General features: G+C 47.9%; 1 pseudogene across 1 annotated transcript; it reads right to left on the bottom strand.

Annotated features, from left to right (window-relative positions):
• Positions 1–41,337: 41,337 nt before the first annotated feature.
• On the bottom strand, positions 41,338–124,794 carry LOC146802286 (E3 ubiquitin-protein ligase TRIM39-like; annotated as a pseudogene). The gene is made up of 6 exons (XR_014967724.1): positions 124,388–124,794; positions 113,647–113,742; positions 96,712–96,937; positions 85,655–85,677; positions 57,524–57,576; positions 41,338–42,404 (listed from the first exon to the last, which is right to left on the bottom strand). The product of XR_014967724.1 is annotated as an E3 ubiquitin-protein ligase TRIM39-like (transcript).
• Positions 124,795–144,179: the final 19,385 nt, after the last annotated feature.

Here is a 144,179-nt window from a genome sequence, read left to right as displayed (position 1 = left end):
CATTATTTTTGCTTATGTTTTTTGTTTTTAAAACATTTAAAGAAACGGCATTGTCATGAGCAATGCCAATAGCTCTAACTTTAACAATGCCGAGACCGTTGCATCACAGGTCTTTACAACAGGAGCTGTTCCAATAATGACTGTGCTCAGAGCTGCCGGCACGCGCCTTTGCCTGAAAATCCATAGCTTTCCCAAGTACAATGGGATTTGAAAGCCCAATGTGTGCCTCGCCCCATCCCCGTCGAAGATCTGAAGAAAGATGCGCAGAGCCCATCGATACGCATTTTCATGTTTTTTTTCCAACGCTAATGGGTGCACCTGCTGTTTTGAAAAAGTCAGCAATTGGGCTTTTGAGAAACGCTCTTTTCTGACATTTTCGAGTCCGAGGGAATGGCTTCGGAGTCGGTCCAGCGCCACGCGACGAGCCCGGGAGAAGTTTTGCTCGGAATAAATCCGTGGTAATGAAGGCAAGCGATAAAAGAGGCAACGCGGTAATGGGAGACATGGCTGACGGCCGGAGTAATGAGACAGCTAAGTGATGAGATAGCACAAGCGACGCTTGATCTAACCCAGTGACAGGGCCACGGCGAGACATTCATCACATTTTACACGGAGGGATATTGAGAAGATGGCGGCGCCGAGCCTGAGAACGGTCTCCTCCGAGAGCCGATCGCGAGCCAATCACGCCAGCCGTGTCCATTCCGCCGACAAACACCCTCCTCCCCCTGACATCAGTCGATTATTTCCCGACCGCGGGAAAGGCCCATGAGGCCGTAGATGAGGTGCGCAGAAGCATAAGCAGATGAAACGCTCTATAGAGGACGTAAAGGAATCACAAACGGGCAGCGGTGGATGCAAAACAGCCTCGCAGATTTTTTCATTCGTAGAAGATAAACTCAAGAAGACTTGCGATAGGCCCTACAGAAAATCGCAACCCCATCGTTGGTGCAGAAGGACCGGGTATTTGCTATGAACGTAATGGAAGTGTAACCAGGAAGTGGTCTGAGCGTTAGTCAAACCAATGACGTAAAACGAAATGAACGGGTTACAAATTGTGCCGAACGAAGACCGTGAAAGATTTAAAACTAAAAACAAGGAGATCAGGTGAGGGAGCAACGCCGGGACACCACCGCCTTTCTCCGAGGCACAGCAGAAAATGCCTCGGAGAAAGGGAGTGTCCTTTTCGGATTGGGGGGCGTGTTTTGCTGTTGTCTCCTCCCTGAGACTTCTCGCAAAAAACACGCCCCCCGATCCGAAAAGGACGGGGCAGGATTAGAGTGACGGGACCTCTTCTCCAATGGCTGGCCAGCATTTACTAGGCCAGCCAATGGAGAACAGGGAAGAAGAGGGGCGGGTTCAAGCCCCTCTTCACCCAAGTCATTATGTCTCGCGAGCGAGACTGCGCAAGCGCAGCCATCGCTAGCCGAGACCTAAAAAGGGGGAAGATGTCGAGAGTGAGCGGTATAGTAGTTGGAGTGGGCGGAGTCAGGAGGGCAGGGGAAGGGGAGGAGAAGCGGCAGAAAGCGGGCAGATAGAGTAGGGACAGGGACCGAGTTGGAAGCACGAGAATAAAGCTCATTGTAACAGGACCTTATGTGTCTGTCATTCTTGGTCGTAGACACAAGTGGTTCTCAGCCGTTTGACTTCTGTGGACCCCTACCGAATCATTTCTGGAAACTGGGGACCCCACTGCGTCATTATTGAAAGCAGGAGACCCCTGGCCTAAACAATTTCTATGATTTGAACCTCAAAATACGCAAAGATAAGTATCCACCATACAAATGTTCAAATATTGAAATATTCAGTTTAAGTCATAATCAAATATAGAGAGGGTTTTTACATTTTCAAGTTTGCTTCTTTATTTCTATAGACTTTACTAATTTTAATGTATTAATGGTAATATTATTAAATTTTGTAAAAGAGTTGCAGACCCCCTGAGGGGCCCTCAGACCACAGGCTAATTCAGAACCACTGGCAACCTGAAGTCTTTGGTAAACTTGACGCAGGGTTCACGCTGCCTTTCACCTTTCCGGTTTTGATAAATTCGCACGATTTAAGTCCAGATAACAGGTTCGCGCTACATAAATATGCACAAAAAAAGTGGGGGGGGGGGGGGCTTGTGAATAAGCCCCTTAGAATTTGCGGCAGCAGTCCTTAACTACGACTTGACGTCATATCATTCCGCCATCCTTGGCCTGTACAGAAGTTTTAGTCAACAGTAATGGGAGAGGATGTGGTCCGTCTGCTGCGCTGCCGCCTCTGGTGCAGGAAACCAAGGTTCGAGCCTCGAGGTCGCGTCCACATCCTGTGATTCTAGGCAAATCACATAATCTCCCCGTGCCTGAATGTGTAATGTAAATACGGTGCTATGTAAAGCGCTCCAATACCTTCGGGTCGAGTTCGCGCTATATAAAATATGCAAAAAAATAAAAGCAATGTGTGCGCTGCGTCTCGAAGTCTCACTTTAATCTGCTGAAACTATGGGCTTAAATCTCCCAGCATTCCGAGCGAGGTCGACATAAAAGGCAGTGGTGGCCCGTGGCATGGGTCCCTGTTGGCAGCTCTTGGCATTTTAGCTAATTAAAATCCCAGGTTCTCGCTGAAATCTGGTATTCAATGTTCATGTTTTTATTTAAGTTTTTCAATATAGACAATAGCATATGCTGTGACCTGCATTTGGATTGCACGTGTAAACAGTTCAGGTAGTGTGGCGCGTTCTACAATTTTATGTTCTTCACTACAAGTCCCAGAATCCATCGGCAGAATCTGGACTGGATCAGATACTCGGCCAGGGAGCAGCTAGAGTCTCGGAGGGATTTGATCTCCGCCACAATGTGGATTGTGATCGGGAGAGTCGAGTGGCGATGCAGCTGTCAATCACGCCCCCCCCCGCGCGGAATGCGCCCACCAAGGTGACTGTCACAGCTGGAAGGCGCTGCGTGGCTGAAGGGGAGGGGATACACGAGGTAATTAGATGTGAAAGTGGCGGGGCCGGACCAGCTGACTACCTTTCCAAAGTTCACGGGGACCGGCTCTCTAGTTCCCTGTTCATGACCTTTGAGACCCAGAACTGCTTATTTCCGGGGAATCTTCGGCCTATCCGGGCTGCCCTGTCTTGATAAGGCCCGGAGGGCGGGGGTTTCCACACAGACTCCAGCTCTCTCTCTCCACGGCAGCCGGGCCCTTCTCGCAGCCCTCTGGACCCCTCACCTTTTCACCGGCAGCACTGGTGTCCGGGGGCGATTGCACGCTCCGGTATGTTTGGCCCTTCTGGAACTGCGGCAGCACGGTGGGTTTAGTATTCACTGCACGCGTGGACGCGAATGACTGCGTTTTGTTATTGTAAGGGTAGGTTCCAGCAGGGTTTGCGAGGCATTGACCCTGCCTGGGCGGACTTGATACGGGTACACACAATGCTCTATATTCGCCACCTTAACTTTGCAAGCAAAAACACTGATCGACGTCATCCATTAGGTAATCCATGTCAGCGAAGCGGTCCTCATTTGTATTTCACCTGTTTTGCTTCATCGTGATACCCTAAGAGTATTTCTTATTTCCGGATGTGTTTCATAGTTTTTTTAATCTTCATTTAACACAGGACTCTTGATTAGATGCCAGGTGTGAAACGAGTCGCCTCAAGGTGTCTGGGGAGTTCAGGTTGTAGGGGGGTGTGTTCGACGGAGGGCTCTGAAGGTGGAGACCGTGAAAGATTTAAAACTAAAAACAAGGAGATCAGGTGAGGGAGCAACGCCGGGACACCACCGCCTTTCTCCGAGGCACAGCAGAAAATGCCTCGGAGAAAGGGAGTGTCCTTTTCGGATTGGGGGGCGTGTTTTGCTGTTGTCTCCTCCCTGAGACTTCTCGCAAAAAACACGCCCCCCGATCCGAAAAGGACGGGGCAGGATTAGAGTGACGGGACCTCTTCTCCAATGGCTGGCCAGCATTTACTAGGCCAGCCAATGGAGAACAGGGAAGAAGAGGGGCGGGTTCAAGCCCCTCTTCACCCAAGTCATTATGTCTCGCGAGCGAGACTGCGCAAGCGCAGCCATCGCTAGCCGAGACCTAAAAAAACGTGTAACGTGACGCAGTATTGAAAGGACACAAAATATAGAAAATATAAATGTGAGTCACTGTCTCCAGTGTACAATAACTGTGAATGGAAACCATGTCAGTAAGACGCGTACTGTGGGTCGAATTCAGGCAAGGAATACACACTGACACCTTAAACATAAGGACAGGGACAACTTCATGCATTAAGCTTGTTTATACTTAAAGGAGTGCGATCGGAACCTTCGTTTTTGCAATGTGATTGACAGCACAGGGCCTGAACGGACCCAGCTCCATCAAACACATCACAGCATGATGGCGAGCACTCGGACATTATTCAAAGGAGCCCTGCTGAATAGCGCAGCTAGGGCTCAGATCAGGTCTACAGACGTGGCGCCTTGGCTTCCAGAGACACGTTCCACTCGCACAGCCAATGAGCCTACCTTTTCACAGTACCGGTACTCTCCGGGGCAGTGGAAAAGTGCCGGTACTCAGAATCATAATTCTAACAAGTGCCGGTACTCAGTACCGGTGAGTACCGGCCCATTTAAAGCACTGGGCGCAATATTTAAATATTCAAGGGTGCACACACACAAACAAGCATTCCACGCATTTCTTTTCAAATACCTCTTGATTCTGTTCCTCTCAAACACACACTCTGTTTTCACATCTCTAAGCTCGAGATCCCTCCCGCACTCACCTCTCTCCCATTTGTAGCTAATTCTGTCCCACGCTTGTTACCCCAATTGTATCCTATCACTCTCTCTCATCACTCTTTCTATGTTTAATCTGCCCTCTCTACCTCTTTCCATAACCGTCTAGATGTCTTCCATATCTCTGTCTGTGCTTACCCCTTCTGCCTCTCTACCTTTTCGTACTTTAAACTCTCTGCTCCTCCCCCCTCACTCTTCACCTTCACTCACCCCTATTTCCCCTCCTCTCCCCTCGGCAGGAGCCCCCCCCCCCCCCCCCCCCCGCCAGAGAGCTTGCAGTGGCAGGCAGTGAACACCGCAGGGTCCCAAGTATGTGCAGAGTCCAGCAGGGTAGAGATCAGGGGAAGAACAATACTGGCCTCCAATGGTAAGGTCAGTTGACCTCCCCCACCTCACCTGGGACCCAGGAGGCTGCTTAAGCCATCTTCACCACCTCATCCTCGCCCACCATGGACTCAATGTCCCAGCGGGCGGGGTGGAATCGCAGGGACAGGTGAGTCATGCGAAAGTCAGACTCAGTGGGAGGCCAAGGGGTGAAAATGGCCCTTTGTGCCTGCGTTCCTCCACGGATCCAGCATCATGCCTGGCAGCCAGGTGATGAGGACAAGGAGAGGCTCCATCTGGGTAGGAAGGGAGCCGAGGCCCTCTTGCCCCTGCAGCAGGCCTGCAATAGGCTGTCAGGCCCCATCGCGCTGCTTCCCACAGCCGAATAATGCATACGGCAACGTCCAACATGCTGCTAAACAAATGGCATGCAGCTGGTCATCGGGAGCCAGTCCAGTGCCCACCTTATTAATCCGACCCTGAGTACCGGTACTCTCCTTGACAGTGGAGAAGTGCCGGTACTCGGCTCGGTAAATTTAAGAAGTGCCAGTACTCAGTAGCGGTGAGTACCGGCCCATTTAAAGCACTGGCAGCAGGGAGATAAACAGGCAGGGACAGCAGAGAGATGAAGGGGCAGGGACAGCAGAGTCAATCAATCAATCAATCGCATTTATAAAGCGCGCTACTCACCCATCAAGGGTCTCAAGGCGCTGGGGGGGGGGGGGGTCAGTGCTCGAAGAGCCAGGTCTTGAGCTGCCTTCTGAAGGAGAGGTGGTCAGGTATGGCGCGAAGGTGGCTGGGCAGAGAGTTCCAGGTCTTCGCTGCTAGAAAAGAGAAGGATCTTCCTCCGGCGGTGGCTTTGCGGATGCGGGGTACGGCTTCCAGGGCCTGTCCGGTGGAGCGCAGAGTGCGCGGGGGAGTGTAGAAGGAGACGCGGTTGTTGATGAGTTTGGGTCCGAGGTTGTGAAGGGCTTTGTGTGCGTGGGTGAGTAGTCGGAAGGTGATCCGCTTGTTGACGGGTAGCCAATGGAGTTTTTTCAGGTGACCGGAGATGTGGTGGTGGCGAGGGATGTCCAGGATGAGTCTTGCGGCAGCGTTCTGGATCCGTTGGAGTTTCCTCTGCAGCTTGGTGGTGATGCCGGCGTACAGGGTGTTCCCGTAGTCCAAGCGGCTGGTGACGAGGGCGTGGGTGACGGTCTTCCTGGTGTCGGTGGGGATCCAGCGGAAGATCTTGTGGAGCATGCGGAGGGTGTTGAAACATGCCAAGGTCACCGAGTTCACCTGTCTGGTCATGGTGAGGGAAGAGTCCAGGATGAAGCCGAGGTTGCGCGCGTGGTCGGTGGGTTGGGGAGTGCTGCCTAGGGCGGGGGGCCACCAGGAGTCATCCCATGCGGTGGGAGTGGGGCCGAGGATGAGGACCTCCGTTTTGTCTGTGTTCAGTTTCAGACGGCTGTCTGTCATCCAGTTCGCCACTTCCTTCATTCCTTCATGTAGTCTGGTCCTAGCTGATGTGGGGTTGTTAGTGAGGGATAAGATGAGCTGGGTGTCGTCGGCGTATGATATAAGGTCGAGTCCGTGTTTGCGTGCGATGTTCGCCAGGGGGGTCATGTAGACGTTGAAGAGAGTGGGGCTGAGGGAGGATCCTTGAGGTACGCCGCAGATGATCTCCGTGGCTGTGGATCTGAAGGGGGGAAGGCGGACTCTCTGAGTCCTCCCGGAGAGGAGGGAGACGATCCATTCCAGGGCCTTGCTTCTGATGCCGGCGTTGCTGAGGCGGCGTATCAGGGTGCGGTGGCAGACCGTGTCGAAGGCTGCAGAGAGGTCCAGGAGTATGAGGGCCACGGTCTCTCCCTTGTCGGTCAGGGCTCTGATGTCGTCCGTTGCTGCGATCAGGGCGGTTTCGGTGCTGTGGTTGGCCCTGAAACCGAACTGTGTGGGGTCGAGGGAGTCGTTGGTTTCCAGGGCGTTGGTGAGTTGAGCGTTGACGATTTTCTCAATCACTTTGGCGGGGAACGGCAGGAGAGAGATGGGCCGGAAGTTTTTGAGTTCAGTGGGGTCTGCTGTAGGTTTCTTTAAGAGGGCGTTGAGCTCTGCGTGTTTCCAGCTCTCCGGGAAGGTAGCGGCGGTGAGGGAGGCATTGATGACGTCTCAGAGGTGCGGTGCGATGATGTCGTCGGCCTTGTTGTAGATGTGGTGCGGGCAGGGGTCCGATGGGGATCCGGAGTGGATCGAGTTCATTATGCGGGTGGTCTCCTCGGTGGTGGTAGGGTTCCAGGTGAGGATGGTGGTGGTGTCGGTTGCGGGTTCCGGAGGGGGGCTTGTGTCGGCGGTCGGGAAGCTGTTGTATATGTCGGTGATCTTGTGGTGGAAGAAGGTTGCGAGGGAGTCGCAGAGGTCCTGTGAGGGAGGGATGGAGTTGTTTTCTGCTTCCGGGTTGGAGAGCTCTTTGACGATGCCAAATAGTTCCTTGCTGTTGTGGGCGTTGTTGTCAAGTCTGTTCCGGTAGGCTGTTTTTTGTGCGGCGCGGAGGTGTTGGTGGTGTTGGCGGGTGGCGTCCTTGAGAGCTGACATGTTCTCTTCGGTCTGGTTAAGGCGCCACGTCTTCTCGCGGGCGCGGCATTCTTTCTTGGAGTTCTTGAGGTCGGGGGTGAACCAGGAGTTTTTCTTGTGGTTGTTGGTACTGGCTTGAGTCTTCAGGGGGGCCAGGAGGTTGGCGCAGTCGGAGATCCAGTTTGTGAGGTTGTTGGCGGCTACGTTGGGGTCGGTGGTGCTGGTGGGTTGGTTCTGGGAGAGGGTTGATGCGAGCTGTTCCGTGGTGATACGATTCCAGTGTCTTCTTGGTGGTTGCTGGGTGTGGTGGGGCACGGTGGTCTTCTTGAAGATGAAGGGGACGCAGTTGTGGTCCGACCAGGTGAGTTCGGTGGTGTGGCTGAAGGTGATGTGTTTGCTGGAGGAGAAGATGGGGTCGAGCGTGTGTCCGGCGTCGTGGGTGGGGGTGTTGACTAGCTGATTCAGTCCCAGGTTGGCAAGGTTGTCCAGTAAGGCGGTGGTGTTGTTGTCGGTGAGGTTCTCCAGGTGAAAGTTGAGGTCTCCTAGGAGGATGTAGTCGGTGGATGAGAGTGCGTGAGGGTTGACGAAGTCTGCTATGTCTTCGCTGAACTTGGTGCGAGGTCCTGGTGGTCTGTACATGAGGGTGCCTCTGAGGGTGGTTTTGGGGTCGCTGTGGATCATGAAGTGGAGGTGTTCGGCGTCGGGGAGTGAGTTGTCGGTGTCGGTCGTGATGCGGATGTAGTTTTTGTGTGCGATGGCGATGCCTCCTCCGATGCGGTTGGTGCGGTCTTTCCGGATGATTTTGTAGCCGTCGGGGATGGCTATGGCGATGTCGGGTGCCGAGGAGGGGTTCATCCAGGTCTCGGTGAGGAAGGCGATGTCCGGGTTCGTAGAGTTGATGAGGTTCCACAGTTCGATGGCGTGCCTGTGGATGGATCGGGTGTTGACCAGGATGTAGTGGAGGTTGTTTCCGGGGGTGTAGTTCTTGGCGGGAGCGGAGTGGGTTCGGAGGCAGGTGAAGCGGCAGTTGCTGCAGGTGAAGGGTCCGTGGGTGCGTTTCGGGGTGGCGCAGTAGCAGCCCGGCGTGCGGCCGGTGTTGAGGTTGGCGAGGAAGGCGGAGTAGTAGGTCAGGCGGGGGGCGCGGGGGCCAGAGGTTCGGGTGCTGGGCGCGGTCCAGGCGTGGACGGGCGCAGACGGGCTTGCCTTAGGCGCGCCTTCGGCGCGCAAGCCGCCATATAAGGGGTAGCCGGGGAGGCGGGGACAGCTGGGAGGCGGGAGGAGGGCGGGTAGGGGGGAAAAAGAGCGGGAAAAGCGGCGAAGGGCCTCGGGGAGGCGAGGAGGCCCGAAAAGGCGGAAAAGTACCTAGAAGGGGTACAAAAGCCGGAAAAGCGAGAAAAAACGACAAAAAGCGGCAGAAGGACGGGGGGGGACGGCGGGGGCACGAGGGGCAGCAGGCACTCAGGGATACAAAAAGCAAGGGGAGCGCGGTCACAACGGGGAAAGCAGGCACTCAGGGATACAGAAGGCAAGGGGAGCGCGATCACACGGGGAAAGCAGGCACTCTGGGATACAAAAAGCAAAAGGGGACGCGATCATACACAGGGGAAAAAGGCAGACACTCTGGGGGACAGTCGGTACAACAACAGAGCAGAAGGCAGGCACAGAGGATCTGGTGGCGCCGCGAGGGCAGGGGAGCGACCTACCCTGGGGTCAAAGGTCGCTACCACTGCCTCGCAGCGGCCGCCATATAAGGGGTAGCCGGGGGGGGGGCGGGGACAGCTGGGAGGCGGGAGGAGGGCGGGTAGGGGGGAAAAAGAGCGGGAAAAGCGGCGAAGGGCCTCGGGGAGGCGAGGAGGCCCGAAAAGGCGGAAAAGTACCTAGAAGGGGTACAAAAGCCGGAAAAGCGAAAAAAAACGACAAAAAGCGGCGGAAGGACGGGGGGGGGACGGCGGGGGCACGAGGGGCAGCAGGCACTCAGGGATACAAAAAGCAAGGGGAGCGCGATCACAACGGGGAAAGCAGGCACTCAGGGATACAGAAGGCAATAAGAGTAATAAGAGACGAACAGCAGAGAGATGGAGACAGGGACAGCAGGTCGGTAAATGGACAGGGACAGTAGAGAGATAAAGGGGCAGACAGCAGAGGTAAGGGACAGCAGACAGATGAAGGGACATCAGAGAGATTTATGGACAGGAACATCAGAGAGATAAAGGGACATGGACACCACTGAGATAAACAGACAGGGACATCAGTGAGATAAACAGACAGGCACAACAGGGATATAGAGAGAGACCAGAGAGGGAATGGGAGGGAGACGGGGCTCACCAGGGAGACAGAGGCGGACGCTGGAGCCACATGTCCCCTTCTCCCTGCGCGTGTCCCCAGTTCTCTCCTGAGGACACTCTTCTCCTACAGCAATGCCTTGCGTTGCAGCTACATCAACATTCTATATGCATTCACTTACAGACATATACATAAATAATTAAAAACGAGGGAGTGGCGTAGATTACGTTCATTGACAATATTTGGTCAAAATCACTGGAATTTTGCTTCCACAATCATTTGAATTGGAGTGAAGAAAGGGGTGGAGCAGGTAAAGCAAAAAAAAATGGTATACCTTCTCTATTTGCGTGACAAAATACTAATTACATAACTATTCTAAAAATATTAACCTGTATTAACTGCTTGTAGTGTTATTATTATACAATATATGCACCTTGATAAACACAAATTACACGTGGGACAAAAATGCTACATTGCATGGCTAATAACTCTATTTATTAAGTGTGGTACGCATATTAATCGTAGGATGTGTTGAAATAGAATTTGCATGAGTTATGTTGCTTTTATAATGGTTTGTGCTCCTGGTATTGCGGAAAGGTGAGTATTCTTGCTCTAAATGTTGCTATAAGCTAGGAAAATACTAATATATATTGGGATTAGTGTGGGTTTGAACATTAGAATCTTCATTTCCGTATGATAATTATTTTTATGTTTGTTTTGCTTAAGTTGGCATTCGGGCCTACTAGGCCGCGATATTCAAATGGAGTTCGGAAGTGGCCACCGTCGTGTGAGCGCGATGCCTACTGCGCAGACTCGGATGGCTCTGAAGATCTCCAGGTGACCTTCAAATCGAACTACGTGTTCCTTGTCAAGGATAGGAACGTGGAGGATTGCCAGGACTCAGCTAGTGTGAATGACAGAAAATACAATGATGACCTGTATCGAGAGGTCTACATGTTGTTACTTCGGAACTTTTCGCATGAGAACTGTACAAACTAAAAAATGACATGTTCAATTCCCTGAGAACCAAGAAAACCTGGGAACAGAGTTCAATATTTCACATTTTAGGGGCTTAGCCAATCAGGACTCTTCTACTCTTAGAAAATGTTGCATATTGCCCTAGAATTTACTATATAAGGGGAACTTTAAAAGAGGGTGGGTAGAAGTGTGTTCCGAATTTCTGTTGGTGACTGCTAGTAAGGAGGATCGATTTGATGGCACGATTGCCTGGTCCTTTGGATACCTTTGGGTCTGTGTCGTGCAAAGCGAAATAACTTTTCCCGGACTTATTTGGGTCTTAGCCTGCATTTGATTGGACGATTTCACCAGAAGGGAGTATTGATTTATGCAGGGCTGACGGGTTTCGGGAAATGGTCACCGGTTTCAGAATTTAGGTAAATATAATTGTTATGCAAATTTGTGCCAAAATATTCATTGAAACTGATTTGATTAAATGCTGACTATGCCAATGAAAGAGAATTAATTAGATAAACTAAACATTGATTAACAAAAAGAGTTTGTGATTCTTTTAATGAGGTATTGATTAATCCAAGGTTCCGAAGCTTTAATGTGTTTTAGCTGGTTCTAAATTACCATCAACCAGTCCAACTAATTGGTCCATCGACCAAGTGGTGGAGTGCCTTGATGTTAAAGTTAGGATTCTATAGGTACTAATGTATATAATGTAAAGAATTTTCCTCCTATAGGTAATAAGGTACCCTCACATGTCCAGCGCTTCTTTCCTCCTGTGTGCAGATTCAGAGTGACACGTATGAGTGTTGGTGTTATGGGCCCCACCAATGAATGCGTGTATGAATGAGTTCGTGTGATGACGGGTCTGTGACGCAGTGAGGATATGCAAATTTGCCCTTTCCGCTGGAGCAGTTTTCTGGTAGCAGAGTTATGGTTTTATTGCATTGGTTTGGTGATTATTGATGATTGATTTATGTACTAACATTCCATGTTGAGTCGTGTTGCGTTTTATGTTGTTTTTGAAGACTTCCGGGATGTAGGAAGTTGGATGCCTATAGGTACACAGGGAAAACGTGTGGCAAGTGAAGTCGCATGGTGTATTGTCTGGATGACCTGTAGGTACACGGGGAAAACGTGTGGCAAGTCGCACGATGCATTGTCTGGTTTCGAGTTGGTAACATCGTCGCGTGTTATCGTTAGGGACATTTCTTTGTGAAAGTGCGTGAGTGCAATAGCAACAGGTTCTCTCGTGAAACTCTGGCCTTAATTCTCAGGAGCAGTGTAGTCTCCACATGTGTTTTATCCCCAGAGAAACGGTTAGCCTTTTTGCTTGTTAGAAGGGTAAGGTAGAGGGAAGTGCTACTTTATCGGCAAAACTGAATAATTCTGTGGTAGGGTAGAGGTAAGCGCTGCCTACTGGAAATACAGAATTCTTGTGTAAATGAATAAAACTATCTCTTTGGTCTAGCAAAACGGGCAATGGTGATGTTTCTATGTTGTTACTAACAGATTTTATTGAAGAAAACGTAAGAAAAGTTTGCCGATAAAATTTTGTAAAGGAGGGGTCAGCAGAAGCAGGAGTAGTGAGAAACGCGAACGTCAGAAGACCGCGCTGGGATTGGCCAGCCATAGAGAGACGAAGTTTCACGGATTGGTGCGCTGGTGTACGCCGCGCTAGGAGTGGGAAATTGCCAGTGTGACGTAGATGCTCAGGATTGGTGCGTTACTGTGAGTCGTGCTGGGACTGGAGAATTACAGAGTGACGTAGACGCTCTGGATTGGTGCATTAGTGTGAGTCGTGCTGGGATTGGACAGCAACCAGAATAGTCGTAGAGAAGTGATTCAGGAAATCTAGCGATTCAGGATTAAAGAATAAGAGAAATGATGTATTACGATCCACCAGAAAAAGAGAAAAGGTCATGGTTTGGGAAAATCAAGAACCTATTTAAAAAGGATAAGCAATTGTGACTAGGGAAGGACAGCTACTTCCTCCACCGAAATCTCCCGCATCCTTTATGGTAGCGAAATATGGGTACCATACATGTATTTGGCTAGATAATTGGGCAAAGTATACAAAAGAAGATGGAGTTCTAGCTTTTCCAGAAAGTGGTTCGTTCAGTTTAGCTGTATTAAGGAATTTAAGATAAAGGATGATGAGGTTAGAACCGAGACCTACTCAGTTTGAAGCTTTAACGGAATGGGAAGAAGAGATGTATGAAATAGAACGGAAGCAGAGTGGCAGAAGGTATAATTACATGTTTGGTAGACCGTGTGGACAGGAAAATCATGATGACCGAATGAGGAGATGGCGGAGTGCAAACATGACTGATGGGATGTTTCCACTAAGAAACGCTGAAGAGACTAGTGGCAGGAAGTGTACAGAGAAGAAAAACAATACGGGGTAGAAGGTTACAAGTATGGTGTGAATGAGTCGGAGGATGATGTGCTAGAGGACATGTTTTATAAAATCCTCCCCCGTATCAACCAAACTCCACGTTGCCGACGCCGAGTGCGCCAGTAAAAGAAACACAGCGAAATAAAACTTTTGAGCAAACGCCACCTGATGTGGGGTGATGTGGATAGATGGAAAAGCAGGTGGTTTAGAAAAAGAGATGATGCAACAGATAAGACCTTTTCAGCGTTCCCGGTAAGAGAAAAGGAGAAGGTAGTAACAGAATGTCCCATGAGGGAGATCCCAGGAGGGGGTTATGTGCATGTTCCCTGGACTAGACAGGACATTTTATCATTTACAAATGATTTTCCCAGGCCCAGGGAAAAGCCTGTGGAGTGGTATCGACAAGTGGAAAGGTTTGTTAAATTATCTAAAGTATTGTGGATTGATTTGAATGGTCTGTTCGATATAATTGTGCCGGCAGATCTATGGGCGGAATGTAAAATCACAGTAGATTGGCCCACTCAAGAGTATCCTAGGGATCCTAAAACAGGTACCCCTGATCCAGAAGTAATGAGGAAGTATGAACAGGTAATTACCTTTTTGAAAAATAAAATGCCTCCAAAAGAAACTGATTGGGTAAAAATTGATAGAACTCACCAGAAAGTTAAAGAATCTGTCCATGCCTATTATGAAAGATTGCTGTTGGCCTTTAAGCAATACAGTGGTGATGAGAAATTGAGTGAAAAGGATTTGAGTCATTTTGTATATCGATTTGTTTATGGGTTGAGACCTGAAGTAAGCGAAATGATTAAACAGCATACGGTAGATTGGCAAAAATAAAAAGATAGATGAAGTACTGAGACATGCGAAATATTTTAGCGACGAAATTGAAGCAAAACAACGCAAGCTGAAAGAGAAGGCCATGTGGGCACAGGTTAAAGTAGCGGAAAGGCAAGAAGCCCAGCTGATTGAACAAGCAAATGGCATGGGCCATGTGAGACCAAAACCTAATATTGAAAAAGGAAAGGGACAGATTAGTTTAGACAAAGCAAAAAAGAAGTGGCCATGTCATAATTGTGGAAAATTAGGGCAATGGAAATCCGAGTGTAAATTGCCCCCGAGTGCTAATGGCAATAATGCATCATTGAATCCACAGGTGCAGAATGAGGTGAGTTGTCGACCGCCGCGACAGCAGCAGGTTGTTGCCCAATAGTGTCAGGTGCCAAAGCCACCTTTTCCACAGAGCGTAAACCCTCAGAGATACACCGAGGAACAGGTAACAAAGCTACCGCGGGCTAGTGCTGTTTCGCAGTATTGGCTGCAGCGCGATGAGAGTGAGTCAGAAGAGAGTTCAATCAATCAATGAAAACTTTATTCGGATCATTACAATCCATAAAAGTACAGAAAAAAGACAAAACATTTATAAAATCATGCAATTAGACACTAAAATACTGTTTTGCACATGAGGAGTAAACCATATTACTTTAGGACATTGTTAACCGGGCACGAACCACAGTTTTTAGGAAAGAGCTCACGCGAAAGACAAGTTCATCGTCATCCAGGGACAAAATCATTGAAAATACAAGTTCCAGGCTAAGTGGTTTTAGTTTTTTGAAATATGGAGTTAAAAACCATTTAATGTACTTCATGTAAAATTTACAAAAAAATAAGAAATGTAAAATTGTTTGCCTGCTCTGGGAGTCACAAGGGCATGGCTCAACACATTGGTCGTTAAAATTCCATAAAGGAAAGCTAGGTGCATATTTAATAGTGCCTGCCCTAAGGCGAAATATAAGGCCACGCTCCCAATGGCTCAGCGGGAGGGTTAAATAACTGGGTGTCGGAAAAATTGTGAGATTACGGGCTAGGTATCCACAGACACTAGGTTTCAAAGACTCCCTTACTACCCTTTCAGCATCAAATGACATATAAAGTGTTTTTTTAAGTTCACATTTAGTGGGGAGCACAGTGGTAGTTGGTTTTAGGAAGGTATCTTCAAGGTTCACGCTGCAAAATACGCTAGACACCCCTGATAACCAGGGGATGGCCGAGCCCCTGTCGCAGCGTAGACAATCCTCGATGATATCCTTAGTCAGAATGGCGGCGGGGTTTTTCCAAATCGCCAGCCAAAAAAGGGCTGGACGTGCACAAATAAAATCCCCTATAAAATGCAACCCCAATTCCCTATGACATATAAAATGTGGGGAAGTGATGGGAACACAGAGAAGTTTCCTACAAAATCTATGTTCCTCGGCAGTTAAGTCGGAACAACTAGCAGTTCCCCAAACCTCAGCACCATAAGTAGCAACCGGGACGCATTGAGTTTTGTATATTTTTAAGATAGCAGGCAATGCCCCGGTTAATTTTGGACGGGGGAGGCTCAAAATGGAGTTGATGGACTTTGAGAACTTACTCCTGGCGTGGGCTATATGCCCACTCCAGGAGTTGTTCGCAGCAAAGACCACACCCAAATACGGGAAACTGCTAGTGGAGCCCAGTCTTTCTGCCCCCACAACTATACTGCCAATATGACGCCTCTTCGGGCCACAAGACATTACAAAGGACTTTTTAAAATTGGTCTTCAAGTCTAGGGAATCCATATGTGCAACAAAGCCATTCACTAAAATACGTAGAGCGTTTGGGGTGCGCCCCATGAGGACCGCATCATCTGCATAAAGCAGAGCGGGGAGATGATTACCTTTTATGGTCGGGACATCGGCGGTTAGAGAAACCAGATGTTTATGAAGGCCGTTAATATATATTATAAATAAGAGAGGAGCAAGGACGCAGCCCTGTCTAACCCCTCTATTAACTCTAATTAGCTCAGAGACCTCACCCCCAATACCAATCCTGACACAGGCCTTCAAGTCTCTGTGCAAATAGGCCAGGAAATGTACCAAGGATTCGTCCAGACCGTAATCCAATAAGGCCTTCCATAGTAATGACCTATTAACAAGGTCAAAAGCAGTGGATAGGTCCATAAAGGCCAAGTAAATTGGGCAATTACGTGCTACGGTGTATTTGCCCAAAATAAGGTTCAGATTAAGGCACTGCTCCGCGGTTCCGACTTTATTGCGGAAACCCAACTGGCAACTCTCTAAAATTTGGTTGTCCTCGGCCCATGATAGGATTTTATTATACAATACTCTCCCTAAAATCTTTAAGGTGTTATCAATAAGGGAGATAGGCCTGTAACATGCCGGTTGGGAACGGTCGCCCTTCTTAAAAATGGGCACTATTATACTAGATGACCAGGTTGATGGTGGTGAAGTAAAAATTAAGTTCTTAAAAACATTCAACAAAAGTGGGGCACATAAATCAGGGTGAGCCTTAATAATATCAATTGGGAGGCCATCTGGGCCAGGGGCTTTATTCCCCGCGCTCTGTGCGATGGCCTCTTCCACCTCAGGTAATAATATATCAACCCGTGGGGTGCTATTAAATATTGGGGTGGCCGCCCCTGAGGGTGGGGCCGCGTAGATCTTAGAAAAATGGTCCACCCATGCTGCTCCAGGGATGGTGCAATCCATTGGAGTCGCGAGCTGACCCGAGCAACGCAGGTCTTTAACCGCGCCCCAAAAGATATCCCCCCTTCCCCGGGCGGCTGTTTGCGCTAGCACCTCCCAACGCTCCTCGAGAATCTCCTCCTTCCTTTTACTTATGGCCAATTTGTATCGAGTCCTAGCATTTTTTACATCAGACAGGTTCCTCGGGCTAGCAGATAAGACTAGTCGCAAGTCACGGTTGGCCAGAGAACACTCATGATCAAACCATCCCTGGTCATCCGTAAAGGCGCGCAGCGGGATCGTGAGCTGTGCTCGAAGAGCTAAGCAAATCTTAACAAAATCGTCTACTGCCCCAAGGTTAGGACTTGAATCGGACAAACATGAGAGGAAAAGAGGGAGATTATCTCTGACCAAAGTCTGGACAGTTGTCATGACATTAATGCCCCTCCATTTTAATCTAAAATTGTTTGAACCAGTGGAGAGGTCCCTAGCACCACATTCCTTATTGTAAACTGGTCGATGGATAATCTTCAGGCTGATCTTAATAGGATTATGATCCCCTTGAGACATTGGAATAACCATAGCCTTACTAATACAGTCTGCCAGCCCGGGGGAAGTAAAAATGTAATCAATTGTTGAGGAACAGTCTCTACCTCTAAATGTGGGCACTAGTGGGACAGTAGGGAAACGGTCCATAACATTCTCCAAGTTATGTGTGCTCAAAAAGGTAGTTAATTCCGCACCACTTTGGCACCCCAAACCCAAGTTACAGTCCTTAATAGTTGGACAATAATCAATTAGTTTAGCGTTAAAATCACCACCCACCAGAAGAGAGTTATTGACGGTGCCGAGGAGAGGAGGAGGAGTGCATACTTGGCGCAACTCTAGAGGTAGACCAGACAGGACCTTTTGTGGACGGAAAGGTAAATGATGAAAATATTACTTTCCTAGTAGATACTGGTGCTTCTCGTTCAACTGTTAAATCAGCTGACGACAAAAATCCTCCTCTCTCGGAAGACACAATCCAAGTAGTTGGAGTCTCCAATAGACAGATAAAAACGTACCTTACCGAACCTGTTAAAGTTAAAATAGGGAAATTTACAGACTTGCACCGATTTGTCATGTGTGATACTAGCCCTGTAAATGTGTTAGGGAGGGATTTGTTGTGCAAAATGAACTGTACGATTTTTTGTACTTCGGATGGCATAGCTTTTGAGACACCTGATGAGGATGTACTGTATAGAATGACCATGGCCAATCTGGAACCCGAAGTTACTGAGGCATTTGTTGTATTTGACCCAGAGGAATTGACTCAGGAATTGAAGAAAACAGTGAAACCCGAGGTATGGGATTTCATGGGAGAAGATATGGGATTGATGAAAAAAGTAGACCCTGTGAAGATAACTGTAAAAGAAGGAATAAATTACCCGAATATTCCACAATATAAATTGACACCAGAAATAATTGCAGGAGTGACTCCGGTGATAGACAAAATGATTGAACAGGAAATTTTGAGAGAAATAATGAGCAGTCCATGTAATTCACCAATTATGGGTTTGAAGAAGCCTAACGGAACTTTCAGGATAGTGCAAGACTTGAGAAAAGTGAATAAAGTTGTTGTACCCTGTTATCCCATTGTACCAAACCCTCCAGTGATCCTATATCAGAGTCCCCATGATGCATTGACCTGTGTCATGCTTTCTTTTCTATTCCATTGCACCCTGACAGCCAACTGACAGCCAACAGATTTTTGCGTTCCGGTTCGGGGAACGTACTTTGGCATGGTGCCGAATCCCACAGGGGTATACAGAAAGTCCATCGATATTTAATCAGATTCTAAAGAAATCCCTGGAAGATTTAAAAATGCCTGAAAGCTCAGTACTAGTGCAATACATCGATGACCTACTGGTGGCATCGAGAACACGAGAAGCCTGTGTGGTAGATACAGTTGCATTACTGAATCATTTGGCGGATGGAGGACTTAAAGTATCCCCATCGAAATTACAATTTTGCAAAAAGGAAGTACAATATTTAGGTCATAAAATTGAAAAAGATCTGAGAAAGGTGACTGCAGACAAGATCAGAATAATAAAGGGAATGAGAGCACCAATGACTCAAAGAGAGGTGAGAATGTTTCTTGGAATGGTTGGATATTGTCGTCAGTGGATCTGCAACTTTTCGCTGATTGCAAAACCTCTGGTACGCTTGACGAAGAGTGATGTGAGAGACCCCCTTGAATTGAACAAAGAGGAAATTAAGGCTTTTAAACAATTGAGAGACAGCTTGTGTGAAGCCCCGGCTCTTGGAATGCCTGACTATGAAAAAGAGTTTGAGCTCTACTGCAGTGAGAGAGATGGGTGTGCACTTTCTGTGTTAGTACAGAAGCATAGGAAATTAAGGCGACCAATTGCATATTTCTCAGCTGTACTAGATCCTGTAGCTGTAGCGTTGCCTGGTTGTTTGAAAGCAGTGGCTGCTACCTGTAAGAGTTTGGAACAGAGTGAAGGAATTGTGATGGGATACCCTGTGAAAGTGTTTGTACCCCATGATGTTGCAATTCGTTTGACAAGAAGTACACAATTTATGACGCATAGTCGTCTAACTAAATATGAGAAGGTCATTCTGGGTGCTACAAATGTGAGCCTTGTGAGGTGCCTTAATGTAAATCCATCAACATTGCTACCTGATGCTGTGAATGTGGAAGTGAAGGATGACGTGGATCACGATTGTTTGGAAGTGCTTGATTTTTGCACTAAGCAGCGTCCGGACATAAAAGATGTGCCTCTGAAAGAAAGTGACTATGTGATGTTTGTTGATGGGTCATGTCAAAGAACTGAAGAAGGAATTCTGAGTGCTGCGTATGCAGTCTGTACTGTAGCGGCTGTATTGGAAGCGTCTTGCCTGAAAGGAATAAAATTAGCTCAGGTCGCTGAGTTGTTTGCATTGACCAAAGCATGTAAGTTGGGAAAGAATCTGCGAGTCACTGTGGTTACCGATAGTCAGTATGGATTTGGAGTGGTGCATGATTTTGGAAAGATTTGGTCTCAAAGAGGGTTCTTGACATCGAGTGGAACTCCGATCAGGAATGCTGAAGTGGTTGGCAAGTTGCTTGAGGCGATACAACTGCCTAAGCAAATCGCAGTTGTAAAATGTGCACCCACTCAAAGGGTACAGACTATGTGTCTGCGGGCAATGAATTTGCGAATGACATAGCGCAGTATTGTGCGCAGAACCAAAACTCCTTGAATCGGAATCGGGAAAAGGAAATGAACTAATGTCCCTTGCTTTTTACTAACACTGTGAATACCTGGGATGAGGTGAGGCAGTTACAGGAAGAGGCAGGAGAGGAGGAAAAGAAACTGGATAAAATCAGGATGTGCACCACGCGAGGTAGACAAGGTTTGGGTTTATCGTGATGGAAGACCAGTAATGCCTGATAGCATGATCTCTAGCATGGCACAGATGTACCATGGGCAGGCACATATAGGTAGGGATGCCATAATTAGACTTTTCAAACAGACCTGGTATAACGCCAAGTTCCGGCTTGTAGCTGAGAGCCTGTGTCAAAGATGCCTCATATGTCAGCAATATAATCCGGGAAGAAAAACAGTGGTGAGTTTGGGAACCATAGGACGGGAGGGAGGTCCTTTCACCAGAATGCAGATTGATTTCATTGAAATGCCCCCGTGTAATCAGCTAAGATATGTTTTAGTAGTTGTTTGCCTGTTTTCACGTTGGGTGGAAGGTTACCCGACTAGAAGGAGTGATGAAGTTACTGTAGCGAAACTCCCATTGAGAGAGTTAATTCCTAGATTTGGTTTCCCAGTAACGATTGAATCAGATAGAGGAAAGGATTTTCAGAACAAAATTATAAAATTGATTTGTGAAGCATGGAATGTACAACAGAAACTGCATTGTGCCTATCGCCCAGAGGCTTCTGGAATTGTGGAACAAATGAATGGCACCATTAAATACAGATTGGGAAAAATGTGTTTGGCCACAGGTCTAAAATGGCCAGATGTCTTGCCTCTGGTGCTCATGACTATTAGGTCGATTCCAGATAGGAACACTGGCCTGAGCCCCCATGAAATTGTTATGGGTAGAGCAATGAGACATGTTTTCATTCCTGTCAACAAACTACTGCCTATATCTGATAACTTTGTTTTGGATTATTGCAAGGGGTTGGCTGATTCCGTTCATTCTGTGTTTCATCAGGTTGGACCGGATGCAACCACCCTTGGAAAGAAGCCAGTTCATGATTCGAGTCCTGGAGACTGGGTGCGAATCAAAGTGCATAGAAGGAGAAATTGTCTGGTCCCACGCTGGGGGAAGCCACGTCAAATGATTCTGACCACGACAACTGCTGTGAAGTGTGCCAAGGTAAAGAATTGGATTCATGCTAGTCATACTCTTCGAATCCCCAGTCCTATAAACCGCCCTGAGGAAGAGTATGTGGAAGAGTCTGATACCAGTTCTGAGTCAGAATCAGAGGAAACAAGAACAAGATAAACCCAGTGAACAGGAGAAGCGGAGTTGAGCCAAGTTGCGGAGCCGGAGAACATACCACTGAGGAGATGACTGGAAATTTCCGACACTAGCTCCGAATCAGAGACTGAACAGGTGGGAATACAAGAAAGGATAAAAGAGAATATTGAAGAAACTGAGCAAGAAATTCTTGATAAAGAAGCAACAAGTGCAAGCACGAGAGAAATTCCGCCTGAAATCGTAGAAATAGAAGGTGAGGAATTAGATACAGAGAGTGAGGGTAAGATTATTGCGGAAGATAGCGAACCTGAGGTCTTGAGAGTAGAATCCAAAGAAAGTAAAAGTCAAACTGATACAGAATCTGAAGAGAGTGGAGGAGTAGGCCTAGGAGGACAGATCTTGAGGAAAAGAGCTTGGAAAACAGAGCAAGGTGAGAAGGGGAACAGGTTGAAAAGACAGTTGAAGGAGGAAATTTGGCCTAATAAACTTAAAAGATTGAGATACCGACTGACGAGAGTAAGTTCTCCTAACGCAGAACAAGTGAATGAAGTGTCTAAATCAGAAGACACTGATCAGGCACACTTGAAAAGAGAGAAAAGAATGAAGAAACCCAACCAGAAGTACAAGTGGACGTATGTGGCACTTCCTGATATACAAGAGGAAACAGACAGCCAAAGAAGTCTAGGAGTGACTGTACCGGGAGTGGTTGAAGAAGAAGAAGATTCGGAAATCCTGAGAGTTATCTTATCTGATATCAGAGAAGAAGCGGATGATCAGGAAGTTCTGAACCGAGATTGTGAAAACCGAGACAAAGACGATCAATGCCCGGATTGAAGTGACAAAGAAAGATGCAGAGAATTTAAAACACTGGACAAGACACGTAACCGAAAGAACCAAGTAGGCACTTAAAGCCTTGGGTTAGACAAAATTAAGTCGTGAATAAAAGCTCAGTCAAAAGACACTGATCATTTCCGAAATGGCAAACACAGAAGGTAGAAAACCTACATGTGGGTTTCTCCGAAGATGGTGCAAAGTGTATTGTTGTTGTACAGGATTACTAATGCTTCTATGGATCATGTTAGCAATAACAATTTTGTTTAAAGTGACATTCGAAAGGGTAGAAAACCACACTGAGAACAGGACTAATAAAGAAGACGTTTATGATACTCATGCGACTAAACTGGTAGATAGAACAGATTAAGGATAGGTCTATAACTGATTTTTCTAACAATGTTTTTTCAAATTTACTGTATGAATATGTAAAGACTATGGAAGTTAGAGATTGCTAAGTTTGTATGCAGTTACCTGCATCGGTGTCAGAGGGTGTCACCTGTCATCACCTTCCTTTGACATATGGAATAACCTGTAGTGTATTAGCAACAGGGAAATTAGAATATTATTATACTGATGTAGATAATGTTTTCTCGCAGATACCTGTAGTCCCTGCACTAAATAAGGTGATTCCTGGCAGAATTTTAGGTGAATTTTTCTTAGAAACCAGAGAATTAACTTTAGAAGAAGTATTTAAGAACAATCTTACTTGTAGTCTGAGAAAAGAAGAGAAAACTTTCTTGAACATGGTAGAAGAGAGGAAAATTAAGGTGTAAAGAAAGGTGTCTTGGGAAAAGATGGAAACAACATTTTGGGATGCTGAGAAGGAAAACCATTTAAAGGGAGAAACAAATCCTGCAATGACTTTGGATTGGCCTCAGAGAGGGAAATTGTGCATTAGTAGAGATAACACTGTTTATGATAATTATTTTGTGGGTGCAAGTGAATGCCATGATGTATAAAAAATCATGGGAGGATGGGGATTTAAAGGAGGAAATGATCCGGTATTCCCTGGAATATATTACATCTGTGGAAACAGGGCTTATTATAGGTTACCGGACCACTGGTATGGTCATGCTACCTAGGCCAGGTCTTCCCAAAAATATTTCATGTGGGAAGGGGAGAGGACGGTTTGCTTTAAATAGATAGACAACTAACACGTAGAAGGAGGGAAAATTGGTCAGAAATTCTAGGGGATATTTTTGGAGCACTGATACCAGCCGTTGGAATATCTCTGAATGCACACAAAATTATAAAATTGTCTATAGTTGTGGATCGCTTATCGACAAGCACAGCTGGAGGGTTCTTAATGGTAAATACCGAAATGGTTGCCATGAGAGGCATGATTATGCAAAATCTACTTGCCCTTGATATTATATTAGCCGAAGAGGGAGGAGTCTGTGGAATGCTGAAGGTACAACATTGCTGTACCTATATTCCTGACGAGAGCCAAAATTTAAAGAAATACATTAAGAATGTAACCGATTTGCATGAGGAAATTGTTCCATTGGAGGTTGAAAGTGTTTGGGAGAAGGTTGGTAAAGGTTTGTCTACTATAAAGGGTTTATTAACAAAATTAGGTAGTTCATTTGTAAGTAAAATACTAATGCCAGTGACTTGTGTAGTAATACTGATACTGATTTTAAGATTAGGGTGTGGATGTATAAAAAGAACAAAATTACAAAATAGAATAAAAAGAGAAGTTGCGAAAAGAAAGGAGAAAGAAATAAGAGAAAGAGAAGTAGGAGATATGGAACTAGAAGAATGGAAAGAGAACATGTACAAGAAAACAAGAGAAGATGAGATGGGAGATACTATGATGTAACAAAATGTAAGGGAACTGAGTAATCATTTCCGCAAAAATTTTGACATTTATTGGGATTTGTGGTGATGTTAAAAATCACCAAAGGGGGGATTGATGGAGCAGGTAAAGCAAATGTATACCTCTTCTATTTTTGCATTAAATATTAATTACGTAATCACTCTAAATATTAACTTGTACTAATTGTGTGAAGTGGTATAATTAATCAACCATTGCACCTTAATAAACACGAGATACACGTGGGACTAAAATGCTAATTGCATGGATAATAATTGAATGATTAACTATGGTACGCAACCTAACTGTAGGATGTGTTGAAAAAGAGAATTGCATGATTTATGTTGCTTACGTGATGGTTTGTGCTTCCAGTGTTGCAGAATGGTGAGTATTATTGCTTTTAATGTTACTATAAGCTAGGAAAATACTAATATATATAGGGATTAGTGCGGGTTTAACATTAGAATCTTCATTTCCACATATTAATTACTGTTATGTTTGTTTTTGCTTAAGTTGGTATGCGGGCCTACTAGGCCGCAGTGCTTAAACTGGAGTTCGGAAGTGGCCACCGTCATGTGAGCGCGATATCTACTGCGCAGACTCGGATGGCTCTGAAGATCTCCAAGCGACCTCCGATGAGAAACGAAATGCTCCTTGTCAAGGATAGGAACGTGGAGGACTGCCAAGACCCAGATTAGTGTGAATGACGAGGGGACAATGAACGACCTGTACAAGAAGGTTTACATATTGTTACTTCGGAGCTCTCGCCTGTGATACTACGAAAAGAATACAATTGCGAAGATGTCATGCCCGGTCTCATGGGAAACAGGCAAACCTGGGAATATTGAAAAGACTTATAAAATTCAGAGGATTTAGCCAATCAGAACACTTTCTACTCTTAAATTGTTGCACATTGTCCTAAAAGTAAGGAGAAAAAGAGAATATAAGGGGGGAATTTAGAAGAGAGTATTATTCCGCATCATTATTGCTGTTGCTGGCTGTTGGTGTGGAGAGTCGATTTGCTGGATTGTTGGTTCGGTGGCGCAATCGCCCGGTCCCTTGGCTAAATTGTGGGGACTACATCGTGCTGAGGGAGATTTCCTGGACTTACCTGGGTTTCTCTTTGATTATAAAATGACGATTTCATCTGAAGGAATTTTGATTTTTGCTGTGGGTTGACAGGTTCTTCTGGAAATGGTCGCCAATATTCAAATTTAGGTAAAAATAAATATTATGTCAATTTATGTTCAAGATCAAAGGTTGGAAATTGCTCAATAGAAATCCTGATTTGAACTGTAATCCTGAATATGCCAACACAGAGTGAATTAATTAGATAAACTAAACATTGATTAATAAGAAATGAGTTTGCGATTCTTTAATAAGGTATTGAAAGTTAACCAAAAGTTTCCGAAGCTTTAAATGTGTTTTAGCTGTTTCTAAATCACCATCAACCAGTCCAACTAATTGGTCCATCGACCAAGTGGTGGAGTGCCTTGATGTTAAAGTTAGGATTCTACTTGTGCAGATGTATATAATGTATATAATGTAAAGGAATTACTCCAGATAGGTAACAAGGTACCCCCCACATGTCCAGTGCTTCTTTTCCTCCTGTGCGCAGATTCGAGTGAGATGTATGAGTGTTGGTGTTATGGGCCCCACCAATGAATGAATGTATGAATGAGTAATGTGGTGACGAGTCTGTGACATAGGGAGGATATGTAAATTTACCCTTTTCCGCTGGAGCAACCCAAAGAGGATAGAGGTTCCAGTTCAGATCACGGAGTCCAAGAACCCAGCAGGTAAAAGGAGGGCAAATTAAGGCTATTAAAAATCCAACATACTAAAAAGGGAGAAGGGGTCGAAAAAACATAGCATGTTCACTTAAGGATCACACCCGAAGATGAAAGAGGTACCAGTCCAGATAACGGATGGCAAACAGTCAGGAGGAGAAAGGGGGATATAAAACGAGAAAAGTAAGGAAGAAGGGAAAGAACACCAGGTAATAAGGCGTAAGAGAAAACAGACAACAACGAACATAGTAGCCAAAATTCAATAAAAATCACAATATATAGAATAGGCAGAGTATGTAGGATGCCCTCTATTGACCAGCAAAGTGAGCCAAAAGAGCCAGTAATACATATAGAAGCAGGAAAATTGGAGCAAGAGTCAAAGGAAGCAAAACAACCGGATACTCTACAGGAAAAGATCTGCAATGAACAACGGAGTCAAGACAGACATATTGATATTGAAATCTCGCACACCATAAATACTCAGGTAGAAAAAGAGGAAAGTGTGGGAAGTGCAATTTGCTCTGAAAATAACTTGTGGGAGAATACATCGAAATTGACGTTTGTGCCAGAATATTGCACAAAAGGAAGGCAAGATATATTAAATGGAGGGAACCTTTTAAGGTTGTTCAAAGAAATCCCAGAACTAAAAGGAATACCGTGACATGATCTTTTTGCCGTGGAATTTAAGCACTCCGCGAAAACACCGGACATTGAAGAGACTTTGATTACCTGGTCCTCAAAGGAACTAGTGGACAGGATATATGCTACCAGAGTAATTTTCGAATTCTGGGGAATCGTACTGAGGCCTTACAAATACCCACGATACCCTTACCCCTTCCTAACAAATCAGAAGTACGCACCTGCAAAAATGAAAATAACATGCTTACACGGCGCCTGATCCACCACGCCACTGGGGCAACAAATTCAAAAGAGGGCAAGGAAATAGCGAGGCAATCAAACCTTGAACAGTCTACAGATGGCAGTACATACTGGTCCTGGGTGCCAAAAGTTCTTAGTAACACGCGTACCTAAAGAACAGTCAAACTCCCTTTCGATGAATAAAAGATGGGGGCAGATAGTTCAAGCTAATGAGCAGGATACAATAGAATCCGCAGAACAGGATAAAGATCTGTTCATGGAACGTCCACGGATTTAAAAATATGGGGCAGGACCATGAACCTCTGTCCTTCCTCGAACAACAAGACATAATATTATTTCAAGAAATGTGGAACATGAACCCAACAGCAGTACCAGGTTACATAGGACATCACATTCTAGCAGAAAAATTAGCAAGATTTGGTCACCCAAGGGAAGGCTTATCAACATATATATTACAAAAACATGGTTGGCAAACAGAAGAGTTAGATGCCGGGGTAAACTTGCTGCAAGTTACAAAATTTACCGGAAAGCGAAATTCAAACAAACTAGACTGGCAATTAATACTAGTCAACGTATATGTTCACCCTGCAAAAAAAAAATGAGAAGAAAAAATTCACAACATTAATGAATCTGATCAGTGCACTGCAAAAATCACACGAATTCTGCCCACTTATTATTTCAGGAGATTTCAACAGTAACCTAATAAAACAGAATAACAGAAAGAGGCAGGAGGACTGGGGATACCAAATAATAACGCGAAAGTTAGAAAAGTACGGCCTGTCAATCCGGAATGGTAACATTATAGGGGATAGGCCAGCCGTAACAACGTACTCAAATGGATAAAATCGATCTACAATAGATTTGACCATCATTAGCAGCAATCTTGTCCCAAGAATAGACTCATTCCAAGTCTGCCCACGCATAGAAAGCGACCACTACCCACACATCACAAACCTAAATATAAACTTGGCCCGGGCACAAAAAATAAACACACTGGGACAATACGCAGAAAGGTTTAACCTGAGGAAATTGAGATAGCGAGGACTAAATATGACGACCATAATGGACTCTCTTAAAGAATACATGAGTCAAACAGGCCCCTCGATAGAAGGAAATCAAATAAAAACCTGGGAAGACCTGTGTCTCTTCCTTACCCAGAACTTTCAAGCTACCAATATAAACAGAACAAGCATTTACAATGCAACGGTCTCGGCATTGTTAAAGTTAGAGCTACTGGCATTGCTCATGACATTATTTTTGTTTATGTTTTTGTTTTTAAAACATTTAAAGCAGGGAAATTCCAATTATAACATACATTTAATCATTTTCAGGGCGTTTGGCGGACTAAATGAGCGCAAAGAAATGGAGAGCGAAGCCGAGATCAGAGACAGTTTCGCTACCAGACACCCACCTTGGTTGTACCTGCACCAAGCCACGCCCTCGTATTTAACCAACCGCAGCTGCCTGTATCTTGTATTACACCTTTGACCACTCCGGTTACCCCGCCTATTACCAAGTATTTCCCCCCGCCACTCCTACCAGTAACTTCCTGGTTGCTCTTGGCCAGCCGGCTGTTTGTAACACCCACTTTTCTCACACTTCCGTGCATTTAGCAACCAGTGGCCACCCCCGCCTGGCTATTTATGTCCCACCAACCGCCCCCACCTGGCTTTTTATGTGTTTGTTAATCTATATATGCGCGAAGTTGGTCGGAGAGCTTTAGATTACATGAGAACCTTATAGTCTCTAGTTACTGCACGCTCCTCTCAAATCCTGCAACAACCAACAAACTGCCCCCTTCTATGCCCGGCTGTAACCTCCCACCTTCAGTGTATATAGATAGTACTACAGATATTTGGAAACGGGAAGTTTAGATGCAGTCTGCACTATATCCACCAACGGACCTCGAAACGAAAGGCGCATGACTGCAAATCTCTTGGTGACCAGGCCCCCCTCCCCTGAGCGCCTTCATGAAACCACCCCCGGTGAGAAAAGACAGAACTCCCTGGGCTGGCACGGTTATAACTCTTACTGCGACAGAGGACGGGGCCGTGGTAGGTGCGCCACACCCCTCACATTCGACCGCACTCTACATATCCCCGCCCATTTCTGAACTTTATTCCAGATTTTCTCATATCACAGCGCCTAGTTTCTCAACGGGACTTGTCTGCACTATACAAAACGCCTGTAAAAATAAACGCTTTTGGATGTAGGGTCCGTTTCCCACAAACGAGCAATACACGACGCAGTTATGTGTCCGCTGTACATACCCACTGGTGTCTGAGTTTACGCTCTTCGGCGGTACTGAGGAAGAGAGGTTAACTGTTCCGTAAATGAGTGTCCAGCCATGAACACCGCCGCCTTTCTCCGAGGTCAAGCAGAAATGCCTCGGAGAAAGGCAGCGGCATTTTCAGATTCGGGGGCGTGTTTTTCTTTCTCTCCTCTTGCCATTGGCTGGAATGTTTACATTCCAGAGGAGAGAAAGAAAGTAAAAAACACGCCCCCGAATCCGAAAAAGACGGGGCTTCTTTGGAGAGACAAAGCTCTTTACCAGCATTTAAGAGGCCAGCCAATGGAGAAGAGGGGAGAAGAGGGGCGGGTTCAAGCCCCTCTTCCGAAAATATTAAATCTCAGAGCTAGACTGCGCAAGCGCAGCCTTCGCAGCCGAGACCTAAAAAGGATAGACATCAGAAAGGATCCATGGTTTAACCTTGTGCTACGAGACAAAAAGAGAAGGATGGCAAAAGAGGCGTGATCCCATGCCATAGTGGACAAAATGGGTAAGAATACAGATAAGGGTAAAATAAAGGATCTACAGAAGAATTATATGAAGATGCTGAGGGAAGCAAAGACAGAATATAAAGAAAAAATCTGGACAAAACTATTGTGGGCAAGCACATTACCAAACAGTAGGGAATTCTGGGGCATCATAAATAACATGACAGAGGGAAAAAATTACAACAACAAGCGGGAATTGGCGAGAAAATCTGGATACAGCATATACATAATAGGTACAGCAATGCGAGGAATGATAAGCGTGCCACGGCAATAGACCCCTCAAAATCCCCAAAAGATCTAAGACCTGAAGGAAAAGAATATATCGGTCAAGCAGTAAGCTGCAACGATTCAAATGATCTGATCGACATAAAGCAATTGAGAGGAATAATAAAAAGATAAAAAATGGAGGGGGTGGCAGGCCCGAATGGACTACCCAATGCACAATTTAAACACGCTCCGGTGTTTTGGGCTGACTACCTCGCGCCTCTTTTTCATCAGATGTGCAGACAGAACACCGTCCCCAAATCTTGGAAAGCGAACATTATTCATCCCATGTTTAAGCAGGGAGACCACAACAATCCAGAAAACTACAGATTGATATCATTGATGGATGTGGAGGCCAAACTATACGGATCATGCCTACTTCTCCACCTGCAAGATTGGATGGATGAGACACGCATGATCCCCATGTTCCAAACCGGCTTCAGACTAGGCATGGGCACTTTAACAAACCTGGCCACGCTGGCACTCTTAATCGAAAAAGCAAGAAAATGGAAAACACGGTTGTTTGCATGCTTTGTCGACTTGAAAGCCGCATTCGACAAAGTAAGCAGAAATCGCCTCTGGGAAAAACTAAGAGCATGGGGGCTACCGAGCAAACTACTGGATGTAATAATAGCCCTGCACAGTGACACTTGGGCAAGAGTGAAACTAGGCGATGGAAGTAGTACCACCACCAGTATTCACACCCAGCAAGACCTAAAACAAGGCTGCGTCCTAGCCCGAGCTTATTCAATTTATTTATGGCAGATATCAGTAAACACATGCAAGCAGCCGAGTGTCATCCGCCAAACTTAGTAAAAGAGCCAATACTCTTCTTATAGCACGCAGACGATATAGTGGTGCTGAGCCAAAGCCCCATCGGGCTACAAAGAGCGATAAACAACCTAGCCACCTATCTGGATGGAGACAGCTTGGAATTAAAGACAAAACCAAGGTTGTACGCCTTGTGGACTCTAAAAAGACAAGTACAAATGGTTCGTAAATGGGACAATAATTGAAGAACAAGCGGCCTATAAATACCTCGGCTTAAAAATGGGGAGAGGCCCCACACACAAGGAACACAAAATGGGCCTAAATGCAAAATCTCAATAGTTAATTTTTGCGTACAGAATATTGAACAAAAAACTGGGTTGCCCGAACCATGCACATCTTTTAAAAGTGATGGCTGCACAAATAGTACCGACATTGTCATATGCCCTAGTAGTTTGGTGTGGTAAAGAGGAGGAACTGCAAAACGAACTTCAGACGAAGGTTTATAAAGCTGTTTTTAATTTACTGCCCCAGCTCAGATCCGGCTGAAATTCGGCCTTCAAAATCTGAAATTCCAGAGCTTGAGCGGCTTCGTGAAACTATGCTACAAATTCCGTGCATCTGAACTGGGGACATTAAACAATCTATGTTGGAAAGAAATCAAAATCCAGATGGAGGAGGGCATCCCACACTCATGGGGAGCCTATCTGAGAAAATCATTGGCGGAACTTGATATACAAACGACATGGGACAGCCAGATGGACCGGGCAGTTTTTGGCAAATTGGCAAATAAGACGGCAAAGAAGAAGTCCCTCTTAGAACATAAAAAATCATCCTCGAAACGTAGGCATGGGTGGACTGTGATTAACTCCTACATATCAACAAAGCCTCAGGCCTATTTAGTAACTCATTTTAGTGTGGAGTTAAAAAAGAGTTTCACCAATTACCGTTTGGGCATGCATGACTCAAAAGATCTACAACCGTCTTGGAAAAGCAACCAACAAGCAGCACACTGTCGACTATGCGGTTTTTGTAATGAAACGTTAACTCATCTCTTGTGTGCCTGCCACCAGTTAAGGAAATAAGGAGGGGGCTTTTAAAACCGATTTTTAACGAATTGAACATTCGCACGTGTAGGCAAGCCGTGATACGTTGGTTGGAAGATTCCTCTATAATCTTGGCGTGCCGGGGGTAAAATATCTGGCAAAAGTAAGGGAACTTCTAAGGCAAGCCAATTTAGAGGACATTGATAAAGTATGAACACGGACGGCAGGGGCTTCAAATATGGCTCTCCTTCACTAGCCCAAGTAGCAAAAGGACTGCAATCCTATTTCACAAGATAACAGGAACAATACAGAAAAACGGCAGCTGACCAAACCTTACTGGAAAGTATGGCATTTTATATGGACATTCTATCTTAAATAATTTAACCTTTGGATAATTTTGGTCACTTGAGTTCCTTGGAAAGTTGTGAATGATAGAACTTTCACAGATTGTTTAACCAGTTAGCCAACATTTTATGATCTTTATTAATGTTATTCAGATTTTAAAAGTTTGCCGACCTCATTGCTTATAAAACGATATTTAATGGAAGAAAAAGTTTAATACTTTTTTAAAGTGTAAATTGTAACGATTTTAAGTAATCATCTACAATAAACTTTTGACTTGACTATCCAGTGGCTGTTTTCACTGATGCTAAAGTAGCTCAGAGGATTAAGATGCCTCCTTCACAGAACATGCTCTTGTGTGCTCAGAAGTTTTGAGGCAACAATAAAAATGTAAAGGTAATTTTGGCGAATAATGGTCCTTCTGGAGAGAGATGGAAGTTTTATCTAGTGGCTGTGTCCACTCATGCTAAAGTAGCGCAGAGGATTAAGACGCCTGCTGCAAGGAACATGTTTCTGTGTGTTCAGAGGTTTTCAAGCAACAATAAAAATGTTTAAGGTTTCTTTAGCGATTAATGTTTATGCTGGAGAGAGATGGGAGTTTTATGCAGTGATAAAAATGTAAAGATAACTTTGGCGATTAATGTTCCTGCGGGAAAGAGATGGGACTTTTATCCAGTGGCTGTTTCCATTGATGCTAAAGTAGCGCAGTAGATTAAGATGCCTGCTGCAAAGAACATGTCCTTGTATGTTCACAGGTTTCCAGGCAACAATAAAAATGTAAAGGTAACTTTGGTGATTAAAGTTTGTGCAGGAGAGAGACATTAAAGTTTTATCTAGTGGCTGTTCCGACTCATGTTAAAGTGAGGCAGAGCATTAAGATGCCTGCTGCAAAGAACATGTCCTTGTGTGTCTGTAGGTTTTCAGGCAATAATAAAAATGTAAAGGTAATTTTGGCGATTAATATTCCCGCTGAAGAGAGATCAGAGTTTTATCTAGTGGCTGTTTCCACTCATGGTAAAGTAGTGCAGAGGATTAAGATGCCTGCTGCAAAGAACATGCTCTTGTGTGTCCTGAGATTTTGAGGCAAGAATAAACATGTAAAGTTAACTTTGTAAATTAATGTTCCTGCAGGAGACAGATCAGAGTTTTATCCAGTGGCTGTTTCCACTCAATCTAAAGTATTGCAGAGTGTTAAGATGCCTGCTGCAAAGAACATTTCCTTGTGTGTTCAGAGGTTTTCAGGCGACAATAAAAATGTTAAGTTCACCTTGGCGAATAATGTGTCTGCCGGAGAGAGATCGGAGTTTTATCTAGTGGCTGTTTCCACTCAAGCTAAAGTTTCGCATAGGATTAAGATGCCTGCTGCAAAGAACATTTCCTTGTGTGTTCAGAGGTTTTCAGGTGACAATAAAAATGTAAAGTTCACCTTGGCAAATAATGTGTCTGCGGGAGAGAGATCGGAGTTTTATCTAGTGGCTGTTTCCACTCATGCTGAAGTAGCACACAGGATTAAGATGCCTGCTGCAAAGAACATGTCCTTGTGTATCGTGAGGTTTTCAGGCGACAAGAAAAATGTAAAGGTAACCTCGGCAATTAATGTTTTTGTGGGAGAGAGATCTGAAGTTTTATCTTGTGGTTGTTTTCACTCATGCTGAAGTAGCACAGAGGATTAAGATACCTGCTGCAAAGAACATGTCCTTGTGTGTTCAGAGGTTTTCAGGCAACAATAAAAATGTAAAGGTAACTTTGACGATTAATGTTCCTGCTGGAGAGAGATGGGAGTTTTATCTAGTGGCTGTTTCCACTCATGTTAAAGTAGCGCAGAGGATTAAGTTGCCTGCTGCAAAGAACCTTGTGTGTCTGTAAGTTTTTAGGCAACAATAAAAATGTAAAGGTAACTTTGGCGATTAATGTTCCTGCTGGAGAGAGATGGAAGTTTTATCTAGTTGCTGTTTCCACTCATGCTAAAGTAGTGCAGAGGATTAAGATACCTGCTGCAAAGAACATGTCCTTGTGTGTTCATACGTTTTCAGGCGACAATAAAAATGTAAAGGGAACTTTGGCGATTAATGTTCCTGCTGGAGAGAGATGGGACTTTAATTTAGTGGCTGTTTCCAGTGATGCTAAAGTAGTGCAGAGAATTAAGATGCATGCCTAATGCAAAGAACATGTCCTTGTGTGTTCAGAGGTATTCAGGCAACAATAAAAATGTAAAGGTAACTTTGGCGATTAAAGTTCCTGCGGGAAAGAGATGGAAGTTTTATCTAGTGGCTGTTTCCACTCATGCTGAAGTAGCGCACAGGATTAGGATGCCTTCTGCAAAGAACATGCTCTTGTGTGTTCAGAGGTTTTCAGGCAACAATAAAAATGTAAAAGTAACTTTGGCGATTAAGGTTCCTGCAGGACAGAAATGGAAGTTTTATCTAGTGTCTGTTTCCATTCATGCTAAAGTAGCACATAGGATTAAGATGTCTGCTGTAAAGAACATGTCCTTGTGTGTTCAGAGGGTTTCAGGCAACAATAAAAATGTAAAGGTAACTTTGGCGATTAATGTTCCTGCTGGAGAGAGATGGGAGTTTTATCTAGTGCCTGTTTCCACTCATGTTAAAGTAGCGCAGAGGATTAAGATGCCTGTTGTAAAGAAATATGTCTTTGTGAATTCAGAGGTTTTCAGACTACAATAAAAATGTGATGGTAACTTTAGCGATTATTGTTTATGCTGGAGAGAGATGGGAGTTTTGTGCAACAATAAAAATGTTAAGGTAACTTTGGCTATCAATGTTCCAGCTGGAGAGAGATGGAAGTTTTATCTAGTGGCTGTTTTCACTGATGCTAAAGTAGCTCAGAGGATTAAGATGCTTGCTGCAAAGAACATGCTCTTGTGTGTTCAGAAGTTTTCAGGCAACAATAAAAACGTAAAGGTAACTTTGGTGATTAAAGTTCCTGTTGGAGAGAGATTTAAATTGTATCTAGTGGCTGTTTCCACTCATGCTAAAGTAGCGCAGAAGATTAAGATGCCTGCTGCAAGGAACATGTTTCTGTGTGTTCAGAGGTTTTCAAGAAACAATAAAAATGTTTAAGGTTACTTTAGCGATTAATGTTTATGCTGGAGAGAGATGGGAGTTTTATGCAATAATAAAAATGTAAAGATAACTTTGCCCATTAAAGTACCTGCGGGAAAGAGATGGAAGTTTTATCTAGTGGCTGTTTCCACTCATGCTGAAGTAGCACACAGGATTAAGATGCCTGCTGCAAAGAACATGTCCTTGTGTATCGTGAGGTTTTCAGGCGACAAGAAAAATGTAAAGGTAACCTCGGCAATTAATGTTTTTGTGGGAGAGAGATCTGAAGTTTTATCTTGTGGTTGTTTTCACTCATGCTGAAGTAGCACAGAGGATTAAGATACCTGCTGCAAAGAACATGTCCTTGTGTGTTCAGAGGTTTTCAGGCAACAATAAAAATGTAAAGGTAACTTTGACGATTAATGTTCCTGCTGGAGAGAGATGGGAGTTTTATCTAGTGGCTGTTTCCACTCATGTTAAAGTAGCGCAGAGGATTAAGTTGCCTGCTGCAAAGAACCTTGTGTGTCTGTAAGTTTTTAGGCAACAATAAAAATGTAAAGGTAACTTTGGCGATTAATGTTCCTGCTGGAGAGAGATGGAAGTTTTATCTAGTTGCTGTTTCCACTCATGCTAAAGTAGTGCAGAGGATTAAGATGCCTGCTGCAAAGAACAAGTCCTTGTGTGTTCAGACATTTTCAGGCGACAATAAAAATGTAAGGGGAACTTTGGCGATTAATGTTCCTGCTGGAGAGAGATGGGAGTTTAATTTATTAGCTGTTTCCAGTGATGCTAAAGTAGCGCAGAGGATTAAGATGCCTGCTGGAAAGAACATGTCCTTGTGTATCAAGAGGTTTTCAGGCGACAATAAAAATGTAAAGGTAACCTCGACAATTAATGTTTCTGTGGGAGAGGGAACGGAAGTTTTATCTAGTGGCTGTTTCCACTCATGCTAAAGTAGCGCAGAGGATTAAGATGCCTGCTGCAAAGAACATGTCCTTGTGTGTGCAGAGGTTTTCAGGCAACAATGAAAATGTAAAGGTAACTTTGGCGATTAATGTTCCTGCTGGAGAGAGATGGGAGTTTTATCTAGTGGCTGTTTCCACTCATGTTAAAGTAGCACAGAGGATTAAGGAACCTGCTGCAAAGAACATGCTCTTGTGCATTCAGAGGTTTTCAGGCGACAGTAAAAATGTAAAGGTAACTTTGGCGATTAAGGTTCCTGCAGGATGGAAATGGAAGTTTTATCTCGTGGCTGTTTCCACTGATGCTCAAGGATCACAGAGGATTAAGATGCCTAGTGCAAAGAACATGTCCTTGTGTATCAAGAAGTTTTCAGGCGATAATAAAAATGTAAAGGTAACCTCGGCAAATAATGTTTCTGTGGGACAGAGATCGGAATTTTTATCTAGTGGCTGTTTCCACTCATGCTAAAGTAGCGCAGAGGATTAAGATGCCTGTTGCAAAAAACATGTCCTTGTTTGTTCAGAGGTTTTCTGGCAACAATAAAAATGTAAAGGTAACCTCGGCGATTAATGTTCCTGCTCTAGAGAGATGGAAGTTTTATCTAGTGGCTGTTTACACTCATGTTAAAGTAGTGCCGAGGATTAAGGGGCCTGCTGCAAAAAACATGTTCTTGTGTGTCTGTAAGTTTTAAGGCAACAATAAACATGTAAAGTTAACCTTGGCAAACAATGTGTCTGAGGGAGAGTGATCAGAGTTTTTTCTAGTGGCTGTTTCCACTCATGCTAAAGTAGTGCAGAGGATTAAGATGCCTGCTGTAAAAGAACATGTCCTTGTGTGTTCAAAGGTTTTCAGGCAACAATAAAAATGTAAAGGTAACTTTGGTGATTAAAGTTCCTGCGGGAAAGAGATGGAAATTTTATCTAGTGGATGTTTCCACTCATGCTAAAGTAGCGCAGAGGATTAAGATGCCTGCTGCAAAGAACATGTCCTTGTGTGTTCAGAGGTTTTCAGGCAACAAAAAAAAGTTTAAGGTTACTTTAGCGATTAATGTTTATGCTGGAGAGAGATGGGAGTTTTATGCAATAATAAAAATGTAATGATAACTTTGGCTATTAATGTTCCTGCCGGAAAGAGATGGGAGTTTTATCCAGTGGCTGTTTCCATTGATGCTAAAGTAGCGCAGTAGATTAAGATGCCTGCTGTAAAGAACATGTCCTCGTGTGTCTGTAGGTTTTCAGGCAATAATAAAAATGTAAAGGTAACTTTGGCGATTAATATTCCTGCTGAAGAGAGATCAGAGCTGTATCAAGTGGTTGTTTCCACTCATGGTAAAGTAGTGCAGAGGATTAAGATGCCTGCTGCAAAGAACATGTTCTTGTGTGCCCTGAGATTTTGAGGCAAGAATAAAAATGGAAAGTTCACTTTGTAAATTAATGTTCCTGCAGGAGACAGATCGGAGTTTTATCCAGTGGCTGTTTCCACTCAAGCTAAAGTTTCGCAGAGGATTAAGTTGCCTGCTGCAAAGAACATTTCCTTGTGTGTTCAGAGGTTTTCAGGCGGCAATAAAAATGTAAAGTTAACCTTGGCAAATAATGTGTCTGCGGGAGAGAGGTCAGAGTTTTATTTAGTGGCTGTTTCCACTCACGCTAAAGTAGTGCAGAGGATTAAGATGCCTGCTGCAAAGAACATGCTCTTGTGTGTTCAGAGGTATTCAGGCAACAATAAAAATGTAAATGTAACTTTGGCGATTAAGGTTCCTGCAGGACAGAAATTGAAGTTTTATCTAGTGGCTGTTTCCACTGATGCTAAAGGATCACAGAGGATTCAGATGCCTGCTGCAAAGAACATGTCCTTGTGTTTTCATACGTTTTCAGGCGACAGTAAAAATGTAAAGGGAACTTTGGTGATTAATGTTCCTGCTGGAGAGAGATGGGAGTTTAATTTAGTGGCTGTTTCCAGTGATGCTAAAGTAGCGCAGAGGATTAAGATGCATGCCTGCTGCAAAGAACATGTCTTTGTGTGTTCAGAGTTTTTCAGGCAACAATAATAATGTAAAGGTAACTTTTGCGATTAAAGTTCCTGTTGGAGAGAGATAGAAGTTTTATCTAGTGGCTGTTTCCACTCATGCTGAAGTAGCGCAGAGGATTAAGATGCCTGCTGCAAAGAACATGCTCTTGTGTGTTCAGAGGTTTTCCGGCAACAGTAAAAATGCAAACGTAACGTTGGCGATTAAGGTTCCTGCAGGACGGAAATGGAAGTTTTATCTTGTGGCTGTTTCCACTCATGCTAAAGTAGCGCAGAGGATTAAGATGCCTGCTGAAAAGAACATGTCCTTGTGTGTCTGTAGGTTTTCAGGCAAAAATAAAAATGTAAAGGTAACTTTGTAGATTAATGTTCCTGCAGGAGACAGATAGGAGTTTTCTCCAGTGGCTGTTTCCACTCAAGCTAAAGTTTCGCAGATGATTAAGATGTCTGCTGCAAAGAACATTTCTTTGTGTATTCAGAGGTTTTCAGGCGACAATAAAAATGTAAAGATAACTTTGGCGATTAATGTTCCTGCTGGAAAGAGATGGGAGTTTTATCTAGTGGCTGTTTCCACTCATGTTAAAGTAGTTCAGAGGATTACGGTGCCAGCTGCAAAGAACATGTCCTTGTGTGTCTACGTTTTTAGGCAACAATAAAAATGTAAATGTAACTTTGGCGATTAATGTTCCTGCAGGAGACAGATAGGAGTTTTATCCCGTGGCTGTTTACACTCAAGCTTAAGTTTCGCAGAGGATTAAGATGCCTGTTGCAAAGAACATTTCCTTGTGTGTTCAGAGGTTTTCAGGCGACAATAAAAATGTAAAGGGCACGTTGGCGATTAATTTTCCTGCTGGAGAGAGAAGGGAGTTTAATTTAGCAGCTGTTTTTAGTGATGCTAATGTAGAGCAGAGGATTAGGATGCATGTCTGCTGCAAAGAACATGTCCTTGTTTGTTCAGAGACTTTCAGGCAACAATAAAAATGTAAAGGTAACTTTGGCAATTAAAGTTCCTGTTGGAGAGAGATGGGGGTTTTATCTAGAGCCTGTTTCCACTTGTGCTGAAGTAGTGCAGAGGATTAAGATGCCTGCTGTAAAGAACATGTCCTTGTGTGTTCAGAGGTTTTCAGGTAACAATAAAAATGTAAAGGTAACTTTAGCGATTAAGGTTCCTGCAGTACGGAAAGGGAAGTTTCATCTCGTGGCTGTTTCCACTGATGCTAAAGGATCACAGAGGATTAAGATGCCTGCTGCAAAGAACATGTCCTTGTGTATCAAGAGGTTTTCAGACGACAATAAAAATGTAAAGGTAACCTCGGCAATTAATGTTTCTGTGGGAGAGAGATCGGAAGTTTTATCTAGTGGCTGTTTCCACTCATGCTAAAGTAGCGCAGAGGATTAAGATGTCTGCTGCAAAGAACATGTCCTTGTGTGTTCAGAGGTTTTCAGGTAACAATAAAAATGTCAAGGTAACTTTGGCGATTAATGTTCCTGCTGGACAGAGATGGGAGTTTTATCTAGTGGCTGTTTCCACTCACGTTAAAGTAGCGCAGAGGGTTAAAATGCCTGCTGCAAAGACCATGCTCTTGTGTGTTCAGAGGTTTTCAGGCAACAGTAAAAATGTAAAGGTAACATTGGCGATTAAGGTTCCTGCAGGACGGAAATGGAAGTTTTATCCCGTGGCTGTTTCCACTGATGCTAAAGGATCACGGAGGATTTAGATGCCTACTGCAAAGAACATGTCCTTGTGTGTCTGTAGGTTCTCAGGCAATGATAAAAATGTAAAGGAAACTTTGAAAATTAATGTTCCTGCAGGAGACAGATCGGAGTTTTATCCAGTGGCTGTTTCCACTCAAGCTAAAGTTTTACAGAGGATTAAGATGCCTGCTGCAAAGATCATTTCCTTGTGTGTTCAGAGATTTTCAGTCGACAATAAAAATGTAAAGTTAACCTTGGCAAATAATGTGTCTGCGGGAGAGAAATCAGAGTTTTATCAGATGTTCCTGGTGGAGAGAGATGGAAGTTTTATCTAGTAGCTGTTTCCACTCATGCTAAAGTAGTGCAGAGGATTAAGATGCCTGCTGCAAAGAACATGTCCTTGTGTGTTCATACTTTTTCAGGCGACAACAAAAATGTAAAGGGAACTTTGGCGATTAAAGTTCCTGTGGGAAAGAGATGGAATTTTTATTTAGTGGCTGTTTCGACTCATGCTGAAGTAGCGCAGAGGATTAAGATTCCTGCTGCAAAGAACATGCTCTTGTGTGTTCAGAGGTGTGCAGGCGACAATAAAACTGTAAAGGTAACCTCGGCAATTAATGTTTCTGTGGGAGAGAGATCGGAAGTTTTATCTAGTGGCTGTTTCCACTCATGCTAAAGTAGCACAGAGGATTAAGATGCCTTCTGCAAAGAACATGTCCTTATGTGTTCAGAGGTTTTCAGGCAACAATAAAAATGTAAAGGTAGTTCTGGCGATTAATGGTCCTGCTGAAGTGAGATGGCAGTTTTATCTAGTGGCTGTTTCCACTCATGTTAAAGTAGCGCAGAGGATTAAGGTGCCTGCTGCATAGAACATGTCCTTGTGTGTCTGTAAGTTTGTAGGCAACAATAAAAATGTAAAGTTAACTTTGGTGATTAATGTTCCTGGTGGAGAGAGATGGAAGTTTTATCTAGTGGCTGTTTTCACTTATGCTAAAGTAGCGCAGAGGATTAAGATGCCTGCTGCAAAGAACATGTCCTTGTGTGTCCAGAGGTTTTCAGGCAACAATAAAAATGTAAAGGTAACCTTGCCTATTAATGTTCCTGCTGGAGAGAGATGGGAGTTTTATGTAGTGGCTGTTTCCACTCACGTTAAAGTAGCACAGAAGATTAAGATGCCTGCTGCAAAGAACATGCTCTTGTGTGTTCAGAGGTTTTCATGCAACAATAAAAATGTAAAGTTAACTTTGGAAATTAATGTTCCTGTAGGAGACAGATCGGAGTTTTATCCAATGGCTGTTTCCACTTATGCTAAAGTTTCGCAGAGGATTAAGATGGCTGCTGCAAAGAACATTTCCTTGTGAGTTCAGAGGTTTTAAGGCAACAATAAAAATGTAAATGTAACTTTGGCGATTAAGGTTCCTGCGGGAGTGAGAAGGAAGTAGTGGCTGCATCCTTGAAGGAGTATGTGGGGATGTGTGGGGTCTACAGCGGAACTAGATTTCACTTTACTAAAAAGTGTTGGAAGAGTTTATCTGGTAATGGGGAGGGGGCGTTTGTGATGCAGACGGTGGGTGAGTCCAGAGTCTTTTTTTGGGGGGTAGAATTTGGTGCATTTATTGTACTTTATAGGGAACAGTAAATTTCGGAGATTTAAAAAAAAAAAATGTTGCTAGATCATTGCAATGAGTGAGTGTGTGTTCTGGGAAATTGCCGCCAATCGATGTGGTTAGGGATTTAACAATTTGGAAACACAAACAGTAAACGTAAGAGTTAATGACAGGCCGGTAGTTTTGTTGTTTTCAATCGATATTTTACTATTATAAACATGTTAGATTGGTCCATGGGGCCATGCATATTACATTTACCCTTATTGCCCTTTCAATAGTTTGTAGACAAGCATTATTAATCTAATTACAATTGGGGATTTTTGGTGTAAAGATGCATATGCCACCCACATGCACCCCAGCACACTACCCACATGCATCCCACCAACACACACCTTATAACACAGCAGTACGGAGCACAGCAGCCACACTGCTCTACAACATACCTAAACACTTACAAGCTCCTAAAGGCGAGACCTGTTGGCTATGCCAATGCTTGTTTCATTCTGCAGAGACTTTATCATATGTTACATGATGTTTGGTGCATGATTGACATGGCAAACATTGTCTGCCCTTGTTTTAAAAATGTACAAGGAAAGAGATACATAGTTTCACGTGAGGCTTCTGGTTGTCATGGAAACAGGTGAGAGGGTCATTGTGAAGAAGATTCTTTTGAATGTTGGTGTTTGAAGATTCTTTGGAATGTTGGGGTTTGAACCGTAGATGACAGTTGGGGGGGCAGGAGGGGGGCTCACACCAGCCTCAGCTCCGTTCCTCCCCAGAGCCAGAAGTACGGGACGAGCCTCTGCGTGAAGGGCGCCTGCGGGAAGGAGTAGAGAAGCTCCATGGAGTCAGCATTGTACAGGGACAGCCGCCCCCCCTCGTAGTCCAGATACACCCCCAGCTTCAGGGGCTTCTCACGAGGGGACAGAGGGGTCCGAGGGGAGGTGAGAGCAGAGTACTGACCCTCCCAGCCCTGCACAGCCCAGACTCCCCCCTCAGGTGACCATGTGAAGTGTCCCTTCCTGTCCACAGACTCTGCTGCGACCCCCACATTCCACCCTCCCCCCTCCTGCAGCAGCTGCACCTCCCAGTAATGTCTGCCGGAGGTGAACCCCTCGCTCCCCAGCACAGAGGGGTAGTAGGTGAATCTCTTGGGGGTGTCCGGCAGGGGCTGTGCTGTGTCTGTCTGTCTCGCACGTTTCCCCCCCTCAGACAGGAGGAGCAGAGGATGAGCCGTGTCAGGATCCAGAGTCACCATCACTGCAGAGAAGAGATTCACCATTAGAGATGTAATGACACATGAAAGGCTGTAATTACTGCTTCTCTTATACATATGATTAATGTACACCACATCTGGCAGGAGCACGCGGCGCTAGACAGCGCGACACTAGGCTGCTCACTACACTAAAGCGAGCGACACTAGACTGCTCTAAAGCGAGCGGCACTAGGCTGCTGACTACACTAAAGCGAGCGGCACTAGACTGCTCACTACACTAAAGCGTGCGGCACTAGACTGTTCACTACACTAAAGCGCGCTGCACTAGACTGCTCACTACACTAAAGCGTGCTGCACTAGACTGCTCACTACACTAAAGCGTACGGCACTAGACTGCTCACTACACTAAAGCACGCGGCACTAGACTGATCACTACACCAAAGCGAGTGGCACTAGACCGCTCACACACTAAAGCGCGCAACACTAGACTACTCACTGCACTAAAGCGCGCAGCACTAGACTGCTCACTACACTAAAGCGTGCAGCACTAGACTGCTCACTACACTAAAGCGCGCAACACTAAACTGCTCACTACACTAAAGCGTGCGGCACTAGACTGCTCACTACACTAGAGCGCGTATTCATCCAGAGCACACACTACACCAAACAGCTCACTTCACTACATAGGACATTCTACTACACACTACACGCAGCATACTACATTGCTCTACCACACATGACGCACACTACAATAGCAGAGAGTAACAGTAACTTGATTAGATGGTACGGAGTGATAGCTACTCCAAGGTTTACTCTACTAATCAGTACTCTCTAATAGATAGTACAGAGTAACAGAGCTACTAGAAGGTATACAGTACTAGTCAGTACAGTGCATTAGATGGCACAGAGTGACAGAACCACTATAAGGAAACAGTACTAGTCAGTACACTAGTGAGAGAGCTACGAGAAGGTATACAGTACTAGTCAGTACACTGAATGAAATGGCACAGAGTAGCAGAGATACTCCAAGGTATTCTGTACTAGTCAGTACTCTATAATAGATAGTACAGAGTAACAGAGCTGCTACAAGGAAAACAGTACTAGTCAGTACCCTGGATTATATTGTAGAGTGAGAGAGCTCCTAGAAGTCATGCAGTACTAGTCAGTACACTGCAGGGTATACAGTACTGTACACTGCATTAGATGACACAGAGTGACAGAGCTCCTCCAAGGTATACAGTACTAGTCAGTACACTGCATTGGATGGTGCAGAGTAAGAGACCTACTAGAAGGTATACAGTACTAGTCAGTACCCTGCACTAGATGGTACTGAGTGAAAGAGATACTCCAAGTCATACTGTACTAGTCAGCACTCTATAGTAGATAGTACAGAGTAACAGAGCTGCAACAAGGAAAACAGTACTAGTCAGTACACTGCATTGGATGGTGTAGAGTAAGAGAGCTACTAGAAGGAATACAGTACTAGTCAGTACACTCCATTCGATGGCAAACAGTAACAGAGCTACTACAAGGAAAGCAGTACAAGTGAGCACACTGGATTACATTGTACAGAGTGAGAAAGCTGCTAGAGGTATGCAGTACTAGTCAGTACACTGCATTGGATGGTACCGAGTGACAGAGCTACTCCAAGGTATACAGTACTATTCAGTACATTGTAAACATGTCACAGAGTGACAGAGGTACTGGAAGTGTACAGTACTAGTCAACACTCCATTAGATGGTACAGAGTGACAGACCTATTCCAAGGTATATTGTACTAGTCAGTACACTGTGTTATATGATAGAGAGTAACAGAGCTACTCCAAGGTAAACCGTACTAGGCACTACTCTCCATTGGATGGTGCAGAGTAGGAGAGCTACTAGAAGGTATACAGTACTAGTCAGTACACTGCATTGGATGGCAGAGAGTAACAGAGGGACTGAAGTGTACTGTACTACTCGGTACACGCCATTAGATGGTACAGAGTGACACAGATACTGCAAGGTATATTGTACTAGTCAGTACACTGTAATATATGGCTCTGACTGACAGAGCTACTAGAAGGTCTACTGTACTAGTCAGTACGGATGTATGACGTTACAACGCATACATTAACATCGCGGTACATTACATCGCGGTTTTGACAACGCAAGTCGTTGGAGGGCGCTGGACTTAGGAGTAGTATAATTTACTATTCCAACTCCAGTCTACGTACAGTAGGGAAGGTGTAGGATAGTAAATTATACTATTCCTTGTCCTAGAGCGCCATCTAGCGCAAGTCGTTGTAACGACTTGCGTTGTAAAAACCGCGATGTAATGGCATCGCGATGTAATCCCCGCGTTGTAAACGATGTTTCCCGTCAGTACACCCCATTAGATGGTACAGAGTGACAGAGCTACCCCAAGGTATCGTACTAGCGCCAGGACACTGCATTGGATGGTGTTGAGTAGGAGAGCTACTAGAAGGAATACAGTAGTAGTCAGTACACTGCATCAGATGGCACAGAGTGGCTGAGCTACTCCAAGGCATACATTACTTGCCAGTACTACTGAAGTGACCTGTACTAGTCAATACACTTCAATAGATGGTACGGAGTGAGAGAGCTACTAGAAGGTGTACAGTACTAGGCAGTACACAGCACTGCATGGTACAGAGTGATAGAGGTACTGGAAAGTATACTGTACTAGCCAGGACACTGCATTGGATGGTGTTGAGTAGAAGAACTACTAAAAGGTATACACCAGTAGTCAGTACACTGTATTAGATGGCACAGAGTGAGAGAGCTACTAGAAGTCATATAGTACTAGTCGGTACACTGCATTAGATGCCACAGAGTAACAGAGGTACTAGAAGTGTACTCTACTAGTCAGTGCACTGCATTCAATGGAACGGAGTGATACGAGCTACTAGACACTATACAGTACTGGTCAGTACACTGCATTACATGTCACAGAGAGACAGAGGTACTAGAAGTGTACTGTACTAATCCATTTGATGGTACAGAGTGACAGACATATTCGAAGATATATTGTACTAGTCAGTACACTGTGTTATATGGCAGAGGCACAGAGCTACTCCAAGGTATACAGTACTAGGCAGAACCCTGTATTGGATGGCGCAGAGTAGGAAAGCTACTAGAAGGTATACCGTACTAGTCAGTAAACTGCATTGGATGGTACAGAGTAAGTGAGCTACTAGAAGGTATACTATACTAGTCAGTACACTGCATTTGATGTCACAGTGACAGAGCTACCCCAAGGCATTCTGTAATAGTCTGTACTCTATATTAGATGGTGCAGAGTAAGAGAGCTACTCGAAGGTAAACAGTACGAGGCAGTGCACTGTATTGGATATTACAGAGTAACAGGGTCACTCCAAGGCATACTGTACTAGTCTGTAGAACACTCTAGATGGTACCAGGTGACAGAGCTACTCCAAGGTATACGGTACTTGTCAGTATACTGCATTACATAGTACAGAGTTACTCAAGGCATACTGTACTGGTCAGTACTATATATAAGATAGTACAGAGCAAGAGAACTACTCGAAAATATACTTTTCAGTACACTGCATTAGATGGCACAGAGTAGGAGAGCTACCAGTACTAGGCAGTGCACTTTATTCGATGTTACAGAGTAACAGAGACCCTCGAAGCCACACTGTACTGGTCAGTACACTGCACTACAAGGTAGGGAGTAACAGAGCTACTAGAAGTGCGATGTGCTAGTCAGTACCCTGCATTAGATGGCACAGAGAAGGAGCACGACTAGAAGATACACAGTACTAGTCAGTATACAGCACTGGAAAATACAGAGTTAGAGAGATAATAGAAGGTATACTGTAGACGTCCGTACACTGCATTAGTTGGTAGAGAGCGATAGAACTCCTCCTAGAAGGTGTACTGTACTAGTCAGTACACTGCATTAGATGGTGCAGACCAACAGAGAGACCAGAAGGTGTAATGTACTAGTCAGTAAACTGAATTAAATGATACAGAGAAAGAGAGCCACTCCAAGGCAAACTGTACTAGTCAGAAAACTGCAGTAGATGGCAAAAAGTAAAATAGCTACTCCACGGTATTCTGTACTACTCAGTACACTGCAAAACATAGTACAGAGTAACAGAGTTAGTCCAACGCATACTGTACAAGTCAATACTCTACATTAGATGGTAAGGGAGTATCAGAGCTACTAGAAGGAATACAGTGCTACTCAGTACACTGTATTAGATGGCACAGAATGACAGAACTACCCCAAGATATACAGTACCAGTCAGTATACTGCACTGGATGGTGCAGAGTTGGAGAGCTACTAGAAGGTATACATTACTAGTCAGTACACTGCATTAGATGGCACAGAGTAACCGAGCAACTCCAAGGTATAAAGCACAAGTCAGTACACTGCATCGGATAGTGCAGAGTAACAGAACTACTAGAAAGTATACTATACTAGTCAGTACTCTATATTAGATGGTACAGAGCAAAAGAGCTACTAGAAGGTATACAGTAGTAGTCAGCAAACTGCGTTAGATGTCACAGAGTGACAACGCTACTCCAAGGTAAACAGTACTACTCAGTACACTGCATTAGATGGTAGAGTGACAGAGGTACCAGAAGGCATACTGTATTTGTCACTGGACTGTATTGTATGTTACAGAGTGACAGAGCAACTTCAAGGCAGTCTCCCAGGTTCTTCTCCGGCGGGGCCTGTTTGTCCGTTTCCCTGTTTCCCGGTGGGGTCTTGGTGCTCTTGCGATTCCTGCCGGTCCCCCTTGGTTTTTCCTCTGCCCCCCTGGTTTTCATGTTGGGGTGGTCTTCCTTTGTCTGGGACCTCCACGGGATGTGTGTCGGGTGTTCTTGTGCCTTGTTGACGAGCGGTGCTTTGCATTGTCCTTCTCTTGGGGGCTCGTCCCTTCCGGTGGGTCTCAGTGCTGCTGGGCCGTCCTGGGTTCTGGTGCATTCTAGTCTTCACATGTTCTCGTGGGTTTACTTTCTCTAGTCCCGCCCACGGTTCTGTTATGCCTGTGGTTGTGCTCCATGGGTTCGGTCCGGGTTGGTGATGTCCATGCTTTTCCCCTTTTCTTGGTCGCGGGTCGGGCATGCAGCTCCCTTTCTGCCCTGTCTGCAGTTGCGGCCTGAGGTCTTCCTTTTCTGGTGTCCCCTTCCCAGGTGGTTGTGGTCTTTTCCGGCCTGTGGGGCATGCTTGGGTTCCCGGTCTGTGCGGGGTCGGTTGGTCCCCCTGCTGGCGGGTTTCTCATCTACCTTCTGTTGGCCGTACCATTGAGAATTTGTTCTGGCCTTGGCTGGGGTCCGGGGGTGGTCAATCGGGACTGTTTCTCTCCCAGGGGTATTCTGCATGTTGTTTCTCTGGTGCATGTTTTTTCCTCTCATGACTTCCGTCTTCCTATGGACAGCTGGCTTCCTTTGGTCCGGGCTCGGTTTGGGTCCTCGGTGGTGGCTCTCTTTGGCTTCCTCGTTCGGACCTCAGGCTTGGCGCTTTCCTCCACTCCATTTGCTTATGCGGGTTCTGGGCTTGTTTGGCCTGGACGGGGCATTTGACCTGTTGGTGGTGCTCGCCTGTGTTCTTCTCCCTTGGTTTCTGCCGCTTTGGGTGTTGATTGTCCATGGTGGCTGGGCTTTCCCGGTTCTTCCTTCCCCTTTGCGGGGCCCTCCGCTTCCTGTCCGGATTTTGTGACCTCTTCTTCTTTATCCCTGGCTCTCGGGTAGGTACTGGTACATGCTGGCTTGGGGTTGCTCCCTGGAGGTGTTGGCATTGCTTCGGGGTCGTTTCGCCCGACTCTTCTTTCCTTCTAGCCATTGGTGTGTTTCTGCCTATGGCCTTACCTCCCTGTACGCTCCTTTTCTTGGTGGCTCTCAGTTTTTCAGCTGGGTCGGGCCTGGTCAGTGGCTGGCTTGGTGGCCTCCTGGGTCCTCGCTTCGGCGGCTCGTTCACTACATCTGAACCATTACAGGGACAGGTTGCTTGGCCCCTGCGCTGGGATGTCACGATCGTTCACCCAGCTTTCCCCATGCTGCTGGTGCTGTATGCTTCCTTGTGCATAGTGGCCCTGTGATGGGCCTTCGCTTTTCTTTCTGGTGGCTTAGCCATGGACCTGGTCCCTTCTGATTTTCGGGCTCCTTGGGCGGCCTTGCGGGCTTTCCGCTGTTGGCTGCGTTGGTGGCCGGGTTGCTTCCGGGTTGTTTTCTGTGGCTACCGGGGGCTGTTTTACCCTGTGCCTTTGCTGGTGTTGTGTTCCCTTCCGGGGGGTCCTTTGAGACAATAGAGTCCATGGCCTGCCTGTTTTTCACTATGTTGATGGTGTTTTGTTGGCATTCCGTTTTGTGGGTCGGAGGGGGTGCTGGGTTCCTTTCTGCGCTCTCCTCCGTTCTTGCGGCTCCTGCCGGTCTGCTTGGCTGCGTCTGGTTCCTCGACTTTTGCCTTCGGTTTCCTCAGTTGACCGCCGGGCCTGGTGGGTTTTGTTTCCTTCTTTCCCTCCGGTCACTGGACTTGGGGTGGTTTCTGTTCTCTCGGTGTGGTGGTCCAACGTGCTGATTTGCTGTGTTTGCGTCAGACTGTGTCTTTTGGCTGCTGTGGCATCTTGTTGTCTCTGTGGTGGTGTTGCCCTCTTTCCTTCGATTCCAGAGCCTGGGGCTTTTGCTTCCCTCTCTCTTTTGACTGTCTGTCGGGCAGTCTTGGCAGTTTGGGCCAGCTGGCCTCTTGCTGTTGTGGTGCTGGTTTGTTTGTTGCTTTTGGCTCCGTACGTTCTGGTTCCGTTCCTTCTCTGTCCTCCTTCAGTCATTGGTTCGGGCGGATTTTCTGGCAGCCCTTCGGGTCTCAGGGGTTTTGGGCCCTCCCCTCCCGGTGTCTCTCTGTCCCGGGCTGGTTCTCCCTGCTCATGGTTGCCTGTCTCTTGGGTGTTTTCTTCCACTCGTCTGTGTTTTTGGGTTTGCACTGCTTCTTTGGCATCCCCTTCTGGTCCATTAGTTTCTTGTGAGTTTCCATGAAGCCGCTTGGCTTTAGTATGTGCTCACTTCGTTAATCAAGTGGTGAGGAAGACTTACAAGGAGATAATGCCCCGGTTACTTACCAGTAATCTTCATTACTCCAAGTATAGTCTTCCTAGCCACATGAGTTCCCATCCCTCCCTCCATGTGTTGCTATCGGCTTCATGTTTCTGCTTGGTAGTTCTCAGGGTGAGGGTTGGGCCGAACCTCCTCTTATAGAGGTCAGGGGTGATAGGGGTCGGCCATGATGGGAAGGGATGGGAGGCATAGGAGGCTAACTTTTGCTTTGGAGGGTTCTGATGTGGAGCTGAAGCTCACTTCGTTAATCATGTGGCGAGGAAGACTATACTGCGAGCAATGAAGATTACCGGTAAGTACTCTATATTAGATAGTACAGAGTAAGAGAGCTACTAGAAGGCATAATGTAGTAGTCAGTATACTGCATTAGATGGCACAGAGTGACAGAGCTACTCCAAGGTATACAGTTCCAGTCAGTACACTGCATTGGACGGTGTAGAGTAGGAGAGCTACTAGAAGGTATACATTACTAGTCAGTACACTGCATTGGATGGTACAGAGTGGAGGAGCTACTAGAGGGTATACTGTAGTAGTCAGTACGCTACATTAGATGGTGCAGAGTAAGAGAGCTACTAGGAGGTACACTGTAGTAGTCCCCACACTATATTAGATGGTACAGTGCGACAGAGCTACCAGAAGGTGTACTGTACTGGTCAGTACACTGAATTGTGTGTTACAAAGAAACAGAGCAACTCCAAGGCATACTACACTAGTTAGTACACTGCAGTAGATGGAACAAAGTAACAGAGCGACTCCAAGGTATACTGTACTACTCCGTACACTGCAATAAATAGTACACAGTAACAAAGTCAGTCTAAGGCATACTGTACAGGTCAGTACCCTACATTAGATGGAACACAGTACCAGAGCTGCTTTAAGTTATACAGCACTAGTTAGTACACTGCATTAGATGACACAGAATGACAGACCTACTCCAAGGTATATTGCACTTGTCAGTACACTGCATTGGCTGGTGCAGTGTAGGAGAGCTACTAGAAGGTATACATTACTAGTCAGTAGACTGTATTATGCAAAAGTTGGTCGCACACTGCTCGTCACACCAGCAAGTTGCCCCAAAGGACTGTGGTAAATGTAGTGGCGACGGCGGGTACGCCTATGCCACGATGTGTAAAAAGAACAGTATGTGTTGCGTTAGCCATCCCTGGACACGTGTTTCGAGGTAGATGCCTCTCGTCAGCAGGGAGCAGGTCAGTGTAAAGGGGTGCCGTGTGGACTGCCGTAATATTTTGAACACAAGTTGGTCGCACACTGCTCGTCACACCAGCAAGTTGCCCCAAAGGACTGTGGTGAATGTAGTGGCGACGGCGGGTACGCCTATGCTACGATGTGTAAAAAGAAAATAGTATGTGTTGCATTTAGCCATCCCTGGACACGTGTTTCGAGGTAGTTGCCTCTCGTCAGCAGGGAGCAGTACAGTGTAACGGGGTGCCGAGTGGACTGCCAAAATGTAATTAAAACAGGTCAAATACCTCTCATGGCGCGCAGGTGCAGAACTAGGGCTCGTCAGCCCGTTAGCTCACGGGAGCCGTAATATTTTGAACACAAGTTGGTCGCACACTGCTCGTCACACCAGCAAGTTGCCCCAAAGGACTGTGGTGAATGTAGTGGCGACGGCGGGTACGCCTATGCCACGATGTGTAAAAAGAAAATAGTATGTGTTGCATTTAGCCATCCCTGGACACGTGTTTCGAGGTAGTTGCCTCTCGTCAGCAGGGAGCAGGACAGTGTAACGGGGTGCCGAGTGGACTGCCAAAATGTAATTAAAACAGGTCAAATACCTCTCATGGCGCGCAGGTGCAGAACCAGGGCTCGTCAGCCCGTTAGCTCACGGGAGCCGTAATATTTTGAACACAAGTTGGTCGCACACTGCTCGTCACACCAGCAAGTTGCCCCAAAGGACTGTGGTGAATGTAGTGGCGATGGCGGGTACACCTATGCCACGATGTGTAAAAAGAAAATAGTATGTGTTGCATTTAGCCATCCCTGGACACGTGTTTCGAGGTAGTTGCCTCTCGTCAGCAGGGAGCAGGACAGTGTAACGGGGTGCCGAGTGGACTGCCAAAATGTAATTAAAACAGGTCAAATACCTCTCATGGCGCGCAGGTGCAGAACCAGGGCTCGTCAGCCCGTTAGCTCACGGGAGCCGTAATATTTTGAACACAAGTTGGTCGCACACTTGAGCCAGCGGGCTGACGAGCCTTGGATCTGCACCTGCGCGCCATGAGAGGTACTTGACCTGTTTTAATTACATTTTGGCAGTCCACACGGCACCCCTTTACACTGACCTGCTCCCTGCTGACGAGAGGCAACTACCTCGAAACACGTGTCCAGGGATGGCTAACGCAACACATACTGTTCTTTTTACACATCGTGGCATAGGCGTACCCGCCGTCACCACTACATTTACCACAGTCCTTCGGGGCAACTTGCTGGTGTGACGAGCAGTGTGCGACCAACTTTTGCATAATTTATTACGGCTCCCTTGAGCCAACGGGCTGACGAGCCTTGGATCTGCACCTGCGCGCCATGAGAGGTACTTGACCTGTTTTAATTACATTTTGGCAGTCCACACGGCACCCCTTTACACTGACCTGCTCCCTGCTGACGAGAGGCAACTACCTCGAAACACGTGTCCAGGGATGGCTAAATGCAACACATACTATTTTCTTTTTACACATCGTGGCATAGGCGTACCCGCCGTCGCCACTACATTCACCACAGTCCTTTGGGGCAACTTGCTGGTGTGACGAGCAGTGTGCGACCAACTTGTGTTCAAAATATTACGGCTCCCGTGAGCTAACGGGCTGACGAGCCCTGGTTCTGCACCTGCGCGCCATGAGAGGTATTTGACCTGTTTTAATTACATTTTGGCAGTCCACTCGGCACCCCGTTACACTGTCCTGCTCCCTGCTGACGAGAGGCAACTACCTCGAAACACGTGTCCAGGGATGGCTAAATGCAACACATACTATTTTCTTTTTACACATCGTGGCATAGGCGTACCCGCCGTCGCCACTACATTCACCACAGTCCTTTGGGGCAACTTGCTGGTGTGACGAGCAGTGTGCGACCAACTTGTGTTCAAAATATTACGGCTCCCGTGAGCTAACGGGCTGACGAGCCCTGGTTCTGCACCTGCACACCATGAGAGGTATTTGACCTGTTTTAATTACATTTTGGCAGTCCACTCGGCACCCCGTTACACTGTCCTGCTCCCTGCTGACGAGAGGCAACTACCTCGAAACACGTGTCCAGGGATGGCTAAATGCAACACATACTATTTTCTTTTTACACATCGTGGCATAGGCGTACCCGCCGTCGCCACTACATTCACCACAGTCCTTTGGGGCAACTTGCTGGTGTGACGAGCAGTGTGCGACCAACTTGTGTTCAGTAGACTGTATTAGATGGCACGGTGTAAGTGAGATGGGGGTCCCAGGGGCAAAAAACAAATAGGATTACGGTAAATAGAGGAGTTCGCCGGGGCCTGTGTACTGGCTCCCACATTATTTTCCCTATATATGAATGGGGTCGTTAGCTATTTACAGGAACTTCCATCTGATGCACCAGCCCTGGCGGGCGATCGGGTCCCTACTTTACTTTTCGCAGACGACACGCTCCTTATTTCTAAAACACCAGCAGGGCTCCAAAAGCTCCTAGATAGATTTTACTCCTTTTGTCAAACTAGGGGTTTGATTATAAATACCACTAAGACCAAGCTCATGGTGTTTAATCCGTACAAACCTTTCAGAAATAATTTTAGCTTAGAAGGAACACACTTGGAAAAAGTCCCAATGTTCGATTACTTGGGAATAAGACTGGATGAAAAAATGCGATGGAGGTATCACATCGACAAGATGCTCCTAAGCCACAAGCGTGTCACAGGCATTCTAAGCAAAGAACTTTGCCTATCGTTGACCAGACCTGTGGCTCCTGCCCTGATAATCTATGCAGCTAAAGCGGTCAGCTCCGCCCTCTACGGAGCAGAATTGTGGGGCTTTGAAAACACTGAAAGTATCTGTAAGTCTGAGAACAAGTTCCTAAGAGAACTAGTGATGGTCCCCAGAAGCACGCCATTAAAACCACTGCTAAAAGATCTAGGTAGACACTCCTTTAAAGACCTAGCGAGACTACAACCTCTGCTTTTTTGGGCCCGCTTATGCCGGACCCCTGAATTGGCCAACTATACAGCCGCACTAACAGAAATCATGGCACTAGATGTCAATAAAAGAATCAGCTGACTGGCCAATCTCAAAAAATCCCTTTATGCCTTAGGTTTTAAGGAGCAATGGGACACGCAAACCCCCCCCCAGTAAGGATGATCTCAAAAAACATTATTGGGCCTGGGTCGATGCTCAAGAACACAGCAACCCAAGAATTGGCAGGATGACGGAAGAATTCTTTCTCCATAAGAATCGCATGTTTTTTTTAACCATATCTTGATTTATAAAAACACCACGCGATAGAGCGCTCTATATCCAGTTCAGGGTTGGCTCTCTGCCGGTTAGAGAGCTAACAGCGACATGGAGCACCCCATATCATACGCCTTTAGGGTGCCCCTGCTGCAAAGCACCGGCAGAGAGCATAGCCCACTTTTTGTTTGCTTGTCCCGCCTGCAAAAGCGCAAGGGCAAAATGGCAGAAACCTACCTGTAGAGATTTAAAGACACGTGATTATTGTATTGCTTTACGTATTCTAAAGGCCGACCCGCGGACCCTCTTTGCTTGTGGTGTAGCCAAATACCTTGGTCGTGCCTGGATTGTAAGGTTTAAACACTTGAGCAAAGTCTAGTAATTAATCACTTCTTCATCATTACTGTTATGTCCTTTTCGCTATACATTGCACAGTCACTTTATTTCCGAGAGTCACTTCGCAATAAAGGGGGAAAAAAGGTTCCCTTCGACTAGAAGGGCAACTAATGAATTCTGTAAATATTGCCTCTAGATCCGACAGTATTCTGTATTTGATGATTTTAATGTTGGACGTTTTTTTAAATATTCTTTTAATTGATGTTTCATATTTTTTAACTTGTTTTATTAACTGATAGATGTAATAATGGAATTGCTTTTAAGATATTTGATATCGAAATAAAGCTATTTGAATTGAATTGAATTGATTACCACATGCAGTATTCCCACGTGCATGATTGCCATGTGCAGCATAACCACATGCAGTATTACCATATGCAGGATTACCACATGCAGTATAGTCATGTGAAGCATAACCACATGCAGTATTACCACATACAGGATTACCACATGCAGTATTACCACATGCGGTTCCACTCAACCAGATATTACTGGGGACACATTCCACTTTGGCTGAAATTACAGAAATTGTAGCAGGAAAACGACAAATAGTATTCAGGAATTATCTGCAGAAATCAGTGCAGAAGAACTCTACTGTTGTCTGGTGTTGTGTGTGTGAGTGCATGCATGGCATGAGTGCATATGTGCGTGATGCGACGGGCCTAACTACAAGTGCAGGGTGTGAGTGTGGGCTGTGAGGGAAGATCTCATGAATTGTGTGCATGCAATAGGTCAGTGTAGGTGCATGCGCTAGGTCAGTGTAGATGCATGTGCTAGGTCATTGTAGGGTCACAAGCGAAGTCAGAGTAGGTTCATGATCTGGGTCAGTGTTGGTTTATGAGCTAGATCAGTGTAGACGCATGTGTTAGGTCAGTGTCAGTGCATGCACTAGGTCAGTGTAGACGCATGTGGTAGGTCAGTGTAGATGCATGCACTAGGTCAGTGTAGACGCATGTGGTAGGTCAGTGTAGATGCACGCCCTAGGTCAGTGTAGGTGCATGCGCTAGGTCATTGTAGGTGCATGTGCTAGGTCAGTGTAGGTGCATGCGCTAGGTCAGTGTAGGTGCATGCTCTAGGTCAGTGTAGGTGCATGCGCTAGGTCAGTGTAGGTGCATGCGCTAGGTCAGTGTAGGTGCATGGACTAGTTCAGTGTAGGTGCATGCGCTAGGTCAGTGTAGGTGCATGGACTAGGTCAGTGTAGGTGCATGCGCTAGGTCAGTGTAGGTGCATGCACTAGGTCAGTGTACATGCATGCACTAGATCAGTGTAGACGCATGTGTTAGGTCAGTGTAGATGCACGCCCTAGGTCAGTGTAGGTGCATGTGCTAGGTCAGTGTAGGTGCATGTGCTAGGTCAGTGTAGGTGCATGCGCTAGGTCAGTATAGGTGCATGCTCTAGGTCAGTGTAGGTGCATGCGCTAGGTCAGTGTAGGTGCATGCGCTAGGTCAGTGTAGGTGCATGGACTAGGTCAGTGTAGGTGCATGTGCTAGGTCAGTGTAGGTGCATGGACTAGGTCAGTGTAGGTGCATGCGCTAGGTCAGTGTAGGTGCATGCACTAGGTCAGTGTAGGTGCATGCACTAGGTCAGTGTACATGCATGCACTAGATCAGTGTAGATGCATGTGTTAGGTCAGTGTAGTTGCATGAGCTGGGTCCGTGTAGATTAGGTTAGTGCGGGTGCATGTGCCAGGTCAGTTTAGATGCATGCGTTGGGTCCGTGTAGATGCATGCGTAAGGTCAGTGTAGTTGCATGCGTTGGGTCCGTGTAGATGCTTGCGCTAGGTTAGTGTAAGTGCATGTGCTAGGTCAGTTTAGATGCATGCGTTGGGTCCGTGTAGATGCATGCTCTAGTTCCCTGTTGGTGCTAAAACTCTGGGAAATAGAATGTTATGAGGGAAATACCAAATTTTGAGGTAATTTCCCATTCACTAGTCCCAGAATACTGCAGTAACTGAGTTGCTCGCAGTTGTCAAGCCTAGAAGTATCATTAATGTGAGGTGTGAAATTACAGCATCTGAATTTCCAATAAACTTAGCATGAATTTCCAAGGGAAAGAATGATTTAAACAAAGGAAATGCGGCAGCACGTATACAGAATGGAGATAAGTAGAAATCTAGAAAAATCTGGAAAAGACAAAGTTTAGAGACACAAATCAAGTAACTGTACCCTGACGTGAGTGCACGTTACCATAAAATGCCATACAATACCATACCACACCACACCATACCATAGCACACCACACCATACCATACCATACCACACCACACCATATCGCCATCCCATTCAATCCATTACCACCATAACAAACTATGCCATACCACTATACCAAATTATACAATGATCTCACCCTATAGTACACTATACCATACCATCATAACATTCCATAACATACCAGTCCACACCATCCCATCTGATCCCATTCCACCATAATATCCCATAACATACCATACCATTCCGTAGCACACCACACAACACCACACCATAGCACACCACACTACACCACAACATACCATAGCATACCACACCACACCACAACATACCACATCATAGCATACCACACCATACCACACCACACCATACCATAGCACACCACACCATACCACACCATACCACACCATATCATAGCACACAACACCATACCATTGCACACCACACCATACCACATCATACCATAACATGCCACAACATGCCATAGCCCACCACACCATACCATAGCACACCACGCCACACCGTACAATAGCCCACCACACCATACCATAGCACACCACACCATACCATACCATACCACACCATACCATAGCACACCATACCATAGCACACCTCACCATACCATAGCACACCACACCATACCATAGCCCACCACACCATCCCATAGCACACCACACCACACCATATCATACCATACCACACCACACCATACCACACCATACCATAGCACACCACACCACACCATACCACGCCACACCATAGCACACCACACCATAGCACACCACACCATACCATACCACACCACACCACACCATACCACACCACACCACACCACACCATACCATACCATACCACACCTAGCGCTGGGACACTCCCGGGTAGCCATGTGCTTTACAAATGCCCTTTCATTCATTCATTCATTCATTCATTCATTCATTCCATAGCACACCACACCACACCATACCATACCACACCACACCATATCATACCATATCATAGTCATAAACAGTAATATTCAGAGCTAATCATCACAATGGTATTTACCTTTATAACTCTTCATCACCACCTCTGGTTTCTGAATCTTCACACTATTACACCTGTAATAACACACACATCATCTTTGTATTAAGGAACAATGACAGCTACAGGAACAAAGGATGAACAGCACATAGGACCTGTAGTTGAAATAAGATTCAGTATTAAGAGCAGCGCCTGCGGACTAGTGCTCAGAGTGAGTTACTGTTCATACACAACAGTCAAAGCTCTAACGATATCCAAAAGTACCTTTAACATCTTATGACAGGATGTGGGTGTTCTAAGGCAGATAGCTCAGTGAGACCAGCGCGCTTCATGTGATGCCACGGAGTGCCACAGCGTGGGTCTCAAGGAGTGGCCGTTAGCTCAATGAGAGGGGGGCAGAGACAGGTTACATCTGCTCCTGGTGGAGTCTTGTGTATATACTTAATAAATACCTTCCTACCTGAGGTCCACGTGAAATCCCGACAGCGCCCACAACACAACATTATCACATCCACTCCCTGCCGGTGTAAATCTTGTCACCATTCTCTACAGCTAAGATATTGGAGAGAGGAAGATTTGAACCCAGACCGCTTAGTAATGAAAAACTGGTTGAAAAACAAAAACTCCCAAGTCGTACAGAACAGCAGATTTTAGGCTGTAGGGGAAGGATCACAGTGGGAGAGATAAGGGAACAGGTTCGGAGGCTTAGTAAAGGGAAAGCAGCAGGCCCAGACGGGATCACAGTGGGAGAGATAAGGGAACAGGTTTGGAGGCTCAGTAAAGGAAAAGCAGCAGGCCAGACGGGATCACAGAGTGAGAGATAAGGGAACAGGTTAGGAGGGATAGTAAAGGGAAAGCAGCAGGCCCAGGCGGGATCACAGAGGGAGAGATAAGGGAACAGGTTAGGAGGCTCTGTGAAGGGAAAGCAGCAGGCCCAGGTGGGATCACAGAGGGGGGGATAAGGGAACAGGTTAGGAGGCTCAGTAAAGGGAAAGCAGCAGGCCCAGACGGGATCACAGAGGGAGATATAAGGGAACAGGTTAGGAGGCTAAGTAAAGGGAAAGCAGCAGGCCCAGACGGGATCACAGAGGGACAGATAAGGGAACAGGTTAGGAGGCTCAGTAAAGGGAAAGCAGCAGGCCCAGGCGGGATCACAGAGGGAGAGATAAGGGAACAGGTTAGGAGGCTCAGTAAAGGGAAAGCAGCAGGCCCAGGCGGGATCCCATCTGAATCCTCTTTCTGTTTCTGGGTATCTTATTTTAATGAGATCTCTCTGGAAGGCTGTTAAATTCCACCTTCCCGGTATGAGGCACCTGTAGTTATGATCCTTAAGCCGGGTAAAGGTGCTAGGTTAGGAGATTCCTATAGACCAATATCTTAGATGAACTGTGATTACAAAATGATTACAGGAATCTTGGCTAAGAGGTTGTCAGATGTCCTTCAAAAGTTCATCCATTTCGATCAAAAGTGGTTTGTGCCTGGAAGGAAGCTGTATAAATGAACCCATTGACTTATCGGTGCGAATGATATGGCCGAGGCCTTTAATCTCCTGTTGACAATCGCAAGAATCGATGCTGATAAAGCATTTGATACGGTTGATTGGGTCTATCTTTGGGAGGTATTGCAGGATTATCGTTTCCGCAGCAATGTTACCGAAGTTGTGCAAATGCTATACAAGGTGCCGGTCGCTAAGATTTTGGATGGCAAACTTACAGCTTCATTTCAGATATCCAGGGGAACTAGACAGCAGTGTCCTGTGGCGCCAATTCTGTTCCGTGTATATATTGAGCCCTTTTCCCAGATGATTCGGCAGGATTAGACCATTCTTCCCTTTGAAGCTGCAGGGTTACCAACCAGACTAGCACTGCATGCTGATGACATAGTTCTGTATGCATCGAAGCCAGAGCTCTGTGTTCCACAGCTTGAGACGCATGCCAGAGATTTTGGGAGTCTGTCAGGGTATCTATTCAATAAGGTAAAGACCGGGCTAGAGAGAAAGTAGGGCTTCAAACCAGAAATCAGGTTAGGAATCATGGGAGCATCGTAACTCAGAGTTTGGAGGAAATATCGGATGTAAACTTAACTAGGGTATCCCACTGTCAATTAGGAAAAAATCAATGCTGATATGACAAATGATACATTTATTTATGTGAACAAAATCACGTCCTTATTAACAAATTCACCCGATGTGAACGCCGCATCGACCCGACTCGCATATACGTAGCCTGGCAAGCACTGAGACCGAGGCCCAAGGTTACTGATTGACAGGCCACAGGTGGAGTGGCACGTAGCCGGCAGACAAATGCATGGACGGGAAATCCGAGATCAATCCCACAGATTAGTGAAGAGACACTACAATTGTTAAGGGATATTGGCCCCAATAAAGCGTACAGGGGGTACGCGCGCTCCAAAAACAGCATAAAGTCAGATGCCACATGAGTTAGGAACATAGAGCAAATTAGAACACGCAGTGATCAAGTGCTCCCCGTGGCAGACATCTGGACACTTTAACCACTGGCTGCATTTTGTCCTTGCAAGGTCGAGGCCCACCTGGATTATCAATTAAAATTAATTTATGAATCTAGAGGGAGCAACTTACATTCCCCTCCCTACAAGGATCTCCAGAAACATTTTATTGCCTATAATGAATTGTATATAAGAACGCTACAGATTGATTGTAATTTGAGACATTCCTCGGACCCTGTGCCTGTAACTGTTCTCCCGGCCGCTATGTTTAATTAAACAAACTGTTCCTCTTTTGTCAAAGGTTTTTCAAAGGTATTTCATGTTCAAGCAACACTGTGATATAGATGCTCGCCTTACAAGATGGAGAGAAAATCTGCCCCTCGGTATCTATGGGAGGGTGAACACCATTAAGAAGCTGATTCTTCCGAAGGTGATTGTCTTGTTTAACACTAAACCACTTCCTTTCCCCAAAAAGCTTTTGCAGAAATTGCAAGGGAGGGTCATCAGCTTTATATGAGCATCCAAAGGAGCCAGGATCGCACGAAAGAAGGAGGAGACTGAAGCAAGGGAGGGTCGGCAGCTTTATATGAGCATCCAAAGGAGCCAGGATCGCACGAAAGAAGCCCCGTAGGAGACTGAAGCAAGGGAGGGTCATCAGCTTTATATGAGCATCCAAAGGAGCCAGGATCGCACGAAAGAAGGAGGAGACTGAAGCAAGGGAGGGTCGGCAGCTTTATATGAGCATCCAAAGGAGCCAGGATCTCACGAAAGAAGCTCCAGAGGAGCCTGAAGCAAGGGAGGGTCGGCAGCTTTATATGGGCATCCAAAGGAGCCAGGATCTCACGAAAGAAGCTCCAGAGGAGCCTGAAGCAAGGGAGGGTCAGCAGCTTTATATGGGCATCCAGGGGAGCCAGGATCTAATGAAAGAAGCCCCGGAGGACACTGATGCAAGGGAGGGTCAGCATCTTTATATGGGCATTCAGGGGAGCCAGGATCTCATGAAAGAAGCTCTGGAGGAGACTGAAGCAAGGGAGGGTCGGCAGCTTTATATGGGCATCCAGGGGAGCCAGGATCTCATGAAAGAAGCTCTGGAGGAGACTGAAGCAAGGGAGGGTCAGCAGCTTTATATGGGCATCCAGGGGAGCCAGGATCTCATGAAGGAAGCTCTGAAGGAGACTGAAGCAAGGGAGGGTCAGCAGCTTTATATGGGCATCCAAGGGAGCCAGGATCTCATGAAAAAAGGTCTGGATGAGACTGAAGCAAGGGGGGCTCGCTCCTCCGGGTTTTCAAGCCTATTATTATTCTTTCCAGTTCAAGAATTCCTGGTTCTTGGCTGGAGAGCTAGATAATTCTCACATGGGTCAATTGTATAGAGCCATGTTGAAGCATTTAAGCCTGAAAACGTTTTTTGTTTAAGTTTGGGGACCCAAAGTTTTTAAACAAGGTAGGTTAATGGTACTCTTAACAATCCTGAGGGTGTGGGAATCCTTTAGGAGAATTCTCGGGATAGATTACAATGCGGACTTGGCACCAATTTGGGGCTCTCCTGGAACCCCATATAAACTTAGTTACCCTCACCAGCATGGCAACCTTTCCACCTGGAGTGACATGACAAGCGCTCTCTAAACTTTTGAAGCGGGGCTTTCAAAATGTAAATGCCTGCAGCTTTGTTGTTAGTGGTCATCCCAAACGTAGTCAGAGGGGAGCGGTTCGGTGCAGGAGGATTTTCTCGGGTGGGTGAGGGCTAAGTAACAACCTTAAAAAGGGGTTTCCCAGTGGTATTGGGTATTCATTTCTGCAACAGATGAGAAAATGGGAGTCCCATACCTGCACTGGGAAAATGATCTTCTGGCGCTAGCTAAAGAGAAATTATAGCGAGTATCTTTAAATCTGTTATACACTCTGATCAAACCAGCACCACTTAAAAAGAATCATTTGTTTACTCTCCATAGACCTTATTGGTCACCAACGAAGTTGGCTAAGATCACATAGGAACCATTAAAATATTAAAAGTGCGGTGACACAGAGGAGGATGATATACGCATGTTCGTGGACTGCCCGTTATTTGCCGTCTTCTGGTGGTATGCAAGTCAGGCGTTTTAAGAAATTAATGGCTGCGAAGTTAAGGTAAGCCCCTACCTGATCCGATTTGGGATGGACTTGTGCCCGCACTGGGACGAGTTAAACTTGGATCAGGCCTCACTGATATTTGTTCTGATATCGCTAGCAAGAACGGAAATCTGTAAGAAATCGAGTACTCCCGACCCCCCAAAGGTATCAGAATGGCTCAGATCTATTAGTGCCCCATACTACCTCTGCAGAGAGGAGAGGTCATGTCACTATACGCTGTAACCTCTAGGCACTGTTACTTCTTAGGATTCTTCTTTTCATCTTTGGCTCCGGCATCCATAGGATCTAGCTGTTCATTTAGCCTATGGTGGATCCATAGGATCAGCATGGCCATTCATTTTATTAATGACAGATAAGATTGGGGGGCGTGGCCAACAAGATGGCCTGGCGGCAGCACTGAAAGGCATCTCCAGCCCAGGCAGAGGCATACTCCATCCTCCTGCCGCCCCCTCGACTCTGAAAATCTTGAAACTGATCTCCGGATAGGGCGGCGCCAGGGGGCATGGAAATAGTGACACCCTGGAGCTGTCTGCAACGCGCTGATGCACAGACCGAGGAGCGGCCTACAAGTCACTACCTCTCTGCTGGAGACCACCTTGCCTGCCGAAGCTGTGGGGAGGACCTGGGGAGCTGCCGCAAGGAGGTGAATGGAGTGTGGGTGGTAAAGCGGGATGGCTGATACCCCGATAGTGGTGGGGCCGGCCTGCTGACAGAACCTGCAGCCTGTAACGGAGCCCCGGCATGCCTCCGCTCTTGGTGACTGCCTCGCCACGGAGAGACCCCCCAACATGGTGGCTGCATTGATTTACCCCCCTCCTGAGGCCGAGTGCAAGAGAGACTGTGACCGCTGATCCCCTGGACATTGCAGGCACTCCTACATGCCGTGGTGGAGATGAGCCGCGACAACGGTGCGCCCTGGTTGATGCAAGGGGCCCTCGGTAGGATGCTGAAGACGGGTGCGGTGGTGGCCCTGGTGGACCCATGGTGCTTGAGGAGGAGCTTTTCTGTGGACTTCCCCCCCATCCAGGTGCTGTCCAGGGGTATGCCTGGAGGGTATAATAAATGTGGCTGCACACACAAGTGAGCGGCTGCCAGCAATTGTTTATTCGCCCCACCCCGGGATTGAGGGTTGTGCAGAGGAGCGAGAGGAGACTAATAGTCAGCCTTGGCAGCGTGGAGGTGAACTGGACTGGACGTGAGCCCACAATCTTGGTGGCCGGTCCCATTGACTGGTGAGTGGGCTGTGTGACTTGCAACCTGCCATTGATCCTGACATTCTCCTCCTGTAGGATTTTCGCTGGTAACTAGCTCTGAACTAGGAACATGGCGTCCACAGTCACATGAGTGCCTGGTGCGATCCCTGCACAGGCATCTGAACACCGGACCCTGGATTTGAATCAGAACTGGTGGCATGGGGGGGGGCGTGGCTTGCTGCCGACGGGAATGGCCGCTCAGTAGCGAGCCTCTGAAGCGCCACTCCCGCAATATCCTGAACCTTCGTGCCCCGTGGTCCCGATCCGTGCTGTGAGGTGTCCCTTGTGGTCCCGAGGCTCCCGCCGACCCAGCGGCGAAATTTGGGGCAGATTGGAGGTGGTGCCAAGACGGGGCTCCGTTCCCCGCGTTCTGGACGGTGGCCGGGCTGGGTGAGACGCGTCCTGGATGGATACCGGGACTAAGCGAGGCCGCGGCTGCGGCCTGTTTTCTCCGGAGAGCGGCGATTTGAGGTTTGGCGCCTCCAACACTGCAGAAACATGTTCCGCTGTGTCCTGTGACTTCCCCTGTGGCCCGGGGATTCCAGCTGATCCACGGGGCTGATTGCGGCGAAATTGAGGAGGCGCCGTGGCGGAGCTCCGGGCCCGGTGCTCCGGCCGATATACTGCCTGTAGAGGACGCGCCCCGACCGGGGAGTGTATGGCGTGAGGCCATGGTTGCGATCGGCCACTCCTGGAGGTAGGGACTGGGAGCTTGGTGCCTGCGTTGGTGCCGTGGTGGGGCCCGGTGCGGGCGGGCGCCACGGCCGACCGGGATGCACAAACATTGCTGGCTGCTGCGAGGGCCCTGCTTGGAGAGGAGTGACCAGACTGCTGCCCTGACGCTACCTGGCCGGTACGCTCTGGGGGTCCTCCCCGGAGGCTGGGTGTCCCGCTAAGAATCGAGTGACTGCGGTTCCGGCGCGATTGGCGCGCTTGCCCCGAGCAGTGGGGGCGGTCGTCCGGCTCCTCTGCCCCAGTAGACCGATCTGGGTTGTTTGGTAATACCCTGTTGGGGTGAAGACATCCAGGGGGTGCCCAACGCCTACACAGCGCTACTTGAACGCAGCGTGCGGGGACCGGCTGGGAGGTCCTCGGTTCCCCGCTCCTGCTGTGTGGCAGGCATCGGACGCCGGTGGTGATTGGACAACGGGTGGCCCGCGGGACTGGAAGGATGACTTTTCTAGACGATTTGGCACTGGGGCAAATCGACGGACGGCGACGCCTGGCTTCCCCGGGTTGGCAGTGACGGCTGGAACACAACAATACTGAAGAGGCGAACTGAGCGTACAGAGGGCATAGGCCTGCCATATCCTTGGTCCATTGCTGGGTGTCTGGGCCTTAGTGGGGTGTCCCTGCGGCTGGGGTGTAGCCAGCGAAAACCGACAGGCCGGGTGGAGTTCTCCACTGCAGGCGGCGGGGAATAGCGGCTGCGCCCTGTGGCTGGGGAGCGCCCCCTGAGTTGTGATCATGACATCCGGGCGGAGCAACAGAACGGTTGCACAGACTAAACTGGAGAAATTCGCATGGCAACACCAGCAGGGCGGTGATCGGGTTGAGATGCCAGCCTCGGATGGCAAGGTAGAACCGGCGAATAAAGACCTTCTGGATGCTATCACTGCTGTCAAGGCGTCCCTTGAAACTCGGATCGATACCGTGGCCACCGATGTGGGTCTGATTCGTGAGGATGTGAGAAAGATTGCCGACTGCGTGGGTGCTGTGGAAAGTGTCACCAAAGAACTGACAAGCGACACTAGCCTTCTCAAACGAGAGGTCGCAGACCTGCGTGCCTCCCATGATGTATTGGCTCGGCAGTTGGATGACTATGAAGGCAGGATGCGCCGGAATAACGTTCTAATTATTGGTGTCCCGGGACGGGCGGAAGGACAGGCAGTGGACCTCTTTGTCGAGGACCTGGTCCACAAGCACCTACAGCCCAGAGGGCTTTCAAAGTGTTTTTCGATTGAAAGAGCCCATCGAGTGCCGGGTGGTCGCCCTCGACCAGGGGCACATCCTCGACCACTTCTTGCCCGAGTGTTTCATTTCCGTGACCGAGACGTTATTCTTCAAACAGCGAGGGCGGCTCCACCCGTCACTGTTGAGAACAGCAAAATCACGTTCTTTCCTGATGATAAGAGTCCAGAAACAAAGACGTAGCTTCCTGGAGGTAAAAAAGGCTCTTCGTGACCAGGAAGTTAAGTACGCAATGATGTTCCCTGCCAAGCTGCGGGTGGAGGCCGATGGAAAATCATGGTTCTTTACTCGCCCAGAGGATGCTTGGGACTGGTTGGAGTGCTGGCACACTGTGGATAAAAAGAAAAAAAAGGGACCATCGGCAGCGGATAAGGCCGAAGATTGGCGCCAACAGAGGCGTTCTCCTTCACGCTCAGACTCTGATGCCCCGGGCCCAGCTGGGGAGCACTAATTCTGGACGTTGGTAAGATGGTATAGTGTTTTGTATGGCTCTCCCTGGAACGTGTCCGGTGGCAGACTAGTAGTCTCACGAGGCTATGATAACTAGGATGGGTGTGCCCCGGGATGTGTGGAGTGTTCACCCCTTTGGTACGTTGTCACCATGGGCCTCCATTGAAGACATTGAGGGGACGATAGACTGGCTTCCACCGTTGCAGGGTGGTTTTCCTCAAATGTGTACTTATTCGTTAGAAATGTTTTCTAGATAGGCACTGGTGCGACAAATGCCGCTACGATGGAGTTGGTTTGGAGGGGCTCTAACAATCCAAGCAGTGCTAAGAATTTTCTTTCCTAGTGGGGATGGGGTCGGGTGGGGTGGAAGGATCCTATGCGATGTCAGTTAATATGTTGGGAGTGGGGCGGCACACGTTTCCTCGAATTGTTCTTGGGGGGGCGATAGGCGCTCTGCATGTTGGGGGAGGTGGGCGGTTCTAGTCCCGTTATGCAGGGAGGCAGGGTGGGAGATGCCTTTTCAGGGGTATCGGCTTGTTTGATTTGGTTTGTTTGGGGTGTTGTTTTTTATTGTTTTCTTGCAGCAGTGCTAAATGGCATTCTTTATCAATACGTGGTACGGAGTACTTTCCTACAGGCTCCTGGTCTCATCGCCTTCGTCCTTATGAAGTGCGAGGTGGCGACTAATGCTGTATTTAGAGTAGTGGCTGAAGGGCCTCACTGCAATGGTCACTCCGATCATTCTAGCATATTACTGTTGGGATCTAATGGCGATGACTCAGGGACTTAGCCTAATGACCTGGAACATCAATGGGCTGGGAGACAAAATCAAACGGGGTATTGTGCAGCAATATATACATCGGCACCGACTAGACTTGGTGTTGCTCCAAGAAACACACCTCCTAGGTAACTCCTGTCCGGCCCTGGATAGAAAGGGGTATCGTATGGTAGCGCACTCTGGCTTTACCTCGGGATCCAGAGGGGTGGGGATCCTCCTACGTAAGGGTTGCCCTTATGTGATTCACACTACACGGACCGAACAGGGTAGGTATGTTACTTGCTCAGGTAGCTGGGAGGGGAGAGTCCTCAATGTGCTCTCAGTGTATGCACCACCGGGCCTTCAGCGCCAGACCCTAGCAGATGTGGGGACGCTCTTGATGACCTTGCCTGAGGGTGCCCTGGTTATGGGCGGCGACTTTAACTTGACGATGGACGGTGCCATATGTAGGAGAGTAGGGTCTGCTTTCTATGTTCACCCCCACTTTTTGCTTTTGCTTTACTGGTTTACGACTTAGATGTGGCTGTGGGCCTGCTGATCAGACCCACAGCCCTGCTGTTCTCTCTCTAAATTAATACTATGTACCTTAGGTGCATAACCCATTTGGATAGGCTCACCTTATTGGCCCCTGTACAGTGTACCCTAGGTACCCAGGGCATAGGTGTATCCTAGGCCTACCAGGGGCTGCAGCATGTATTATGCCACCCCTGGCCTGGCCTTCCATTTTGACACAACTGGCTGATCACTCAGCTGGGGCAAGGTCGTGTAATCACCCCTTGCTTAGGTGTAGTATATCTATACCTAACCTACATATAGACACATGTGTACCTATCAGTCACTCCTATGGCAGGCCTTAACAATCCTGGAGGCAGAGTGCTTGGTAACATGTGAGATGGTGCTCTAGCATGAGCTGAGCCTGTCTGCAGCTTTCGGAACCATGTCCTTATAGCTGTTCTATGATATAGCCTACCATATACTCTTAAAGTGCCTTATAATCTTAAACGGTTATGGTAACTATGGTTTGGCTTTATCAAAACATGTCGTGTAAGGTGTCTAACACTGTGGAATAACACCCCCATGCCATTCCTGGACATGAGGATATCATTCCCCCCTTCTAGAGGGAGAGACATGTTAAAATCATACTTCACTGTTAAATCTCTAACCAGAGCCTCAGCATCACAAAATGGATGCTGCTGCCACGACACAAGTCTGACCTCCTGCTGCTGGGAGTGATCCCAGCCAGGGAGGCCTGGACAATAGGTTTCCTGCTTGGGGAGGTGCTAGCACCTCCCCAGACAGCCTTTAGTGTATTGGGGCAGGGTGGGCTGAAAGGAATGAGACATGCCTGGGGCACACAAGGTGCTCCTTGCATAGTCCAGTTCAAACCGGCGCTGGGGCACTCCAGCCCCAGCTCTGGCGCGAAACTGGACAGAGGGAAGTGGGTGTAACCACCCCTCCCAGGTCCCACCCATAAGGCGTGACCTAGCAGGTAGTCCCAGCCCCCCAGATTAGTATAAGAGTGGGAGTTGGGCCTCAAGACTTTAGATTATCCTGAACCTGCAACTTGAACAGAAACTCTGGACCTTCGACATTCGACGAAAGAAGAAGACTGAAGAATCTCCCTTGTGGCCAAGGAGTGGCTACCCTGTGCAAACAGGCACCATCAAGAGACTACCCTTTGCTTTGCGACCGTTCTACGAGGAACCGACTGCAGAGCCTGACCAGAGCCTTGACTTCCAGACTTCTCCGACCCTCATCCACCTCTCCAGCCGAGCTGAGATCCGTGGAGGCGACGAGTGACGTGGGACCGGCTACCTGGGAAAAGTGGCTAGTAACTTACAGCGCAGCTTCTGAGGTACCCTCGAAGTTGTGCACCGGGGATTGAGAAGCCCCAACCCCAAGCACCATCTGCACCGAAGATCAGCCCCCCACACTCCACGAGTCCTGCGTGGGGCCCTTCTGCATTTTCCTGCTTGCCGCGTCTGTCCGGTTGCTTGCCCGCTGGCTAGTGGCCTTTGTGACGACGCTCCCTGAAATCTTCTGCACTGGTTTGGCACCTCCAGACTGGCTCCCGCTTCTCTGCAAAGAAGAAGCACCCCAGACCTTCCTGGTCTGCACCAGAAGCAAGTCCTCCGTTCTGCGTGGGTTCCGCTTGCCAAGGCTTGGGGAGTCCTAGTCCAACTTCGACGCCGCCGACAGCAAGAGCCTTCGTGGGACAGCTCGCCTCCTGGTCCTGGTCGTCCTCGACGCTTCCTGGTCCTCCTGGCTGCAGCGACAAGCTTCACCTTCACCTGCAACTCTTCACGACATCGCCTGGTTCCTTCCTGGTTCCACGTGGTCACTGGCTAGTGACCTTGACTCTGTCCCCTCTGCTTGCAGGTCTCCTCTCTTCTTGATCCCAGCCTTGGGATCCACCGGACACTTCCACCTGACTGCCTGTCAGCATCTTTCTTCAGGCATCCATAGGAGTCAACGACGAAAACGACGCATCTTCACCCCTATGCACCCGCAGCCTGTGGGCTAGGTAACTTGGGTACTCCGGTGCTCATCAGGGTAGTGACTATCCTAGTGTCTAGTTCTCAAGTCTTGACTTCCTAGCTACTCCGGAAGTGCCCTAAATCTATCTAATTCTACACTGTACTATTGCTAGTGACTTTTACGCATTACGCGTGAGAGTTTCCACTCTGCACACGAGTCCCGTGGGCCTTCCACTTCCTAACCTTTGGTAGTATAGTGTAGCCCCAGCGATTCCCTAGGCCTAGGCCTACTCTAATTCCGTGACAGTGGTTCTTATACCACCTACTTAGTATATGGTTTGCGTGGCCCCTAGGGCCTAACTGTATTACTTACCTGTGTGACTTAATGTATGCATAAATAAGACTGTGTTGTACTTACCTCTAATCTCATAAAGAGTGCTGAGGGTTTGACTAGAATAAATACACTTTATTTTATATATATATCTGTTGTGGTGTCCTTTCATTTGGTATTCAAGGGATTATATATGGTATCACAGCTGGCTTCACATGCCATTCAGAGTTTAGCCTAAGACTGCTCTTGTCCATGCTACCACTAGGATAGCTGGTCTATAAGGTTGACTTTACAACCAATCACCATAAGGGTATTTGGACTGATATAAGGTGTACACTAGAACTAGTGACATCATACATCAGGCCAACTTCTCACATTGGTGAGCAGCGGTTGGGATCTGAGCTTGCTGTTGTAATACCATTGTAATCTTGAGATACTAAATTGAAAGATCACACGGATATTGTCTAAGGTACATATAACATAGATTATAATACTTAAGTCCTACTGGACTTAGTAGTTGTAGGTTGAAGGGAGTAACACACCCTGACTACAACTACCAGAGAGGTTTAGTAGAAACAACTAGTGTAGGTAGGTGCACACACCACACCCTCACTAGATCATGTCTCTGAGAGTAGATCAAGTAGATGCTCTCTCAGGAGGGGCAAGCCTGCAGAAGGCCCCCTCTAGATATGATACCTTAACATTCCAGGAGATGAGGCAATTGTGCACCTCCAGAGGAATAAAACAGGGTGCAAACCCTACCCTCCTTCAGTTAAGACAACTCCTAGAGGAGTATGATGCTCTTAGAGCCTCTCAGTCAGGTACCCTAGGTACACAGGAGGGTCTACCCACCACAGAGGAGTCAGATGGGACTTCAGATGAAGAGGTAGTCAGCCAGGGCCAAGTAGGAAGACTTAGCCAGGCTAACCTAAGCTTACATGGGAGTTTGCATGGGGTCCCCCCATACAGACCCCCAAGTAGGCTTACACAGGGAAACAGGAGGGACAGATCCCCTTCAAGGGAATCCATCCACTCCCATGTCTCTAACATCTCTAGTGTTTCCTCTCACAGGGGAATGACTTCCCCTGAGAGAAAGGAACATGAAGCCAGGATGAAAGAAGCTAATCTAAGGATTCAGAGGGAAGAACTTGCCCTTGCCAAGGAGAAGCTTGCTCTGGCTAGAGAACAAAAGTTGAGTGGGTCAGAACCCACTGGTGGCAGCAATATCCCTAAGGATAGAGACAGGCACTATGATAATAGAAACCTGAGCAAGATTGTCCCTCCCTACAAGTGTGGGGATGACATCCACAAATGGATAACTGCTTTGGAGAGGGCTTGCAAAGTACAGCAGGTACCCCAAAGTCAGTGGGCAGCTATCTTGTGGCTCTCCTTCTCTGAGAAAGGCAGAGACAAGCTCCTCACAGTTAGTGATGAGGATGCAGATAATTACACTGTCCTGAAGAGTGCTCTGATTGATGGGTTTGGCCTAACCACTGAACAATACAGGTTGTTGTTCAGGGATACCCAGAAGACACAGACTCAGGACTGGACTGACTTTGTAGATTGTGCCACTAAGGCTCTGGAAGGCTGGCTAATGGGAAGTAAGGTTAAGGACTATACAGGATTGTATAATTTGATCATGAGAGAGCAAATCCTTAACAACTGTCAAGACCAGCTATTGCATCAACACCTGATTGATTCTGATCTGACTTCTCCCCAAGAATTGGGAAAGAAGGCAGATAGATGGGTCAGGACTAGAGTTAAGCAGAAAAACCAGAACCAGGGCGGTGATCAGAAAAAGGCAGACCAGAAGGGTAATGATCAGAAACCAAAAGACCAGAAGTCTTCACCAGGCACCCAAAAGGCTCAGGGGGAGGGTGGTTCCAAAAAGGATAAGAAGAAAGAAGGCCAAAAGAAACCATGGTGCAACTATTGTAAGTCCAACTCACATTGGTTTAGTGAGTGCACCAAAAAGGATAAGCCCCCAGCCACCATTGCCCCTAAGGCAACTGTACCCCCTAGTCCAGCTGTAAGTGGTGGTTCCCAGCAAAAGGGTGTAGTAGGGTTAACCCTGGGAACTGAGGAGGATTCTGGCCTAGTCAGGATACCTACTCAGGCTGTTCTGATCTGTGATGGGGACTTAGCTTTGTCCTCTACTGTAGGCCCCAGTAACCTGGGCAAGTACAGACAGACTCCTTTTATCAACCAAAGAATGGCTCAGGCCTACAGGGAGACTGGGGCTAGTGTCACCATGGTGACACCTGCTTTTGTGGACCCTGGACAGATCATGCTAGGTGAGAATTACCTAGTGACCAACGCTAGCAATGCCACTACCTCCCATAGTGTGGCTATTGTTAACTTCTCCTGGGGAGGGGTAACTGGCCTCAAGAAAGTTGTTGTTAGTTCAGACCTTCCTGTAGAGTGTTTACTGGGCAATGATCTTGAAACTTCAGTTTGGTCTGAAGTGGAGTATAGGACCCATGCAGAAATGCTAGGGATAGATGCACATGTCCTTGCTGTGACCAGGTCACAGGCCAAAAAGTGCAACACTGAACAAGTGCTGGATCCTGAAACTATGGACCAGTCACAACCCAAGAGAAAGAGCAGTAGGGTTGAGGCTGTGCCTTCCCCCCTGCCTCAGGTGGTGGATCAGCCCTCCCAGGAGGATGATTCTGAGAGCCCTGAAGGAACTGTCCTAGAAGAACTTGAACCTGATCAGGTTGAGTTTCTTGGGACAGGGGGACCTTCAAGGGCAGATCTGAGGCAGGCTCAATTAGACTGCCCCTCTCTTGAACCCCTCAGACAGCTGGCTGCTGCTGAGGCTGCAGGGAATGCTCAAGGTACCCATAGAGTGTATTGGGATGAAGGGCTACTGTACTCAGAGGCTAGAGACCCCAAGCCTGGTGCATCCAGGAGGTTGGTCATACCACTGAAGTTCAGAGGCTTCCTTCTCACCTTGGCCCATGATATTCCCCTTGCAGGACATTTAGGCCAGAATAAGACCTGGGACAGGCTTGTCCCTCACTTTCACTGGCCTCACATGTCAGAAGATACTAAGGAGTTTTGTCGCTCCTGTGTCACCTGCCAAGCCAGTGGCAAATCAGGTGGCACCACAAAGGCCCCCCTCATACCACTACCTGTGGTGGGGGTTCCCTTTGAAAGAGTGGGCATAGATATTGTAGGACCAATGGACCCACAAACAGCATCTGGGCACAGATTCATACTGGTGATAGTGGACCATGCCACCAGGTACCCAGAAGCAATTCCCCTGAGGACCACAACAGCTCCTGTTGTGGCAAGGGCCCTGCTTGGAGTATTCTCCAGAGTGGGCTTTCCAAAGGAGGTCATTTCTGACAGAGGTGCCAACTTCATGTCAGGATATTTAACTGCAATGTGGAAGGAGTGTGGTGTGAACTACAAGTTCACCACACCCTATCACCCACAGTGCAATGGGCTTGTTGAGAGATTCAACAAGACCCTAAAGGGAATGATAAAAGGTTTACCAGACAAGCTTAGGCGAAGATGGGACATCCTTTTACCCTGCCTTCTGTTTGCTTACAGAGAGGTCCCACAAAAGGGGGTTGGCTACAGCCCTTTTGAGCTTTTGTTTGGGCATCCTGTAAGAGGACCCCTGTGTTTGGTAAGGGAAGGATGGGAGAGACCTCTCAAACAACCCAAACTGGACATAGTGGATTATGTACTTGGTCTCCGCTCCAGGATGGCAGAGTATATGAAGAAGGCTTCTAAAAACCTTGAGGCAAGCCAAGAACTCCAAAAAGCTTGGCATGACCAACAGGCTGTACTGACTGTTTACCAGCCAGGACAGAAAGTGTGGGTGTTGGAGCCAGTGGCCCCAGCAGCACTCCAAGACAAATGGTCTGGACCCCACACTATTGTTGAGAAGAAGGGAGAAGTCACCTACTTGGTGGACCTTGGGACTCCCAGAAGCCCCCACAGGGTACTTCATGTCAACAGATTGAAGGCATATGTTGACAGGGCAGACATGGGGCTACTCATGGCTACAGATGAGGGGCAGGAGGAAGAGAGTGACCCTCTCCCAGACCTGTTGACTCAGAACCCTGATGATGGCTCAGTTGATGGTGTGGTCTTTTCTGACAGCCTCACTGCCCATCAGCAACAGGACTGCAGGCAAGTTCTGCAGTCCTACAGACATATGTTCTCTCTGACCCCAAGTCAGACAAACTGGTGCACCCATGAGGTGGACACTGGTGACAGTCTGCCTGTGAAGAGTAAAATCTACAGGCAACCTGACCATGTCAGGGACTGCATAAAAGTTGAGGTACAAAAGATGTTGGAGCTGGGAGTCATTGAACCTTCAGAGAGCCCTTGGGCTAGTCCTGTAGTCCTTGTGCCAAAACCTCACACCCAAGATGGTAAGAGAGAGATGAGGTTTTGCGTGGATTACAGAGGTCTCAATGCTGTCACTAGGACAGATGCCCACCCAATACCTAGGGCAGATGAGCTCATTGACAGACTGGCAGCTGCTAAGTTTTTGAGCACATTTGACCTGACAGCAGGCTACTGGCAAATCAGACTAGCTGAGAGTGCAAAGGCCAAAACTGCTTTCTCGACCCCAGGAGGACATTATCAATTTGTGGTAATGCCCTTTGGTTTGAAGAATGCACCTGCCACTTTCCAAAGGTTGGTGAATCAAGTCCTTACTGGGTTGGATGATTATTGTGCAGCTTATCTTGATGATATTGCTGTCTTTAGCTCCACCTGGGAGGATCACCTGGTCCACCTGAGGAATGTTTTAGAGGCCCTGCAAAAGGCAGGCCTCACTATCAAGGCCACTAAGTGCCAGATAGGGCAGAGCAAGGTTGTATACCTGGGCCACCTAGTTGGTGGGGGCCAGGTTCAACCACTGGAGAGCAAGATCCAGACCATCAAGGACTGGACTCCTCCAACTACCCAGACTCAGGTCAGAGCTTTCTTGGGCCTGACTGGGTACTACCGAAAGTTTGTTAAGAACTATGGGTCCATTGTGACACCACTTAATGACTTGACCTCCAAGAAGATGCCAAAGAAAGTTCAGTGGACAGTAAGCTGTCAAAAAGCATTTGATGACCTGAAGCAGGCCATGTGCAGTGCACCTATTCTGAAAAGTCCAGACTACTCCAAAGAGTTCATTGTCCAGACAGATGCTTCTGAGTTAGGTGTGGGAGCTGTTCTTTCACAACTGAATGTAGATGGTAAAGACCAGCCCATTGCTTTTATAAGTAGAAGGCTGACCCCTAGAGAGAAACGTTGGTCAGCTATTGAGAGGGAGGCCTTTGCTGTGGTTTGGGCCCTGAAGAAGCTGAGGCCATACTTGTTTGGCACTCACTTCAAGATTCAGACAGACCATAAGCCCCTCTTGTGGCTAAATCAGATGAAGGGTGAAAATCCCAAACTTCTTAGGTGGTCCATTTCCCTACAGGGGATGGACTTCACAGTGGAACATAGACCTGGGACTGACCATGCCAATGCAGATGGACTCTCCAGATATTTCCACTTAGAACATGAAGACTCAACTGGTCAAGGTTAGTTTAATGTCCCTAAGTTTGGGGGGGGGGTTGTGTAGGAGAGTAGGGTCTGCTTTCTATGTTCACCCCCACTTTTTGCTTTTGCTTTACTGGTTTACGACTTAGATGTGGCTGTGGGCCTGCTGATCAGACCCACAGCCCTGCTGTTCTCTCTCTAAATTAATACTATGTACCTTAGGTGCATAACCCATTTGGATAGGCTCACCTTATTGGCCCCTGTACAGTGTACCCTAGGTACCCAGGGCATAGGTGTATCCTAGGCCTACCAGGGGCTGCAGCATGTATTATGCCACCCCTGGCCTGGCCTTCCATTTTGACACAACTGGCTGATCACTCAGCTGGGGCAAGGTCGTGTAATCACCCCTTGCTTAGGTGTAGTATATCTATACCTAACCTACATATAGACACATGTGTACCTATCAGTCACTCCTATGGCAGGCCTTAACAATCCTGGAGGCAGAGTGCTTGGTAACATGTGAGATGGTGCTCTAGCATGAGCTGAGCCTGTCTGCAGCTTTCGGAACCATGTCCTTATAGCTGTTCTATGATATAGCCTACCATATACTCTTAAAGTGCCTTATAATCTTAAACGGTTATGGTAACTATGGTTTGGCTTTATCAAAACATGTTGTGTAAGGTGTCTAACACTGTGGAATAACACCCCCATGCCATTCCTGGACATGAGGATATCATTCCCCCCTTCTAGAGGGAGAGACATGTTAAAATCATACTTCACTGTTAAATCTCTAACCAGAGCCTCAGCATCACAAAATGGATGCTGCTGCCACGACACAAGTCTGACCTCCTGCTGCTGGGAGTGATCCCAGCCAGGGAGGCCTGGACAATAGGTTTCCTGCTTGGGGAGGTGCTAGCACCTCCCCAGACAGCCTTTAGTGTATTGGGGCAGGGTGGGCTGAAAGGAATGAGACATGCCTGGGGCACACAAGGTGCTCCTTGCATAGTCCAGTTCAAACCGGCGCTGGGGCACTCCAGCCCCAGCTCTGGCGCGAAACTGGACAAAGGGAAGTGGGTGTAACCACCCCTCCCAGGTCCCACCCATAAGGCGTGACCTAGCAGGTAGTCCCAGCCCCCCAGATTAGTATAAGAGTGGGAGTTGGGCCTCAAGACTTTAGATTATCCTGAACCTGCAACTTGAACAGAAACTCTGGACCTTCGAAATTCGACGAAAGAAGAAGACTGAATAATCTCCCTTGTGGCCAAGGAGTGGCTACCCTGTGCAAACAGGCACCATCAAGAGACTACCCTTTGCTTTGCGACCGTTCTACGAGGAACCGACTGCAGAGCCTGACCAGAGCCTTGACTTCCAGACTTCTCCGACCCTCATCCACCTCTCCAGCCGAGCTGAGATCCGTGGAGGCGACGAGCGACGTGGGACCGGCTACCTGGGAAAAGTGGCTAGTAACTTACAGCGCAGCTTCTGAGGTACCCTCGAAGTTGTGCACCGGGGATTGAGAAGCCCCAACCCCAAGCACCATCTGCACCGAAGATCAGCCCCCCACACTCCACGAGTCCTGCGTGGGGCCCTTCTGCATTTTCCTGCTTGCCGCGTCTGTCCGGTTGCTTGCCCGCTGGCTAGTGGCCTTTGTGACGACGCTCCCTGAAATCTTCTGCACTGGTTTGGCACCTCCAGACTGGCTCCCGCTTCTCTGCAAAGAAGAAGCACCCCAGACCTTCCTGGTCTGCACCAGAAGCAAGTCCTCCGTTCTGCGTGGGTTCCGCTTGCCAAGGCTTGGGGAGTCCTAGTCCAACTTCGACGCCGCCGACAGCAAGAGCCTTCGTGGGACAGCTCGCCTCCTGGTCCTGGTCGTCCTCGACGCTTCCTGGTCCTCCTGGCTGCAGCGACAAGCTTCACCTTCACCTGCAACTCTTCACGACATCGCCTGGTTCCTTCCTGGTTCCACGTGGTCACTGGCTAGTGACCTTGACTCTGTCCCCTCTGCTTGCAGGTCTCCTCTCTTCTTGATCCCAGCCTTGGGATCCACCGGACACTTCCACCTGACTGCCTGTCAGCATCTTTCTTCAGGCATCCATAGGAGTCAACGACGAAAACGACGCATCTTCACCCCTATGCACCCGCAGCCTGTGGGCTAGGTAACTTGGGTACTCCGGTGCTCATCAGGGTAGTGACTATCCTAGTGTCTAGTTCTCAAGTCTTGACTTCCTAGCTACTCCGGAAGTGCCCTAAATCTATCTAATTCTACACTGTACTATTGCTAGTGACTTTTACGCATTACGCGTGAGAGTTTCCACTCTGCACACGAGTCCCGTGGGCCTTCCACTTCCTAACCTTTGGTAGTATAGTGTAGCCCCAGCGATTCCCTAGGCCTAGGCCTACTCTAATTCCGTGACAGTGGTTCTTATACCACTTACTTAGTATATGGTTTGCGTGGCCCCTAGGGCCTAACTGTATTACTTACCTGTGTGACTTAATGTATGCATAAATAAGACTGTGTTGTACTTACCTCTAATCTCATAAAGAGTGCTGAGGGTTTGACTAGAATAAATACACTTTATTTTATATATATATCTGTTGTGGTGTCCTTTCATTTGGTATTCAAGGGATTATATATGGTATCACAGCTGGCTTCACATGCCATTCAGAGTTTAGCCTAAGACTGCTCTTGTCCATGCTACCACTAGGATAGCTGGTCTATAAGGTTGACTTTACAACCAATCACCATAAGGGTATTTGGACTGATATAAGGTGTACAATAGAACTAGTGACATCATACATCAGGCCAACTTCTCACACCATAGACCGCACTCCACCCCGACGGGAAGCTCCACAAGGCTCGCAATTACGCAATTTTAATGATGCGTTCGGCCTGGTAGACATTTGGAGATGGTCACATCCCCGGGACGCACTTTACACTTTTCAATCTGGTGTTCATGGTAGTCACTCACGGCTTGACTACCTGTTCACCCAGGCGCAACAGATTCAACACTTCACTGAGTCCACGAGCTTAGCACGGGGGATATCCAACCACTCCCCGGTAAAATCTATCTTCGGAGCCCGTCGGGTACGGCAACCTGGCCCCATAATGATTCAGCCCTGGTTGTTAAAAATCCCACACATTAGAGACTCCTTGCGGCAGGACACTGATTACTATTTTGAAGAAAACACTGGGTCTGTGGCGTCGGCGATAACGCTATGGGGAGCTTACGGAGCAGTTATCAAGGGACGGGCGTTGTCCATGATAGTGGGACACAGGGCTGAACGTAAGCGACGAGTTAGCGAGTTAGAGGCGGAGATACTACACCTCGAGCGCGATGTTTCGCATACCCCTGCCCACGAGACCCAACACACACTTAATGTTAAGAGACAGGATTATAGGCAATTGCTCTTTGAAGATGCCAACCGACGCACCCTTGCTACCCGGCACAGAATACATGAGCTGGGTGAGCGCACCGGTAAACTGTTGGCATGGCTGGAACGTAAGGAATTGGCTGCGCGGTGGGTGGGCGCGATCAAAGGGCCGGATGGTGTACTGATCACTGACCCTCAAAAAATTGCCGAAACGTTTGCAAAGTATTATGAGCAAATTTATACTCCGCCACAGAACTCACAGGCACGATGGGCGGTAGACCTCCTTATGAAACACTATAGAAACCTAAGGTCTGAGCAAAATTATTGAAGTGAGCATCAAAAAGGAACAGCAGAACAAATTTATAATGTTAAAGAGTCTTATGACATAGAAACAGAATCCCATCAGCCACCAGACTGGCGTATATCATCCTTTGGGATCCAGTTGTAGTAGTATAACCCTTTGAAAACTTTAGGGCTAGATGAGTAGATAGAGAGAACTCACTCTCCTGCAAAAATGTAATAGATGCAGGGTATTCATTAAGTACCAACAACTCTTTTTTATGTGATGGTGACTAATGCAGTGCAAGTGAAGAAAAAGTACATCCCAAAGGATGATATACGCCAGTCTGGTGGCTGACGGGATTCTTTTTCTATGTCATAAGACTCTTTAACATTATAAATTTGTTCTGCTGTTCCTTTTTGATGCTCACTTCAATAATTTTGCTCAGACTTTAGGTTTCTATAGTGTTTCATATGTATTGATTACAAGGGATTTGAAACCGATAGGTCTATAAATAAGCTTCCCTTGGACCCTCTGTGAAAAAGTTGTTGATAAACGGTAGAACGCCTTGCCACTATTGAAATGCGCTGTGTTTCCTAGCAAGATAATGAGGCCCTGGAGGCGGATATTTCGGTTGAGGAGATTCAAAAAGCCATTCAAGATATCCGGTCCGGCAAGGCCATGGGCGCCAACGGAATCCCGATAGAGACACTGAAACCTATGGCTCTGAAGCTTGCGCCTCACTTGCTGAACTTGTATAATGAGTGTTATGAGACTGGCGTCCTCCCAGCCGATATCCGCACCGCCACCATAGTGGTTATCCGCAAACCCGGTAAACCAGCGGACGAGTGTGCATCGTACCGACCCATTTCCCTGATCACAGTCGAGGCCAAAATTTTAGCCAAACTGCTGGCCAATCGTTTGCTTCCATATCTCACTGCATTGATCCACCCTGACCAGTCGGGATTCATGCCAGGCCGTAATACTGCACGTAATTTGCGCCGTGTTCACGGGGCACTGGGCCGTGCTGCAACACTCCAAGAAGAAGCACTTTTGCTCGTGCTGGATGCCAAAATGGCATTTGATACGGTGGCGTGGGAGTATCTCTTCGATGTCCTGGCTCGTGTGGGGTTGGGTCTCCGGCTGATCGGATGGATCAGACTGTTATATAACTTGCCCACGGCCCACGTATCAGTTAACAACCGCCGTTCGAGCTCCTTCTCCCTATGCCGTGGCACGAGACAGGGTTGTCTACTGTCGCAGCTTCTTTTTGCCTTGGCACTTGAGCCGCTTGCGGTCTGGATCCGGGGTGACCCTGAAATCAGAGGCCTTAAATGGACAGCACATCATGAAGACCGTATTTCTTTGTATGCGGACGATATTTTGCTGTACCTAGCTTCGCCGGCGCACTCCATCTGTCGGGTACTTCATATTTTTCATATTTTTGGGGCCCACTCCTCCAAATCCCAGATGTACCCCCTTTGGGGTGACCCACCACACAGTCCCAGGGGGTATAACATTCCGGTGGCATCACAGGGTTTCCAATACCTCGGCATCTTTATAACATTAGACCCATTCCTATTTCATGAGCGAAACCTAGCGGGCCCATTGCAGCGGTTCAGGGCAGATGTGGTCCATTGGAAGACATTGCCCCTCACACTCCTGGGTTGGGCAGCCCTTTTTAAGATGCTAGACCTCCCCCGCTTTCTCTATGCCCTACAAAATACGTCCATCCCGATTCCCGAATCCTATTTTTTGAAGATTGAGGCAGCAATTAGAGGTTTGTTATGGGATACCGGGCCGCCTCGAATCGCAATGCAGAAACTCACTATGGGCTGGTACGATGGTGGGATAGGCTTGCCGGACATACGCCTTTATTACCAGGCAGCACAATTGATCGCAGTCAACCAGTGGGTGTTCAGATCTCACGATAATCCCAGTTTCCATACTGAACGCTGGCTTTTGGGAAAGGGAGGGTATAACAGAGCACTATACTCAAACCAAAAAAAAATCTAGGCTTGACTGGCCCTACGGCCCGGACGGTGGAAATCTGGCACAGGCTCCAACGGCGCATGGGTTGGTACGGACGGCTAACTAAGGCCACCCCACTCTGGGAGCCTGATTGTCTGGGGCGTCTGAGCACCTGCGCAGGTTTCGATAAATGGGACCTTATTGGTATCTCTACGGTGGGGGATGTATGGATTAAAGGAAAAAAGGCGTCATTCGCGGAGCTCCAGTTAAATATCAGATCGCACCCTCAGAGTATTTTCGATATCTTCATATTAGCCATGCTATCGACGGCGCCCTTCCTGCTGGTGCCCCCCTTCCAGACTCCTCTCCTTTGGAGGACAGGCTGTTGCTGGACCCAATGGACCGTAGGGCTATCTCCTTGACATATAAGAAGTTAATTAATAATCGTACCGACCCAATGCGGAAATTAAGGGCCAGGTGGGAGACAGACTTGGGAGAAATGGCTGACGAGGACTGGACTGAAGCGCCATCTTCCCCTCGTGAGGTAGCAATACCGATGCGACTTCGCCTCGTTCAGCTCAAAATTCTGCATCGTGTGCATTTTGATGCTAAACTGTTGTATAAATTGGGAAGACGTCCAGATACGCTCTGGCTACGACACTGTCACCAGATAGGTACATTTCTACACATTCTACGGGCTTGCCCCCATATTCAGCAGTACTGGATAGAAGTCACCCGACAGATGGCGAGGTCCATAGATAAGCCCATTACCCCCTCTCCCCAGCTCTGCCTCCTTAATGTGTGGGAAGATACGGACCTCACCCAGGCGGAGCAGGAGTGGTCGGCTGTGGGTTGGGCCATTGCTAAAAGGAATATTGCCCAGAAATGGGGGATAGACACCATGCCGCTGCTGCGCGTATGGGCCACTGATATGGATCAGGCCATGGTGGCGGAGAAAATGGTATACAAAAGTCGAGGCTGCCAGCGGAAGTGGGATCACAAGTGGGGACGTTGGAACAAATATCGGGGGGACATCTGTATTTCTCCTACGGTTGAACTTAGGAGGGGGAGACGGGCTATACTGGATAAAATGGGGGCACGCGCGGTCACCTGAAAGCTTAAGGCCACCATTCATATACGGTATACGGGGGGCCCCCCGATCCTCACATGTATATGTAACCACCTCTGTAATGCCTCACTAATTTGACTCAATGCTTACTACCCTGAATGTATCACTTGTTGTCTCCAAAGCCCGAATGTATACTTTGCCTGTGAAGGTGCTAATTAAGTGTCATGACTGCTGCAATGTTGTGGATTTTGTTTTCAATAAAATTGTTATTGAAAAAAAAAAGAACTGGTGGCATTCATTCTAGACACACAAGGTGTGGGGAGCGACCACAACTGTAGTGCTTCCGCCAGAAATCCTGGAGATATTGAGGGAGAGAAAGTTGCAGGTCCTCAAGGTGGCATGGGTAAGGACAAACAGCGCAGGGGCAGCAAGCAGACAAAGATTGACCAGTTCACGGTACAGGGAGCGGGTACCACCACATCACAGTTTCTTGAAGAGGCGACAGAACCTGCAATGGAGCCTTCAGCGGACCAGATTCTGGCAGCAATTGAAGCCTCAGGCCAAAAACCAAAGCCATGGCCATAGACATGAACCTCCTCCACATCGACCTTCGCACGGTAGTGGAGCGATCAGTGGAAACGGAGACACAGGTCACGGAAGTGCAGGGGGAGATCTCCATATTGAGGGTGACGGTGGACGCCCAGGCGGTCTGCTTGAGTCGATTGGAGGCACGGATGGAATATGTGGGGGGCTGGTCGTGCAGATGTAACCTATGATTTATGGGATTCTCTGAGGGCGCCGAGGGTAACGTCCCAGAGACCTTCATGGAAGACTGGATCAAGACGGCACTCACAAACGTGACACTATTTTTTGTGTTGGTCATTGGTCCCACCGCCGCAACCAGGAGCTCGACCCCGAAGCATAATAGGGAAATTTCTCAAGTACAGAGAACGGGATAAACTACCATGAGGGGTTCGGAGCCATGGAGACCCGATATTTGTAAATAGCAGTATACGAATATTCCCAGACTATACAAGAGCTGTCCAATTGCAATGGCAGTCCTTTGGTAGTGTCAAACAAAAGCTAAGAATGATTGGCTTTTTATCATAATGCTAGAGAACACTTGGGACTGGCTGGAGGTCCAAAGTGCTGAATGTCAGCCTTCGACATCTACGGGACGGGCTCGGGATTCACTGTGGCAGGGAAAAGGCCCCTCGGCTACTTCAAGGAGACAAAGCCAACGTAGACGCCGTTCCAGATCTGCTGTGAGAATGGTGGTGCAATCTGGTGGTACTCTGGACCTAGCAAAACAATGACAGGAGTGAGAAGCAGCCAGGGCCTTAGTTGAGGCAGTTACTTCTGCTGATTCCTCAAGCACAGAATCGGATCTGTTGGGGACTCACGAACACCCGAGCGAGCAGATGGTCGAATATGGACACATATTTATGGACCACACTGAAGGTGCTGTTGAATGATGTTGCACTTGCCCCTTGCGTGACAGGCATGAGGAGGGCTGGAGGGGGAATGCCACCCAGTAGGACGACGGGACTGATTAGTCTGTTTGTTGAGGCTCCCCCCTGGGACACTCGTTCATTGTTGTACGGACTTTAAGTGAGGTGTGATAAGATGAGGTGGTGGCACTGATAGAGGGCCCGGGTCTTTCACCCACCAAGCTGCCAACCCTCCCTTTTTCCCTTGCTCTATTATACTTTACTTCTTGTTTTTCTCCCATATCTTCTCCTGTTTCTACTTTTCTGTGGTGTGACTGATTACGTGACTACCAGTGTGAGTACCTCAGAGTATTAGGGAGCAGAACTGCTGATTGAGCTGCCCTCTGGGGTGAGATCTGACTGTTTTCTGCCCCTAAGATATATTACCAGTTTATACCCAATAGAGGGATTGTACACACACATTGAGACTGTTTTTGGGTTGGTGGGAGTAGCATTATATGTGGGAGTACACTAGCAAAGTTGAAAGGTGTTTACCCGGGTGGTATAATGGGAGTCGCATATCGTTTGGGGTTATAATCGTTGTTGAAGCATCAGTTGTGCGTCTGAGGGTGGCGGGGGTTTGGGAATGGTGTGGGGAGGTGTGTCTGCGGAGGAGGAGAGCGAGGGGGGATGGGATGTTACGAGATGGGTGAAATTTTATATTTGCCACATGGAATGTGAGGGGTCTAAACTCCTTCGTGAAACTGTATAGTACACACATCTATCTTAGAAGGATTAGAGTTCATTTAGCTCTCCTCCGAGAGACACATATGTTGGAGACAGAAGCCCAGAAACTCCCCAAAAAACGGAGGGGACAGCTTTACTCATCCATTTTTCATCCTATGCCAGAGAGGTATCCATATGGGTGGCTCGGGGCTCTTGTTTCAGCTGAGTGGCCGGGTTGCGGACGTGACAGAATGCTACATACTCATACACAACCTTTTGAATGGCCGGAATATCTGCTTGCTTAAAGCAGTGACAAGAGTGACTTTTTCAAGGCCCTAGAAATGGAATTATATACTCCATCCGGAAATTCACGGGACAACTATTGGAACATTGGCCCTTTTCATTGTATTCCGCTACACATGGAATCACTTCCCTCGTTTCACCTGGGTGACCAGTTTTCATTCTAAACTGGTCTACTTTTATATGTTGTTATTTGCACTTCCCTTTTTACTACTCAGGAGACTTTGCTCTCCTTACGGTGTACTGATTTTTACTTTTCTGCACAATCCTATATTTTCCTCAGCATGTTTGCATATACATGCAGTTTTATATATATTTTAAATAGATTCCGACAAGATCCTCTCTGTATCGACGGACTACTTTTGGACATTGTCCTTACTACAGGGCGCTCAGGTATTCTACATTTTTATTAAAATCTCACAACTAATATATATTCTTTCCTTGAATGCAAAAAGGAACACCAAATACACATATTTCTTTGTATCTTAGAGAGCACAATGCATGCAAAATCTAGTTTTTCACTTGTATTATAATATATACTGGCATTCCCTGTGGCCCTCATGGGTTCTCTTCTTTCGGTCAACATCACCTATCATGCGTACCACTTTTTATGGCTTTGGGTGAGCTGATGCTACAATGCATTTTTACACAATATCCTCAGTGCGTTGTGACTGGCATATATAATTTCATGTCACTATTTTCCTTTGCCTCATCACTGCTATATGAGGTTGACACATATGAATTTTACGTAAAAGATTTCACGAGAGATGATGTTCCATACCAATGTATGTATATTTTCTGCAGCCTTGACAGAGCCCAATAGACGAAACATGGGTCGGCTGCTTTTGCTCGTATAGACCAGATATTGGCTGTTCCTGCTTATATATAAACCAAACATTGTGGAAACTAAAAATGGAATAAGATAACTTCACAAAAAAGGGCAAATAATTTGATGGACTTCACATTAGGACTACTTTCTTTATTAAATGGGCTTTCTATGTGTGCTCTAGTACTTATTATTTTTTTGTAATTTTTGCCAAGGACATTGTCCTAAGCAGGTGAACACCTTAGGTGGCAGAGTGTCTGTAGTACCATGGTAGCTCCTCTACCCCACATGAAGATATATGTGTATGATCTAACATCCCTGACAATAGTGCTGAAAATTGGATCTGCAATTGTTGTGAGCATAGCCACCATGTGTGTTTGTATAGTTAGGAAATTTTGACTTAGTTTTTGCACAACTCTGATTTGAGTAAAACGTAAAGAGCTCTTTCCAGAATGTGCTTGCGTTTTCTGTGTGTTCAGGTTACTTTTCTTAGGACTTCAGTTAAACTTTAAAGATGCAAACAGGTTTTGTGAGGACAGCAACTCATTTTTGTTGCAATTATTTCAGGACTCACAGGAGTCTTCTGACAACTCGCAGGGATTTATGAACATGTAAGGGTTTCCTGATGACACAGGGGAGTTTACTGAGAAATTAAGTTTTCAGGAGAGCCTGAGGACTTAAAGGTATTTTTCAGAATGTGAAGTGATTTCATGAGGGTCTGAAAGTTTCCTAACACTTTGTGTGAGCTCAGCAGTGACATTCACACTGCAGCAGTGAGACCTGCTCCTCACACACTGACAGGAGGATAATAAACCAGCCTTACCTGCTTAGGGTGCTTCTGACATCCTGAAAAATAGAGAAAGAAATACAGAGAAATCAGTTTCCACAGGAGATGTTAAAGTTATGGTAGTATTTTTAGGAGTGACACACTTCTATCTATGGTTAAAAAACAGTGACTGGGGTCACATGACACAGCACATTCTGGGGTATGGCATGACTAAGCACAGAATGAGGGATTCTCAAGGAGGTCACATGATATAACAGAAACTGATCTTCGGAATGGTAATGACATAGCATAGTGTAATTCTGAATGGGGTCTCAAAAACACAGCACATTCTGATATTCTGAATGGAGTCACCTGACAAATTGTATGATGTTCGCAAAAGGGTCACATGCATGGGCATCATTCAGGGATTGCCAAGGGTCGCAGCTGTGACTCCTGTCTTACCCCTGGCACTGCTTGTGCGACTTCTGGCTTCAGACGTAGCAAAATGAGTACCGACAACACAGTGGAAGCTCGCCTTTATGGGAGTTGTGTTCCGCCTTTGTTTTCAACCAATTTTATATTAAACTAATAGTGAATAATAGATTATTATTCACTGTTAGTGTAGTAAAAAATGGGGCACGAGGATCTAGAATGAGAACTTCTGTAGCAGATGTCTTAAATAAAAAAATGCTTTTAAATGTATGTAGGGTACGTGCTTGGGGATCGGAGTGTGGTTGTCTGTTTGTGAGTGTGTTTGTACATGTGAGCATGAGTGTTTGTAAGTAAAAGTGAGTGTCAGTGACAGGTAGTGTGTGAAAGGCACTAAAAGGTAGTGAGTGAGAATAAGTGAGAATGAGTGGCAGTGAGCATGAGAGTCAGAATGAGTGACAATAGGAGAGTGCACAAGTGAAAAAGTATGAGTGAGTAGGAGTTGGAGTGAGTGTGAATGAAGGCGAGAGAATGGGTGATACAGATTGTGTGAGAATGACAATTAGAGCAAGTGAGTATGAGTAAGTATGTTGGAGTCAGAGTAAGAATGAGAGAGAGTGAGGTAGACTAAGTGAGAATGAATGATTGAGTGTGGCTGAGTAAATGTGAGTGAGAATCTGATGTAATGCTTGCTAGTCTGCCATTGGCCCTTACATACTGAAGGTACTTTGTGGCTTATAGAGGGACACATAAAAAACTTCTACTGCTGGAATATTGGAGGCAATTGCTGGCATGGAGAGGCACCTGTGAAAACCACTGCTACTGGCACACTGGAGGCAATTGTAGGCATGGACAGGCACCTGTGAAAACCACTGCTACGGGCACACTGGAGGCAATTGTCTGCATAGGAAGGCACCTGTGAAAACCACGGGAAGGCACCTGTGAAAACCACTGCTACTGGCACACTGGAGGCAATTGTCGGCATGGGCACACACCTGTGAAAACCACTGCTACTGGCACACTGGAGGCAATTGTTGGCATGGACAGGCACCTGTGAAAACCACTGCTACTGGCACACTGGAGGCAACTGTCGGCATGGGCAGGCACCTGTGAAAACCACTGCTACTAGCACACTGGAGGCAATTGTCGGCATGAGCAGCACCTGTCAAAACCACTGCTACTGGCGCACTGGAGGCAATTTTCGGCATGGGCAGGCACCTGTGAAAACAACTGCAACTGGCACACTGGAGGCAATTGTCGGCATGGACAGGCACCTCTGAAAACCACTGCTACTGGCACACTGGAGGCAATTGTCGGCATGGGCAGGCACCTGTGAAAACCACTGCTACTGGCACACTGGAGCCAATTGTAGGCATGAGCAGCACCTGTCAAAACCACTGCTACTGGCACACTGGAGGCAATTGTCGGCATGGGCAGGCATCTGTGAAAACCACTGCTACTGGCACACGGCAGGCAATTGTAGGCATGAGCAGCACCTGTGAAAACCACTGCTACTGGCACACTGGAGGCAATTGTCGGCATGGGCAGGCACCTGTGAAAACCACTGCTACTGGCACACTGGAGGCAATTGTAGGCATGGACAGGCACCTGTGAAAACCACTGCTACTGGCACACGGCAGGCAATTGTTGACATGGACAGGCACCTGTGAAAACCACTGCTACTGGCACACTGGAGGCAATTGTTGGCATGGGCAGGCACCTGTGAAAACCACTGCTACTGGCACACGGCAGGCAATTGTAGGCATGGGCAGGCACGTGTGAAAACCACTGCTACTGGCACACTGGAGGCAATTGTTGGCATGGGCAGGCACCTGTGAAAACCACTGGTACTGGCACACGGCAGGCAATTGTAGGCATGAGCAGCACCTGTGAAAACCACTGCTACTGGCACACTGGAGGCAATTGTCAGCATGGGCAGGCACCTGTGAAAACCACTGCTACTGGCACACTGGAGGCAATTGTCGGCGTGGGCAGGCACCTGTGAAAACTACTGCTACTGGCACATGGCAGGCAACGTTTGGCATGAACAGGCACCAGTGAAAAACACTGCTACTGGCACACTGGAGGCAATGGTTAGCATGAGAAGCACCTGTGAAAACCACTGCTACTGGCACACTGGAGGCAATTGTTAGCATGAGAAGCACCTGTGAAAACCACTGCTACTGGCACACTGGATGCAATTGTCGGCATGGGCAAGCACCTGTGAAAACCACTGTGACTGGCACATGGGAGGCAATTGTAGGCATGGGCAGGCACCTGTGAACACCACTGCTACTGGCACACTGGAGGCAATTGTAGGCATGGGCAGGCACCAGTGAAAACCACTGCTACAGGCACATGGCAGGCAATGTTTGGCATGGACAGGCACCAGTGAAAACCACTGCTACTGGCACACGGCAGGCAATTGTTAGCATGAGAAGCACCTGTGAAAACCACGGCTACTGGCACACTGGATGCAATTGTAGGCATGGACAGGCACCTGTGAAAACCACTGCTACTGGCACACTGGAGGCAATTGTAGGCATGGACAGGCACCTGTGAAAACCACTGCCTGTGGATGTGAAGCTTTCTCTAGAAACAGAAGTGCATCAGCTGCTTTGCTAGTGCGGCGCCTGTGGATGTAAAGCTTTCTCTTGAAACAGAAGTGCATCAGCTGCTTTGCTAGTGTGGCGCCTGTGGATGTGAAGCTTTCTCTAGAAACAGAAGTGCATCAGCTGCTTTGCTAGTGCGGTGCCTGTGGATGTGAAGCTTTCTCTAGAAACAGAAGTGCACCAGCTGCTTTGCTAGTACGACGCCTGTGGATGTGAAGCTTTCTCTTGAAACAGAAGTGCATCAGCTGCTTTGCTAGTGTGGTGCCTGTGGATTTGAAGCTTTCTCTAGAAACAGAGGTGCATCAGCTGCTTTGCTAGTGCAGCGCCTGTGGATGTGAAGCTTTCTCTAGAAACTAGAAGTGCATCAGCTGCTTTGCTAGTGCGGCGCCTGTGGATGTAAAGCTTTCTCTAGAAACAGAAGTGCATCAGCTGCTTTGCTAGTGCGACGCCTGTGGATGTGAAGCTTTCTCTTGAAACAGAAGTACATCAGCTGCATTGCTAGTGCGGTGCCTGTGGATGTGAAGCTTTCTCTGGAAACAGAAGTGCATCAGCTGCATTGCTAGTGCGGCGCCTGTGGATATGAAGCTTTCTCAGGAAACAGAAGTGCATCATCTGCTTTGCCAGTGCGGCGCCTGTGGATTTGAAGCTTTCTCTAGAAACAGAAGTGCATCAGCTGCTTTGCTAGTGCGGCGCCTGTGGATGTGAAGCTTTCTCTTGAAACAGAAGTGCATCAGCTGCTTCAGAAGCTGGCTGAGCCCCCACTCCACCAAGCCATTCTCTGGAAATGGTATAGCTTGACACACATGCAGCCCCCCGCGTGTTGCTCATCGTTGAATTCAGTTAACTAAAAGTCTAAAGTAAACATTAAAACAATTAAAAAAGCCCTTTTGTCTGCATGTTTGTGCTGGTGAGTTTCCGTCAGTGCAGTGTGCCCTTCTCTTCAGAGTCAAGTGACATGATGGGGGGTTCCTCTTCAGCACCCTGCAGCATGACCTTCTGGGTGCTATCCAAAATGAATAACCAACAAAAGCACCCGTTAGCTAATGGCTTTTATATTAGATGGCACTTGCACGACCCTGGAATCTGCTCCAGCTCCCACATCTTAAACAATAGTGGCAGGTTCACAATTCCAGTGTGTGATATAATTAGGGGACGGGATGTGGCCTAACAGCTAGAGCGCTCAACAAGGAGAACTTCACATAATATTATAAATCATGAATGGTTTCCACCCGGAAGAGGAGACATGTTACATGACCTGCAAATGATATCACACACATTGAGAGCACAGGCAGAGTGGCAAATGGAAACTGGTTTCTTCCCATGAACACTCTGTATGTCACGCTTTGAATATAGGTATTTGGACCTCTGCAGTGATGTGATTCATCCTAATGGGGTGTCATGCACTATAATCTTTGTTACAGTTTAGCTACATGCTGTAATCTATAGCGCCTAGACAGTAACGGAGAGAGTAGATGTTACATGTGTGCTACATATGGGGGTTTGGGTGAGCATGGAGTTTGTCTATTGTGATTTAATGTATGGGGACAGGAGTCCATTTGGATCCCCTATGTGTGATTAGTATTAGTGATGGAGTATGGAGGGAGCCTGCCAGATAGGGAGGTAGATTGTGGAAACCTTCTTCAGGTCTTTGAAGTGGACCAGACTTCTGTGAAAGGAAAGGAATGAGGGAGACGAATGATGCTTGGAGGGAATTCGCAGCCCACTTCCTGCATTCTTCAACCTCAGAAGAGTTAATACAGTTCTGTGTAGCAGTCAAGTGGGAAGGCCTCTCTTCTGAGCCTTTGTCTCAGATTCCTCAGTCACGGCACACACAGCTCCACTCTCTCTTCCTGCCAAGATTGAGTGACAAAGACTTTAACCTGACCAGTCTGTACTAATAAATAAAGGGCCCGATTCACAAAAGTAATCTGAGGCAAAATGCTAACTTTACGACTTTCGGTATTCACAAAAGGCATTTAGGAGTAGTAAAGTTAGGATTTTCTCTTAAGTTTGTCTTAAGATTTGGTCTTAAGAGAAAATCCTAACTTAAGTTAAACTTAACGGGTATTCGGCTATGTACGTTATTTTAATACCAAGGATATGTGTGCATTCAGGGAATGGGTCGCCTCTAAATTCACGTTCAATGTGTCAGGCTCATAATTTGGAGATAATAGCAAATATACAGCACAATAAAAAATAAGGAAGAAACTTGAGCGTGCCCACCCCCGTCGCCCAATCCTTGATTGATTTCCTCTCCACTTAAGTGACCCCCATTAGTGCCCTTCCAGCTCCAGCAACATCGTATGGTGGCACTTGAATGCCCTTTGAGCACAATGGGCGTTGCGCGCCCGATAGCTCCCCTAGCACACTAAGCTGCTTCGAGGAACTGAGCAGAAGTACAAGGAGGTAGAGGGTACAGAGTCTGAATGTACAACAGAGGGTCATGAGTGAGTAAATATACTTTACATAGTTTACATAGCTCCCAGAGGCACAACTAGAGTCAAAATCAGCAGAGTGTAGCTGCAGGGGCTCTAAGAACGGGTGAAAGAACAACAAAGCTTTGTTAATTGAATGGTCTTTTTAAAGACCTGTGAAGTACTGGGTGCGGCCGCAGTAAGACAGACGGCAGACCACAACAGCTCCTCTCCCCCCACATGAGCCAGGCAGGGGGCTTGGTGTTGCTCTGGTCCTTGGGCCATTCACACCTTGGCTCCCCATGTACCGGACCAGGCAAGAAGCAGTGTTTTCCACTGACACCTCCGCGATATTGTTGCTGCCACCACGAGGCTCTAGCCCCCACCTTCTGGTTGCTCTCTGGAGCTCTAGGGATTCCCTATCTAAGGCCAATTGCTCTTTTTTTATCCTGAGCTTAGCTCTCTCAAACTCAAGCAGTTGGCCTTTCTTCTCATAAGAGGTGTTCCTTTTATGAGAAGCAGAGGACCCTACAGAAGTGCCAGAATGATTAGATTCCTGGGAAGGAGATCTTGATCTTTTGGGTAAACGTTTAACTCTTCCGGGGGGTGGTGAGGGTGGGGGGGTAAAGAGAGGGCCACTGAGGCCTTCTCCCTCACCTTCAGGAAAAGTTGGATTGTCCAGGTTAGAATCATTTTGATCCTCCTGGCCAGCATCAGAGTCTGGGTCATAGTAGTGTTCACTACTTGGCCTTTCCTCTTCTGCTGCCCCACCCATCTTGCCTGCCTCGTCAGACCCTGGGGTCTTTCAAAGGTCATCTAAAAGCAAAGTGTCTACGAGGCGTTGGGTGTTTGCACTTTTCCCTGTCTTCAATTTCCTAGAAGTACACATAGCTCTCAATTCTTGGAATGGGAGATGGTCATATCTAGTTGGTAGGGGCCTACTGGCTTCTGCCCTTGAAGACAGAACTAGTGTGGTGTGGTGTGTGCACCTACCTACTCTAGTGGGGCCTACTAAACTCTCTTGAGTTGTAGAAAGGGTGTGCTAAGCATTTGACACATAACTCTAAGTTCAGTAGAACTTACTATATTCTAGACTTGATTTATATGTACCTATAGTACCTATGGTGGTTTTCAATTAGTCACTCAAAGAGATTATCTGGTAAAGCATTAGCAAGCTTGAATCCAACCGCTGCGCTACAATGTGAGAAGTTGGCCTGGTATATGCTGTCCACTAGTTTTAGTGGGCACCTTGCACCAGTCCAAACAACCCTTATTGATGATAGGTTTAAAGACAACCTTTATTGAAAGCTATCCTAGTGGTAGTTATGGAGAGCAGCCTTCAAGCTAAGTCTTGAAGGAATGTAAAGCAGCTTGGTTTACCAGATTATAACCTCTTGAATGACCAAATTAAAGGAGAACCACACAAGGTATATATGTAAAATATATGTATTTATTACTAAACCCTCTCTACTAAGCTCTATATGAGATTAGAGAGGAAGGCACACAATATTACAGTTCTAAAACGATAGTAAATAGCACAATATACAATGGGCTCCGGGGGGGGACCAAACCATATATTAAGAAAGTGGTATAAGAACCTCAACTTGACTAGACACAGTGCCTAGGGCACGTAGAATCGCTTGGACCCCAAGGAACCACCCAAGGTAGTGACACAGGAAACCCACGGGGGGCGTGTCCAGTGTGAGCACACAGCCGCAAGCGTCGTAGGATTCTATGAGGAAAGTCGCGGTTGGAATTTTAAAGTTTAAGGACACTTAGGAGAGGACTTTGAGCAAACCCCTTTAGACTTCGGGGGTTCTAGGGCAACACCCATGGGAGCACCGGAGTACTCGAGTTACCTCACCCAGGGAAGCCGGGTGCATAGGTGTCAAATGGTGTTGGGAATCGTCGTTGATTTTAATGGCGATGTGCTGCAAAGTGCTGCTGCCGGGAAGAGGAGAAGTGTCCGGTGTGATCCAAGCCTGGACCGGAGATGTGAAGAACCTGAAAGCAGAGGGGACAGAGTCTGGGTCACTAGCCAGTGACTAGGGGCACAATAGACGAATGCCCACCAATGTCGAGTGCTTCAGGAGTTAAGAGGTGAAGCTTCACTCTGTAGCCACAGGGACCAGGAGACATCGACGATGACCAGTCCGGAGGTGAGCTGTCACATGAAGGATGTCAAGTGCTGGGGGTCAGTGTCCGGATTGAACACCAACAAGCCTTGGCAACTTCAACCCACGCATTCAGAGAAAAGATGCTTCGGTGAGGACCAGCAAGGTACAGGGGACTCCCCAAGCGATGTAGAGTCAGGGCACGTTTGGAGCAACCAGGTAAGCCCAATTAAACTTAGTGTTGCCTTCACAGGGACCCACCAGTCGACGGACCAGGGATCGCAAAGGGACCTCGAGAGGAATCACACAATACCAGTCCACGGGACACTCGGCCAGTAATCTTCGGTGGAAACACTGCTTGGGGCGTGGACTACAATTAGTCTATAGCACAGCCTCAGGGATCACCAAAAAGCATATGATGCTGCAAATGGTTGCGGTGCCCAGGGGTTCGGGTTGTACGGTCTCCACGAGGGATACAGGCCTCAGACTTGCTGAGAACACAGATCGACCTCAGAGACCACGGGAACCCATCTCCTGTGTTGCAAAATTCTTCAGAGTCCTCAGGAGTTTCGGAGATGCAAACCGGACAGATGTGTCTTTGGTGCCTGCCAAGCAGGGGAGTAACTCCTTTAATCCAAGGGATATTCTTCGGTCATCCAACGTCGTGTAGATATTTGAAGTTCTGGGATTCTGTAGCAGAGTTTCGGCCAGGTAAATCTAAAGTCTTGTAGTCAGGGGTTCCTACTTTATACCCAAGGAAGGGGTGGGACAAAGTCTGGGGACCCACCTATGGTAGGGTCAGGAAAGAGGGGTGGCTACACCCATTTCCTTTGTCCAGTTTCGCACCAGAGCAGGGGCTGGTAGCCCCTGCAACCGGTTTGAGCTGGACTATGCACAGGGACACCAAATGTGCCCCCAGTGCAGACTTCAAAGCACTCTTGGAGTGCACCCACCCAGCCCCAATACACTAAAGCCTGTCTGGGAGGTGGTCACACCCTGTGACAGGAAACCTATTGTCCAGGTCTCCCCTGCCGGAGTTTCGTCCAGCAGCAGGAGGGTAGACTTGTGTCCATTTTGTGATGCCAGGGTTCTGTTAAGCTGGTACTGGGTATACGGGTGGTGCCATGTTTCTCCCTCTAGTAGGGTGGAATCATACCTCCCACACCAGTTACTGGAGTGGAGGTATGATTCCAAGGTGTTTGACACCAAACACGACATGTTTCCATTCCAAAGGTAGCATTTACCGCGAGGTTACAATGCACTTAAGAATATATGGTTTGGCTGCAGCACAAACAACCCTGTAATAAAGATTCCAAAAGCTGCAGAGGGGCTCTGCTCATGCATGGGCACCCTCTCACATGAAACCAAGCACCCTGCCTTCAGAATTGTTAAGGCCTGCCATAGGGGTGACTAATAGGTTTACATGTGCAGTGATATGGGGAGATACAGGTAACCTATATTTCAGTAAGGGGTGCATACACCACTTTACACAGGCTGCTGTAGTAGACCTGTTGTGTCATTTTAAAAGGCTTCCCAGAGGTGGCATAATACATGCTGTAACCCCTAGTAGGCCTCTGGGGTATGTGGTACTGTAAATTTCGGAACCATGTATAAGGCATGGTCCCACCATGCCGATTTTGGTATCAGCAAACCGCAAATGACAAACTCGGTATGTATGAGCGTTTTCGTCATGTTTCACCGATGAATTCACCATGTACACGATACTACATATCATGCCCTCGGGATCCATTTTAAAGCGGTAGCCATTTTGTGGTTGCCCTCACATAGGCTGCACTAAGGCCATGTCTAGGCCTAAAGGACACGTACACCTTCTGATGACTTCTTAGTGACCTGTGCAAACTGACTCCAATGCCCGAGGTCACTCATGTCCGGCCGGTTCCTTTTACAGCGGCCAAATGGGATTAGCATCAGGGCTTGACACACCATAAAGTCGTTCTTCCCACACGAACCCTGACTAATCTCTTTCACACCTGACTCTGTTTCCTACTTTATGGCTGGAGGTGCCCGTTTTATTGGGGTCTGCTGATATCTGATGAGGGTTCTGAGCCTCGCTGGATAAATGATTGTGGGCTGACCGAGCTGAAATGTGGGATTATCATCATGACTTTGCTGTTTCTTTGAAGCGAAAATATGTGAATGACCACTTGTAAAATAGGGGCGGTGTTGCCCAGAGCGTGATATTTTGTATATAAGAAAAGACTGGTTTTTGGTTTGGGGCAGTCTCCTGAGAACATACACCGTGCTGTACTTCTCGGATACCTGTGATTGGTCTGCAGCCAATAAATACGATCTTTTGACTTCACCTAGAAGACTCGAAGAACTCGAAGTCTTTGGGTGTGTTCCCTGGCACCGCTGGGTTGGTTCTGAAAAACCCAGTACTTCAGGTACCTATGCCCTGGGTACATAGTATACCATATACTAGGGACTCACAAGGGTACCCCAGAATCCAATCTGGATTGTACCTAAAGTACGTGTAATCAATTTAAAGGGGAAAGCAGATAGGCTGGGGTCCTGAATAGCAGGATCCCAGCCAAACTAAGTCGAAAACCAGTAAAACACCAGGAAAAAAATTAGGGCAACCATGCAGTCAGATCCGAACTTCCCACAGGATCAATTTTGTTTTACTTTTAAACGTCTTTTAATTTCCTATCTTTGCACCTTCTGTCGTCTTTTTGTGGTTACTGTACACACTTTGCTTTTTTATTTATACTCGTGCTTCTTTGTTTTGCTTAAACAGAAGTATCGCAGAAGTAAAACGAGTGAAATGTCTACCGCGCCACATCAAAGGCCTAACTGCCGTTGCTGGTGTTACTTGCGGTAACAAGCGTAAGTCTTGCTACTATCTATTGACATACCTGCCAACCAATGTGTCTCCCCAAACTTAAAGGGGGTGACTCACGTTCCGAGCTGCTTCCTTCTCGTGCCTAAATTGATAAATTGCAGTTTGGTTTGTAATGCTTTGGCTCCATCAAGTGGCCAAGTGGTGCAACAACTATGAAAAATCAGTGACAGTCGGTTTCAACCAGGTCAGCTGATTTTCATCCGGTAGGGTACTGTCGGGCACAGTCGGTTTTAACCACTTTGTTACTTCCATTTGTTATAATATTGGAACAACACGTTTCCATGTACACTAATTCCACTTCTACATTTCTTGCTGATATAGGGTCATACTACTGTTTCCAGTGTGAACTTAAGTGCTGATATATTTATTGATATATATCTGTGATCTGCTGTCAGTACCATTTCTAAATGCCTCATTATATAGCTCATTGTTAACCCTAACATGAGGTTGGCGCAGGTAAATGTAAAGTCAACTGTGTGTATGTTTGTATTGGGCTCCCAGCATAAAAGGGACAGTATAGAAATGTCTGTATATATGTTGTGTGCCTGTCGGAGTGCATGGCGTCACTGGGCATTGACCCTGACAGGAGATCATGTGTGTTCCGCCGACACATGTAACACTGCACACAAAATGTAGATAATTCACTTACTTCTTTTGTTGTATTTATCAAACTGTATCTCACCTTCAGGAGTTCCCACGCCGGCGCCTCACACTTCCTTTCTAGCTCCGTTATCAGGGCATTGAGAGAGGTGATTTGATTGGACAGTTTAGTAATATATGTATTTTCTACCATGGTGATTTTCTTCTCCATCTCCTCCAGTTTTTCATGCAGTGTTTGCTTATTTTCTTTCAGGAGCTGCTGCACTTTTTTCAGATTCAATTTTCTGCTTCTCAATTCTTAACCTGTCCTGTGAGGAGCAAAGAAAAGATGGTTAGATATTAAAAAGCTTTCTACAAGCCGTCCTTAGAGTAGGAGTCCAGAGGGAGGTGGGGAGGTTGATAGTTTCTTCAGAACACTAGCGTGCTTTTCCTAATTTCTGAACTGCAGCCTCTTACTACCTTCCCTTCTACCGTCTTACATCCTTCTCACACTCCTGCCCTCCCCTTCCCTTTGACACCTCACAAACTGTAGAGAAGTCCAAATTTGTGAAGCTGCAGTGACGCTCGAGCCATGGAGCGAGGGCAAGGAGGAGAACCCACTGCAGGCAGAGACGCTCACTCCATGGAGCGAGTGCAAGGAAGAGAACCCACAGCAGGCAGAGACGCTTGATCCATGGAGCGAGTGCAAGGAAGCGAACCCACAGCAGGCAGAGACGCTCGATCTATGGAGCCAGTGCAAGGAAGAAAACCCACTGTATGCAGAGACGCTCGATCCATGGAGCGAGTGCAAGGAAGAGAACTCACTGCAGGCAGAGACGCTTGATCCATGGAGCGAGTGCAAGGAAGCGAACCCACAGCAGGCAGAGATGCTCGATCTATGGAGCCAGTGCAAGGAAGAAGACCCACTGTAGGCAGATACGCTCGATCCATGGAACGAGTGCAAGGAAGAGAACTCACTGCAGACAGAGACGCTTTATCCATGGAGCGAGTGCAAGGAAGCAAACCCACTGCAGGCAGAGACGCTCGATCCATGGAGCGAGTGCAAGGAAGAGAACTCACTGCAGACAGAGACGCTTTATCCATGGAGCGAGTGCAAGGAAGCAAACCCACTGCAGGCAGAGACGCTCGATCCATGGAGCGAGTGCAAGGAAGAGACCTCACTGCAGGCAGAGACGCTTTATCCATGGAGCGAGTGCAAGGAAGCAAACCCACTGCAGGCAGAGACGCTCGATCCATGGAGCGAGTGCAAGGAGGAGAACCCACTGCAGGCAGAGACACTTGCTCCATGGAGCGAGGGCAAGGAAGAGAACCCACTGCAGGCAGAGACGCTCAATCCATGGAGCGAGTGCAAGGAAGAGAACCCACTGCAGGTAGAGACGCTCAATCCATGGAGCGAGTGCAAGGAAGAGAACCCACCGCAGGCAGAGACGCTTGATCCATGGAGCGAGTGCAAGGAAGCGAACCCACAGCAGGCAGAGACGCTCGATCTATGGAGCCAGTGCAAGGAAGAAAACCCACTGTAGGCAGAGACGCTCGATCCATGGAGCGAGTGCAAGGAAGAGAACTCACTGCAGGCAGAGACGCTTGATCCATGGAGCGAGTGCAAGGAAGCGAACCCACAGCAGGCAGAGACGCTCGATCTATGGAGCCAGTGCAAGGAAGAAAACCCACTGTAGGCAGAGACGCTCGATCCATGGAACGAGTGCAAGGAAGAGAACTCAATGCAGACAGAGACGCTTTATCCATGGAGCGAGTGCAAGGAAGCAAACCCACTGCAGGCAGAGACGCTCGATCCATGGAGCGAGTGCAAGGAGGAGAACCCACTGCAGGCAGAGACACTTTATCCATGGAGCGAGTGCAAGGAAGCAAATCCACTGCAGGCAGAGACGCTTGATCCATGGAGCGAGTGCAAGGAAGAGAACTCACTGCAGACAGAGACGCTTTATCCATGGAGCGAGTGCAAGGAAGCAAACCCACTGCAGGCAGAGACGCTCGATCCATGGAGCGAGTGCAAAGAAGAGACCTCACTGCAGGCAGAGACGCTTTATCCATGGAGCGAGTGCAAGGAAGCAAACCCACTGCAGGCAGAGACGCTCGATCCATGGAGCGAGTGCAAGGAGGAGAACCCACTGCAGGCAGAGACGCTTGATGCATGGAGCGAGTGCAAGGAAGAGAACCCACTGCATGCAGAGACAGTCAAAGACCCAGAGACAGGCTGAGTGGAAAGACTGGCTGAAGTCAAGCGTGAGTCAATGTGACTCACACGAGAGGATGTAACAAAAGGGGGGCAGGAAGTTCCAGCACTTGGGATGGAAGACACGACAATTAGGAAGTGCGGGCTACCCCTGTGCTGAAAGGACATTGGCTGTGTTCGCCCAGGAGATGCTGAGGGGGTATCCTACTATCACCCCCATGGAGAGTGATGTGGAGTGACTAATGTAGTAATTTCACACTCACAATTATACCAGGATTATGGGTTTTGTGATATGAAAACGAGAAATCAAGAATTCCCAGATAAATCAATGTTACAGCACCAGTTCCTTCAGGTAATTCACAACAAATTCCTATAGAGGATGGGCGCGGAGGTTGGTTTGACATCTTGTCCTATGCTAGGATAGGAGGCTTTGAGTTATCAGATAAGGTATGTCACACCGAAGCTTCGAATAACAGGGTGTGAGCCATCAGGTGAAGTATATCACACCCCAGCCTGGAATAGGAGGGTTTCAGCTGATGAGAGCTGTGAGTCTCTCAAGCGTCGCCATGAAGAGCTGGACTGAGAATACTGTGGAGTCAGGTATGTCTCCACTCCTGGTGGGGGCCTGGGCTCCTATATGTGTCACTAGTATACAGGTAGAGGGCGGTGCTCCTGTGCAGTGTCACTAGTATACAGGTAGAGGGTTGTGCTCTTGTGCTGTGTCACTAGTATACAGGTAGGGGTTGTGCTCCTAGATGTGTCGCTAGTATACAGGTAGAGGGCGGTGCTCCTGTTAAGTGTCTCTAGTGTACAAGTAGAGGGTTGTGCTCCTGTGATGTGCCACTCGTATACAGGCAGAGGGCAGAGCTCCTGTGCAGTGTTGCTAGTGTACAGGTGGAGGGGAGTATTGTTTTCCTCTGCTGTGTCACTAGTATATGATGGAGGGTTGTCCTCTTGTAATGTGTCACTAATATACAGGTAAAGAGTTGTGCTCTTGTGCTGAGTCACTAGTATACAGGTAGAGGGTTGTGCTCCTGTATGTGTTACTAGTATACAGGTAGAAGGTTGCGCTCCTGTACTGTGTCACTAATATACAGGTAGAGGGTTGTGCTCCTGTATGTGTTACTAGTATACAGGTAGAGGGTTTTGCTCCTGTATGTGTCACTAGTATATGGTGAAGGGCTGTGCTCTTGTGCTTTGTCACTAGTATACAAGTAGAGGGTTGTGCTCTTGTATGTGTCACAAGTATACAGGTGGAGTGTTGTGCTCTTGTGCTTTGAACCTAGTGTACAGCTGGAGCATTGTTCTCTTGTGATGCATCACTAGTAAACAAGTAGAGGGTTGTGCTACTGTATGTGTCACTAGTATATGGGTGGAGTGTTGTGCTCTTGTGCTGTGTCCCTAGTATATAGGTAGTGGGGTGTACTCCTCTGCTGTGTCACTAGTACACAGGCAGAGGGACGTGCTCCTGTGCTGTGTCACTAATATAAAGATAGAGGGTTGTGCTCCTGTGATGAGTAACTAGTAAACAAGTAGATGGTTGTGCTCCTTTGAAGTACCACTAGTATACATTTAGAGTGTTGTGCTGCTGTGATGTTGTTGCAGGGATTCTGCCCAAAAACAGATCTATGTGTACGATTATGGGACCTTAGTAGGTAGGGACTGAGTCATCCTACCACCTGAGTACCTATAAACCCAGGACCGACTAGCTATAGTGTCTCACGTGCTCTCCTACTCACTTACAGTGAAACAAGTGATTAGACACCACAGAACACAACACTCCCAGATCTCTCAGGAATCGCAGTTACAAGACACCCCTTCCGCTCTCAGGGCCCGATTCACAGAACTAACTTAAGACAAAATCCTAAACTTACTACTTTTGGTATTCACAGAAGTTAGGATTTTGTCCTAAGTTTGACTTAAGACAAACTTAAGACAGACTTAAGACAAACTTAAGACAAACTTAAGACAGACTTAAGACAGACTTAAGACAGACTTAAGACAGACTTAAGACAAACTTAAGACAAACTTAAGACAAAATCCTAACTTGAGTCTGTCTTAAGTCTGTCTTAAGGTTGTCTTAAGTCTGTCTGAAGTCTGTCTTAAGTCTGTCTTAAGTCTGTCTTAAGTTTGTCTTAAGTTTGTCTTAAGACAAACTTAAGACAAAATCCTAACTTCCGTGAATACCAAAAGTAGTAAGTTTAGGATTTTGTCTTAAGTTAGTTCTGTGAATCGGGCCCCTCACTCTTGTACTTGTCCACAATAAGATCTGACAGAGACACAAAACAGTTTAAAATATTTATTTTAACTAACGTGCCCTAACATGCAGTATACGTGCCACAACAAGCAGGAAAATGCATAATACAAATACAGTCAGCATAGCAGCTAGTCCATAAATCATGATGGGAGATGTCGTTATACAAAGACAATGGAGAAAAGACTATAGAGACGAACCTCCCTCCCCTTGCAAAGAAGAAGTATTATTATATATTAGAAGATCTCTAGGCTTTATCAGCAGACCCCATACCTTAGCCTATAGATGGGAAATCTACATGACAGGTGCTGTCTCGCTCTTCTCTCTGGAAAGGTCCCCTTCAAGTGGGTGCTACCTATTTGTGTAGTTCCCTAAGACCAAAGTACGTTGTCCCCAATAACAGCTGCATCGGTTTGTTGTGTCTAGGAGCTAGGTCCTAACCAGCACAGACTAACAAGGGGCATTGTTTATGGACCTTGCACACAATGTTCAGACTAAACTCCAGGAACAGGCAGAGAACGAACCCAGCAGACAGTTCTCTTGTGAAAGGCACAAAGAAAGTCCTTTGCAAAAAATAAAGCCATGTAACGTGTGCAAAGCCGCATAATGGCTGCAGGGCAAATGCTAACTTAGTGTTGTCGACAATGTCCCCAACAGCCACGTGACAATACAGGCAGAGGGTTGTGCTCCTCGGCTCTGTCAGTAGTATACAGCTATAGGGCTGTGCTCCTGTATGTGCCACTAGTGTACAGGTAGAGAGGGGGTTGTGCTCCCCTGATGTGTCACTAGTAGATAATGGAGGGTTGGGCTCATGTGATGTGTCACTAGTATACAGGTAGAGGGTTGTGCTCTTGTGCTGTGTCACTCATATATAGGTCAAGGGTTGTGCTCCTGTGCTGTGTCACTAGTATACAGGCAGAGGGTTGTGCTCTTGTGCCGTGTCACTCATATATAGGTCGAGGGTTGTGCTCCTGTGCTGTGTCACTAGTATACAAGTAGAGGGTTGTGCTCTTGTGCTGTGTCACTCATATACAGGTAAAGGGTTGTGCGCTTGTGCTGTGTCACTAGTATACAGGTAGAGGGTTGTGCTCTTGTGCTGTGTCACTCATATACAGGTAGAGGGTTGTGCGCTTGTGCTGTGTCACTAGTATACAGGTTATGTCATGCTATACTGTTCTATAGTGCGCACAGCTGCCCCAGCGAAGGGGCGTCCCAGCGCTAAAAGAAGCAGATCAGGAGACAACTGAAGAGAGACAACCGGGCCTAAAGCAGAAGGGAGAGGTGTGTCTTGATAGCCTTAGAAATACCAGGTAGTTATTCCTGCTACGAATATGTAATGGTAAAGCATTCCAAAGTTTGGATGCCAACGTGCAAAAGGAGCGCCCACCAGCACGCACCCTCCTCACCCTATGAACAACCTCAAGATGCTGATCCATCGATCGGAGTTGGCAAGTGGTGTGTAAGGTGAGAGCAGATTAGTCAGAATGCCAGGAGAGGAGGACTTCAGAATTTTAAAAGCAATATATAGGGACTTGAACTCCACACGTCTGGCCGCCGGCAACCAATGCAGTCTGCGAATAGCACTGAAAGTAGGACACGTTCTAGGAAGGCCAAGAAGAGTTCTAGCCACCGCATTCTGGACCCTCTGCAGTCTCAGAATCTCTGCCTTATTGGTCCCCGAATAGAGTGAACTAGCATAGTCCAATCTAGATAGAATGGACGCCTACATGATGACCTGCCTGATAGAGGGATCAAAAAACCCTAACAGAGGGCTGTGCTCTTGTGATGTGTCACTAGTATACAGGTGGAGGGTTGCGCTCCTGTAATGTATCACTAGTATACAGGTGGAGGGTTGCACTCCTGTAATGTATCACTAGTATACAGAGAGGGGATTTTGCTCTTGTGATGTGTCACTAGTATGCAGGTGGAGGTTTGCACTCCTGTAATGTATCACTAGTATACAGAGAGGGGATTTTGCTCTTGTGATGTGTCACTAGTATACAGGTGGAGGGTTGCACTCCTGTAATGTATCACTAGTATATAGAGAAGGGATTTTGCTCTTGTGATGTGCACTCGTATACAGGTAGAGGGCTGTGCTCCTGTGGTGAGTAACTATAATACAGTTAGGGGGCTGCGCTCCTGTGGTGAGTAACTATAATACAGTTAGGGGGCTGCGCTCCTGTGATGTGTCACTAGTATACCGGTAGAAGGTTGTGATGTGTCATTAGTATGCAGGTAGAGAGTTGCGCTCCTGTAATGTATCACTGGTAGGCAGTATCACTAGTATGCTAGTAGATGGTTGTGCTCCTGTGGAGCATCACAAGCACGCAGCTAGGGGGTTGTGCCCCTGTGCTGTATCACCAGTATACAGGTAGAGGGTTGTACTCCTGTGCTGTGTCACTAGTATACACGTAGAGGTTTGTGTGTCTGTGCTGTGTCACTGGTATACAGGTAGAGGTTTGTGCATCTGTGTTGTGTCACTAGTATTCAGGTAGAGGTTTGTGCTACTGTGATCTGCAACCAGTACTGGTAGTGTTGAGTTCTTATATTGTGTCACAAGTCCTGGCAGAGCGTTGCACTTATTAGCTCTCTTCCTGGTACTGGGTTGTGTCCTTGTGTTGTGTAACAAGTCCTAAGAAAGTGCTCCTGTGTTGTGTGAAACTGTAATGGTATAGCTCCCTGAAACCTAGGTGGGACTGAGGTTTTTTTCCAATTAATTATTTTGTAAATGTTTATTTGCAACACATGGCAGAATCCTCTCGGTGAACACACAATCGAGTGAAATGCTCTGGGGAAGTCTGCCGCTGTTTCATCAAAGACGACATGTGAGGAAATTCTCTTGTGTTCAGAAGTGGTCAAAAGTGAACTTGCAAGAGAGCTGATCACTAGGTCCAATATTTTAGTGTTAAAGAAACTTCTAGAGGAATATGGATCAGTCACGGTCTCGTGGCTGATTTGAATTATTTTAGAAATATTTATAGGTGCACACCAGACAAATCTAATATGCAGCTACATTTGTAATATCATTAGTATATCTCTTGCATATATAATTGGAATAGCACTTTGATTAGAGCGAGAAACATATAGTTCATCATCACCATCACTATTTACCAGTTTTGATTTTTCACATACTGCACGGACTTGTAGCCCACCCAGGTTAAAGGAATGTACTCTTGGGAGATCGGGGCTGATCAATGTGGCTTTTCATAACATAAGCCTCCTAGGGTTATCAAATATATGCTTCCCTTAGTGGAATGTTTTACAGACAACCCCTTTCATATTCAATTTTGAATTCATACTCTTCCTCCATGTTGTCAACGTGATGTGTTTCTACCCTTTGTGGTCAAATAGGGTCTTCGTCAGGACAGGGTTCCTGGTTTCGGAAATCAATTGACAATATGAAACATCTATCCTCTGCATCCCACAGCAGGATTAGGTTAGAAATGTCCTTGGACAGGGTAGCTGCATACAAGGTTTTAAGTGAACTCTACAGTAGGGTAGGTTAGGAGAGAAATTGCCTCCAGAATGGTAAACTGGCATGTACCCCTGCACTGAGTGCCTGACTGCTTGTGAAACCAGTACCCTGACTTTTGGTGAGGCCCGGAATCCCCTTAATATAACGTGTGCAAAAAGGCCTAGGTCTATCCTTGGTATTGTGAGTTTCATAACCTAATCGCTGATGTGGAGAGGCGCGCCAAGCGTGTTCTCATAACCCAGATGACACTACTTCCCAAGTCCTGAGTTAGCCACCTAAGGTGGTGGTGGCCGCGTACCACATTCTGTGGATAATTAGTTATGACCAGACCTTTTTCCTGTGTCAGATGTCTACTGTACTGTTTGATGTGAGCCCAAGACCCTTGCGCTAACCTTCTGTGTTCATGTCCAGTGTATGTCGGCACGGTGGATGTGTAGCACATGTGGTAATAGTGCTCTGTGTATGGGAAGGGTCTGAGTAGATGGTTTCTTGACCAATGAAGGCTGTGCTATGGAGAGTACCCGAAGGATTGCTGTGTGATCATGGATGGTGTCTGCATAAAAGTCTCCCAGAGGTGATGGGACATAACCTGAAGTCCGCCCTACTTGCTGGAAGAACTGAAGGTCTTGCTAGCATCTAGAAGTATGCCTGGTGAGAAACGGAAGGAGAGTTCCAGGCACTGCAGAAGCAGAGTCTGTCTGGGAGAGAAGTCAGCATTATCCCAGGATGAGAAACACCCAGAGAAAGCTGACAGCCAGTAGGAGAGTAGCCAGATATGATCAGAGTTGTGTGGGGTCTCCTGGCTCTCAGACCAGTTCTCAATCTGATCTGTGCCAAACTTTTCAAATGAGAATATAGCCTCATAGCCCACCATGGCGGGATTTACCGGCCATTAAAGGCCCGTTCCAGCATTAAATGCCAAAGACGAGGGCCTTTAACAGGGGAGTGGGCCTTTAAAAGCCTGTATAGCCTGCTATGGACAGCTATAAAGTTATTATACCATTCAGCCCCTAGGAGGCAGAATGTTCTAATTAGTCAAACACAGGCCTCACGGAGCTAGAGGGGATTAGGAAAGCCCCCTGGGCTCCGTGAGGCCTTTATTCAAAGCAACAGCTGTGAAATTAAAATAAAATTGGAATGTTGATGCTGCGGGCTTCTACCGGCCATTAGCAGCCCGAAGAAACTCCATTGTCTTCAATGGAGCGCTTAACATTCCAATGTTCTAATCAACATTCTGTTGTCTGGTGCCCTGATATGTGCCTGCGCTGTCTGATTTCAGAACTGCCCCAATTAAAATAATCATCTTCGTTGACACAAAAGCACTGGCCTGGTCTAGAAATCCACAAATGTCAATAGCAGTCATTCACTGAAGTCCTGGTTGCAACTGCTGTGGGAGGTCGCATCCGTCAAAGACAAACGTCACTGTGAAGGCCTGTGTAGTGTCCTTTAGTAAATAATTAGAATGCGAAATATGCGTGGTATAAAGAAGTTTATTCCAACCCCTGCTGAGCGTCATTCCTTGTCAGTATCCCAGCAGGTCTCATCTCGGTAACATTCTTGACCTTATTACCATGACAGTTCTAGAGCATAGAACAGAAGTACGGCATGATTCTCTATTTAACCCTCAGCTCGACTTAGCCGATCTAAAACAGGACCGTGCTGCATTACTGTGGGGTTCCCTGCTGCTGGAATGGTTAAGCCAAGAACAGGGCCTTTGGGGCCCCGGAGGACATGCTGCCTTTGTTGCAGCAAACCCCTAGACTCTAGTGACTGAACTTATTCACAGAGTCTGAGGTAAGTACAGTTTACTAGTTTTCATTCCCTAGATGTGCCATCAGTAAATGGGGAATGTTAGAACTCGGGGTCTCTAGTTGGCAATGGTATACACCTTTGTCCAAATAGGGACCCGTGCGTCTAAGTCAGGGAAAGGGGATTATACTACTGGATAACCCCTGCTCACCCCCTTGGTAGCTTGGCACGAGCAGGCAGGCTTATCTCAGAGGCAGTGTGTTAAGCATTTGTGAACGCATACAGTAACTCAGTGAAAACGCTACAGACAGACACCACACCGGGTTGTATAAAAATAAGTATTCTTTATATAGACTTATCACAGGACCACAAATGACAAAAATCCACAATACTGTAATCACAATTAATAATTCACAATGGTAGAAGCAATTCAAAAATAGGTTCTTCACTTAAAGCAGTCTTTAGCAAGAGATAACTCCAACAGGAGTTATCGCGACGTCGAGGTCAAAGTGTTCCCGAAGTACGGCGCCGACCACAAGGTGCGCAGCGTCGGGACGGCGTATCCCGCTATCCCAGATGCTGACCACCTGAGCAGCACGGCGCATTCATCGACTATTGGTCATTATGCCGTTCGAGCACACGCCTGTGGCTCCACTCCTGTGAATCCCTGCAATTTCTTTACTTGAGGCCATCGCGCTGCCATTGCGAAGTCGTATTACACGCAGCCCCTCCTGAAGTGTTCCCTGAAGTGTCCCTTGATCCACGTCCTGCCAGTACCACATATTTACGACGGCCAGAGCCCCTACCGAGCCCGGACGTTCCTGCATCCGGTGTTGTCACACCCACAGTCTTGTGGCAGGCCCTTCGGACTTCCCCAATTATCTTAGGCACTTATATACAGGCATGCTGATATAATGTCCTGAAGATGATCCACGCATTGCTCACTTGGATCAAAATGCCGTCGACACCTTAAAACGCCTCATGCACTAAATGTGATGTCATTATTAACTGTGTAGAGACGTTACTTGCGATTTGTTTCTTAAAATTCATACTACTTGGCAAAACAAACGTAAGCGTTGCATGAGCCTCGCTTAAATGTTCTCCCTATTTTATGTTTGTATGTTTGTGTAGTAGGATGCAGGCTTGTGTCCCACCTTTTTAGTATTTGTGTTTGTTTAAATATTGAACCTCTGTCCGACTGGATAAGTTAACCAATACAGCACTGATTAGGTCTGTATTCATTTGTTACTTCTTATCCCTACCTCCCTTGGGACCATTGTAGCACACGTTACGATGGCACCGACACCACGGTTCCTTACGATGTCAATGAGTTCTTGGCCACCTTCGTTGAGGATCGGCTCCAAGATTATGTCAGTTTCGGAGTCGATGCGGCACAGCAGCAGGCGTCGGTCTACGGATACAAGTCGGAGCAAGGCTCACGGCTTTGATGCAGATTGCAGCGACGTTCGCTGGCGTTCGTGTTGCAAATTCCTTCTGTAGTGACTGAAACAGCAAGTTCCGGAAGCAAGCAAACAGAAGGGGTGAAGTCTTTTGTATCCTTAGACTTCGGACAGGAGGCAAGCTCGATTCAAACCCTTGGAGAAATATTCTGCAAGATGATGAAAGTTCTGTAAAAGTTCAGGCCATCCCAACAACAGCACACGGGTAGAGGGGCAGTACAACTTCTGCAGCTTCCTTCGGTTCTTCTCCTCGGCAAAGGTTTGTCTTGTGTCCTCAGAAGTGATCTAACTTCTTGGAGTCTGGGTCCCCATATTTATACTAGCAAATCCATTGTCCTCAGAAGGCAGAGGGTCCTGTACCTAGTCCAAACCGTTCTGGGTGCATTCTGCCAGTGCACAACTTCTTCCTTTGTCAGAGTAGGCCAGGGTCATCAGACGCACCACAGGAGGTGGAGCCAGCATTGTGGAAGGCAGGCACAGTCCTATTCAGGCCCAGGTGCTACTCCTCCTACCATTCCTCAGGTAGATCGCCCTATTCAGCCTTGCCATTCTGAGTTCAGGCATACTAAACTCGAACTCTACCTCGTCCCCTGGGTCAGTTAGAATTATAAGATGTTATAATCAAACCACCCGTTCTGACCTTTGGGAACAGGTAGCCTTGCAATAGTGAAAAACAAAATAGGTTGTTATTCACTACCAGGACATGCCACATATACCAGGGCATGTCCTACCTTTTACATACAATGCACCCTGCCCGTAGGCCTACTATAGGGGTGACTGATATGTAGAAAAGGGAAGGTTGAAGGACTGGCGAGGGGGTGCACTCGCCGAGTAGACACAGCAGTTCAAGACTGCGTACGGGCTCTGCAATGCAAGGCCTGAGTTACACTTTACGGGCTGCTTCAGTGGGTGGCACAATCGGTGCTGCAAGCCCACTGTAGGAGAGTAGGATCTGCTTCACATGGGTACCCCTACTTTTTGCTGGTGTTTCACTGTTTTTCGACCTTAGTCTGGCTGTAGCCCTGCTACTCAGGACCCCAGCCTAGCTAAAATGGTTTGCATGTACATTAGGTACATATCTAATTGGATTCTGGAGTGCCTTATAAGCCCCTAGTATATGGTATACTATGTACCTAGGGCATAGGTACATCAGAGGCCTACCAGGGGCTGAAGCATGTATTATACCACCCCTGGGAAGCACTCCAAAATGGCACCACAGGTCTGCTACAGCAGCCTGGGTAAGGGTGTGCTTGCACCATTACAGTGGTATAGGCTACCTATATCACTACCATTGCACACACATATAAAACATATAAGTCACTCCTATGGCAGGCCTTGACAATCCTGAAGGCAGAGTGCTTGGTTTTTATGTGAGAGGGTGCCCCTGCATGAGTAGAGCCCCTCTGCAGCATTCGGAGTACCTCCTCTGGTGCAGCCTGACCATATACTCTGTGAATTATAACCTTGCGGTAAATGCTAACTTTGGGATGGCTGCACGGAAACATGTCGTGTTTGGTGTCAAACGCTTTGGAATACTAGCCCCCCGCCAGTTCTAGCAGCGGGGGTAGTATTCCACCCTTCTAGAGGGAGAGACATGTTCACAATGGTCTAACCCGGTAGGACTTTCTACAACCCTGGCATCACAAAATGGATGCCTCTGCCACAGACACGGGTCTGGCCTCCTGCTGCTGACCGAAACTCCGGCAGGGTAGACCTGGACAATAGGTTTCATGTCCCAGGGAGGTGAAACCACCTCCCCAGATAGGCAGATGTGTATTGGGGCTGGGGGGAAGCACTCTCTGGTGCTTTGAAGTCCTGCACTGGGGGCACACTTGGTGTCACTGTGCATAGTCCAGTTCAAAACAGTTGCAGGGGCTACCTGCCCCTGCTCTGGCGCAAAACTAGACAAAGGAAATGGGTGTAACCACCCCTCTTTCCAAACCTTCGACGTTCTATCCTGACTAGAAGACTGAAGAAATCTCCCTTGGGGTCAAGGAGTGACTCCCCTGTCCGGTCTGCAATTCCAAAGCTCCCATTAGACGCTGAAGTCTCTGCATCACCAGAGGTGGATTTCCTGACTTCCCCAAGGCTACCCTGAGTCCACAGCGAAGCTGAGGCCCATGGCTATCGTGGGTGATGAGGAACCGTGACCCCTGGGCACCGCGTACTATTGCTGGTACATCAACTTCCTGTTTATCCTTGAAGTTCTGCTTTGGGCTCCAAGTAGCCCCAGCCTTGAGCACTGACTGCACCGAAGATCTCCGGCCTCCACTCCATGAGTGACCCGTGGGCCGGGTTCCAGTGCGACTGCTCGAGGCTCCTTCGCGATCGCTAGCCCGTTGGCTAGTGGGTCCCCACGAAGACAACTCCTCTTCTGCTTGGGCTTTCCTGGTTGCTCCAGATGTGCCCCGACTTACCCTCGCTGGGTGAGTCCCTCAGACCTTGCTGGTCTGCACCGACATCCTTCTTCTCTTTCCACTAGGCTTGCCGTTGCCAAGGCTTGTTGGGTCCATTTTGGTCGCCGACACCGCAGCACTCGACAAACTTTGTGGGACAACTCAAATCCAGCTCCTGGTCATCATCGGCACCTCCTGGACCTTGTGGCTGAAGAGTCAAGACACCCATCAACTCACCTGAAGCACCCGACATCTGTGGGCATTGGTCCATCCTGCCCTCGGTCACTGGCAAGTGACCCAGACTCTGTCCCCTCTGCTTTCAGGTTCCTTCCATCATTGATCCAGGCTTGGATCTCTTTGGACACTTCTCCTCTTCACGGCAGCAGCATTTCTTCGCCAGCTGCCATTGAAATCGACGACGGGACCCGACACCAAAAGACACCTATGCACCCGACTTCCCTGGGTGAGGTAACACGAGTACTCCGGTGCTTCCGTGGGTGTTAGCCCTAGAACGTCTTAAGTCCAAAAGGATTTGGTCCTAACTCGATGGGTAAGTGTCCCTAATCTTTAAATTTCCACCCGCGACATTGCCCATAGAAGCTAACGGGAACCCGCGGTTGTGTTTACACACTGCACACGGTCCCCTGTGTCACTACCTTGGGAGGTTCCTTGGGGTTCCAGCGATTCTACAGGCTCTAGGCCTTGTGTCTAGTTCAGTCGTGGTTCTTATACCACTTTATTGGTATATGGTTTGGTACGCCCCTAGGGCCCAAACGTATATTTGTGCTATTACTGTAGATTGCTATCTTGTAAAATAAGTACTTCGAACTCCAGCCTCATAAAGAGACTAGAGGGGTGTGTTTTATCTTAAATACATATATTTTAAATATATACCTGGTGTGGTTGTCCTTTCATTTGATCATTCAAGAGATTATAGACTGGTAAAACAAGCTGCTTTACATTCCTTCAAGACTTAGCCTGAAGGCTGCTCTCCATAGCTACCACTAGGATAGCTTTCAATAAAGGTTGTCTTTAACCTATCACCATAAGGGGTTGTTTGGACTGATACAAGGTGCCCACTAGAACTAGTGGACAGCATGTATCAGGCCAACTTCTCACACCCACCAGCAGCATTTGATTTACAAGCCGTGGGCACACGCGGTGCACGATACGAGGGTCTGCCAGTAAACCAAATAAGTCAATCATGGAGTCACTAATCAAAACATCAATTTAACATAGGGAGAACTCGCACTGTGGCACTGAATAGCAGTGGCACAGTGCCCAAAGCATCTAAACCAGCAAAATAGATTAAAAACAGAGTAGGCAATAAGTAAAAAATGGAAGGGAGACTTATGCCAGTGGTACCAGGTCTAACAGGGAATAACACTGAGCCCGTTGCACTAGAGGCGAGAAGACAGGGAGTGGCTTGACAACTACTAGAGACCCAACCTCAAGGGTTTTGTGATGTTGCTTTTACATGTTGTTTACCTTTGTTTCAGTAGAGTTAGAATTAAAAAACCTTCTTTTTATATAAAAACAAGTATTTGACAGGACATTGATTTATTGTTTGCACTGCTCACACAATGAACTATGAGTCATGTTCACTGATCTGCATCTGAGCTTCCCCCAAAGGAGCCTTGACTGCTTAAGCTACACTATGGGCCCCGGGACATCAGGAGTAAAAGGCCTCAGACACCTTGGTTGGGCCCAGTAACTGTGTGGCTCTCAGAACGGTGTTCTAACACATGCATGTTCAAACGTACAGAGGCATAAATGCACGATCACACTTGCACACAGATGCATAGATGCATGCACATACTCACAGATGGATACCTCCGCTGTGTGCATACATAACCTCACAGAAGCACACACTCATACAGAAGCACACATTAGTGTGCACACTCACAGAGGCATAGATGCATGCACATACTCACAGATGGATACCTCCACTGTGTGCATACATAACCTCACAGAGGCACACACTAATACAGAAGCACACATTAGTGGGTGCACTTACAGATGCATAGATGCATGTACATACTCACAGATGGATATCTCCGCTCCATGCATGCATAACCTCACAGAGGCACACATTCACACAGATGCGCACATTAGTGTGCACACTCACAGAGGCATAGATGCATGCACATACTCACAGATGGATACCTCCGCTGTGTGCATACATAACCTCACAGAGACACACATATGCGCACATTAGTGTGCACACTCACAGAGGCATAGATGCATGCACATACTCACAGATGGATACCTCCGCTGTGTGCATACATAACCTCACAGAGGCACACATTCACACAGATGCGCATATTAGTGTGCACACTCACAGAGGCATAGATGCATGCACATACTCACAGATGGATACCTCCGCTGTGTGCATACCTAACCTCACAGAGGCACACACTCATACAAAAGCACACATTAGTGGGTGCACTTACAGATGCATAGATGCATGTACATACTCACAGATGGATATCTCCGCTCCATCCATACATAACCTCACAGAGGCACACACTCATACATTAGTGTGCGCTCTCACAGATGCATAGATGCTTGTACAAACTCAGAGATTAATATTTCTAAACAGTGCATACACAACTAACAAATGCCCCCTATCACATGGACACATCCATGCATACACGTACTCACAGAGCACACACTCATAGAGGCACACATGTGCTTACATACTCACAAACACTATCAGACCTTGCAATATGCAAACCTATAGACAGGCATTCTTATATGCAAGTACAAACTCACAGAAAATAAATCCAGACCAAAGCATACACAAACCCCCTAACACACATACACATAAATGCGCAAATCCATGAATGCTTACACACACACACACAAACACACACAAACACTTATCTATGTCCTTAAAAACAGCGATGAGCAGACAGGAATGCGCTCCCAGAGAGAATTCATGGGCCATCCATATATGAATACATCCTAAGACATGCACACATAAGCGAGAACATGCTCAGACAAACTAGTACATACTCACAGCTGAAAATGCCACAACTGTATATACACACACTAATACACACCATTTAAATTATACCCCAAGGTCAGCAGAGTAAATAGTGTTTTTGTTTATTTTGCAAATTATAAGTTACAAGGCGGCTAGGTTCAATTTAGGCGCACACTTACTGTTATGTTGAAACGTAATACATTGACATTTTTGTCCGATCTTCAGTCGCCACCAAACAGCATTTAGGAACAGAGAAAAGTTCTATTGTAAAAAAAGCATTTGAGCACACTACAGTTTGCTTATTCTAGGACAAATCCTTGGCAAATTTGAGCCCCAATAACCATGGCAGTGACTCCGGTCAGTGAATTTACCTGGTGGGGATGATAACCCATTCTTTTGGGTGACTCGTCGGTTTCTGTATGTTTGTAACCTTAACAGGTCCACACATAGACAAATGCACAGACATGAACAGGCACACAGGATTCACTGCTGGCACTCACCCTTATGGTGTTATATTGTTCCTCTTCCTTGACTTTAGAGACCAGAATATATTCCTCCTCTTTCTTCAGAAGACGCAGCCACTCTTGAAGTTTTACCTGCAGAGATGTGAGTGCAAGAAATATGTAAAGTTAGATAGGGTGTGGTCTCACTTACAGAAAAGAATCACTAAAGGGACAACTGCACAAGCCCTGAGCCCGATTAAGAAAGGCAAACTTAGACCAAAAGTTGAAGTTTAGACCTAAATTCTATCTTTACTAATAGTCTAAGTTAGACTTTTGGTCAAAACATAGACCAAAAGTCTAACTTTATTACCAGTAAAGTTAAACTTTAGGTCCAAACTTTAGACTTCAGGTCTAAACTTAAACTTTTGGTCTAAGTTTACCTTTGTAAATTAGGCCCCCAGACTTGTAAGTACCAATAAAGCCTAGCCCGCCACTTGCCTGTGGACTCCAGTTCCTGCTTGTTCCAGCCTGATCCAGTTGCTGCCGTTTGACCAAATGACACCGCCGCTGCCCAGGTTTTCACTCCCGGTTTTTCTCAAGCAGGTATTCCCGCCCGGGTTTTTCCCATTCACTGATCTTCCCACCGACAGAAGCCGTGCCCCCCCGAGGCCTTACTTGACACTCTACAAGGTCTACAGGATACCTAACGCGGGTAGCGTCACAGACCATGGCATCAACATAGTATTCTTACAGGCTCAACCAGGACCACCAAAGCGAACTTCGCAAACTGCAGACACAACGTTGCTGCTTGGATGAAAAACAACTGCCTCCAGCTCAACATAGACAAAATATTGGACCTTATCATCGTGAACAACCACTCCTCCTGGGATGCCTCTTGGTGGCCCTCCGAACTTGGCCCCCACCCACCCTTACGTACCATTGCAAGAACCTCGGGGTCATACTGCACACCAACCTCTCCATGAGCAGACAGATCTACGCCATCGCCTCATGATGTTTCTTCATCCTGTGAACGCTGCACAAGATTTTCAAGTGGACACCACTTAACACCAGAGAAACAGTCACTGTAGGAGAGTGGCATCGACTGCATAGTTGCCCCCAACTTTTTGCTGATGTTTTGACTGTTTTTTTACTCTAGCCAGGCTGTGGCCCTGCTATCCAGGACCCCAGCCTATCTGCTTCCTCTCTAAACCGATGTGAGTACCCTAGGTACATACCAATTGGATACTGAGGACAACCTATCAGCCCCTTGTAGATAGTACCCTAGGTACCCAGGGCATGGGTCCCTCAGAGGCCTACCAGGGGCTGCAGCACTTATTGTGCCACCCTGGGACAGCCATAAAAACTGACACCACCAGACCACTACTGTAGTCTGGGTAAGGTGGTGCTTGCACCCCTTACTGGGATATAGGTACCCTGTATCCCACCTATTTACAACACATATATTCTCATAGGCCACCCCTAAAGCAGGCCTTGCTAATCCTACAAGGCAGGGTGCTGAGATGTGTGTGAGGGGGAACCTGAGTAGGGCCCCTCTGCAACTTTCATTAAAACTACTGCGAGGTTGTTTGTAGTGCAGCCATACCATATACTCTTAACCGCATTATAAGTAATCGCGATAGCGTGATAACTTGAGAATGGCTGCACAGAACCATGTCATGTTTGGTGTCAAACATCGTGGAATCATACCCCCAATCCAGCCAGTGAGGGCATGATTCCCCCCTGCTAGAGGGGTGATATGGTAAAAGCGGCAGAATTTAGACACCAATTTAAAAGAGCACACGTAGTACAAAATGGATGCTACCCGCCACCCACAGGACTCTGGCTGCCTGTTGCTGGGCAGAACTCCAGCCACGGCAGCTGGACAATAGGGATCTTGTTGCAGGGAGGTGTTCCCACCTCCCCAGACAGACTATATGGATTGGAACTGGGTGGGTGCACCTTAGGATGTCTTTCAAACTTGCACGTAGGCTTCTCCAGTGCCTAATTCTGCATACACCGCCTCGAACTGGTTCAGGGGCATCCTGTCCCCTGCCCAGGCGGGAAAACACACAAAGGGGAGAGGGTGTAGCCACCTTATCCCGCCTGAACTCTCATTGGTGGGGTCTGATTCAGACACTCCCCTAATCTCTGGATAAAGGTGGGTGCAGGGTCCCCAGAGCCTCAGATTAATCTTGGACTTCAAAGACTTGAACCTTCTACGAGCTGCCGCACAGCTGAATGAAGAAATCTCCCTTGGGGTAAAGGAGTTACCCCCCTGCTTGGCAGGCACCTGAAACACTGCAAGTGACCCGGTTGGAACTCCACTGCTCCTACAAACAACGAAGATTTCTGCGTACCATGAGGTGGGTTCCCAAGCATCTCAGAGGCCAGTGAGTGTGCACAGCAAGGCTGAGCACCGTGGACCCCGTGGGTGCCGAGATACCCAATACCCCAGGACACCAGCCACCTCTTGCACAGCACACAAACCCGACGAGTGGGGAAGATGTGCTTTGGCCCATTATTGAGCCAACCTCTCAGCATCATCTGTGCCAAAGATCGATGCCCTAGCCCGCTCCAGCGACCCGTGGGCGCATCTTTATGCACGCCAAATTGCTGCCTCCCGCGGTCCCTTGTCTCTCGACTGGTGGGCCCTGGCGGAGGTCAATCTTCACTTTCAAGAGTTCCCCTGATTGCTCCAGGCCTGCTCTTCAGTCTCCTTGCTGGAGACCTCGCTCAGACCTCGTGGGTCTGCACCGTAGCTGCTTCTTGATCCTTGCGTGGGTTGTGGTTGCCAAGACTTAGTGGATCCAATCCGGACACTAACACCGCAGTGACCCTCATCCTTCATGGGACAGTCACCCTCCAGCAGCTGGCCTTCCTTGACATCTCCTGGAGCCCGTGGCTGCTGATCCAAGCTACCCGTCTTCAACCTAGAAGCACCCGACATTGAAGGGCTCTTTCTCCTGAGCCGCCTGGTCACTGGCAAGTGACCCAGACTCTGTCCCCTCTGCTTTCAGATCCTTCCCTTCAAGATCTACATCTTCAATCTGCACGACATCGACGACGCTTCACGCAAGCAGAAGTTCTTCACGTTTTCCCATTGAAAACGAGACATCGACCCGACACCGAAACCGACCTATGCAACGGGCTTCCCTGGGGCAGGTAACAGTGGTACCTCGGTACTTTCGTGGGTGTGGGCCCTCCAAGAGCTTAACTTTAAACTCCTGAACTTGAGCTCCTGCTAGAAGTGTTTAGATTCATGTAATTTCCAACCGCGACATTTCCCATAGGGTTTAATAGAGATCCTGACAGTAGTTTGCACCACTGCACGCGTCTCCCATGGGTCCCCTTCCTCACTACCTTGGGTGGTTTTGTAAGGGGCCAGCGACCCTAAGTGCCCTAGGCACTGTCTGTAGAACTGTTGTGGTTCTTATACCACTTTTTTAATATATGGTTTGGTCCCCCCCCTGGAGCCCTGTGATTCCAGTGCTATTTATTGTGTTTATAAATGCTTTATTGAATTGTATCTTTACCTCCAGCCTCATAAAAAGACTTGTGGGATTGTTCTTAGAATAAATACATATATTTTGAATATATACCTGTGTGGACTACTCTTTCATTTGGTCATTCAAGAAGTTATCTATAGTAAAACAATAAGCTTAACACTCCTTCAAGACTTAGCCTGAAGGCTGCTCTCCACAGCTACCACTAGTATAGCTTTCTTTAAAGGTTGTCTTTTAACCTATCACCATAAGAGTCGAACTGGACTGGTGCAAGGTGTCCCCTATAACTAGAGGACAGCATATGCCAGGGCAACTTCTCACAGTCACCCAGCTACTTATCACAAGCAGACTTGACTACGGAAATACACTCTACTTCAGAATCCCAGCCCATGTCCTACGCCGGCTCCAAACCAAGCAGAAAGCATCTGCCAGACTCATTCTGAACATCTCTCTGCACCTCAACAATCTCCACTGGCTCCCAGTCCACGAAAGATGGAAGTACACGCTACTCACCCAAGCCCATAAAGCGCACAACAGCATCGGTCCAGCGTACCTCAAGCACCGCCTCAACTTCTAACAACCCACCAGACACCTTCGATCTGTGTCCCTGACAAGAGCTCACCTCCCTCTCACCAAGAAGGCCAGAAGCGGAGGACGCTTCCTCTCATACCTCGCAGCCATGACATGGAACGACCTCCAGCAACACCTCAGAACCTCCCCCTCCCTCATGGACTTCAGAAGGAACCTCAAGACGTGGAATGACCTCCTGCAACACCTCAGAACCTCCCCTTCCCTCATGGACTTCAGAAGAAACCTCAAGATGTGGAACTACCTCCTGCAACACCTCACAACCTCCCCCTCACTCATGGACTTCAGAAGGAACCTCAAGACGTGGAATGACCTCCTGCCACACCTCACAACCTCCCCCTCACTCATGGACTTCAGAAGGAACCTCAAGACGTGGAATGACCTCCTGCAACACCTCACAACCTCCCCTCACTCATGGACTTCAGAAGGAACCTCAAGACGTGGAATGACCTCCTGCCACACCTCACAACCTCCCCCTCACTCATGGACTTCAGAAGGAACCTCAAGACGTGGAATGACCTCCTACAACACCTCACAACCTCCCCCTCACTCATGGACTTCAGAAGGATTCTCAAGACGTGGAATGACCTCCTGCAATACCTCACAACCTCCCCCTCACTCATGGACTTCAGAAGGAACCTCAAGACGTGGAATGACCTCCTGCAACACCTCACAACCTCCCCCTCACTCATGGACTTCAGAAGGAACCTCAAGACGTGGAATGACCTCCTGCAACACCTAACAACCTCCCCCTCACTCATGGACTTCAGAAGGAACCTCAAGATGTGGAATGACCTCTGCAACACCTCACAACCTCCCCCTCACTCATGGACTTCAGAAGGAACCTCAAGACATGGCTCCTCCAGACGAAACAGACATGATCTCCTCGTGCCCCCTCAGGCCTGCCCCACTCAGTGCCTGGATACCAGCACGAGTGATGAGCCGCGCTCCACAAATCCACATAACACAACAATACAATATTGTATGTATGGGCGCATATTATACTGATTGTAAGTACCAGTCATACATATCAGGAATGTAAGTACCGGCCACACATATCCAGATTGTAGGTACCAGTCCCAAGTATCATGGGCAAGGACACAGACAGTGGTGTCACTTCTTTAGGCCTGTTTGGGCCTAGGTCCAGAATCCCAGGTAAAGTAGCTTCATCATTGGCACTTATTGCTAAATGGTAAAGACTGCGCAGCAATTTGCGCCTAAATGCATGGCAACATTTAGACGTGGCACTACTTTAAAGAAGTCTACTAGATGAGAGAGAGGGGCCCCACACACCAAGGGGACAGAGCACCGTATTAACAGTAAAATAAATACACCCCTTGAGGAAGCAAATAGGGAAAACCCCTGTTTATCTTTAGACAATCACTCCACAGTCTTCACTCACACCACAAAGATCTACATCCATAAATCAATGTCAAGTTTGCACAGAGTTTTCATTTCTAACAGAGGACCAGAGAACAGCCTCATTCAGGGTCTGCACCAGAGAACAGACAGAGACCAGCCTCATACAGGGTCTACAACACAGAACAGACAACCAGAGACCAGCCTCATACAGGGTCAGAAACAGAGAACAGATGACCGGAGACCAGCCTCATACAGGGTCTGCAACAGAGAACAGACAACCAGACGCCAGCCTCATACTGGGTTTACAACACAGAACAGACAACTAGAGACCATCCTCAGACAGGGTCTGCAACAGAGAAGAGAACCAGAAACCAGGCTCATACAGGGTCTGTACCTGAGAACTAAACCAGAGACCAGCCTCATGTAGGGTCTGCAACAGAGAACATACAACCAGAGACCAGCCTCATACAGGGTCTGCAACAGAGAACAGAACCAGAAACCAGGCTCATACAGGGTCAGAAACAGAGAACAGGCAACCAGAGACCAGCCTCATACAGGGTCAGAAACAGAGAACAGACAACCAGAGACCAGCCTCATACAGGCTCAGAAACAGAGAACAGGCAACCAGAGACCAGCCTCATACAGGGTCTGCAACAGAGAACAGATGACCGGAGACCAGCCTCATACAGGGTCTGTAACAGAGAACAGACAACCAGACACCAGCCTCATTCAGGGTCTGCACCTGAGAAATAAACCAGAGACCAGCCTCATGTAGGGTCTGCAACAGAGAACAGACAACCAGAGACCAGCCTCATACAGGGTCTGCAACAGAGAACAGAACCAGAAACCAGGCTCATACAGGGTCAGAAACAGAGAACAGGCAACCAGAGACCAGCCTCGTACAGGGACAGAAACAGAGAACAGACAACCAGAGACCAGCCTCATACAGGCTCAGAAACAGAGAACAGGCAACCAGAGACCAGCCTCATACAGGCTCTGCAACAGAGAACAGATGACCGGAGACCAGCCTCATACAAGGTCTACAACACAGAACAGACAACCAGAGACCAGCCTCATACAGGGTCAGAAACAGAGAACAAATGACCGGAGACCAGCCTCATACAGGGTCTGTAACAGAGAACAGACAACCAGACACCAACCTCATACTGGGTCTACAACACAGAACAGACAACCAGAGACCAGCCTCATACAGGGTCAGAAACAGAGAACAGACAACCAGAGACCAGCCTCATACAGGGTCTGCAACAGAGAACAGATGACCGGAGACCAGCCTCATACAGAGTCTGCAACAGAGAACAGAACCAGAAACCAGGCTCATACAGGGTCTGCAACAGGGAACAGACAACCAGAGACCCGCCTCATACAGGGTCTGTAACAGAGAACAGACAACCAGAGACCAGCCTCATACAGGGTCAGAAACAGAGAACAGGCAACCAGAGACCAGCCTCATACAGGGTCTGCAACAGAGAACAGATGACCGGAGACCAGCCTCATACAGGGTCTGTAACAGAGAACAGACAACCAGACACCAGCCTCATACAGGGTCTACAACACAGAACAGACAACTAGAGACCATCCTCAGACAGGGTCTGCAACCGAGAAGAGAACCAGAAACCAGGCTCATACAGGGTCTGTACCTGAGAACTAAACCAGAGACCAGCCTCATGTAGGGTCTGAAACAGACAACAGACAACCAGAGACCAGCCTCATACAGGGTCTGCAACAGAGAACAGATGACCGGAGACCAGCCTCATACAGGGTCTACAACACAGAACAGACAACCAGAGACCAGCCTCATACAGGGTCAGAAACGGAGAACAGACAACCAGAGACCAGCCTCATACAGGGTCTGCAACAGAAAACAGATGACCGGAGACCAGCCTCATACAGGGTCTGTAACAGAGAACATAACCAGAAACCAGGATCATACAGGGTCTGTACCTGAGAACTAAACCAGAGACCAGCCTCATGTAGGGTCTGAAACAGACAACAGACAACCAGAGACCAGCCTCATACAGGGTCTGCAACAGAGAACAGAACCAGAAACCAGGCTCATACAGGGTCTGCAACAGAGAACAGACAACCAGAGACCAGCCTCATTCAGGGTCTGCACCAGAGAACAGACAGAGACCAGCCTCATACAGGGTCTACAACACAGAACAGACAACCAGAGACCAGCCTCATACAGGGTCAGAAACAGAGAACAGACAACCAGAGACCAGCCTCATACAGGGTCTGCAACAGAGAACAGATGACCGGAGACCAGCCTCATACAGGGTCTGTAACAGAGAACAGACAACCAGACACCAGCCTCATACAGGGTCTACAACACATAACAGACAACTAGAGACCAGCCTCAAACAGGGTCTGTAACCGAGAAGAGAACCAGAAACCAGGCTCATACAGGGTCTGTACCTGAGAACTAAACCAGAGACCAGCCTCATATAGGGTCTGCAACAGAGAACAGACAACCAGAGACCAGCCTCATACAGGGTCTGCAACAGAGAACAGAGCCAGAAACCAGGTTCATACAGGGTCTGCAACAGAGAACAGACAACCAGAGACCAACCTCATACAGGGTCTGTAACAGAGAACAGACAACCAGAGACCAGCCTCATACAGGGTCTACAACACAGAACAGACAACCAGAGACCAGCCTCATACAGGGTCTGCAACAGACGACCAGAGACCAGCCTCAAACAGGGTCTGCAACAGAGAACAGATGACCGGAGACCAGCCTCATACAGGGTCTGTAACAGAGAACAGATAACCAGACACCAGTCTCGTACAGGGTCTACAACACAGAACAGACAACCAGAGACCAGCCTCATACAGGGTCTGCAACGGAGAACAGACAACTAGAGACCAGCCTCATACAGGGTCTGCAACAGAGAACAGATGTCCGGAGACCAGCCTCATACAGGGTCTGCAACAGAGAACAGACGACCAGAGACCAGCCTCATACAGGGCCTGCAACAGAGAAAAGACAACCCCCAGAGACCAGCCTGATACAGGGTCTGCAACAGAGAACAGACAACCAGACATCAGCCTCAAACAGAGTCTGCAACAGATAACAGACGACCCCCAGAGACCAGCCTCATACAGGGTGTGAAACAGAGAACAGACAACCAGAGACCAGCCTCATACAGGGTCTGCAACAGAGAACAGACACCCAGAGACCAGCCTCATGCACGGTGTGCATCAGAGAACATATGACCAGAGACCAGCCTCATACAGGGTCTGCAACAGAGAAGAGAACCAGAGATCAGCCTCAAACAGGGTCTGCAACAGAGAACAAAACAAGACACCAGCCTCATACAGGGTCTGCAACAGAGAACAGACACCCAGAGACCAACCTCATACAGCGTCTGCAACAGAGAACAGAAGACCAGAGACCAGGCTCATACAGGGTCTGCAACGGAGTACAGACAACCAGAGACCAGCCTCATACAGGGTCTGCGACAGAGAACAGACGAACAGAGACCAGCCTCATACAGGGTCTGCAACAGAGAACAGATGACCAGAGACCAGCCTCATACAGGGACTGCAACAGAGAACAGACCACCAGAGACCAGCCTCATACAGGGTCTGCGACAGAGAACAGACGAACAGAGACCAGCCTCATACAGGGACTGCAACAGAGAACAGACAAACAGAGACCTGCCTCATACAGGGTCTGTGACAGAGAACAGACAGCTAGAGATCAGACTCAAACAGGTTCCACAGAGTTAGAAGACGGGGCTATTTGTGGATTCTCAGGATTCACAAGTTATTCATTAACAGCCTCATGCATCAAGCCAAAATCCAGTCGGTAAAATACCGATTCGCTAATAGCTCCCGGTATTGAGTTAAAAATACCCAATCCCAATGCATCAACCCAAAAGCAAAAATCGCTATTTAAGGAATCCTTAAATAGCGATTCCTTAAATAGCGATAGCATTTAAGGAATCCCAAATTGAGATTCCTTAATTTAAGGAATCTCAATTTGGGATTCCTTAAATGCAATGCATGAAAGTTAAAAAATTAGCGAATTCGCTAATAGGGGGAGCAAATTACCATGAAGATGAACTGCATGGTAATTTGCTAAAAGTTTGAAAAATGCACTTTTGTGCATTTTTCAAAGTTTCATGTTGCGCACACACATGCCCTTAGAGCATGTGTGTGTGCAACATATGTGCACATATCAATTTCAGGGGTGCAATAGGGTGTCATTTTGACACCCTTGCACCCTTGAAATTGCATGAGCAATTTGCGAGAACCTACTGGTACTCGCTATTTGCTCATGCAATCTCCAATTCATTCCGAGGCCCATAGGAATGATTGGGATGGCATTCCTTAATTGCTACTCGCAATTTGCTAGTAGCAATTAAGGAAAGTTAAGGAATCGCTATTTGAATAGCGATTCCTACATGCATAGCCTTTTGCTATTCCTTATTAGCGAATCCTTATTTTTCGCTAATAAGGAATCGCAAATGCCAATGTTGATGCATATGCCCCTAAATCTTTAAGAGGATACAAAGTATGTTTGGGGTGTTAATGGATCAAAGTTCACCCTGAGGGTCCTAAAGAGAAGGGTGCCCAAGAGCACACAGTACGTATACAACCTGTGATCCCTGAAAGATTACATATATTCCTTGTAGTGCTCTTTTGGACTCACAGTGTGTCTTCACTTGCAAATCCTGGCTACCCACATACACACAATGTACTCTTAGGCACCCTTCTCTATGGGATCCGTAGTGTGAATTTTGATCCCTTAACACCCCAAAATGTACTTTGTATCCTCATAAATACTTAAGGAGTGTATTCACTAGTAAATCCTGAACACCCACAGACATACCTTGTGCTCCTCTGCAACTTCATCCTCTGTGGAAGTTACAATGTCTTTACCTATGAACCCTGAACATCCACACACAGACCTTGTGGAGTCTTCACTTTGGGGCCCACATGGTGCAATATGATGCGTAAACAGAGTCACACGTGCCTAATACCTTTCAGCAGCCTCCTATATCGAGCCATGGGGTGCCTGGTGATCCCTCGAAATCCACAAACTTTCCTTCTTGTTTTCTGCAGCCTCCTCAATGGGACACACAGGGTGACTTGTGACCTCTGAAAATTTGTACACACAGCTGTGGTTCTGAGGCTGGCCCTTGATGTGGCTCATCAAGTGACTTTCTGATATCTGAATTTCCACAGACACACCTTGTGCTCTTCTGTTGTCCGTCCAGAACACAAACAAACACACACACACAACTTGTACACTTTTGCAGGCCCCTCAATTGGGTTCATAGTGTGAGTTTGTGGTCCCTGAATGCCCACAGACGTACCTTGTGCTCCTCTGCAGCCTCCTCTACAGGACTTGCTGAGTGAGTTTTATGTTCCTTGGATTCTCGGCAGACCACACATATCATCCTCTGATCCTCTGCACAGAACAGCCTCAGTTTCTCTTCATGTTTCTCACACAGATTCTCCTCTGGGGGCTTCACTGGGGGCAGATGAAACTGTTTTAACATTTCCACCATGTTCTTTAGTTGTCTGTTTGGTTGGAGGTTTTTCCCAGAAGATATTTCCCTGCACTGTGGATAGGGGAAGTTTTCATCTCTTCCCTCCCAGCTCTGGAGCGGCAGAAGTTGTGTCCACACTCAATAATTATCACCGGATCAGTAAAATATTCCAAACAGATGGAACAAGTGGCCTCTTCCTGGAGCTTCCCGAGCTGAGCTGCTGCCGCCATGATTCAGAAATGCAGGAAGTAAACTTGAGTTTCAGTTTCTCTCTCTTTGTGAAGTGGGTGTGTCTGTCCGTCTGCCACCCTCTGTCTGCGCTGGGACTTCCGGGTTCATGTTACAGGCGCAGGACAGGACTGACTCCTCTGTTGTTACTGTCTCCTGTGCTTTACCCCTTTCTCAGCTAAACGCACCGGTAATTTGTTATGTTCTAAGATTCTCTTCACATCTGGCACAGCTCCACCGAGGACCCTCACTCCTGGCTGAGCACCCACTTGCTTCTCCTGTGCCAGGCCCCGCCCATAGCTCTACCGAGGACCATGGGCGTAGGAAGTGTGGGGGACGCGGGGGATATATCCCCCAGATTTTGGAGTGGGGGGGGGTGTAATGTTGCTGGTGGGCACTCTCAATCAGCACAGGATGCAGGCAGTGTGTAACAATGCTATTTATTCATAAACTAAGTTTACACAATAGAGCGCCGGGCCACACAACCTTCTCGCGCTGCAGCGGGCTCTCATCTGCGCGCCTCGCGGTTCGCGCATGCGCAGTACTGCTCCCCGCGTTCTCCTCTCGCGCGCCGCGTCATCACGCAGCGTGCGAGACTAGAACGCACACTACATATCTCCCTCCTTTTCCATGGCCCTGATAACACCTGTCCTTGCAGTCTCTAGGGTATGCTCCCCCTCTCCAGTTCATAGTCTTTGAAGCGGCTGGGCCTCACTATCACTCTGCCCGTACGAGTGCGCCTTACCGGGGTGCCATGATTACCAGACTCATTGCTAGCAGCCGGGCTGGGGCCAAGTTGTTCGCTTCGCCCCACTCTGTCCGGGCTGTAGCCTTCCCCCGTCACTAGCTCTTCCATTTCCATCGGCCCCTGGTGTGCTCGTTCCTCGCTGCTCTCTTCCTCCAGTCCACTTCTCCCATCTGGGTGTTGGTTTCCTTCATTGTCTTTTGATAGTGTCCCTTGGCCTGACTGCTCCGTCTCTTCCTCTGGCCATTTCAGGATCTTGTTGCATTTGGCCATGCGGTCATGGGACCACACGTTCCCATCACTGAGTAAGGCGGCTCTCTCGTATGCCTCTTCTACCTGTAGAGGGTGGCTGTACTTGCTATCTCCCTTCTTCTTTCGTACCGCTAGCTTGACTCTCACCCACTCCCCTTTCTCCAGAGTGGCATTCTTGACCGTCCGTCTCTTGTTGTAATGCTCCGAGTACAGCCTCTGGGCCTTCTCCAGGTTGTGTTGCACTACTGCTGGCGACCACTTACTCGTTAATGTCTTTTCCCTCCAGATGACATTGTCTTTAGTGAAGGGGTGTCTCCCCCTTAAGATTTGGAAGGGGCTGTACCACGTCCCTGTGGGGGTGATGCGGTAGGCCCACACTGTTTTCTGAACCTCCTTCTCCCAATCTTTCCCCACCATGATGGCTGCTTGGATGGATCCCATCAGTACTCTGTTAAAGCGCTCCACCTGCCCATTGCTTGCTGGGTGGTAAACCGCCGTGTGCAGCAATTTTATCCCATTGCGTTCTGCGTACTTGTTCCATTTGTCCGATCTAAATTGGGGTCCATTGTCGCTCAACAGTGTTCTGGGGATGCCTTCCCTTAGAAAAACGGAAGTGAGGAACTTTATCACTGTTTCTGCTTCCATCTCTTCCTGTATGTGAATCTCCGGCCATTTGGAATACTTGTCGACCAGGACACAGAGGTATTGGGGCGTTCCGTGGATGTCTAGCACTGGTCCCAGGATGTCCACCGCCACGTCTTCCCAAGGCCCACTTGGTAATGGGAATTTCCCTATCGCCGGCCGTAGTGGGACTAGCGTCTTGTCGGCTCCCTGGCACTGGCCGCACTCTCTCACTTGCCTCTCCACCTGGGCGTCCTTTCCGGGCCACCAGTACATGTGTTTAGCCCTCGCCTTTGATTTTACGATTCCCAAGTGCCCTTCGTGTAGCATCTCGAGTAATCGGGGGACCACTGTTTCTGGAGGAACCACTTTGTCTCTCCTATACAGGAATATTCCCTCGTTTCCTACCGATAGCTCTTCTCGCACTTCGAAGTACTTCCGGAGAGCCTCTCCTAACCGTTTCTTCTCTGGCCATCCCTTTATTATGTGTTCCTTGACCTTGCGGATGTCCTCGTCTTCTTCATACGCTTGTATCCATTCTTGTTTGCTTATCACCCTCTCGGGGTCATCCATTACTGCCACCATCTCGTCTTCTTCGGGCATCATGTCCGGGGCGCCTTCCATCGCTGCTGCTCGGCTGAGATAGTCTGCCACTTTGTTCCTCGTCCCCGGGATGTACTCCACATCGTACCGGTACTCCAGTAGTTTGAGTGTCATTTTCGCTATGCGAGGTGTGGCCCCTGCATGCCCGCTTGATGTGAGCACCTTTACCAGTGGCTTGTGGTCAGTTTTCAGCAAGAATCTTGTGCCCCATAGGAATTGGCGATATTTCCCCATCGCCCACACCACTGCTAGCATCTCTTTCTCAATCACACTATATTTCTGCTCCGTGGGTGATAGGGTTCTGGACGCGAAGCTGAGCGTTTCCACCTGTCCATCGCTCCTTTCTTGCATGAGCACCGCTCCTAGGCCTTTCTCGCTGGCATCTGTCGTCAGAATCGACCGACCTTGAGGGTCATACCCTTGCAAAGGTACTGCTTGACTGATGTCCTTTTTCAGTGTCTCGAATTCCTTCTGTGTGTCTTCTGTCCATTGGTAGGTGGTTTTGTCCCTTGTTAGTTGTCGAAGGTGATGGGTCTTGGTGGCGAAGTGTGGCACAAATTTGCTGTAGTACTCGGCCATCCCTAAGAAGGACCTCACCTCCTCCTTGTTGTTGGGTGCGGTCGCCTTGCATATCGCTTCCACGTTCGCCCTTTTGGGTGTGATGCCATGGCCTCCTATTTCGTGCCCCAGGTAGGTGACTGATGTCATTCCCAGCCTGCACTTTTCCCATTCCGCTGTTAGGCCTTTGTCCTCTAGCACTCTGAGTACTTTCTCTAACTTCTCGTCGTGGTCTCTTCTGTCTGTTCCCATCACGAGTATGTCGTCCTGAAAGTACTGGACGCCTTCAATGTCCTGAAACAGCCGATGCATCAGCTTTTGGAACACCGCTGCTGCAGAGGCTAGTCCAAATGGCATTCTCCGAAACTGGTAGCACCCGAAGGGCGTGATAAACGATGTCAACTTCCGGCTTGATGGATGCAGGTCTATTTGGTGATATGCAGATGTTAGGTCGATGGTGGAGAACCATTTTATTCCTTTGGTCTTGGCTAGCATTTCCTCGATGCGAGGTAGCGGGAATTTCTCTACTATGAGGCATTTGTTTAGTTCCCTAAGATCCACACAGAGACGGACTTTCCCGTTGGGTTTCATCGCCACTACCAGGGGGGCAAGCCATTCCGCACTGTCGATCGGCTCTATTATTTCCTCTTTTTCCAACCTGTGTAGCTCCTTCTGCACCGCTTCTCTCACCGCCAAGGGTATGTTCCTGACTTTGTGGGACACCGGGCTGGAGTTTTCCTTAAGCACTATCCTGTGTGTAAATTTCTCCAGTTTCCCCACCTTTCCTCCGAACACCTTCGGGAATTTGTGCTTCATTGCTTCTAGTACCGGCCAGCTTCCTGGCGCTGTCAAGAGGACTTGTGTGTCGCCTCCCGGATCTAGTTTGATCCCCAGATCCCCTTGGTCCATCCATCCCAGTACAGAGGGGCCTTTCTCCGCTACATACAGCTTGCACTCAGCTTGTCTTCCTCGGAATTCAAAGGTCAGTTTCCGGTACCCTACCATGGGTATTGGATCTCCTGTGTATGTTACCGGCCGAATGTCTGGGGGTTCCAGCTTCGGTCCCAGCGTAGGTTCGAACTGCTCTTTCCATACTGTTCTCTGGATGATGGTGTATTGAGACCCCGAGTCTATCACTATTTGGATGTTTACCCCTCCAATCGTCATGTCGCATTGTGGTTTGCGGGTTCTTTTCCCATCTATCCCGAGCACCTGATCCTCTATGCACAGGATCTCCACGTCTTCCTCTTGCTCATCTTCCTCACCTGGTATCTCTTGCTCCACGTACTTCACCACGGGTCTCTTCGACTTCCTCCGGCAAACTTTCTCGTAGTGACCCATTATGCCGCAGAACATACATTTCGCCCGGAACGCTGGGCATCTCTTGTCCTGGGCTGCGTGTGCGGGACTGCCGCATCTGTAACAGGCTCCGTGGTTGTCTTTTGCCTGCTTCCCCGTTTGGCCCGTCTTCCCTTTCCACTTCGGGGGTCCTCTGCTCTCCTGCGCCAGTTGCCTGCTTCTTCCTTGTGTGTCAGCTTCATCCACTCTGTTCACCATGACTTTGGGGACCACTTCCCGTTTTGCTGCCTCCGCACACTGTTTGGTCAACTCCGCTTTCTTCACCATCGCTATTACGTCTTTCAGAGGCGCCTCACTATTCGCCCACAGTTTATCTTGCACACTTTTATTCGTGGTGTGCATGACGATTTGGTCTTTGATGAACTCATCGTGCAGGGCTCCGTATTTGCAAGTCACCGCCAGTTTCTTCAAGGCTGCTACGTATTCATCGATGATTTCTCCCGGCTCCTGTTTCCTCTGTTGGAAGTTGTACCTGTCTATAGAGACACTCACCGCCGGGCGGTAGTGGGCATCCAGGTCCTCCATGGCGTGCTTGAATACGTCATCGTCCGCGTTTTGCCTAAGTGGCGGTACTAGATTCTGGTAGACTCTTATGCCTTCCGGGCCTAGATTATGCAGGAGTATTCTTTTCTTCCTTGCGTTGGGGAACTCTTCACCGTTCTCATCTTCGAGGGCCGCCAGGTAATTCTTAAAATATTCCCGCCAGTCTTCCCACTTCATTTGGGGTTCTCCCGGTCTTGGCAGAAATGGTATGAGCGCCGTTAGCGAGGACCCTTGGGTGCTCATCTCTTCTCTCCTACTTGGCGCAGCGCCTGGGCCTCTGGGACTTCCCGGTGTGTCTCCCCGCTCTGGTCTTCCCTGCTCCTGCTGTCGCTTCTCTTTTGGCCCCCCTTCGCTGCTTGCTGCCGCTTCCGCCAGGGTCTCTGCGACTGGGCTTCCCGTATGCGTGTCGCAGTTGCACGTCGTCTATAGGCCTCTGCACGCGGTCTGTACCTCTGTGACTGGGCTTCCCGTGTACTTCTCGCAGTTGCGCCCCTATCTGCAGGTCTCTGCACTTGGTCTGTACCTTGTGTTCACTGCCTCTGCCGCGCTCTTCGTGCGTGTGTTCCTTGGGGACTGCTCCTCTTCTTGTCCTCCCCTTGTGCTTGTTACTGTTCCTTGGCCTGTGCTCCCTGTCCGTGTTTCAGGGTCCTCCAGCTGGCTAAGATTGCACCAATCCCATCCTCGTCGCCACTGTAATGTTGCTGGTGGGCACTCTCAATCAGCACAGGATGCAGGCAGAGTGTAACAATGCTATTTATTCATAAACTAAGTTTACACAATAGAGCGCCGGGCCACACAACCTTCTCGCGCTGCAGCGGGCTCTCATCTGCGCGCCTCGCGGTTCGCGCATGCACAGTACTGCTCCCCGCGTTCTCCTCTCGCGCGCCGCGTCATCACGCAGCTTGCGAGACTAGAACGCACACTACAGGGGGGACACGGGGGACAAGGGTGGGGGGGATGAGGGGACAAAGGAATTTCCCCTCTCCCTTCTGTTATCGCAGGGCCATTAGCACGCGAAAGCGCTACCTAATGGCCCTGCACTTGACCTGCCTGGAGTCAGAGGCCACCCGCCCTCTGCCTTTTGTTATGCTGCAGGAAGGCTCAGCCATTCTGGGAAGGGCAGAGAACGGAGAAAAAATAAACGCTGTCTCTTTTCCTTCATGGCAAGGACCGTGTCCACTACTCCTGATCTGCCTCTGGCGGCTGCCCTCCTCTCTTTATTCCTCCATCTCCTTCTGTCTCTGTCTCGCTCCTGCTTACGTGCTGATTTCAAGAGGCAGCTCTTAAGGTACTCTCTCTTGCCTCTCCTTTTCTTTATTTGTTCCCCAGTGAAATTGATCCAAAAAAGGCTGAACACTTTGGCTGTAAATGTCCTCATTTTCTGACCGTTTTCTATTGAAAAGAAAAACCTCGGAATGGAGAGAAAAAATGGTTAAATACCTAAATAAAGCAATACAGAGTGGACAGCAGACAGGCCAGACTGTTATTTACACCCCCACACATTAGCGCCACTTTACAGAGTTTGCCAGTGAAAGCGCTACTTTCTTTTTATCTTCTTTCTTTGAACAACATTGTTTTCCCAGGGAGGGTAAGTGCGCCATTCCTAAAGGGACTGCAATACCTGGTTGATGGGTAGTGTGGAAACGTTTAATATGATCATTTTCAACTTTTTAATTATTTTAGCTTATAAAATGCGGCTCTGTGTTTGGGGATGTGGTCTTTTTTAAACCAAACTGCATACATTTTGAAAGGATATAAGCAATGGACATTGAAAGGGGTCCCTTCCTGGTCCTGTAGCCATGTCTTGAACTTTTCAGGCAAAATCACTTACTGATTTCTGAATAATGAGTTTAAAACCGTTAAGGTAACCATGTTTTTTTCTGATTACAGTTCACATGCTTTGCTTATTCTAGCATTTCCTATGAGTGTTTGCTTTTTCTAGGGTGTTATTCATTTTTTTCAGGCAGCATTTTACTGTTGTCTAGTGCATAATTTGAATTTAGTCGCAGCAAAATTGAGTTGTGCTGAAGGCAGTGCGAGTTTCTCTCAGTGGGGCAGTATGGTGTTCAGTGTGGGAGAGAATGTGGCACTCTGGCCAGAGCTGCTGAATTTGGAACTGGAGAACCATGTTCAGACCTTCATGACCAGTTCACCATACCACACTCCTGACGGAGCTTATTCCGATGCTACGCCTTAGAAGGCCCGATAGACCTTAGAAGCCCAGGTGTCTTAGCACCCGCAGGTGGACCTGTCCACCACAATCCATACTGCAGTTCACTTCCAGTCTTACGGGCAGGCATATGAAGAAGCACATCCTAGATCGACAGTGAATCTGTCACTGAGGTCACAAGACCCTTGAGGCCAGTCCACCTCACCCATTGGTACCTCCATTGGCCTTTTTCCAGCACTAGCAGTACAACTTGCCAGGGGTTGGCAATGTAGGATTTGCATGCACACCAAACTTAGGGGGTGATTATAATGGCAGTGGGACCGCCACGTCACCCCGTCGGTGGCGGTCCCACCGCCATTGGTGACTGCATCACAGCCAGCCATATTACAATGGCGGGTGGTTACCTGGCGGCCGGAAAGACCAACCACCACGCACCCGACGGGCTTCTTGAGCCCGCCGGTGTGGTGGAGGGGCTCGTGGTTCCTACAATGCTGGTGGTGCCTACCATGCACCGCAGCAGGAATTCCGATGTCCCTTACCCGCCAGCTTATCAATGGCGGTTCACCTGCCATGGAAATGCTAGCGAAAGGGACATTGGGGGCCCGTAGCAGGCCCCTTTACCCCTGGCCCCCAGACATGGGTCCTGGGGGGCATCTATGATGCCCCACAACATATCACTGCACCATGTGACAGGCACCGATATATTTAACATGTTCCTTTTTTTTTTACTTTGCGGCGGATGATGCAGCCAGCAGCACCTGCTGCAATGTAAAAGATAGGCACTGCGAACACCGTAGTGGCAGTCGCATTGTAATGCCTATCGTGGGGCCTCCACCTTGAAGGCCAGCGGGCCCATTCCCCGATTCGATGGCGGTGGTACTGAAGTCCGCCTGCCATCGTAGTCAGCCCCTAAGTTTGCATTTTATGAATATGATTCAGCGGGAAATAAATTGATGTTTGCAATTTAATTGACTTTGGTTGGCCTCTTATCTATGAGATTTCCCTGTTGAATGTGCCTTTACATTATACATTTTCGTTTGTATGAATTGATTGCTTACTACACTCTCCTACAGGTATTAATTTGAGTGTCATTAGGAGTGTCTGGGACCAATTGTTTTCTTAGGAATTGTTTTCTTTACTAACCTTTGCAAAGGGCCCTAAACTTCACAGCAACACAAGTCACATTTCTTTTAGTAATTTGGGATCCGTTTGAGCTACAAAATTGTTTTGGAGGAAATCGTTAGATTATGCAGCAGATGATGTATTATGTGGCAAATATGATACAGTCATAGTTAAGTGGAAAACATTTTTCCACTTAATTTTGCCCCAACATTGTAATTGATCAATTTGTAAGTTCCCCAAACCCAAAAGTCGAGTTTGGGCACAATTTGCATTTTAAAAGCAGCCCTATAACACAGGGCTACTTTTAAACTGACCTCAGGCTTCAGCAGTGCACACATGCAAGCGCAGAAAGGGCTGCTGGCCTCTAAACTGCCATGCCTTATTATATTCTAGGGACTTAAAAGTAGTTCTAATCCCCCTGCCCTATTATGTACTAGGGCCTTATAGGAGAGGTCATGCCAATCATAGGGGTACCCTAACCCATAGTGCACCCTAGTGTATGTAGGTGTTTTCACTGTATTTTTAATTGCCTCTTTCAGAATAGCACTGGCTGTTTAGGCAGAGGCCAGGGACAGTCAGTCAGGTACCACCAGTACCAGTCAGCAAAAAGTTGGGGAGTGCCTAGGGCGGCTTTGCAACACTAGAGAAACACAAACTCAGAATGTAAAACATAACACCATGGTTGGGGGTTCTCTTCAATAATCAGAATTGATTTATATCCTAATGAACCCATTTTCCAACATTAGGATAGGGAAAGACTGGGGAAAAATCATTACGTTCTAATCTATACATTGAAGTTTTTATGCAGCTCTTTGATGACGGTTAATAGCTCACTGTTCAATGTTAGCATTTTAACTTATAAACTTCAAATACCAAAAGAATATCTCAGACAAAAGCAGTAACTCACTGACCTTTTGAATTAAAACTTTCACTAGACAAGCCTTCGATCTCTCTCAAAAAAAGAACATTATTCACCAAAGTTATCTTCACATTTTTATTGTTGCCTGAAAATTGCTGGAGACCAGGAATGCAGCAGCAGGTACTTTTCAAACCATAATGCACTTGCAAACACGACGCCCCCACCTTAAGTCAGCGGCCTTTGTTTGCTTTGTGCATTAAGATGCAAGATTCATATATATGTTTTTTTTAAACATTTGGTCTCATTACTATATGAATGTAAATAACAATAAAGCATACATGCAAACTGTGACTACATGCCTGCTTTTCTCAATATTTCACTTCGAAAGTATGCAATTGTATTTGTTTAACGGGCGGTGATTTGTATAGGGTCACTGGAAAGTGCACAAGGTTTTCCCTGTCCCCCCCAGAGTTTTTGTGTCTCCTACGCCCCTGCCGAGGACCCTCACTCCTGACTGAGTACCTCCTGCTGCTCCTGTGCCAAGCCCCGCCCACAGCTCTACCAAGGACCCTCAATCCTGACTGAGCACCCCCTGCTGTTCCTACCACAGGCCCGCCCACAGCTCTACTGAGGACCCTCACTCCTGGCTGAGTACTACATGCTGTCCTCCTCAGGGCCCCAGCCCCGGCTCTACCAACGACCTTCAATCCTGACTGAGCGCTCTGTGCTGTTCCTGTACCAGGCTTCACCCACAGCTCTACAGAGGACCTTCCCTCTTGACCTGAGCACCTCGTGCTGTTCCTGTACCAGGCCCCACCCACAGCTCTACCGAGGACCCTCGCCCCTGACCTGAGCACCCCGTGCTGTTCCTGTATGAGGCCCCTCCCACAGCTCTACAGAGGACCCTCACTCCTGACTGAGCACCTCATGCTGTTCCTGTACCAGGCCCCGCCCACAGCTCTACACATGACCCTCATTCCTGACCTGAGCACCCCCTGCTGTTCCTGTACCAGGCCCCGCCCACAGCTCTACCACAAACCCTCACTCCTGAGCATCCCCTGCTGTTCCTGTACCAGGCCCTGCACACAGTTCTACACATGACACTCATTCCTGACCTGAGCACCCCCTGCTGTTCCTGCCCCAGGCCCCACACCCAGCTCTACCGAGGACACTCACTTCTGGCCTGAGCACCCCCTGCTGTTCCTGCTCAGGCCCCACCCACAGCTCTGCCGAGGACCCTCACTCCTGACCTGAGCACCTCTACTGTTCCTGCCCCAGACCCAATTCACTGTTCTACCGAGGACCCTCACCCCTGACCTGAGAACCCCTGCTGCTCCTGCCCCAGACCCCACTAACTGATCTACCGAGGATCCTCACTCCTGACTCATCACCCCCTGCTGTTCCTGCCCCAGACCCAACTCACTGCTCTAACGAGGACCATCACCCCTGACCTAAGAACCCCTGCTGCTCCTGTACCAGGCCCTGCACACAGCTCTACACATGACCCTCATTCCTGACCTGAGCACCCCCTGCTGTTCCTTCCCAAGGCCACACACCCAGCTCTACCGAGGACACTCACTCCTGGCCTGAGCACCCCCTGCTGTTCCTGCTCAGGCCCCTCCCACAGCTCTACCAAGGACCCTCGCCCCTGACCTGAGCACCCCGTGCTGTTCCTGTATGAGGCCCCGCCCACAGCTCTACAGAGGACCCTCACTCCTGACTGAGCACCTCATGCTGTTCTTGTACCAGGCCCTGCCCACTGCTCTACACATGACCCTCATTCCTGACCTGAGCACCCCCTGCTGTTCCTGCTCAGGGCCCCATCCCCGGCTCTACCAACGACCTTCAATCCTGACTGAGCGCTCTGTGCTGTTCCTGTACCAGGCTTCACCCACAGCTCTACAGAGGACCCTCCCTCTTGACCTGAGCACCCCGTGCTGTTCCTGTACCAGGCCCCACCCACAGCTCTACCGAGGACCCTCGCCCCTGACCTGAGCACCCCGTGCTGTTCCTGTATGAGGCCCCGCCCACAGCTCTACCAAGTACCCTCACTCCTGACTGAGTACCCCCTGCTGCTCCTGTGCCAAGCCCCGCCCACAGCTCTAAGGAGGACCCTCACTCCTGACTGAGTACCCCATGCTGTCCTCCTCAGACCCCACCCCCGGCTCTACCAATGACCTTCAATCCTGACTGAGCGCTCTGTGCTGTTCCTGTACCAGGCTTCACCCACAGCTCTACAGAGGACCCTCCCTCTTGACCTGAGCACCCTCTGCTCTTCCTGTACCAGGCCCCACCCACAGCTCTACCGAGGACCCTCGCCCCTGACCTGAGCACCCCGTGATGTTCCTGTATGAGGCCCCGCCCACAGCTCTTCAGAGGACCCTCACTCCTGACTGAGCACCTCATGCTGTTCCTGTACCAGGCCCCTCCCACAGCTCTACCACAGACCCTCACTCCTGAGCATCCCCTGCTGTTCCTGTACCAGGCCTGCAAACAGCTCTACACATGACCCTCATTCCTGACCTGAGCACCCCCTGCTGTTCCTGCCCCAGGCCCCACACCCAGCTCTACCGAGGACACTCACTCCTGGACTGAGCACCCCCTGCTGTTCCTGCTCAGGCCCCACCCACAGCTCTTCCGAGGACCCTCACTCCTGACCTGAGCACCTCTGCTGTTCTTGCCCCAGACCCAACTCACTGTTCTACCGAGGACCCTCACCCCTGACCTGAGTACCCCTGCTGCTCCTGCCCCAGACCCCACTCACTGATCTACCGAGGATCCTCACTCCTGACTCATCACCCCCTGCTGTTCCTGCCCCAGACCCAACTCACTGCTCTAACGAGGACCATCACCCCTGACCTAAGAACCCCTGCTGCTGCTGCCCCAGGCCCCACTCACTGCTCTACCGAGGACCCTCACTCCTGATCGAGCACCCCCTGCTGTTCCTGCCCCAGACCCAACTCACTGCTCTAACGAGGACCAACACCCCTGACCTAAGAACCCCTGCTGCTCCTGCCCCAGACCCCACTCACTGATCTACCGAGGATCCTCACTCCTGACCCATCACCCCCTGCTGTTCCTGTCCCAGACCCAACTCACTGCTCTAACGAGGACCATCACCCCTGACCTAAGAACCCCTGCTGCTCCTGCCCCAGGCCCCACACACTGCTCTACCGAGGACCCTCACTCCTGACTGAGCACCCCCTGCTCCTCCTGTACCAGGCCCCGCCCACAGGTCTACTGAGGACCCTCACTCCTTACCTGAGCACCCCCTGCTGCTCCTGTACCAGGTCCCACTTACCGCTCTACTAAGGGCCGCCTCCCCCGAGCTAAACACCCCATGCTGTTTCTGTACCAGGCCTCACCCACAGCTCTACCGAGGACCCTTACCCCTGACCTGAGCACCCCGTGCTGCTCCTGTACCAGGCCCCGCCCACAGCTCTACCGCGGACCCTCACCCCTGACCTGAGCACCCCCTGCTGCGCCTATACCAGACTCCACTTACAGCTCTACTAAGGACCCCTAACTTTTGAGACCCTAAAAGAGGCAATGTGCTCAGCACCAATTCTCAAGACTCCAGATTACTCCAAGCAGTTCCTTCTGCAGACTGATTCCTCTGCGCTATGGATAGGTGCGGTCCTATCCCAGACCACTGATGTTGGACAAGACCAACCTGTTGCTTTCATAAGCAGAAGGCTACAACCCAGGGAACAGTGCTGGGGTGCCATTAAAAGGGAGGCTTTTGTTGGGGTTTGGTCTCTGAAGAAGCTGAGACCATACCTGTTTGGTGCTCACTTCCTGGTTCAAACTGACCACAGACCTCTCAGTTGGCTGATGCAGAAGAAAGGAGTTAACCCAAAACGTTTGAGGTGGCCCAGATCCCCACAGGGAATGGACTTTACAGTGGAACATGGACCTTGGACTGCCCATGCCGATGGCCTTTCCAGATTTTTCCACTTAGACAATGAAGACTCTCTTGGGAAAGGTTAGTGTCATCCTCTTTAGTTTGTGGGAGGGAGGTTGTGTAGGAAAGTGCCCCTTTTTGCATGGTTACCTCCAACATTTTGCCTGACATCTGATACAGCCTGACTTTATGTGCCCTTAGCCCCTGTCAATCAGGTTCGCAGGGCCTATATTCTTTCCCAAAACTGTACCTTTGTACCCACAATTGGCACATCTCTGACCACAGGTAGGCCCCTTGTAAAAGGTACCATAGGTACCAAGGGCACTGTGACTAGAGAATGACTCTAAGGGCTGCAGCACCTATTGTGCTACCCTTATAGGCCCTGTACCTTAAAACCCACACACTGCCATGGCAGGCTGACGGTTTTGGTGCAGAGAAAAGTGAAGAGTCGACATGTCACACATTGCCTACAACCACTGCCTGAGGCCTAGGTAAGCCCCCCCCACAGAGCCTGGAAGACCTGCTCTGCACTCTCCTCACAAACTCTGTCGCCCGTGACCACTGGATTTGCTCAAACCAAAGACTCCAAGACTAGAACCTGGATCCGGGCGGTCCCGGGGTCCTGCACCACTCTGCACCCAGCCACCACGGTCCGAGTCAGAGTGGCCCAATACCACGAGGAGGTCTCCCCAGTGGTCCTGACCCAGGATCTGGAAACTCCCGACCTTCTACAAGCTTCGAGATGGCGCCTGTAGCCTCAACCTGAAGGATTCCCCCCACAACTGCGGCCGAAGGCGGTAAGAAGACTGTGACCGAAACAGTCTGAAGAGCCTGTCTGCAGGCGGTCAGAAGAATCCAACACCAAAACACCCTACTGCCTTGGGTTACCCCACCAACGGTGTCCAGGCATCCCCAAGATCCCAGCTTACCTCTCCAGCCGGAGGCTGCCTTCAGGAAGTCCCTCCTCCCAAACCTGCAGCCCCTCTTCTGAGCCAAAGATCTCCAATGATGTCCGCGGGGTCCCCAACGTCGCCTCGCCATTCTGCACCCGGCCACCCCTGTGCCGCTGGTGCTACACCTCCTGTGCTGATTATTGCCCCTGCAGTGCTGATCTAAACCCCAGGAGCTTTGCTCCCACCCCGAGTGGCCTGCTCGTAAGCAGCCCCTGACTGAAGGCCCCCTTACCTCTTTTGGCTAACATGGGCCCCCTGCAATCTGCACCCGGATGCCCCAGTGCCACTGGTGGTGCAACTTGAGTGCCAACCTAGATCTTGGGGAACTTTGGTCCTAATCCCCAAAACTCTTACCAGTAAGACGTTGACTTACCAGTGAAACCGATAACCATTTTACCCTCATAGGAACCAATGTTATGAGTTTTTGTTCCTAAAAAGTTATGTGTTGAGCTGATGTTTTGTATAGAGAAAAAGTAGGATCTGCTTCATACGGTTACCCCCACTTTTTGCTGATGTTGCACTGTTTTCTGACTAGTCTGACTGGGATCCTGCTAATCAGGACCCCAGTCTATCTGCTTTCTTATTTAAAATTGCTATGCATGTACTTTGGTACGCTCCAGATTGGATACTGGGGTACCCTTGTCAGTCCCTAGTATATGGTACACATGTACCCAGGGCATAGGTATCCCAGAGGCCTCCCATGTGCTGAAGCATGTATTATGCCACCCATGAGAGGCCATGAAAAATGGAACTACAGGTCTGCTACTGCAACCTGTGTAAGTTGGTGCTTGCACAACTTACCTTAGATATAGGTTCACTATATCTATATGTCACTACACTTAAAACTTATAAGTCACCCCTATAGCAGGCTTTAAGAATCCTGAAGGCAGGGTGCATGAGCAGGGCCCCTCTGCAGCCTTTGAAGACCATTCTCCCGGGTTGTCTGTGACTCAGCCAGACATATATGTAGAGGTGCATTATAACCTTACGGTAAATGCTATCTCGAAAACGGCTGAAACAAAACATGTTGTGTTTGGTATCAAACACCTTGGAATCAGACCTCCACACCGGTACCCAGTGTCGGAGGTATGATTCCATTCTTCTGAAGCGAGCTTAGTGGGGTCACTGGTCTATCTGGTGCCAGCCTTCTCGATCCGGTCAGCACAAAATGGATACTGCCGACCAGAGACACATTTCTGCCCTTCTGCTGCTGAGCCAAACTCGAGCAGAGGAAGGCAGCACAATAGGCCTCCTGTCACCTGCCAAACTGGATTTAGTGTATTGGGGCTGGGTGGGGGCACTTCCAAAGTGCCTGAAAGTCTGCACGAGGGGCACACTTGGTGTCCCTGTGCATAGTCCAGTTCAAACCAGTTCTGGGAGCCGTTGGCTACTGCTCTGGCGCAAAACTGGACAAAGGACAGGATAGTATACTTCCCATTGTCAGACCCTCCTCTGGGTGGGTCCACTGCATCTGTCCAACCCTCTCCTGTGGGTACAAAAGGGCTTACCTGGCTGTAGCTCTTCAGATTTGATGTGGACAAGATTCTACAAGAAGAAACCACTGAACTTTGACCGTCTGGACACTCTGGACTTCGCTTAACTTCGACTGGGCCTGACTTCGTCTCCCTCTCTGTCCTAAGCTTCGTCTGTGCCCTTGCGCCATACAGGCTCCATGCAGGACCTGCGGTGCACTAAGGACAACTGAAGAATCTCCTTTGGGGTGAAGGAGTCACTTCCCTGCACCTGTAGGCACTGTAACCGCAACTGACCGGTCTGCTGATCCTGAGCTCCTGAGAACTTAGGAGCCTCCAGAAACACAGGAGGTGGGTTCCGATATTCCTTGAGGTTGATGTGCCCTCTCAGCAAGTTTGAGGCCAGTATCCCTCGTGGAGACCTAATAACCCAAACCCCTGTGCACCGTGCTCAGTTGCAAGTGCATATGCTTGTTGACAGTGCCCGAGCTTGTGCATTGGCCTCCGTGTAGTCCTGACCCGAGCAGTATTTCCACAGAAGAACTCCGGCACCCTTGCGTCCAGTGCTCCGTGGGCTGGTACTTTGTGTTCTTGCTCTTGGTCCCCTCCCTGGTCATTCGGCCTGTGGGTCCTCCTGAGGGTCATCTTGTATTCTGTTGGTCTTCCCTGGTTGCTCCAGAAGTGCCCTGACTCCCCATTGCTTGGTGAGTCTCCTGGACGTTGCTGGTCCACACCGTAACCTGCTTGACCACTCTGCATGGGTTGCCGTTGCCAAGGCTTGTTGGTGCTCTTGCCAGACACCGACCCCTCAGCACTCAACATCCTTTGTGGGACAGCTTGCATCCGGCTCCTGGTCATCCTAGACGTCTCCTGGTCCTCGTGGCTGCAGAGTCAAGCATCCCTTCTCTTCACCTGAAGCACTCGACATCAGTGGGCATTCGTCTACTGAGCCCCTGGTCACCCTGAAGTGACCTGGACTCTGTCCCCTCTGCTTTCAGGTACTTCACATCACGAATACACCCTTGGATTCCAACAGACACTTTCTTCCTTCCCGGCAGCAACTCTTGTTTGAGATCCTCCACTGAAAATGACAGCGGTTTCCAGCGCCACTTCAGGCCTATGCATCCGGCTTCCCTGGGATAGGTAAATCTGGTACTCCAGTATCCACGGGTGTGGTGGCTCTCCAACCTCTTAAGTTCCAAAGGGTTTCATCAAAGTCCACCGAGAAGGGTCCTTAAACTTTAAAAATCCAACGCGACTTTCCCATTGAGATGTACAGAGCATACGGTCATGTTCCCACACTGCACCCGCCCTCTGTGGGGTCCCTGTTTACTCTCCTTCGGTGGTTCCTAGGGGTCCCAGCGATTCTACGTGCTCTAGACTCTGTCTCGACTCTTATACCACATATTTAGTATATGGTTTGGTCTCCTCACTGGAGCCCACTGTGTATTGTGCGACTTACAACTGTTTCTTTGCTACAGTATTGTGTGCTTTGTGAGGATGATGAGGAGGAGTAAACAAGAAGCCCCGACTTTCATAGTGAGAAGAGTTCAATTATATTTGATTATTTATTGGCTGGAGTATGTGTTGTTATTTAATGATGTGCTTTTAAGTCTGGTTACTTAGTGGTATAAATATTGTGAGGTCATGAGCATTGCATTTGGGGTGCTAGTTATGATTCGCTCGGCTGTTGTGCGAATGAGCTGCTCACATATGGAGCCAGGAAACATGAGTAAAAGATTCCAGCCCCAGAGCAAATGGGAAATTTGTCCTCTCAGGACTGTCACGACAGAATCGGCCACTTTCTCGTTTTTAGGTCGAGCCTAGCGTTGCAGCGCATGCGCTACACGCTTTGCGAAGCATGCAGTATTCAGTATAGTGTGGAAGCTTTGTGGAAGCTCCCCCTACTCTCCACCCATCTTTTCATTGGCTTTAGTCCTACATTCTGCCTTCTGATTGGTTTTAGGCTTGTTAGTCTCTCCTCAAGACAACCATGTCGTCATTTGCATCCTTCCAAGGTTACTGGCCCCTTTACTTCGAGTGTTGCACTGTAACAATTTTCTTCCCGTGCCTTCTCCCCCACCGCCCCTCTCCCACTGTCCGGCATTCTGCCCCCCCCACTCTCGTTGTTTGTGCCTTCTTGCTCCCTGACCTCCGCCCGCACTCCCGTTTTCAATGCAATAGGTCTCGCGTAAATGCGAGTCCTATTGCATTGCAAATGCTTGTTTCCCAAGTTACAAGGGATAATAGTGATGTAGATATCAGGTTCCAGTGAGAAGACCACGCTTTCATGTTACTAAGCATTCAGGTCCCGATATATAACATTGAATAAAGCTTCAGAGACAAGTTTATATGTGTACTCTGAACATACATGAAGTCATTCCATGGTTTATGACACCGCTGCTCGAGAGGCCATGCCCACTGTTGCTGGATAACGAGTGAGCATGGCAGGCGATAGCAGAGGTGGACCCGCGGTACTAATGGACAGCGCGTGGCCCCTCTGCAATAGATTGAACAGAGAGGAAGGTACGCAAATGCAGTGATAAGCAGTCATGTTTATTTTCATAGGTTTAAGTGGTCTTCCAGGTGAAGAGGCGGTGTTACTTTAAGCTCATAGCCCAACAGGTAAATGCTGTTTGTGCTTAAAGGTGGCAACTTGCAAGATAATCAGTGGGTTTCTTTTCACGCATGCGCCACTTCATTTTTTATTTAACTAACTATATGGTTGTTAAAAATGTTTAATCTTTTTTTCCCGCGTGTTAACCCAAGTCCCTATTCTTTTGCCAAATTCCGGAAACGGCCCATTCTATGTGCATTAATGAATGTACAGCGCAGTGAGGCAGGGATCCTGTTTGATATCTTCCGAATCCGACCATTGTTCGGGTCAGTGGTTCACACAACACTTCGTTTTTTCAGGAAATTGTACCCCTCTCCGCCTTCCCGATGATATTCATCTCTACTTTCACCTACCTTTTGCAAAGTGTTCTAGACACCCATTTGGGTGTGCTTCATGCAACCCTGACGTGGCAAAGCGATAATGAATATTTTGTAGTACTAAAAAATTTGTGATGTAGAGCTGTGAGTGAGATGCAAAATTGAACCCATTATTAGGAACCATCAAACGTGCAAGAATATTGCCTCTCTACTTATAGTTGCATGCATAGAGCATATAAAAAGTGTTTTTTCATTTCCTAATAACTTTGACGACTTTTAGCAAATTTTAACTAAACTCTTCACAAAAATGTATCTGTTTGAATGATTTTTTTTATGTCTGTCTTCTCTTTTTTTCCTTTTGTTCCCCTACACACCCCCTACACTACCTCCCTCCCTCCCTTTCTTGCCATTCATCGCCCTCCCTTTCTTGCCTTTTATCCCCTGGCCGCCATCCCTTTCTTACGATTTATCCCTAGACCGCCCTCACTTTCTTGCTGCCTTTTATCCATCCCTCTCTCCCACCCAACCTCTTTTTTTCCTTTTATCCCCACGTCCCCCCTTTCTTGCCATTTATCTCCCTGCCCTCCCTTTCTTGCCTTTCATCCCCCGCCCGCACACCCTTTCTTGCATTTCATCCCCTGCCGGCCCCACCCTTTCTTACATTTCATCACCCGCCCGCCCTTTCTTGCCTTTTATTCCCCCTCCCATTCTTTCTTGCCTTTCATTCCCCTCCTGCCCACCCTTTCTTGCATTCGTTTCCCCCCGCCCACACTTTCTTACATTTCATCCCCTGCCACCCTTTCTTGCCTTTCGTTTCCCCCGCCGACCCTTTCTTGTTTTTCATTTCCCGCCCTCCCACCCTTTTTTGCCTTTTATCCCCTGCCCACTCTTTCTTGCCTTTTATCCTCCCACCTGCCCACCCTTTCTTGCCTTTCATTTCCCATTTCTTGACTTTCATTCCCCCGCCCACCCTTTCTTGCCTTTCGTTACTCTCCTGCCCACCCTTTCCTGCCTTTCGTTACCCTCCCACCCACCCTTTCTTGTTTTTCATTCCCCACACATCCACACCTTTCTGCCTTTCGTTCCCCTCCCACCTACCCTTCTTGCCTTTTGTTTACTTCCCGGCCACCCTTTCTTGCCTTTCGTTTCCCGCTCACCTACCCTATCTTGCCTTTTATTTCACACCCGCCCACCCTTTCATGCCTGTCATTTCCCACCCGCCCACCCTTACTTGCCTTTCATTTCCCACCCGCCCACCCTTTCTTGCCTTTCATTTCCCACCCGCCCACCCT

This window comes from Triturus cristatus, chromosome 8 (assembly GCF_964204655.1).
Source record: "Triturus cristatus chromosome 8, aTriCri1.1, whole genome shotgun sequence".
NCBI lineage: Eukaryota > Metazoa > Chordata > Amphibia > Caudata > Salamandridae > Triturus > Triturus cristatus.
Note: the sequence above shows the minus strand (reverse complement) of the source record. Positions and strands in the feature narration are given on the sequence as shown.